This window comes from Sorex fumeus, unplaced genomic scaffold, assembly GCF_029834395.1.
Source record: "Sorex fumeus unplaced genomic scaffold, SorFum_2.1 ptg000128l, whole genome shotgun sequence".
Taxonomy (NCBI): domain Eukaryota; kingdom Metazoa; phylum Chordata; class Mammalia; order Eulipotyphla; family Soricidae; genus Sorex; species Sorex fumeus.
The window spans coordinates 23,914,958-24,059,136 of record NW_026606185.1 but is presented as its reverse complement, the minus strand read 5'-3'; the positions used below and the strand labels follow the sequence as shown (position 1 = coordinate 24,059,136).

Sequence of the window (144,179 nt, the reverse complement as noted above, 5' to 3'; positions counted from 1 at the left end):
CTCTTCCTTACCATTCCTTACTCTTCCTTACCAGCTTCTTTGGCGCTTACTCTTCCTTACCATTATTTATATAGAAAAAAATGTTAAGTATTTCTAAACACAAATAATGACCTACCCAATCACAATAAATGGAATGTTCTACTTTTGGATAGCAGGAGAAAAATGTATCTGGAATCAAACCTTGAAAACTGAGTAATGTAGATTTGAAGGACAGATATAAATACCAAGTTCTTTACACTTTCTCATTGACTCACTCCAGAATGCAACCATCTCTAAAATCCTACAACATACTGTTAAATCTTTCTTGCTAAGATGTTTAGTTGTCATTAGATTTAGGGAAGAAAACAATTACCATATCTTCCCAGTCATCTATATTTTGTTAATAATCACAGTTGTTATTTTTATGCATGTTCCTCACCCATGTGAGACATATATGCTACCACTGAACCATATCTGGACCTGGACCATTGTCTCAACTTTTGAAGAAGGCAGCATGGTGTGGTCAATAAAACTCCAGCATCACCTTCTATTTGCTCTGTATACCATTTGATAAGATAGAGACCTCTCTTGGACCTCATTTTCTTTTTTATCTATAAGGTGGGGACATAATGGCAAGGATTAAATGAAGCAATAAGAAGTCAGAGAGATAATGCAGGGGTTAAGTATCTTGCTTTGCATGTGGCCAACCACAGTTCAATCCTCAGCCCCACATATAGTTCCATAAACAATGCCAGGAGTGCTCTAAAAGCACAGAACATTATCTGAGTACCACCAGATATGGCCCCAAAGCCAAATAAATATGGTGGTAGGAAATGTACACTGGTGAAGGAATGGGTAGTAGAACATCAAATAACAGAAACCCAAGCATGAACAACCTCGTAACTGTATTTCACTGTGATTCAATAAAAAATATTTTTTAAAAAAATCCAAATAAATAAGTAAATAAAGCAGGAAAAGCAATGAGTAAACCCAATGCTAGACACAAAAACAATGTAAATATCCTTCACCTTTAAATTAGATGACACATATGAATATAAAGTAACTTTCTACCAAGAGCTGATTCTGATGGAAGGCACTCTTTCCAACAGAGGGAACTTTTGGTAGCCCTTAGATGTGTCTGTTGATTGCACACATCTGGAGGCCATGACAACCGTTTTTGCTTTGAGCTTAGTTTGGCCCCAATATAGCTCTATATAAGGCAACTTCTATCTTTCAATTTCCCCCCACACATCATAACTTGGCTTGAATTTGGGCAGAAGAGTGGAAGTCAAAAGAAACTCACAATGCCTGGAAGCATTTCTCACTGAATGACAGTCACATGGCCTCTCCCAGTGCCCGAGGAGACTGTTCCCTGAGTGGCTCATTGAACATGCACAGGAACCCTGGAGTATGCCATATTATTATGCCTACTTCATAGATCCTTCAACTGAGTCTGAGAGTTGACACTATTTTTGACAAGTGCTGGGAAGTGGTAGACGGAAGTCCCAGGAAGTTTTCTTGACCTTTTTTTTAATTGAATCACAATAAGATACATAGTAACAAAGTTGTTCATGATTGGGTTTTAGTCTCATATAACATTTCAACACTCATTCCTTCGCCAATGTACATTTCCCACCACTGATGACTTTTAGAAAACCCATATCCTGGGTACAGGTATAGATAGGGGCAGGGAATGAGATATGGTGAATTAAACATGTCGTATAGAGACAGAAATATAGTAAGTGGGTAAAGGCCCTTGAACAAAAACCACATATGATCTCCTGAGTGCCACAAGGAATGATTTCTGAGCACAGAGCATGAGCATAGCTAGTTGTAGCCTCCAAATAAATAAAAATACGTATCATGTAAATAATATCGGATCATTAATAATAAAATCAGAACTTTTGAAACTCTGAACATGATTTAATCTTCTTAATTTCTTTTATTATGATGATTCAGAAGTGTTTTAGAACCAACATTGTCATTCACTCATTCAACAAATATTTATCAAACTCCTACTGTGTCAAGCATGAGATTCAGATATTTTTCAATTAGAAACTCTGGAGAGGACCCACTCTTATAGTTGATTGAGTAGTGATTGAGGTTTTTTTAAAGAATAGTGAAAGCGTATTCTGATAATAAATCACATGACTCACCAACACAAGGCCCTGCATTCAATCCACTTACCTCCTGGAGCACCACTGGAGTGGCATGGGTGCTCCCTGAACACCACCTGGTACAACACCTTCCTGGTCAGATGGAGCAGTGAACCCTCACTGCCACAGCTCAGGAATGTTGTGGGAGTGGCCCATATTAAGAAACTGAAAGAAGGGCTAGAGTGATAGCGCAGTGGGCAGGGCATTCACCTTGCATGTGGCTGTCCCGGGTTTGATTCTCAGTATCCCATATGGTCCCCCAAGCACCGCCATAATTCCTAAGTGCATGAGTCAGGAGTAACCCCTGCATCACTGGGCATGACCCAAAAAGCAAAAAAATAAATAAAAAAAAAAGAAACGGAAAGAAAGGCGGGTGGGGGGGGGGGTGACTACAAAACAGTTCTAAGGATACTTCCTTTGTGACTTTATTTTATTTTACCCACAAAGTTTCCTTTTTTATTCTTTTTTTCTTTTGTTTTGTTTTGTTTCTGTTTTATGGGTCCACACCTGCTTGTGCTCAGAGCTCATTACTGGCTCTGCACTCAGGGATCACTCATGGTTGACTTCAGGGACCATACTGGGTGCCTCATGCAAGGCAAATGCCCTACCCACTGTATTATCTCTCCAGTCCCAAAGCTTCCAGTTTTCTCCTGTCCCTTTGTTGTCCAGAGGCAATTTTGAGTCTCACCAAACCCTACCACATCTCTTCCCTGTGCCCACTGCCAAAGAAAGGCAGAATTTCAGTCCAGCTCTGATGCTATCATAAACAGTGAGGGGGATATGCTGCTAGCGCTTTAAAAATAATACCAAAATACCAGAATGCAGTATTTCAACCCCCTGCTTTCTGAGTCAAAAACCCAGTGAATGAAATTATGACCGTTACTCAAGGGCAATTACACTGAGAATTTAAAATAGAAACACTGAAAGTAAATCATCCATTTAGATATTACATTTCATATTTGAGTGTAGGCCAACTACGCTAGTGAAATTTTATTATTGTTGAGTGTAATGTCAGGAGACAAACTTCTACAAATTTTCTACATAACTTTTCCATTTTATCTGTTTTTCATTTGTGTCAAATCAAACACATAGTGCAACTTTTAATATTCTCTCTCCTTTTTCTGCTGCCTGTTTCATACCAAGCGATCAAACTCAATCTGGGGTCATTCAGACCAAGCGGGTTTCTTGATGAGAATGGAGAGCAAGGGGCAGGACCTCCAAATAACCCTAGAAAACTGGTCCTCCAGATGCTGAACAGAAGGGCGGCGAGCACCTATGCAGGGCAGATCACTGTGACTACAGACACTTCTTGCCGGGCTTTAGTTTGCAGAAACAGGGTAAAATCCGAGGGGACGCGGCGGAATTGTGGACTACATCAACCCTTGCAGACCGCAGTCCTGGAGCACCAGGACAGGGCTTGGCTGTTGAAGGGGCGACTCGAGGCACCCGGGGATGGTACCAGGCCCGCGCAGGCGCAGCAGCCACTCAGCTTCCCGCCGCCCCCCCCCACACCCCCCCATCGCACCGTTAGGGTAAACAACTGCTGCAGCAGGATGGCCTCCAGCTTTAAGAAGCCAAGTGCAGGCTCTGCGAGCCATAAAAAAAAGATGGGCCCTAAGCCTGAGCTCACTGAGGAGCAGAAGCAGGAGGTTCGAGAAGCGTTTGACCTCTTTGACGCCGATGGAAGCGGAACCATCGATGTGAAGGAGCTGAAGGTGGCCATGCGGGCGCTGGGCTTTGAGCCCAGGAAGGAAGAGATGAAGAAGATGATCTCCGAGGTGGACAAGGAAGGCACCGGCAAGATCAGCTTCAACGACTTCTTGGCGGTGATGACGCAGAAGATGGCCGAGAAAGACACTAAGGAAGAAATCCTGAAAGCTTTCAGGCTCTTCGATGATGACGAAACGGGCAAGATCTCGTTCCGAAACCTAAAACGCGTGGCCAACGAGCTGGGCGAGAACCTCACGGACGAGGAGCTGCAGGAGATGATCGACGAGGCGGACCGCGACGGCGACGGCGAGGTGAATGAGGACGAGTTCCTGCGGATCATGAAGAAGACCAACCTGTACTGAAGGCCTTGCGCCCACGGCGTGCAGCGAGCAGGGGCGTTTGGGGGGTCCCTTGCCTCTGTGCTGTAAGACCTTGCATTAAAAGGACAGTGTCCACCCTACCTTCCTCCCTTCCGATTCGTTTCATGTTTACAAACCTCTAGGTGCAGTTAGAGAATGTGAAAGATCCTTTCCACGTGGATTCTGACTTTTATTTCTCAAGAGCAAATCTTAGATTTGAATTAAAGGCCCTGGGGTGCCAGTCTCCCCACTGCCTCCCTGCTTTGGTGCATGTTCTTTAAATGGTTAAATGGCTTCTGATAACCAAAACCTGGTTCTCTTGTGACTTCTTTAAAATTTTGCTTCAGATATTATTCCTTAAATTCAAGTCGCTGTTCTAGCAAGATGAGGTAGAATCAATCTGCAGATTGCCTTGCTCTTGCTTTTCACTTAATATAGGTTTGAAAGAAAACAGCTGGACAAGTAACTGGGCACAAGAAAGATGCCTTCTAAAATATGAGCTGGCCTGTGGGTGATAGTGTGAGTTCAGCTATTCTCTGATGTCTCAGTTGCAAATGGATTATCCAAGACCTGAATGTATTCTTAGGCTACAAAATAAAAATAAAATTTAATACTGGCCCAAGGAAAACGTTATTTGCTTAATAGATTAGCTAAGTAATGATTATGAGTAAATATTTATAAGTATAAGAGCTCAGTTTAGGAAATTACAAAAAGATAATGCATCCTAAGTTACTTATATGTCCTTGGAAAGATCAACTAGTATTTTAGAAAATAGACTACTTAAAATAAAACCTTGGTTATTTTATTACTGCTTTATTAAAAGCCAATATCTATCTTCTAATTCTTAAAACGTATTGGTTCTTGATACTTGATTTGTCTTTTTTCAGGCATATAGTTGGTGCCAGAGTGTCTGGCATATAAGTAATTCTTTTACAATCCTAGGAAACAACTTCACTGTGACTTGCCATGTATTAATGTTATTTTTTTCTGCCATAAAATAAGCCTTGAATATATACAAGTCATAAAAAATTAATATAATTATGGGTAGATGTTTATCTACTGAGATGGAGGACCTAACCATAATTTTTAAAAATATGTAACAAAACTATTAAACTGGCAAGATATTTTGGTCATTGCTAAAAGTAAGTCATTACACACAATGTCCATTAATACCTTGCTGAAATTCTGGTAACTTTTTTCACTTTGCCAGAAAATTCAGCTTTCAGAAATTAGTAAATCTAATCAGCAGAATAACTTTGGACCTAATTCTCATTAACAGGAACTAATTTGTTAACAAAGAAGCACTAACTGAAGTGATGGGGGTATGTGAGCAATCACTGTGAGACATGATTTTACTGAAATCACTCAGATAGGGCAGGTGTCCACCTAGAACCAAATGTAAACAGTTCATGTTCAAAGTTTTATTATAGACTCAGGTTCAGCCTAGGGGATACAAGAGCAATTTGCACCATCAACAACAAAAAGGGTCTGATCCAAAGGCTAGTGGAGGAATGTGGCATTAGAGAATACAAGAGTTTCTGGCATCCTGTTAACTAAAGACTTGGCTCAGGAATCTATAGATTGATCAAGGTAGATATACCAGAAACATGGAAAATTGGCAGAAACAAGAAGGGGTCAGAGCATCAGCCAACTGGACTGGGTTCAACCTTGAATTCTGGCTTAGTGAAGGAATAGAAGTGAAACCCAGCAGTGAGGTGACCCATTCACTGTTGGACCAATCTCGAAGTCTGTAACTCTAAAGAAGTTGCTTTGGAGACAAAAATCCATCCTGCACAAGGCAAGAGGGGGTCTAAAATAGTTCTGAATCCCACCCCTACTGCTTAGAAATAGTTTGCAAAGCAGTCTTGCTTGTCAGTTGGCCCAGAGACTGAGGCACAGAGATGGGGTATTGGGTGGATACTGACTACAAAAGTTCAGACATACTACTGAATTCTAAGAGAAGTTGATCAAAATTGTCTGCCTCAGTCAGGCATTTACAAAGGCAGTCTCCTTGTCTTACAAAAACAGAACACAAAAAATTTCAAAGACAATTTAAACATTTTTGTTTACTGATGAGACAACTCAGTTGTAAAGGTTCAGAACTAAATAAATTTCACCTGGGTATTACAAATGGCTTCAGTAATGAAGTAGGAAACATAACAAAGAACTCCATATTGACAAGCCTTTTCTATTGACATGTGCCATATGATAAACTAATTATAGGGCCAAAGATTAAAATATGTCAGTATTAAGGTTGTATTTAGATCAAGAAAGGAAAAGCCTCCAAACAAACTGAGTACAGTAAAGAAATTTCTTTTTCCTTAAAGACATCCTAGTCATATTAAGATAACAATAAAATAAGATCAAGGAAGGGCTTAGTCCAACTATTTGTTGTAGGTTAGTTTCCATGGGAAGCAGACTGAGTCTGAGATTTATTGATGCAGGAAGTTTATTCCAGTGGGTTCTCTAGACCAAATGGGTGGAAAAGGAAAAGAAGCCATCAATGAGTAGAGAGATGTTGGACCATAATGCAGTCTCAACAAAGACCTCTGTTGGTTCCATGGGAATATGACCCTGTGGAGATATTCCAAATTGGGACAAGGACGTTGGCCCCTTAAAACTCTTCATTGATTACCACTAGATATGGCCTGTTCCTTGGAAAGGGATATGACTTAGGGAAAAGTGGCTCTCGTCAGCAAAGAATAATAAACTGTAAGTTGTCAGCACTCATAGCAGCCGAAGTTCAGGGAGAAGCATGCAACATCCCACTACTTTTACAGACCACCCTCCTCAACATTTAAACCTACTTGCTGGGCAGAAAGTTTGGAAGACGCTAATCAAAGTTAATCTTAGTCTATTCCTGAGGAATTTTAAACTGTAGCCACTACCAGAATAAAAGTTTCAAGGCCATGAACAGTACTCTTTAGTCAGCTCCCTCCACTAATTTTATCAATTCCCCATGCCCACCCCCCCCCCCCACAGCTTCAGCACCTCTGCTTATGTAGGTGGCTTACCTGGGGGGATGACCTATGTCTTCATCCTTGAGATATCTGAATTCCAAAATCTATACCCCTCCACTACTTCCTCCTATAAGACCTCCACTACCCAACCACCACCACGCTCCATGCTGCTTTCCGGATGCTTAGGCTGAGCCTCACGCATGAATGAAGTCCCACAGAACCCAGATAATGCGGAACTTTCTGACCTTGGACTCTGGACTTAACAGGACCCAGGAACAGAGATCCTCTGCCTGATTTCCCCAGTCTCTGGTGACTCAGGGATCACACCCATAAGCCAAACCCTGATTGCACCAGATTATGTCCTCATCGGCCACCCTCCAGAACTCATGGATGCTCCTCCCAGACAGGAGTATAAAATGAGGCTCCCAGAACCATGTCACCAGATTCTGTGCCAGGCTGTGGGGTGGGTGAGAACCCTCCCCACACCAAGGGACCCAGCCCCAGTAGCGGACCTTCACTACTCAAACACCACCCCAGGCTGCTTTCCAGACAGTGCAACCGCGGACACATTATAAGACACTTCCTACCCATTTTCCACAATTAATACACCATATCTGATGGGGTTCAGACAGTAGGCAACAAATCATAGAGAAAAATATATAAATATATGCCTCTTGGAGAGCCCAGCAAGCTACGGAGAGTATCCCGCCTGCACGGGCAGAGCCTGACAAGCTCCCCAGGGTGTATTCCATATGCCAAATACAGGTCTCATTCCCCTAACCCTGAAAGAGCCTCCAATCATTGGGAAAAAATGAGTAAGAAGAGTCTGCTAAAATCTCAGGGCTAGGAGGAATAGAGACATTACTGGCACCAGCTCGAGTAATTCGACAATCAACGGGATGACAGTGATAGTGATACCCCTCTTAGGTAATGGCCTTGCTTTTACTATAATTCACTTGTATCACTTGTCATCCTGTTGATCATTGATTTGCTCGAGCGAGTACCAGTAATGTCTCTATTCGTCCCTGTCGTGTGCTAGTGTCGCCCAATGGCAACTGCTCACTCCAGGAATACGAAGAGCCACAAACCGTTTGTTCAGGGTTTTGACAAAGAAGTCTGACCACCTCGTAGGTGGGCACCCACGTGTTCTTTTGACATCCTGTGGAATTCAGTTGGTAACAGCTCCAGTGCAGCGTTCATCTCTAAATCACATTACATGTCCGGCCCATCTGATTTTTGACACCTTGGCAACGCGTCCCTAATTCTTGATCATTGACAGAGGTTGGATCTCCAGATTCCTTCTGACTTGAGTGAAATGTAATATTCCAAGCATAGCTCTTTTGATTCCTCTTTGGGAGGAATAGCGTTCTCATCCTGTTATCATAGGGTCCAGGTCTCTGAGGTGTATGTTAGTGCAGGAAGAACAGTGGAGTCGAAAAGACGTGCCCAGAGCCAGAGGTTCTTCATCCTCTTAACCACTTCTTCAATGCTATTGAAGGTGTTCCACGCTGCTCTCTTCCTCCTGCGTAGTTCAGGTGCCAAGTCGTTTGTCATGTTGAGTTCTCGACCCAGGTACATATAACTGCTGCATACAGAGATGTTAGTTCCATTGAGGGCAAATAGAACGTCAGGAACTAGTCCATTTTTCATAAACATTGTCTTCATGAGATTCAGCCGCAGTCCAACCTTTCCACACTCACAGTCAAAGTCAGCCAGCATTCATGCTGCTTGGCTGATATCTGGTATTATTAGAACGACATCATCAGCGAAGTGGAGGTGGTGTAGTTGCTGACCGTCTATCTTCACTCCCATTCCTTCCCATTCTAGTTGCATAACGTTCTCGAGAGTGACACTGAAGAGTTTCGATGAAATTGTATTGCCCTGCTGAGTTCCTCTCTTTTCTTTGATAATCACTTCCTTGTTAGAATGTTGAGATCCTGGTGGTGAATCTGTAATACAGCTCATAGAGAAACCTGATGTACTGAGTTTGAATGCCCTGTTAGGCTAGGGCTTCGATGACCACTTCAGTCTCAATAGAATCAAAGGCCTTCTTTAAATCAATGAACGTTAGACAGAGTGGCATCTTGAACTCCCAAAAAGCCTCAGTGAGCTTCGTCACCGTGTGGATATGGTCGATCATGCTGAATCCTTTTCAAAACCCAGTTTGCTCGCATGGTTGTCCTTCGTCTAGTGTTCTGCCAATCTTACTCAGGATGACTGGAGTGAACAGCTTGTAGAAGACAGACAATAAGCAGATAGGGTGATGTTTGCCAATGTCGTGGATATCTCCCTTTTTGTACAAGGATGGTCCTGCTGGTTTTCCATTGGGACAGAATCTTGCATTCAGACAGATAGCGTGTGAAGAGCCTAGCCAGTGTATTGACAAGTACTGGCGGCAGATTCTTCAGGTGTTCAGGTCTGAACTTGTCTGGACCAGGTGCTTTATTCTTCTTTACTGACAAAATGGCATGTCGAATTTCAGAAGGGAGAATGCTGTGAACAACATATCCATCCTGTGGAATTTGGTATGTGGGCAGGTGGATGTGGCTATTGCTTCTCTTCCCACACAAAGTGAATGACCAGACAATAACAGAAATTCTGCCTATTTGGTGAGTTTTTCTTTTGCCTGCTCTTCTTTATTTTTTAATTTTTGTATTGAATTATCAATAATGTCATTTTATTGTCTTTTTAGATACAGTATATTATATTTTTTGCAATTTATATATGTATATATTTTTCTTTTCCTTTTTAATTGAATCATTGTGAGAATGATTGAAATTATAAGTGTATGGGGGCCTGAGGGTAGGTAAGATAGAAGAGAGACCAGTATAACAAAATAGCTGGGAATGATCATGCTGGACAGGATATGAGTGTTAAATGTAGGTAAAGGAATATTCTTGATAAACTTAAAGTATCAATATTGCAAACCACAATGTCCAAAAGGAGAGAGAGAGAGAGAGAGAGAGAGAGAGAGAGAGAAGGAAGAGACAGACAGACAGACACACACACACACACAAACACAAACATAGAAGAAAAGTTCCTGCCATAGAGGCAGGCATGGGGTGGGAGTGGGGGGTGATGGGAGGGAACCTGGGGACATGAGCTGGAAAATGTACACTGGTGGAGGGATGGATGTTGGAATACTGTATGACTTAAATCTAAGCCTGTGCTTCTTTTTAATTGTTCTGGAATGTATTTATAATACATACACCAAGTAGACATATCCTTTAACCAATTTCATCCCACTTATTGATCTAACAGCTGGTCCAAAGTAACCCTTTCCCTGCATGGTGTTACAAGTATGAGCTGAGGAAGAGGCTACAGTGAAAATTGGTGGATTATACAAGAACATGGACCACAACCTCATGTAGTTAAATTAGGTCCTTCGGTCCAGCTTCTGCTTGATCACTCATGTGATGCTTTTTCTCTACAAGTTATCTACCTGATAATATTACTGATTTTATAGCGTGTTTTTCTAATGCCGCTCGATAGCACAGCGGTAGGGTGTTTGCCTTGCATGCAGCCAACATGGCTGACCCGAGTTCGATTCTTCTGCCCCTCTCGGAGAGCCCAACAAGCTACCGAGAGTATCTTGCCCGCACGGCAGAGCCTGGCAAGCTACCCGTGACATATTCGATATGCACAGTAAGAACAAAGTAACAACAAACACAGTAACAACAAAGTCTCCAATGGAGACATTACTGAGCCCGCTCGAGCAAATCGACAAACAACGGGAGGGCCTTTACCTTTTACCTTTTTCTAATATATGTATTTTAGCTATGAGTTTCCTCTAAGCACATCTATCTTGTATTCCATCGAGACTGAAAGGCTACATTTTCATTTTTTATGTTTCAAATCAATTTTAAGTTCTCTTAAGTCTTCTTTGACCCCAGTTATTTAGAAATATTTTATTTAGGGACTGGTGCACAGCAGGGAGGGGACTTGCCTTGTGGCCAACCTGATTCCAATCCCAAGCACCCCATATGGTCTCCCTAGCCCACCAAGGGTCATCCCTGAACTCAGAGCCATGGTACGTCCTGAGCACAGCTGAGTGTGACCCAAAAACCAGTCAAACAGACAAAAATAAAAAGAAATACTTTGCTTGAACTTCTAATACACTGCGATTTTGTTATCTTTCCTAATTTAATTCCCTTGTGGTCTGGAAAGCAAACTTTCTGTGATATATATATTCTGTTAGATGTGTGAAGGTATGATATATGATCCATGTGAGTCCCTGTGAGTGTTAGAAGAATGTGTTAGTCCACTGTTATCAGCTGTAGTCCATGGATGTTAATCCCATCAGGTTGACTGAGGATGCTACTGAATTCAACTCTACAACTGTCCAGATTTTCCACCCATTGGATCTGATTATTTCTGTTAAAGAGGTGTTTAAGTCTTCAACTATAATAGTGGAATCCTCTATTTCTTCTTGCGTTTTGATAAGTTTTTGCCTCCATGCTTTGATATTCTGTTTTTACACATGTATTTCTTAGAAAATTGACTTTTTATCATTATGTAATAACGTTTTTATTCCCTGACGGTTTTCCTTGATCTGAAGTTGGTTTTGTCTAAAATGAATGTAACTACTGTTTTCGGTTAGTTGGTGTAGGTCTGTTAACTCTTCATACATCCCTTTGCTTTTATTTTATTATTATTATTGTTATTATTATTATTTTGTTTTTTTTTTGTGCCACCCCAAATGGTGCTCAGGGCTTACTCCTGCCTCTGTGCTCAAAAAAACTATAAACATGAGGCCTATGGCCTAATTTCACAGCTTCAATTAGAATCACTGCACAGTCACCAAACCATATAAACCCAGATACTCCAGTGTTGGGCTGAGAACTCTGGGGTCTTCTCAAGTTGGGGGTGAGCAGTCTCTTCCTGCAAAGCCCCCCGCCACACCCTTTGCTTCCAGAAGCTCCTGTAGTCACAGCCACATCCCATAGCTGCCACCCTATCAACTTACCACTAGCCCTGCTCTTCAGATTCACAGCCTAAATCTCCAAGGAGTTTCAGGGCAAGTTGTTGAAATTTATGAACACATCAGTCCCCACCTCTAAAAACTCTGGGGTCTCCTTTGAGGGAGTGGGCCATGTCCCTGCCCTGTGAAAGTCACTGCTGCTGCATATAGTTATATAGATCCAGTTATATAGATCCTGACATTTCTGGTACCTCCAAATTCCACACTAAAATTGCAATAGGAGCACACCAAATTAGATGAGAAAGTAACGTAGAAGCCAAATAAACTCAACAATAACAACAACAACAACAAAACAATAACACAGAAGACTCAACTAGCATCAAACAGCTTAGTTATTTCTCGAAGACTTAACAAACCCATAGTGAGATATAACAATTTTCACAAATTTTCTTTTACTGAAGTAATTTTGATAATTCCTTTAGCCATTTGGTTGTAACAAGTAATATAAAACAAATTATTGTGTACCTGCTATAAGGGAAGGCATGGGGAGGTGGTTGGGAAAATGGACACAATGTTGAAAGGAGGGTCACTTAGGTGGTGGGATTGGTGTTGGAACATCAAAACCCCATAACAGCCGTATTATGAACAACTTTTTATTTTATTTATTTATTTTATTTATTAGTGAATCATCGTGAGGTACAATTACAAATTTACAAACTTTCGTGTTTGCATTTCAGTCATACAGTGATTGTCTACCCATTCCTTCACCAGAGCCGATTCTCCTCCACCAATGTTCCCAGTATCCCCCCACCCCACCCCGCGGCAGGACATTCCCTTTTTAAACAACTTTTTAAACCACGTTATTTACATAAAGTGAAAAAAGAAAACTATGGGATGTCAGGCATCATATCGTACCCACTGTACTACCTCTTGGCCCTCATTTCTTTATTTTTAGTCTGTGTCTATTTTTTTTTTAATTTATTTATTTATTGAATCACTGTGGGAAAGGTTACAAAGCTTTCAGGTTTAGGTCTCAGTCATGCAAATATCAAACACATTTCCCTTTACCACTACTTATTTTTTTACCATGAAGAACCCCAATAAGACCCCACCCCCCACCCCTCCCAGTCCCGGTGAGGCAGATGAATTCTAGTTAACACTCTATCTGCTTTGATTAGATTCATTGTTTCATTAAAAGATTCACCACTATTATTTAGAGTTTACCCCTCCCCCCCAAATCAGACATGCTGAAAAAGCATTGTGAAGTGATTTGCTTTCTACAGCTGGGTTCAAGAATTAAATGTTGGTTTTGGATTTCTGCTATTTTACTTATTGACCCTAGAAGTATTTCTACTGAAAGTCAGATAGTTAAGAAATTGGTTCTGGGAGCCCTGCCCCTGAACCCAGACGCGCCGCCTGCCAAGCGAGCCCCGCCGGAGGAGAGCGCGGACCCCAGGCCCCAGCGTGCGTCCAGATCCGGACCAGCACGCACGGCAGCCCACCGGCCCCCCCCCATCCAGGTGGGTTGGAGGACCCCAGCGGAGCCCCGCCCCTGAACCCAGATGCGCCGCCCGCCCAGCGAGCCCTGCCCTGCCAGAGAACAGCGTGGATCCCAGGATCCTGGGAAGGAGTGGCCTGGGATTGTCTAGGGGCGTGGCCTCTAAGAAGGGGGCGTGGCCTCCTAAAAGTGGGCGTGGCCTGCTTCCGGGCAGGCCGCTGCTTACGCAGCCGCAGGTATATCACTCACTCCAAGCAACCTGGACCTTCATCCTTTCATCCTTTTCATCAACTTGTTACCTAATACCAACCAAAATTTCTCACCTCTTCTACTACAATTCAACAAAATCCCACTCGCCTACTCCATTTCCAACAAAAGTTCTGTTTGAAAATAGCTATACAAGCTCAGTAGTAAATAGTAACTCCTCCAAAAGTTTCACTCAATATCAGCTATAAAACAAAGAATAACGCCTGATTGAGAAGAAGGTCAGACTCAGAAAGGTAGAAGAGGCGCATCTAGCAGCAACACAGCTGAACGGCTCCTGGCAGTCTCTCCTCACTCAACTAGAACAGTAGCAGCAAGTGTGAAGGACCAAACCACACTGGTCACAATGGTAAAGCAACGCAAAAGCCCACCAAACTTTCTTATTCACGAGGCTAGCCCAGACGACACCAACAGTACTATAGCGTTAGACAACCTCTCTGACAAGGAATTCAGAATGGAGCTACTCAGGATGCTTAGGGAACTAAAAGAAACAATGGAAACCAATGCCAATAAAAGACAAGAGGATTTGAAGGCAGAAATGAGGAAAATGCAATCGGAAATGTCGGACCTGAAAAATCTGGTAGCCGAATTGAAAACCACAGTGGAAGGCCTCAGCAGCAGAGTGACAGCGGCTGAGAACAGAATCAGTGAGCTCGAAGATCAAGTTCAGAGTCTTGTCAGAAAACAGCAGAAAATGGAAAAGAGACTCACAGTTCGAGAACAGATGGCAAGAGAAGATCGTGACGAAGCCAAGAGGGGTAACATAAGAATTATTGGAGTCCCAGAGGGACGGGAAGAAAACCTTGATGAAGAAGAAACTGTCAAAGAAATCATTGCTACAACGCTTCCAGAGCTGAAGAAAACTTGTGACCACATCCAGGAGGCCCGAAGGGTACCGGCTAGAAGAAATCCGAATAAAAATACCCCAAGACACATCCTGATCAAAATGACCAAAACTTTAGACAGAGACAAAATTCTGAAAGCAGCAAGATCGAAGAAAGAAATCTCTTACAAAGGAGCATCCTTAAAATTCACAGCTGATTTTTCTGATGAAACCCTCAGGGCCCGAAAACAGTGGTGGGACATAGTGAAAAAACTCAATGAAATAAATGCCTCCCCCAAAATACTTTACCCAGCGAGACTCTCATTCATAATAGAAGGAACAACACACAGTTTCACGGACAAACAACAGCTCAGGAACTTCATAGACTCAAAACCATGGTTACAAGTACAATCAGACCAGAAACCATAAGATACATTGAAGACAAAGTTGGCAAAACCCTCCATGACATTGAGGCTAATGGTATGTTCAAAGATGACACGCCACTGGCTGAGCAAGTGAAAACAGAGATAGATAAATGGGACTATCTTAAACTAAGAAGCTTCTGTACCTCCAAAGAAACAGTGACCAAAATACAAAGACAGTCTACAGAATGGGAAAGAATATTCGCTGAATACACATCTGACAAGGGGTTGATATTAAGGATATACAAAATACTGGTTGAACTCCACAAGAAGAAAACATCCAACCCCATCCAAAAATGGGGCAATGAAATGAACAGAAACTTTCTCAAAGAAGAAATCCGAATGGCAAAAAAGCACATGAGAAAATGCTCTACATCATTAATCATCAGGGAGATGCAGATCAAAACCACAATGAGATACCATCTCACACCTCAGAGACTGGCCCACATTCAAAAGAACAAAAGCAACCAATGCTGGCGTGGATGTGGCGAGAAAGGGACACTCCTTCACTGTTGGCGGGAATGTCCACTGGTTCAGCCCTTTTGGAAAACAGTATGGACGTTCCTCAAAAAATTAGAAATTGAGCTCCCATTTGACCCAGCGATACCACTCCTGGGAATATATCCCAGAGAGGCAAAAATGTGTAGCCGAAGTGACATCTGCACTTGTTTGTTCATTGCAGCACTCTTTACAGTAGCCAGAAACTGGAAGAGACCTGAGTGCCCAAGAACAGATGACTGGTTAAAGAAACTTTGGTACATCTACACAATGGAGTACTATGTGGCTCTTAGAAAAGATGAAGTCATGAACTTTACATACAAGTGGTACAATATGGAAAGTATCATGCTAAGCGAAATGAGTCAGAAAGAGAGGGATAGACATAGAAAGATAGCATTCATCTGGGGGATATAAAATAATAAAATATGAGATTAATACCCAAGAATAGCTGAGAGCAACACCAGGAGAATTACTCCATAACTTAGAGGCCAGCTGGGTATTCTAGGGGAAAGGACAATTCAGATAGAAAGGGGAACACCAAGTGGAGGGTGTTTGGAGGATCCTCCCAGGAGGGGAGATGCAGGTTGAAAGTAGACTGGACTGAACATGTTCGCCACTCAATGCCTCTTTTGCTGATCACAACACCCAAAAGGAGAGAGAGAACAAAAGGGAATGCCCTGCCACAGTGGCAGGGGGGGATGGGGGGATGGGAGGATGGGGGGGAGGGATATTATCCTGGTGGTGGAAAATGGGCACTGGTGGAGGGATGGGTATTTGATCGTGGTATGACCGAGATCCAAGCACAAAAATTTGTAAATCTACAACTGTACCTCATGGTGTTTCACTAATAAAAAAAAAACAAAAAAACCTAAATAGAAGCCTCCATGGCATGTAAGGAAAAATTCTCAATTAGGTTGCAAAGCAGCTTAAGTGCAATGTGACATACAATAGTTTTTTTTTTTAAAAAAGTAAATTCATAAAAAATTTAAAAAAAAATAAATAAAAAAAAAGAAATTGGTTCTGTGCTCTGGAGACGTGGCCGTGCTGGAGAGCCGCTTGTGGGGGGCAACTGTTGGCCTCGGTAGGGCGTGAAGGGCGGACCAAAACGCACCCCTTCCCATGAGGTTTTAGTTGCCCCCACACCCCCGGCTCATACCTGCTGTCCACAAGGCTCCAATGCGGCCGCCATCTTTCTTTCCAGGGAGGAAAGGGCGAATGGGGCAACACCCTTTCCCCTCCGGACAGACATGATGGCCTGGATTAATGCATAGTCCGTTCACTTTTCTGCTCCAAGCTGCTGGGTTCTGCATTAAGTCCTTGTGCTTCTGGGGTTGTGGCCGTGCTGGAGAGCCGCTTGTGGGGGGCAACTGGTGACCTCGGTAGGGCGTGAAGGACGGACCGGAACGCCCCCCTTCCCATGAGGTTTTAGTCGCCCCCACACCCCCGGCTCATACTTGCTGTCCACTAGGCTCCCATGCGTCCGCCATCTTCCTTTCCAGAGAGGAGAGGGCGACTGGGGCAACACCCTTTCCCCTCCGGACAGACATGATGGCCTGGATTAACGCATAGTCCTTTCACTTTTCTGCTCCAAGCTGCCGGGTTCTACATGAAGTCCTTGTGCTTCTGGGGCCGTGGCTGTGCTGGAGAGCTGCTCGCAGGGGGCAACTGGTGACCTCGGTAGGGCATGAAGGACGGACCGGAACGCCCCCCTTCCCATGAGGTTTTAGTCGCCCCCACACCCCCGGCTCATATCTGCTGTCCACAAGGCTCCCGTGTGGCCGCCATCTTTCTTTCCAGAGGGAGGAGGGCGGAAGGGAGCAACACCCTTTCCCCTCCGGGCAGACATGATGGCCTGGATTAACGCATAGTCCATTCACTTTTCTGCTCCAAGCTGCTGGGTTCTGCATTAAGTCCTTGTGTTTCTGGGGCTGTGGCCATGCTCCAAACTTAACTCTGATTTTCAGGGAGAAACGTTGGGTGGTTTACTTCCCACTGATCACTTTGTATATAGAGAGATGTCGTGCGGCCGCATAAGCGGCTGCGCAGTTTTGAGAAAAAGTCCTAGTTCCCGCATACTCGAGCTGTGCTTGTAGAGGCTTCTGGTCACCGGGGTTCCATCTGGGGGAGGCGGGATGCGGTACCTACCCCATCTGGGACTTCCCGATGATCTCGGCTCTTTTTGGAACCTGTTTTTTTCTTTTTCTCCAGGAGCTGTGGGTCCCGCCCTCCATGTGGCCCTTCTCTTCCGGCTGTATGCTGTAAAGATGGCGCTGGGGGGCGGGCTGTGGGCGTGACTTCCGGAATCAGAGGTTACCTGGGAGGTGTAGTCCCGGGAGATTTGAGGAAATGTCCTAGTTCCCGCATACTAGAGCTGTGCTTGTAGAGGCTTCTGGTCACCGGGGTTCCATCTGGGGGAGGCAGGATGCGGTACCTACCCCATCTGGGACTTCCCGATGATCTCGGCTCTTTTTGGAACCTGTTTTTTTCTTTTTCTCCAGGAGCTGTGGGTCCCGCCCTCCATGTGGCCCTTCTCTTCCGGCTGTATCAGTCTGTGTCTATATTTAAAGTGGGTTTCTTATAGACAACATAGTTTTGCTTTTTATTTACTGTGTCTCTTTTTATTGATAGAGTTATATCATTTGCTTTCAAGTAATTAGTGATATAGCTGAATTCATATTTATTATATTAGTTTTCTGTTTATTTGTTGTTTTTGGGGGGCCACACCCCCCCAAGCCCAGGGGTTACTCCTGACTCTGCACTCAGGAATCACTCCTGGAAATGTTCAGGGGGAGTATATGGGAGGCCTGGGATGAAACATGGGTTGACTGCATGCAAGGCAAACACCCTCCTTTGTACTATTGATTGGGTCCTATCATTTTCATTCTCTACTGACTGCTCTTTTTCTTTTGTCTCCATTCTTTTAGTGTCTTCTCTGGTGTAGCAAAGTTTATAACTCCAATTTTATTCCCTCGTAGCATATCAATTATATTTATTTAAAAATAATTTTTAGTGACTGCCCTAGACAGTGCAATATACATTTACAGCTCATTCAAGTCTACTTGCAACACTACTACTTCAGAGTGTGAAAGTATTTCATTCCCAAAAACCTTATTAATAGAATATGTTGTTGTTACTTTGAACAAGGGCTGGAGCAATAGCAGAGCGGGTAGGGTGTTTGCTTTGCACACAGCCGACCTGGGTTCGATTCCTCCTCCCCTCTCGGAGAGGGGGGCAAGCTACCAAGAGTATCTCACCTGCATGGCAAATCCTGGCAAGCTACCCCTGACATATTGGATATGCCAAATACAGTAACAAGAATTCTCACAATGGAGACATTACTGGGCCCACTCGAGCAAATCGATGGACAACAGGAGGACAGTGCTACAGTGCCTCTTTGAATAAATTGTTTATCTGTTCAATTAAAACAATAAAAACCAAGTATTTTGTTTTATAATCACTTATTTCTCTTCTAATGCTCTTCTTTTCTTTATAGATCTGAGTTTCTGATCTTGATCATTGTCCTTTCTGAATGAAGAACTTTCTGAGAACTACTGGTGGACTCCATTTTTTATTTCTCCTTCACTTTTACACTATAATTCCTCTAACCCTAGAAATCTAGATATCTTAACAAGTTCCCCTCCAGATATACCCATGATATAACAAAAAGCAACGTTTCTTCTTCCACCCACGGCCTCTGCACCATGGCTGAATATCCCATTGTATTACAGACCACATTCTATCACGTATACAGACCATATCATACGTATAGTAAATAACACTACGGTGAGTGTATATTACTTTCAACATTTCTTATGTTTCTTCTCTCTTTCTTCCTTTCTTGGTATTCTCCTTATGTGTCTCAGATCTTTTATAATTGTTTTACAATTCTTCTGCATTCTGTTCTTTTTCATTATTTTTTCTCTTCATGTTTCAGTTTTGGAAGTTTCCACTGACATAATTTCAAGCTCACTGATTCTTTTCTTGGCTCTATCTAATAATGAGTCCATCAAAGACATTCTTCATTTCTGTTCCATGTTTTTTTATTTCTAGTATTTCCTTTTGTTCTTTCCTAGAGTTTCCAGTTTTCGTTTATAAATGCCTGTCTTCACATTGTCCAATTTTTGTTCATGTTTTTTGTATATTAACCATAGCTATTTTAAATTTCTGCCATGTCTGAGTCTTGCTTAATTTTCAGTTCATCTCTCAGACTGTGAGGCTTTATTTTTTTTGAGGTGATATAATTTTTTCCCTATAGAATGCCACAATATAATAGAATAAACTGAGCCAATTTGCCTAATTGTGTGAGGTTTTAATGTTTTACCAGCCTGGAGTTAAGTGATAGTTGTAGTGCTTGCTATTGCTGTGGTGTGGGAAGCTAAAATTTCCTAATGTATTCTTGTTTTTGTTGCCCTGCTGCATTTGGATTTCCCTAGAGACTCCAAAAATAGGGTTTGAGGCTTGACGATTTTTAAAGCTGTGGTCCTTGTTAGTATACTATTGTTGTGGTAGTGAGGTGAGTGCCAGAGGAGAGTGTCCTGCCATTCTATTATTCAGTCTCAGTCTTTTAGTGAATGTGAGTTGAGTGTTTTCCTTACAAAAATAACATTGCTAATAATAATAACAATGCAAAATAATAATGCTTCTTGGGAAGTTTTAATTGTATATGCAATTTTCTTAGTACTTATTGGTTATTCAAGTCATATATTTCATAGTAAGTAAATTATAGTTCATTCATTCATCATTCATCATCCTGTTATTCGTCGATTGCCTTGAGCAGGCCCCAGTAACGTCTCTTTCATCCTAGCCCTGAGATTATATTCAAGGCTCTTTAGGAGAATGAGACCCATCATTGTTACTGGTATTTGGCATATTTGGTGCGCCACAGGGAGTTTGCCAGACTCTGCCCTGTGGGCAGGCTATATTCGATAGCCTGCAAGTTTGTCCAGAGTAGGAATGAGATAATAAGATATCATAAAAAGATGTCCTGATAAGATGTCGCGCGGCCGCATTTGCGGCCGCGCGGTTCCGGGAGCTGAATTTTATAGTCTCTGAGTCTTGGCCGTTGATGGGATTACACGGCACCAGGGGGCCAGGTGGTGGGTGTGACCCCTGCCTACTGGAATTTGGAGGATCTGGGTGGAGGATGCTCGACTCCAATACGAGTAGGAATTATAATATAGTAGTTTATAGTAGTTTTGGTTTATAAGGGAAACTGGTCCATTTCTTCTAAAGTGTAAGATTTATTTGTTTAGTGCTATGGTAGTATTCCCTACTTATCTTCTTTAGTATCTGCATTGTCTTTGCTGATATTCATTTTTTTATTCCTGATAGTGCTCATTTATGTTCTGTTTCTGAGTGTCTGCCTGTCTGTCTCTCTTCTTTGTTTTTTTCTCCCTAGATTCTTGAGATGGAAGCTTACATGACTCTGAACATAGCTGTAGCTATGAACCACAAATTTTGATATATTGTTTTTAAGTATTCATTTAGTTCGGTATAATTTTTGAATCTTTCATGAGACCTCTTCTTTGGCCTTTCTGTTATTTAGAAATCTGCTTAGTTTGCAAGTGTTTAGATTTTCCCATTATCTTTTTACTGCTGCTCTCTCATTTGATTCTACTGTCATTTGATTCTAATTTGTTGAGTCTTATTTCATGGCTCTGAATATGGTCCATCATAGTATAAACTCCATGGAACTTGAATGATGTTTTTTAGTCTGATGTTTTTAGCTGGAGTGTTCTATAAATTACTGACCATTAGTGATACTGAGTTTTTCTTTAATTAGGTCTCAGTCTTTTAGTGAATTTTAGTTGAGTATTTTCCTCATGAAAACAATAATGCCAATAATAATAAGTATTATTATAATAAACAACAAATAAATAAAAATAATTTTTAAAAAGATTGTGATGATGAATTTTTGTCCTATTATTCATCACTTGTTGAAATAAAGGCATTGAAATCCCTGATTTTAATTGTGGCTTTTCTCTCTTCTCCTAATTCTATTAGCAGCATTGTAGCACTGTCCTCCTGTTGTCCATCAATTTGCTTGAGCGGGCCCAGTAACATCTCCATTGTGAGACTTCTTGTTATTGTGTTTGGCATATTGCACATATACAATTTGCCAGGCTTTGTCGTGCGGGCGAGATATTCTCGGTAGCTTATCAGGCTCTCCAAGAGGGGTGGAGGAATCAAACCTGGGCCAACCAGGTCAGCCGCGTGCAAGGCAAACGCCCCACCCGCTGTGCTATCGGCTATTGCTCCAGCCCCAATTCTATTATTATCCACCTTATATATTTCTCAGATCTGTTGTTTAGTACACAAACATGTGGGGTTGTAAGAATTCTTGACAAGTTGATCCTTTTATTATTAGACAGTGTTCCTCTTTGTGTCTGGGAATTTTATTTGCTTTTAAGTTTATGTTATAGACTGAAGTACATGTTAGATGGTGATTTAGCATTCTTTGATTAATATTGATATGATACACTATTTTTCATACTTTTAACTTGCTTATATAATAAGAAATTTCTTATAGATAGCATGAAGTTGGCCATGTTTTTAATATATTCTGCCAATATGTCTTTTAATTGTGTATTTAAGTCATTTGTATTTAACTGTAAACACTGGTATGTAAAGGTTTGAATCTGTTGGGTTTTTACCTACCTCTTTAGCCTAACTATTTTTTGTTTCCTGGTTTTATTTCTGCCTTTATATTGGCTATAATGATTTTTAAATCATTCTATCTTGATTTATCTTTAGTATGTCTCACTGTATTTTTTTTCAATGATTTCTGTAGGTATGACACTGCACATACATGACATCACAGTGTACTGATGTCACCATTTTACCAGTTCAAGTAAATCACAGAAACTTTATATATTTTTGTTTTTTACAATTTATATTTTTCTCAAATGTTTTTTATATGTACATTTAGAGATCAGTATCATAATTTTTTGCATTAATCATCAACTAATTTCAAAAACTTGAGAAGGTAATTTTATTATGCTTACTAATATTTTTGTTTACAACATCCTTTTTTCTTAATCATCCACATTTTCTTCTTTGAGAACTTCTATAGCCAGTCCTTTAATGTAGATCTGCTAAAGACAACTTTTTTTTAGTTTTCTTTCTTCTGAGAATAACTTCATCTATTCCTTCATTCCTAAAGGACATTTACAGTGAATACAGGAATCTAAGTTAAAAATTCTTTACTTTTACCACTTTAGGAAGTGTGCTTATGCTGTTGGAATAAAAACTGAACCAAAATAAACATAAATATGCTCCTGATAGCACGGCGGTAGGGCGTTTGCTTTGCACGCAGCCAACATGGCCAACCCGAGTTCGATTCCTCCACCCCTCTCGGAGAGCCTGGCAAGCTACCGAGAGTATCTCGTCCGCACGGCAGAGCCTGGCAAGCTCCCCGTGATGTATTCGATATGCCAGACACAGTAACAAGAAAGTCTCCAATGGAGACGTTACTGGACCCGCTCGAGCAAATCGATGATCAACGGGAGGGCCTTTACTTTACTTTACTTTACATGTAAAAGTATAATTCAAATAAGGAGATTGGTCTCTAAGATGTGGAGAAATGTGATCGCTTCTGACTATTACATTTTACAGAAATGTAGGCCTGTTGCAAGCAGAGAGATGAGATGAAGGGATGCAATACCATAACTGAGGAGAAATAATTTAACGGAGCTTGGGTTGTTTCACCTAAAAAGAAAATATTTGGAAGAAATATAGGCTTAAAAGGAAAAAAAATAGAAGAACTTGTTCCATAGGTGCTGCAGGGATTTCATTGAGAGGGTATAAGAAAGGAAAGAGACTTCAACTTGGTATCAAGAAGGGTTTTCAACAACCAATCCCACCCAAAGACGAACTACATGGCCTAAATCTTGTGTTCCTATTATATACAGATATATAGGTTGAATGGATATTTTGCCAAAGTGCTACAAATATTTAAGGCCATTCAATGCCATATCAACATTTCATTTTTTCTCTAGTTTCATGGATGTAAAATGAAATAGAATGCATTTAGAGAGGGACTCTTCAGGATAAGATTTCATTAAAATTTCAATGTAGCACTGTAAAACTGTAATCCCATTGTTCATCGATTTGCTCAACTGGGCAGCAGTAACATCTCCATTGTGAGACTTGTTGTTACATATCAAATATGCCATGCGGGGGGGGGGGGGGGGCTTGCCAGGCTCTACTGTGCGTGCGGGATATTCTTGGTAGCTTGCCAGCCTCTCTGAGAGGGACAGAGGAATCAAACCCTGGTCGGCGGCATGCAAGGCAAACACCCTACCTGCTGTGCTATCACTCTGTCCCTATTACAGTAATCAATCAAAATTGTGTTTCCTATATGTGTATATCTCATTACTAAATTTGATTATGATTCCTTATAGAAAATAGAAGTGTTGTGGGAGCTTCTACCCATTCTGTCATTGTCTTCATTTTATAAAAGGAAACATAGGAGCAAGGAAGTAGTGCAAGAGTTAAATTCTTGCCTTACTCACTGGATCCCCAGCACCCCATCTGGATGTCCAAGCACCACCAGGAGTGAGCCTTGAGTACAAAGCCAGGAGTAAGCCAGGTGTGGTCCAAAACCAAACAAACAAAAAAGAAAACAGGAATGGATAATTCAAGTAAGTTCTGCATGGTTTGTAAGTAGGGAAGGGAAGGGAAGGGAAGGGAAGGGAAGGGAAGGGAAGGGAAGGGAAGGGAAGGGAAGGGAAGGGAAGGGAAGGGAAATATAATTCTATAGTATATCAGTAAAGGAGAGATATTAAAATTAATAATAAGTGAAATGTATCACAAAGAGATAAAACAGAAGAATAAGTATGTCCTTCTCACCTATAATATGTAATAATCTCCGAAAAAAGATCTCTATCTACTGATTCATCTCTCAGGGCTACTGAGAGTGGGCTTGGGACCTAGAGAAAGGAGGAAATATCTTTAGATGTTATGGCCCCTTAGTAGGGAGCCTTGAAATTTGCGTTGGCTTCCTCACTCTCCAACCACCTCTTCCATCATCCAAAGTTTCTGCCCCAGCGCAGAATCTGACATTTACTGACTCTGGCAGCTATCTGAGGGCTGCCTGCAGCTGTGCAGGACAACCCCAAAGTCCCCTGACAGTAGCCAAGGGAAGGTGAAATCGAGCCAGGACCCTCCTTAAATCCAGCTCCTGGCCCAGAGAACCACTGCTGATTGGTACCTTTTACCTGGCACCTTGGCACTGCCTGCTTCTCATTCCCTGTTTCGTCTCCCCAGAGGGGATCCTTTTTCTAATTATCACAAGGCATTACCCATGTGAAATGTCCTGCAACCATAATGCTTTTTGTTTGTTTGTTTTTAATTGCATTAGACTGCCAAGTTTGAAAAAGCAGGAATTTTGAGGGGCTGGAGAGATTGTCCATGTCCTTGCCCTGCATGCGGTTGTCCAGGGTTCAATCCTCAGTACCCAATATGGTACCCCAAGCCCAACCAGGAGTGACCCCTGAGCACAGAGCCAGTAGTAAGCCCTGAGTGTCTTCATGTGTGACACCTCCCAAAGAGAGAGAAGAAGGAGAAGGAGAAGGAGAAGGAGGAGAAGGAGAAGGAGAAGGAGAAGGAGAAGGAGAAGGAGAAGGAGAAGGAGAAGGAGGAGAAGGAGAAAGAGAAGAAGGAGATGAGGAGGAAGAAGAGGAGAAGGAGGAGTGAGGAATTTCGTGCAAGACTCAGTACTACTTTCAAAAGCTGAATGTTTTTCGGACAGCAGGCCCACATTTCTTCCCAACAATACTGAGCTAGAGTCAGATGGCAGCTAATCCTTTCAGAGCGGCTCACTCTGGGTTTCCATGAAGTTTACTCCATGTGCCAGAGTCTGACACTTCCAGATAAGTGGCAGAGGTGCCTGCAGAGGGCAGCATTTGAGCGCTTGTGTGAGTGACAGGTGAAGGATAACATCAGAGGTAGAAGAAACAGCTTTTATCAGGCAAACAAGTTCCAGGAATGCAAAGTCTCTCGAGACGGAACCAAGGCCACTCCTTGCAGCTTCCTGGGAAAATGAAACACTGTCACTTACTGCAGAGACTGCCAGCAAAACTCCAAACTATTTCAATCCATTGCTTCTCTCTTTCTTGAACCACTAAGGAAGAGGAAATAGTTGCAAAGAGACAACCCAACCCTACAAAAATCTTGGCAAAAACAACAGAAAAGCAGAGAAAGAATCACTCTACCATGCATGCATCAGTGCTCTGGCAGCTCGTGGCATTCTTAGCAAAATTCCTCAAATTTGGCCTTGTAGGAAACTACAGATGAGCCGTTGATTTTAATCTACGTTCCTGATGGGTCCAGTTAACCAGTGCTAAGGAAGAGAAAAACCTCCTACGTGATTTAAGATTATAAAGCCGATCACTCCAGCTTAGCCTACTTTCAGTGTACAGATTTTACCAGCTGACAATGCAAGATAGTATTATCTGCTTATTCTCTCCCTGCTACTGTCTTCTGGTTTTGGTGGGCAGAATTCCTAGTAAGACCATTTTTACCACATTTGACAACCAAATTTGCAAACTTTCCACCTCCCCAGCACTGATGAGACCCCACAGTTCCTGACAGTGACCAAGAGCAATGTTTCCAAAAATGTGCAGCAACACAGTTAGAAGAAATGAGAGACTATTACCTAATAAAAATGCCATAAATATAGAATGATGAACTACCATGGGAAATGAATTGATAGAGAAGGACATGTTGGAATGTGGAGTAGTGAAAATCACTTAAACTTTGCATGACCTTGAAGAAAGTCATAGTGATATGTTTTGCCAGGTCCCTGAGATAGCGTGTTTAGATATGGCTGTTTCCCAACTCTTACTATCTAATCTACTGGGTTGAAACTCTCTTTCCGAATCTTCTTTCTTGGACAGCCTGGAGTCTCTCTTTTAACTCATAGATTGCCTGAGTTCCTCTACACCCACATTCTTCTTGCAGGATCAGCTCATGAAACAATTCATTCTATGGAAACATCTCATTTGTAGTAACAGGAGATGGTGCCTCTCTTTGATAACTTACAACAGTGGTGAGCGAAGGGTCAGCTCTCCCCGGGGTGGTGTCGCAAACTGAAAAAGTGGCTATAGCACCCGGTTCCTCCGCAGCTTTCTACAGCTGTTCCTGATTTGCCATGGGCTCACCTTTAAATTAAAAGAATTTCTACACTTTCAAGAATTTGAAAACAAAGCCATGTGTGAGAATATGAGATCCACTCATATGCCCTTGCAAGAAATAGGTTACATTCCTTTTTCTGCACTTAAAAAAAAAGCAACTCCTTTTTTTTCAGAATGCCATATATGTAAATTATCCCATTTAATCTTTAGCATGTGCCCATGTTGTTTTGATTTACTAGACTTTGAAAATATGCCCATTGTTCTGTTTTTAACAGCTGTGGCCAACTTTTCCAGAAATTAAAATATATGGGCAAATTAGCAAAATGAGTAGAATTAGCAAGTACTATTCAACAAACACTTATGGTACAAATGCCTCTACAATGCATTCAAAGAACCATTATGGGTCCCATAATGCTGAATAAGTTTGCTTATTTAACTTCACTCTTAATTAGCAAAACAAAATGAAATTATACAGAAAAGCAAGATAATACAGTCATCAAAATAGTGTTTTTACATGCTTTTGTTTTTATGTTTAAGGTAATTATATAATGGAAAGAACTAGGAAATCTGGGTTAGGTAGAATTCTGATTAGCTGGGATTCTTTAATAAAATCTTACAGTTCTGTGATATTAAGCAAATTAACTAATTATTCTATTCCTCGTATTCTTTACCTACAAGATAGAGTTGGAAATAGTCAAATCAGAGAATCAAATGGATAAAATAAGACTTTTATAAATGCTTTTTAGGGTGCTTGATACAGTGTAAGATGTTTAATAAAGGAAATCATTAGTAATGGTTTTCTCAGGTGATGGCAATTTTATAATGTATAGGACTTTCTTAAACATTGGAGTCATTGCTTTTTAAATTATTTAAAACTTTCAAGGGGCTAAAGGGTATGGCACTTGCCTTGCACATAGCTGACCTGGGTTTGATCCCCAACATCCCATATGCTCCCTCAAGCACTGCCAGAACTGATCTCTGAGCACAGTCAGGAGAAACCCCTGAGCATCACCGGGTGCACCTCCCCTCCTCCAAATAAACTTTCTTTTATCACCAGATATGTCACAAAATTTAATATATAAATTAAATTATAAAATTGTATAATCACAAAAATTAAGAATAATTTAAATCATATTAAATAAACAATTTTCCTTAATATCACATAACAGGGACCGGGAGAGAGTATAGGAGGGGTGCAGGCTCACACACTGCATATAGCTGATCCCAGTTTGGTTCTCAGCACCACACGGTCTCCCAGTATTGCCAAGTGCAGCCTGAGAGGCCTCCATGCACTGCTTGAGTGACCCGGCTGATTCTGGTACTGCAGAGCCCTCGCAGTCCCACATCCTCAGGCACTTGCCTGGAACTGTACGTCTGGGTGGCCAAAAACCACTAGGAGGAATCCCCCAAAATTCACAACACACAGAAAATCTTCATTGATGACTGAGTGACCTTTTTCCTCATATACAAACTGTTTGGGGCCAAGTATCACTGCACTCATCAGCTGGATTTTTCTCTCCCCACCTCCCCCCCTTTTTGAATGTAGGAGTACTGCTATTTACTCAGTCATTGATTAAGCTGATTGGATTGCCACCTCCCCCCTTCTTGCTTCAATAGCGTTAGCCGTTTCTAACAGGGGTCAAGCATTTATTTGCCTTTCCCTCCCCTAAAAATTCCCATAAATTATAATATTAAATTTAAATAGTGGCTAAATATTTCCTGTACTTATATAAAGAACACATAAATCAGTACATCATATATGATGTTTCTCACCAATAAAAAGAATGTATCTGTTTAAAAATCCCAGCACTTTTATTGCATATCAAGTTTCTAAGTTGAGTCAAAAGTTTGAGGGAAAATGGTGTTTGAAAAGAGTCACGTAGTTCTTCACTATTTTCTTGTTTAATATATACAAAGATTAGAAATGGTCACTGGTACAATAGTTGTTTTTGTGCATATTCCTCTTGTAGAATCCTAGAACAAAAGACTTACAAGTTTACAGAGGAGGCTGTAGTGCCACCATCAGGTCAACCTGTTCTCATGGGGGGATTGCATCAGTAGCCTGATGGTGCCTTCAGACTTCCTAATACCCCAAAATTGCCACTGTGCCTCTGGCTGGACCCCAACAATTCGGGTACAAGTTTCCTGAGAAATTAAAGGGCCAAAAGTTAGGTATGTGGGAGCCATGTTCACAAACTACCTCTGGCTCAGCTATGCAAGCTCATTTATTGGCCTTGCTTCAGAGACCCATAAAGAAATCTCGTAAGAGATCAAAAGGCTCAGTTAATCTTGAACCCACACAAGAATGAACAAACCAAGGTAAATCCAAGGGGAGTGGGTCAGCCTCCTGCCTGCCCAAGCAGAGCCTCCGGCAGCCACTTGCTTCCACAATCCAGAATTGCCACCATGCCCGCAAACAGACTCCACCATCCAAGAATGGACCTCACTGAGATTTTAGCCTGTTAAAAATTTGGATATGCAGGTTTTGTGACTGCAATCTCCAGATCTTCTCAGAGTTGGGATGGTCTACCTCCCACCACTTCCTATACTCCTGGAAGCACAGCAGTCACCTCCATGAACCAACTCTAGTGCCACCATGTAAGCCCTTCGGAAGCCTAGGCCCTCACGTCCACACAAAGCTGTCACCCAGTTAAAAAGCTACTCAAACCTTACCTTCCGATAAAAATACTGAACACCCTGAACAAACACGATGACCTCTTAGTACCTTTATTGCAAACTATAATGCACAAAAGGAGAGACAGAGAAATAAGAAAAGTATAGGCTGTATTAGGTTGACAGAATGAGTAATTTCTTAATATGATATGTTGTGAGAAAAAATAAATTATGCATTATTATCATAGTATTTTAATGGTCTATCACAAATACTCAATTAAAATTTTTAAATTAAAAATAAAATAAAAACATTTATATTTAAAAATAAACATTTACAAAGAAGACTGGCAAAGTGTTTGGAAATATATCCAGAAATCTAAGAAAATTAGCATGGGAAGTGGTGGGGGAGGGGGAATTTTGTTTTTATATAAATATTCCAGAGTAATTTTTATATGACATCTGAGAAATTGTCATTTTATGACTATTAATAAGAAAATAATAACAATAAAGGGTTTTTTTAGTTCTTTATGGATTTAACAGTATACTTATCAGATTTCAGTTAAGAAAATTTCCGCCTTTTATAAAACGTAATACCATCTTGTAATAATACCTCTTAATAAAATTAATCACAAATCTAACTGGGGAGGGGGTCTTGAGGTTGATATTCAGCCAATTGGGCTGCTGTCAGGGCCAAAGGATATCATGTGTCTGGGAACTCCATAACCATACTTACTGAAGCTCAGGAGGCACGAACTAATGGATACCGAACTGGATATGCTCACAATCTAACTTTCTGTTTTGTTTGGGGAGCTATAACCAGCAGTACTCAGGACTTACTCCTGGCTCTGTGCTCAGGGATCACTTCTACCTATGGGACCATATGGAGTGCTAGGGATCAAACTGGGTCAACTGGGGTTGATTACATACAAGGCAAATGCCTTAACCCCTGTATTATCTCTCTGGTTCCCAAATCTAATTGTTCAGTTGTTCCTGAACAACTGAACAATTAGGGTAGGTAGGTGACCAACTATTCCAAGTTTAGGCCTGGGGAGACAGTACAGCCAGCAGGGTACTTGCCTTGTTCAAAGCCAATTGGGATTCAATCACTGGTACCCCATATGGTCCTTGAAACTTGTCAGGAGTGATACCTGAGCACCACCAGGAGTGACCCAAAAACAGACAAACAAGAAATTGAAAAACCACTATTACAAGTGACCTAGTTCCCAGGTTTCCCAGACTGAAGGACTTTTAGTGCTAAAATCAGGCTATTTCCTGGCCAACAGGATGAATGGTTGTCCTACTCAATGTCCTTATTTGTGTCATGATATTGAGTATCTGGATTGCTTCATGCCTCAAAACTCTACCTTGTTTGCCTGACTCAAATGGTCAACAAGCTATTATTTATTGCCCACTGGGCTCCAGAATTTGGAGATGATATTGTGCAATCTGTAGACAACCATCTTCAGTAATGAGTTTCTAATGTTTTATGGCTGTGCTGTAGTCCCAAATGAATAGTTGTATTTCTAGGTTCATGTTGCTTTTGGAGCTATGAGTTTGAACTCAGCAAATCAGGATGACCAAAACTAGCATTGACATCTTATTCTGTCCTCATTCTGTTATTATCATATGATATCAAGAAAGATTAAAAAAAAGTTGTAAAGTGAATGGAAAGTGGGCCAAAGAAACAGCTTGTCTATCTGCATGCTGACCTCTCCACACTAAGTTTAATGTAGTAGATGCCTTAATATAGTAGTTGACATTCACAAAGATATTTTCAATGATTATTTTGGGCCAAGCTTTGTGCTAGGTACTGAGGGATACAAAAATGAATGAGAAATGTTCTGTCTTCAGTAACCAACCCTCTGTGTGCTGTGGGTTACTTGGTCTCTTTGCCACTCTCTTGTTTGGTCTCTTTGCCACTCTCTTGTTCGATGCACTTTTTTTCAATGCCTTGTTCCATGCACCCAAAAATCTGTTCCCCTATGAGATGCATACTCTGACTTCTGGTGACTGCAGTCAATCAGAGGCACTGTTTTGGCACAAAGGAATCAAGAGAGGTTAAAAGGGAATGGAAGAGTATAGTAGTAGATTCTAATGTTAAAGAGTAGGGGAGACATTTTTGTTTAGTCACACTGATAGTGTTATATGTAAAGAGTTGGAAAAAATTGTGTCTTCTAGAAAGAAGCTTATTCTCACACAATCATTTTATGCTGTTGCTGCCAGAGAATACTTCTACATTGCATAGCTCCATTGGTGGTCAGTAGAGCGTTTGTTCAGACCCCGCAGGACTATAACTATGAAGAAAGAGTTCTTAAATGCTTACCATCTTCCTGTAAGCCACATCTCAGCTTCATCCTGAGGGACAGATTCCTAAGACTTACTGATAACTTTTTTTTTGGGGGGGGGTGTTAGGCTGGTGGGGAAGGAGTAGGAAGGCAGATGGGGTCGCAGCCAGCAGTGCTTCTGACTTACTCCTGGCTCTGTGCTCAGGGATCACTCCTGGTAGGGCCCTCAGGCCTTGCCTGCAGTCGGCCTGGGTTCAATCCCCTGACTGTCCACTTTTCTGAGCATACTCCTTTTGCTGCTCTCCAGAACGCCATTGTCTCTCAGAGGGAGCTCTGTCAAGTAGCTGGTATCCTGATTTGTGTAGCTGCTGCCCAGGAGACACCCTTTAATCACCTAGCTCTCACGGCCAGGATGGTTCTTGCAGGACAGCAACAGAGAGACAGTTCTTGTGATCTGTCACAGGCACCACACTGCAGAGAGAACACACTCCAACTAACATCCTCTCTCTCTGGCAAACAGCAGCCTTCGGCAGCCTTCAGGCCCTGCACCTTCCTAAGAATTCTTCCAAATTCTCAGGAACAAAGGTTGATAAATGAAACCTTTGAAGTCTCTGTCCAAGGGTGTCTTCCAGTTTATCATTCTCTCCCAGAAAGGAGCTTAAGTTCCCATGTGGAGTCTGGAATTTTATAATGACTTGCCCACAGACCCCTCCAGATACTTAGTGGTATTTTATCCATCCTGTTGTGTAGTGACCAAGAAACAAAAGAAATCATATCTTTCAGGGTCTTACTAATGTAGAAAGGTTTTGTAAACTTGATTTTTAATCAAGTATAACTTCACTTTTATGCTCTGATGGTCTACTGATTTCTACATGCTTGGGCTTATTCAACAACAAAGCTCAGCACTTCTAATGCCATTAATTCACATGAGTCTTTACATTCCTTGGATCCGGACATACTACATTGTCTGGCAGTCTGTTTGGGCTGGCCACTAGATTGAAGGAGAGAGCAGAGTCTGGGATAATTCCCAAATATCTGGATCTGGTGACAAGGAGCTCATGGCAGGGTGAGCTTGAGAAGAAAAGGCTGGATTAGAAACTGTTGAAACTGGAATCCCTGGGGGTCTGGCACAGAGACAACCCGAAGGTTAACTATGTGTGTCTGGGGTTCTAGGTCACATCAGCCAAAGAGGGTGGCCTGGAATTTTCCCCAGGAACAAAACCCTGAGGAAAACAAACATCTCATGGTGAGACAGAGGAAGAGGGAGGGTCACGAAAAAGCCCGGGCTTGCGTCTAGTGTCTGACACATAGGCACTCCAGAATAATTATTCAAGGAATCATCCAGCCAGGGCAGGCCAAAGTAGGTTGGATTGGCAAACAGACTCCACCACTTCTTACTGGGAACTAATCAAAAGTGTGCCTGGAACTCAGTGCTAACATGCCTTGCCTGCACTTCTCAGCTCACCTGCAGATCAGCATTAAGTTTGTGTCCCATTTCCTTGGTCTCTCCTGCTTGATCTCCTTCTATTTCCCCAGCATCCTGGTTCAGCTCACCCTCAGCGATCAACCCCCACCTGTCTTTATCATCACTCTCCCGAGGGGGCTCTCAGGGGATAAAGCCTCTCTTCACCAATAATGATTGCTTTGAATAGTACAGCTGTGCCCATGACAGTCCTAAGACAACATCTTTTCCTGGAGGGATTGGAATAAATAAGATAAAGGAGTTTCATGGGTAGGGATCCTCTGGGAGAATGGAGCAGAATGAAAAAGTTAGAGGAAACGACAATCAATCCCAATTTATGACAAATAAAAGAGGCTCTCTGAAAGGAAAACTCAGACAGGTCAGACTGTTCCTACCAAAAAAATAGAGCCTAATGAAAAAAAAAAAACTAAACTGGGAAACTGGGACCACTGCATAGCACAGCAGGTAGGACACTTGCCTTGCATGCGGCCAATCCGAGTTTGATTCCCAGCATCCCACAGGGTCTCTCAAGTACCCCCAGGAGTGATTCCTGAGTGCAGAGCCAGAAGTAACCCCTGAGCATTGCCAGGTGTGGCCCGCAAACAAACAAATGAACAAAAACTCACTGCACCAGGTGATCCACACAGGACACAGAAGAGAAGGAATGTGAAGTAAGCAGTGGGGCTGGGGAAAGAGTTCAGCGACTAGTGCCAGCCTTCGGTGCCTGAGACACACACCTACTAAACAAGCTATTCCAAGACCAGAGCTTACAGAAGCAAGAGAAGTTAGATGCTAGGCGAAACAGAGGTCTCAGAATATATCTGATATGCCCCAGGTCAAGATTCAATCCCCAGCACCACAGGGTCGCCTGTGCATTACAGCCTGCAGCTCTGGTGGCCCCCAGCACCACTAGAATGGCCCTAGTGGCCCCCAAGCAGCACGGCACTCCTAGTCTCAAACTGATCGGGCGGGGGGAGTGGGGTTACTTGCACCTACAGAGAACTGCTGGGGTCTCTATAAGACAATTCATTTTTAAATGGGTCATTTCTTAGCTTGATCTGTATTACTCTATCTCTTCACCTAATATCCTCTCCTCACTGTCTTTTGTTGCATTGGTCCATGCCAAGTTTGTTCCCCCTCCCCCCCCGCATTTGCTATTCTGTCTTTCACGTAGGGCTGGTTTCATGCACATATGACCTGTGCCCCTACCTTCTCCTGAGGGTACAGTGCTATTGCCCTATTGAAATTCTTTTTTTTTCCAATTAATTTTTAATTGAATTGCCATGAGATACAAAGTTTCTGAAATTCTTAATAATTTTGAACAAGGGGTCAGAAAGATAGTACAGTGGGTAAGTTGCTCGCCCTGTATGTGTTTGGTGCAGACTGCACGTAGTCAGTGCCCAGAGCACAGCCAGAGTGATTTCTGAGCACAGAGCCAGGAGTCAGCCTGGAGCTTCACCAGTGTGGCCCACCAAAAACATTTTTCGAATGAGGGATCTGCCTTTTTATTTTGTATTTAGCCTTGTAAATTATGTAGCCTGGCTGATTTCAGGGATTGTACCAGTGAGGGGCCCCCTTGCTAGAGAAGGTTTTCCTAGACTCCACAGCATGAAGTAGCCCTTTCCATTCCAAATTACTCCTATTCCTCGCACCAGCTCCCATGCTCTGATTGCTCATATACTCATCCACGTACTCTCTGCCTCCCTTCTGGCTTAATATGGCGGGAGCTCCAGAAGAACTTAGAGCACATCCCAGGCATCCTCGGTGCATGAAGCAAAACAGGTGCCTGATGCACATCTGCTAAACCTGAGCTCGCAGAAGTAACAGAAGTCAGATGCTAGGTGGAACAGAAATCTTAGAATATATCTGATATTTCTATAAGTCCTGCTTAATAATTATATCTATGAGGTAGATCTGGAAGAACATGTACAGGAAATTCTCATTTCATGGTGATGTTAAGTGAGTTAGAATTTCCTCATATTGTATTCAAGCATAATCTTTTTTGATAAAGATTTTGAAGGTTGGATTCCCTGCCTGCTTTTGCTGCCTATGTTATATGAGATAAAATAATAATAATAATTTTAGTGTAGTCTAAATTTTTAAAAAGCTGTTCTTGGTCTACCTTCCTTCAAATTACTTTGCTTTCTATGGCACAGGAAAACATTTTTGCATTTATGTAAACTAATTTGGCCAGGTCAGCAATTCTGTAAGAGAGATCAAGTAAATGTAATGTTTTATTTTATAGATCAGTTATAAAATTGATGAGAAAAGGGAATTTTTAGAGGTGGGAAGGTAGCACTGTCCTCCTGTTGTTCATGAATTTGCTCGAGCAGGTCCAGTAACGTCTCCATTGGAGACTTTGTTGTTACTGTGTTTGGCATATCGAAAACGTCATGAGTAACTTGTCAGGCTTTGCCGTGGGGGCGAGATACTCTCGGTAGTTTGCCGGGCTCTCTGAGAGGGGCAGAGGAATTGAACCCGGGTCTGTCAGGCTGGCCTTGTGCAAGGCAAATGCCCTACCGCTGTGCTATCGCTCCAGGTATTTGATATTATTTCTTCCAATGATTACTCATCTTCTAATGGTGATACAGATGTCCACAGTACAAGGCATGGTAGGGATTTTAATGGACCCAGATCTCTAAAATCAGTGAATGTTATACCTTCCTCTCAATGAGCAAACCAGCAATTACCTGGTGTTTCTTAGGGGCCACTAGTCCCAGACCCAGAGATGCTGGAGCTAGAGGTGAGGCATGTGAATCAGAGATGGAACCCAGAGCCTCAACCAAGGTAAGGCCTGTGCTCTACCAGTGGAGCAACTGCCCCTACCTGAGGACTTTTCTTTTTTAATGAGAATTGTGTTCTTTACATTTATGAGCTGAATGACATTAAAGATACAGGAAGATGAAAGAAAGAAAGAAATTAATTTCATGAAGTGAATTCCTGTCATATTCAACATAATTTGTTCGAAACTTTTCACTGTAATCTTTTCTTTTACTTCTCTGACACACTGCATCCTTCACTAGAGATGGGAGCCTGGCCCCTTGTTTCTGTGGTGGGCCTTACATCAAGGGAGCACCCCCAACTTCTCATCGTCCCAAGAAGAGCTAAGTTTGTTCGATTCATGGAAGACTCCATTAGTATGTAGCACTCAACTGTTTGGGAGAGTTCATTAGGCTTTATCTCCCTTCCTTTCCCTTTCTGAGCTTACTGATGTAAGAAAGCTGAGCTTTGGGCACATGTGCAGGGCTCCTGGGTTGCATTCCTGGGCACTGTTTTGACGAACTAGGCTCTGAACAGGGAGCAACACTTGCATGCTGGGATGGAGAATAGATTTCTCACTGCCAAGTGAGCAGCTCAGGGGGAGACTAAGGTTGCCCTGGCTATGCCCTGGCAAATCTAACCAGAGGTCTTGCTAATCAGCAAATAAGTTTGTGATAGCCACACATCTAAGACACTTACACACCAACAGGGTGTGGTCTGGATGTTGAGGGTGTCCTGTACAAAGACAAAATTCACCTGTTATTTTGGACACTACTTCCACTACCCAGCCGTTGCCACACTCCAGGATGCTTTCCGGACCCGCGCGGCCGCTTGCGGCCACGCGACATATCATAAGACACTAAATACCCATCTTCTGGAATTGTCGTACCATATTTGATAGGGTTCAAATATGGTAACACCTACAAGGGTGATTAGAGGTCACCCCAAAAGCCTCTATCCCTCTCGGAAAGACTGGCAAGCTACCGAGAGTATTCCGCCCGCACGGAAGAGCCTGGCAAGCTATCCGCTGTGTATTCGATATGCCAAAACCAGTAACTACAACTGGTCTCATTCACCTGACCCTGAAGGTTTCACCGACATGGCAGCACTGAGAAGGATGAGAAAGGAGAGGCCGACAAAATCTCAAGGCCGACCTAGGCTGCCACAACGAAGGAAGACAAAAATGATCGTCTGTACTTTCAATGCACGTACGCTAGCATCAGATGCATCCATCGAGGACCTGATGGTACAAGCGCGAATGATCAAGTACGACATCATTGGTCTGACCGAGACAAGAAGGCACGAATCTCACCATGCCGTTTTCGACACTGGAGAAGAATTGTTTCTCGGAACATGCGATAAAAGAGGTGTTGGAGGCATCGGTGTCCTTGTCAACACAAACTTGGCCAAGAGCATTGATTTATTCGAATGCCTAACGACCCGAATCGGACGTTTACATTTGAATAGATGTGGCTCACTGCCTGCAGTTTCTATCTTCGTTGTCTACGCACCAACATCTAATTATGATGAAAGAGAAATCGAGAAGTTCTACATGGAGCTAGAGAAGTTCTATAAAGAAGACCACACCTTCTACAAGATCATTGTGGGTGATTTTAATGCCAAGATAGGACCGAGAAGATCAGCTGAAGAACTTCACATCGGGACCCATGGCCTAGAATGGAACGAACAGGGTGAGAGACTGTCAGAGTTCATCATGTCGACCAAGACCATCGATGGTAACTCACAGTTCCAGAAGGCAGAATCTAAACGATGGACATGGGAGTCTCCCGGTGGACGATTCCACAACGAAATAGACCACATCATATTCAATCGACGGTTTTGCCTGACTGATGTTGCTGTTGTCCCAAAATTTCGAACGGGATCGGACCACCGTCTCCTTCGTGCAAAATTCTACTTCACAGAGCGGGGAGAAAGGGCTGCAAAGTTCAAAAAGAGAACTCCCAGAATGACCACCAACTGGGAACTCTTTGGTACTATTGCGGCAACATGGGAAGATGCCATTGTTGACAACATTGACGAGGAATACGATCGACTGGTTCAGCACCTCCATGAATGTGCGAGGAACGCCAAGAGAGAGATAGCCACAAAAAGTCGCCTATCTTCGAAAACTCTTGAGCTAATTCGTCAGCATGGTTTGGCGCATGCCTCAGGCAACCGCAAGCTAACGTCCGAGCTTGCAAAGCAGTGCAGAGATGCGATCAAGGAAGACCTCAAAGAGAGAAGAGCAGAAGTACTGGTAGATGCGACAGAAGCCAGGAAAAGTATTCGTAAGGCCCGCCTGTCCTTCGCCAACTATAAGAGCAAGATGACTGCCCTCCGATGTCCTGATGGATCCATCACATCCTCCAGAACGGCAATGGAGAAGATTATCCATGACTTCTACTCAAATCTCTTCGATAGCCATGTCCACTTGCCAACATACCAAATTCCACAGGATGGGTATGTTGTTCCCAACGTTCTCCCCTCCGAAATCCGACACGCCATTTCGTTGGTAAAGAAACAAACAGTACCCGGCCCAGACAAGGTCAGACCTGAACACCTGAAGAACCTGCCGTCGGTACTCATCAATACACTGGCTCGTCTCTTCACTCGCTACCTGTCTGAATGCAAGGTTCCGTCCCAATGGAAAACCAGCAGGACCATACTACTGTTCAAGAAGGGAGACATCCATGACATTGGCAACTATCGCCCGATCTGCCTATTGTCTGTCATCTACAAGTTGTTCACTCGAGTCATCCTGAATAGGATTGGCAGAACATTAGATGAAGGACAACCATGCGAGCAAGCAGGGTTCCGCAAAGGATTCAGCACCATTGACCATATCCACACGATAACCAAGCTCATTGAGGTTTCTCGGGAGTTCAAGATGCCGCTCTGCTTAACGTTCATTGATTTAAAGAAGGCCTTTGATTCTGTTGAGACGGAAGCGGTCATTGAAGCCCTAGCCAATCAGGGCATTCAAGCCCAATACATCAGGATCCTCCGTGAGCTCTATTGCGGATTCACTACCAGGATCTCACCATTCTACAAAGAAGTGATCGTTGATGTCAAGAGAGGGGTGCAGCAGGGTGATACCATTTCACCGAAACTCTTCAGTGCCACCCTCGAGAACGTCATGCGACGACTGGAATGGGAAGGAATGGGAGTGAAGATAGATGGTCGGCAATTACACCACCTCCGCTTTGCTGATGACATTGTTTTAATAACACCAAACATCAGCCAAGCGGCACAAATGCTGGCCGACTTTGACCGTGAGTGTGGAAAGGTAGGACTACAGCTGAATCTTACGAAGACAATGTTTATGAGAAACAGCCTTGTTCCTGACGCCCCATTCGCTCTCAATGGAACGACCATCTCCGAATGCAACAGCTATGTGTACCTAGGTCGAGAGGTCAACATGACAAATGACCTGGCACCCGAGCTGCGCAGGAGGAAGAGAGCGGCTTGGAACGCCTTCAAGAACGTCGAAGAAATAGCTAAGAGGATGAAGAACCTCCGGCTCCGGGCACATCTCTTTGATTCCACTGTTCTTCCTGCATTAACATATGCCTTAGAGACCTGGGCCCTACGCAAACAAGATGAGAACGCTATTCAGGTCTCCCAAAGAAGAATAGAAAGAGCTATGCTTGGAATATCACGTTTCACTCAAATGAGAGAACGAATCCGGAGTTCTGACATCCGTCGACGATCAAGGATCAGGGACGCTGTCTCATTTGCCAAGGTGTCGAAAATCAGATGGGCTGGTCACGTAATGAGATTTAAAGACGACCGTTGGACTAGAGCTGTTACTGATTGGATTCCACGGGATGTCAAAAGACCGCGTGGCCGCCCACTTACCAGATGGTCAGACTTCTTCGTCAAGATCATGAACGATCGGTTTGAGGCCCTTCATGTTCCCGGAGCGAACAGATGCCATTGGGCTACACTAGCACGCGACAGGGACAAATGGAGACGTTACTGGCGCCCGCTCGAGCAAATCGACGACTAACGGGAAGTTAAGTGATTAAGTGATTAAGTGATTTTGGAGTCAGTCTATCAGGTCCTTATTTCTCAGTCAATATTGTATGTATTTTCTTGCTGCCCTAATTAAAATTCCCCTGCTTCTTGGTCTCCTTAGTTACTAACTATCTATAATATTTTCTAATTCACTTAAATCATGGATATAATGATGTCATAATTATGAGAGTAACCGGATTCACATGAATTATTGCTTAATCCTAAGAACAAAATGGCAGCTGTGAAAACAGATGAAATAATCAAAGGACGAAACTTTTGGGAGCTTTGGGATATTTTTTTAAGTAATTAATACTAGTGAGCAAGAAAGCTCTGTTCTCAGAAATTACAATTACAGAGAGGAACATGGAGTACAAAAAGAAAAAAAAAAAGAATGCTTCCATTTTTCAAAAAGTTTGAGTTTGCTGGAAAGGAAGAGGTGGATGAGTTCACACAGGCCCAAACATGGAACAGAGTATCCTGAAGAGAAAGAAGGATTCTTGGGGTCAGACTGTTGGATGATTTCCTATGACTGAGACTGACTTTTCCAGAACTGTGCTCTTTTCTTTCTGAGAAAAATACCCAAGTGCTGCTTCCGCTGTTGGCCAAGCAGTAACCTCTTGGGATAGGCCACCTCTGTGTCTAAGTATGGAGTGAGCAGCCCAAGCGTGACATTAGCTGCTTAAAATAATAGTAGTTCACGTTTTGGTTTAAGCTGAGCCAAGAGGTTTCCAACCGAAAGAGGTTTCCAATTAAAACAGAGAATTAGCAGATAATCAAGACAGACCAACAGGGTGTGGTCTGGATGTTGAGGGTGTCCTGTAATTACTAATCACAGGGTATTGGCAAAGCAGAAAGCCTAGGATGCAAATAGCTTAAACACAGCACCTAAACCCAACAGCTGCCACTTCTCGTAGCAGTGGCAGAAACACAATAAGTTGTTGGTTTTTTGGTTTGGGGCCACACCCAGCAGTTATCAGGGCTTACTCCTGACTCTGTGCTCAGAGACCATATGGGATGCCAAGGATTAAACCCAGATCGGCCACATGCAAGGCAAACTCCCTGCCCTCTGTACTATCTCTCTGGCTCCTGAAACACAATAAACTGTTGGGAGATTTGGGTGCTTTGGAGGATTTTGCTTATCATTCTGCCCTCTGAATATCACAGTGAATATTGGATAACCAAAAACATGAAAGGGATTTGTTGTTGTAGTTAGAAGACACAAGAAGACTATGGCACTGCCAAGGGTGCCCACCCCCAAATAAAACCCTGGGAATTTAACATACACACACACAGAGAGAAAATTTTTCTCAAGCATAAGGACAATTTTTCCACCCCAAAAGGCACATGGATCAGTCCGACATACTGTCATTCTGTTCCACTTAGAAATACACGGAGCAATACCCAAGGGGCACATGAAAAAAAGAGAGAGAGAAGTACACTGAGCACATAGTAAGATTGATTGGGAATCCCTCAAAATCCTCAAAGGGCACTCAAGATAATCTTGAGATTTCAGAAACAAAGCATCACTGCCTCTACACGTGCCTGGCTACTGGAACAGCTGAGCTGTTTTTCTATTAGTCATTAAGGAGCCATATGTTCAGTTGTGCCAGTCAATTATCAGATTGTAGCAAGCCTGAATTACTTATCTATTGCATCATTTATGTTAGATGTTATCACTTAATTAGTTAAAATTATTTCCATATAGTGAAAAAATGCCTAACAACTATATAAATAATCTTCAAAGTGGTTTATCTCCGAAATTATTTACTCTACTTCAAATTTTCCTTATGTTCCAAATCAAAGACATTTGTTTGCCTATATAGGAATTCACATACATAAATTTCAAATTTTAAAAGATATTTTAAGACTTTAATGACTGATCAAAACATATTTGTGTCAAAATTAAATAACTCAAGGTCAGCGATCTTGTTCATGTCCACAGCCTGCCCTCTAGTGTTTTTTTCCTAAACCATATCAAATTTTAAGCCATCTTCTTAATCTCCAAATGTTAAGTTAATAGGATTAAAAACTGTGTCATCGAATTAACAGAACAAGGCTAAATCCCTGACACAGAAAAAAAATTAAGTCAGAAGGAAGTGAAAATACATATAGAAGCTGATAGAAACTTCACTTGGAAGATACTATACAGTTGCTGGTAAATAATTATATTTTCAAAGTCTTTATTTGGTAGAAAGGTAATGTTAATTAAAATGGTTGATGTATGCATTGTATATAGATACATGGATTAAATTTATACTACAGATTTTATTGTTATATTTAAAAGATATTCTAAATGTTCAATAAAGAAGTGGTTTTTTTCAAAACAGCAAATGTATGAAAGATAATTATGTATCTCTCCCTTTGCAAGAAATTCAGATAACATAACTTATTTTACAGATTTCACTTTATTGAGACATGTTATTATTTAATTTTTTCTGAGTGAAGTTTAAGCATTTGCACTTGAAGTGTTTGTAACTGATGCATATGAGATTAAAATTAAATTCGGAGAAAATCCACCATCTGAGAAGGAAAAACTGTAACTGCTGAATATTGATATATCTGGATGCATTTTATAAAAAAAAGTATGAGGAAAATGTATGAGACTGCTTTTACATTCAAATAAAATGTAAGTAGTGAATCACCTGAGGATTCAGAAATTTTCAGAGAAAAAATCTCTAATATATTTTAATTAATTCTGTGTTTGGAACTGAAGTAAAGTTTATATTCCATGTGACTGTGATCCATACTATTCACTGCCTTAAATGTCAAGTATTTCAGATGATCACCTTATTTAACTGTCATGAAGAATGTAAACAAAATGAGAACTTGGGTTGTCTTTTTTCTAAATTTATAGTCCAGGTTTCCTATGTCCTCAGCATATTAGCGTAAATTGTCTAAAGTCATAAGGAAAATTTGACAGAAAAATGCTTTGGATCGCCATGTGTTTCCAATTGATGCCTACAGAAACTAACCTAATGAAAAGCATCAGATGCAGGTTTATTTTTCCTTTGCAGAAACAGCAGGAACATGAAGCCACCACTCTTGTTATTTATTGTGCATCTGCTGTGGTTGAAAGACTGTCACTGTGCACCTCCTTGGAAGGACAAGACTGAGGTCCAGGGAAACCTGAAGGGTTTGTTTGGTTTCCTTATCTGTGCCACGTCCTGTTTGCATGTTTGCATGTCCTACTGGCATGTCCTGTGATTTACAGTTGAGAGATAATCGTATTCATTATGGCTCTCTAGTTCCGTGCTGAGACCTTCTCTCAGCTTTTTTACCAAATAGACATGACGCCAAACATCTGGATAAAAATAGAAAATTCTAGTTGAGTATCTGAGACCGTTCACAAACCCAGATGTTTGCTATCGTGTAGATAGAACTTGCCAATTTTTGGACTGCTTTTCTTAGTTTCATCCAGATGTTTGGTGTCATCTAAGCACAGTTTTAATGAACAGTGAAATTCTTTTCTAGCATTTAAAAACTTTAAACAATTAAAGTAATCTGTGCTTTAGTGAAACTGGATTATAATGGCATCGAATCTGGTTGGTCTGTGCTTATTAACTTGTGACCTTGGCTGGATAATCTATACTTGGACTCCCTAACACTTAGAAAAATAGCTTGTTAAAATGAAGCCTGTTTGAGATCTATTATTATATTTGGAAATAAGAGTAAGTGACTTAGGAGTCACATGGGCTACTGTGAAGAGAATGGCCAAAGAAGAAAGATTTTACAACCACAAAAGGCTTATTAAAGGTGCGTTAGAGATGTTCAGTGGGTTACTAAGAAATCTTGCGTTATGAGATATTTTCTAGATTTGATGCCTCTTGGGAAGGTAATTGAAGCTGAAAGAAAGGGAAATTGTTCACTGTTTGAGGTTCCCAGTTGGGCATTTAGTACAAATTGTTTATGAATAAAATTTGAACTGTTCTCTAATATAAACACACTTGGGTCTTAAGTTAAGGGGGTAAAGGCAAGATAAATGAAAACAGGCTTGCAGAAAATGACAAGAATGATGCTAAACAAACCTGACTTGCCCAGGATTTCAGAAGTGAGGAGCAGAAGGAATTCTCCATGTGGCAGCTGACAGCTAATTCCTTATGATTTGCTTTTAGAGTGAGATGCTAAAAAGGAACAAGTAAATGTCTATTTAGGGGACATGAAAAACTGGTGAACTCATTGAATTGTGTACTGTCTCTGATGAGATTTCAAAGAAATATACTGCAACATATCTCTTAGATTCTTCCAAAACAGAGAAGAAAAATATAGATGAAGAGGTGAAGAAAGCTTTGATTGGTATTAAGCAAATGAAAATCATGATGGAAAGAAGAAGGGAGGAACACAGCAATCTAATGAAAACACTGAAGAAATGCAAGGAAGAAAAGCAGGTAGGGTCATTGAAAAGAATCTGTTCTTAAACACAGCCGATAAACATTGTATTTGTTAGTGCTGTTAGTGAATTACTTATTTTCCCTGTTATTCTGGACAGAAAACTCATAAATGTAAGGAATGTGGGAAAGCCTTTAACAGGTGCTCACTTCTAACTGTGCATGAGAAAATTCATTCCGGAAAGAAACTTTAACAATGTAAAGAATGTAGGAAAGCCTTTCAAGGTGCTCAGTCCTATTGGACAAGAGAGAATTCATTCCAGAGAGAAACCTTACCAGTGTAAACAATGTAAAAAAGCCTGTAGCAGACTCTCAAAGCTCATGCTATATGAGACAGTTCATTCTGGAGAGAGACCTTACAAATGTAAGCAATGTGTCAAATCCTTTAGTCATGTCTCATACCTAAATGAACATCAAAGATAAAAAAAAAATTTAAAAAAAAAGATTTTCTGGGGAGCAGTCCATTTGCAGAAAAAGTTTGAAGGCAATTTCAAATTTCTTTAAAGAGCGACTTTCTTGTAGAATAGACTCTAGAGGTCTCTAAACTTAGAAAATCTGGGATTTATCTCTATTTGGGAAATGCTGCTTCCTTTAAAATGTTTTATCCTTACTCCCTCCTGAATTAGGTTATAAAGTCAAAAGCGCTCAGGGAGATTTTAGCTAGATCGGTATTTCCCAAAGTTTCTGATCCCTTATCCCTATTATTAAAACATTTAAAAATTCACTTTAATATACATGTTTATTTATAAATTAGGTGCATAAATTGTTACCACCCTTATCTCATTACACAAAATATACTTAGTTTATCACTAGTTTGAATGGATGTGAGTCAATGTTTCCATTTATTTTGATATTTTTTATTTTTAACTGGCTTGCCAGATCTACTTGAATCATTATATTTTCACTTCACCATGAAGCCAATAAAGAGTCACTCTTTATTAAATGAAATTGACAGTTCTGCCATTTGCTTCTTGTCTACCTGAGCTTTATTATTCATGTTTTTTAAATTGCTCTTAATGTGCTTAATTGTTTTTCCCAAAAAAATGTTAAGCCTCCTGTCTGTTTAGTGAAGGTTAGTTAGTTTAGTTAAAACTAGACAATAACACCCATCTTTTACCTCTTAAATAACAATTCTTTGTGACTGGATGCAAGAGAACAAAGAAAGAGGGAGTTGCTAAGTCTTCTGGAACGTGGAGGACCTTCCCACCCCCACCCCCACCCCCATTCTTCCAATGCCCCAGGTGTTCCCTTGCATGTAGCTACATGCAACAGTTTGACATAAGCACTGAAAGAAATATAATAATATATATGAAATAATATGTCAGCCTAACAAAGCCTTGCCCTCTCTCCTCTCTTTGACCTCTAATCAGGTTTTTCATTCAAATACCTTTCATGTTAATTCTCTAATTATTGGAGATCATCTCCAAATTTCCATGGAAGGTGTTAAAAATTGTTTATGTGTTAGAAAGTATAAAACTCACATTTCTAAATCCTAGATATACCATGGCTTGTATTTTAGTAACCTTGAGAATTAACATAACGGTCAAGATAATTAAAATATTTTTTAAATTATTTTTTTAGCTAGGGACATGGCTCAGTGATAGAACACATACACACATAAGAAAAACCTCAGGTTTGATCCCCAATATCAAAATCATTTTCCGACATTACAATAGCACAGCGGGTAGGGCGTTTGCCTTGCACGTAACTGATCTGGGTTCGATTCCTCCGTCCCTCTCGGGGAGACTGGCAAGCTACCGAGAGTATCTTGCCCTCAAGGCAGAGCCTGGCAAGCTCCCCATGGCGTATTTGATATGCCAAAACCAGTAACAAGTCTCACAATGGAGACGTTACTAGTGCCTGCTTGAGCAAATCGATGAACAATGGGAGGACGGTGCTACAGTGCTACCCTTAAATCAAAGAAGAAGTCAAAACTGTAACAAACATCATTTTGGGTGATATAATTTTTCAACCTTGAGTATAAGTTTGTTTCTAAGTTTTTTTTCTTTTCTTTTTTTTGGAGGGGGCAGTTAGGGTGGAGGCATTTGGGCTACTCCTAGAAGTGCTCAGGAACTACACCTGTCTCTGTGCTGAAGGGTCACTCCTGGCAGTACTCCGGAGACCAGGTGCGGTACTGGGGATTAAACCAGGGAAGCAGCATGTAAGGCAAGAACCGTGGTCCCTATATTCTCTCCATGACTCTATTTTCATGTTTAAGAAGGCCTGGGTACTAGCAAAATACACATAACGTAAAGCTGCCATCCTCACCATGTTTTCTCTGTACCATTCAAATAGCATGTGCCCCATCCCCAGAATTCTGTCCATCCTGCAAAAGTGAAACTCTATGCCCTTTTCACCTTTCTACAAGTTTTATTCTTTATCTCTCCTCTTCCTTCTGTTGATGCTGTGGTTGACATAGCCTGGGATCTCACTGGACACTTGGTTGTGGCACTTGTCCATAGTTGTCCATCAGGTTGCTGTGCTCAGTCACGCAGCCTTGATGATTGCCAGAGCACACTTTAGTTGTGCTGCTCGCTTACTTGCTCACCAGAAAGGTCGCACTCCAGGCCACAGTGCTCACACCTTTTTAGTTCAGTGTTTGCTAGGGGGTTGCACCCTTTAGTTGTGGTACGTGCACACATGAGACTGTGGTGCAGCTGTGCCGAGCATCACCATTGGCAGAGCTGCTATGACCTCTGGCTGGGCGCATGTAGGAGGTACCAGGGATCAAACGCATGACCTCAAGTTGGTGAGGCAGGTGTTTTTAGCCGCCTGAGCCATCAGCTGCTTCCACAGTCAATTTTTCAATGAAAACAACTAGGAGTTTTGATAAGTCCTCCTGAGACCTGAACCTAAAGACCTATACAGTCAGAGGCCACTGAATCCCATAACCACTGGAATTCTCTTCGCTTCCAAGCTCAGTGGGCTCTGAGTGTCCATAAGCAAATGGGACAGAGCTTTGGGACAGGCTGAACCCAAAGTCTATCACCAGTGAGTTGATGCCATGGTTGGGGTTCCTACAAAGGAAAGAAGACTGCTAGCAGCTTCAAGTTTTGCTCCCATTGGGAGCTCCCATTACTATCAAACAACTGGGGGGAAATAATATTTGGTTCCTGGTGAGGAAACAGCAGAAGGCTTTGGAGCTGGGTTTCTTCCTGGTGGGCTTGTGAGGTTAGAGGTCTGGGGATAATAACAAAATATATCATTGACAGGTCATTCACAGACACATTCTCACATTCTAACAGCTAACTGACAGCTCTCCAGCTAAGTAAATGGAGGCTTAGGATGGTGATCAATGATTAAGCCCTGGAATGAGCAATAGGGGGAAAAGAGGTGGAACTGTAGCTATGGGACCAGTGACTTTCCCAGGCCTCCTGACAAGCCATGGAGGTACCACTAGGAAAAGAAAGCAGCAGCCTGGGCAGGCTCATGCAAGCACTAACTTCAGTTGTAGCTCTGAAGAATCCTGGGAACTTGAAGACTTCATTTTTGCTTAAAGCCTGCTTCTTGTGTAGAGTCACTGCGAGCCAGAGCCATAGTATAGCAGGTAGGGTGAATACCTTGCAGGTGGCCAACCCAGATTCTATCCCAGGCCCCTCATATGGTCTCCTGAGCCCTTTCAGGAGTGATTCCTAAGATCAAAGCCAGGAGTAATGTCTGAACAAAGCTGGGAGTGGCCCCCAAACCAAAACAAAGTCATTGAGTTTTACTCAAGGATTGGATACTCCATTAACAAATTTATCTGGAAAAAAAAAAGGAGGGCTCCTAGGTTTAATCAGTTCAAAGCATTCTCAGCAGTCAAGGGCTAAAGTGAACACATGAGCTTTTTAAAGTGTTATTTTAAACAGACCATCATCAACTTCTTTTAATTCTTTTTTAAAATTAAGAAAAAAAAAGAAGAAAAACTTGTTGAACCTGAGTCTCCATCCTGAAATTATTTTAAACATTGAATAAAACCTACTTTAGACAAGTTAAGGATTGGCATCTGGGGAATGAGCACTACCAGTGTCCCAGCATAGAGCTCTGTCTAAAGTCAGGTGACCTACATCATCAACCTAACCTTTCCCCATTAATACCTAGTTAGCCATCTGGAACTTAAGGGGGAACCCTAGCAAGGTTAAAGTGATTTACCTGCCCTCACCACCCCCCCCCCAGCCACATACAGGTTTATAGGATTTTGATCAACTGCAAAATACAGGTATAGAGTCCTAAATATGGACATTTTCAGCTGACAGCACATTTAAGAGAAACAAAAGGAGAGGACGGATCATTCCAGAACTTCAGGACTTCATTTGTGGCAACACTGAACCCCCCAGACTTGGGACATGTGATTTCATAAATGGTTTTTATTATGTTGGCAAAGTGCTGACGGAAGCTTTTGAGGTGAATCTTATTGTTTATCCTTCTTGATAAAGAGAACAATGAGACCCAGAGATGTGGCTAATTTGCCCAGGAATATACAATATGTATAGTTTGAAATTGGAAGTAATGGGATTTGGATTTATGGTAGCACTGTTACTGTTTTTGTCACATTGAATACTCCACGAGGAGCTTGCCAGGCTCTGCCGTGTGGGCAGGATACTCTCGGTAGCTTGCTGGGCTCTCCGAGAGGGATGGAGGAATCGAACCTGGGTCGGCCACATGCAAGGCAAATGCCTACCTGCTGAGCAATGCCTAAATATTTCAACCTGGCACTGAAGGAGAATCCTGGCAGGTGTTGTTGCCTGAGAGTGAAGCCAACTTTCTTGAGAAGATGTAGGCTTCAAGATTGCTCTAAAAGCCCATGGATATAAGAAACTTTTGGGGGGGGTCACATGGTGCATTTGGCCAACTGGGGTCCTGCCAGGTTTCTTATGTGGGACATAACAAATGCCACCTGGCTTGGCCCAGAACTCTGCCCCGAAGACAGCAGAAAAATAAGCCCTTCAGAGGAAAGGAAGATTTTTCAGAGCTCTGGGAGTTCTTTGGGCTTGTCAGGAATGGAAGATTTCTTTTTCTTCCAGTTAGAGAAGAGAAAGAATCACAATAAGCTAATAATGGGTCCAGAAACTGCTCTTTCCTGTGCTTAAAGGAAGCACTTAAAGGAAGGCTCCACCACCTGACTACTGCGGGCAGGTAGACCATCTCCCCAAACTGCATCCCAGGCATGAGAGGAATTGGTCTCAGATGTCCAAAGGCTGGCATGGGAGTCAGAAAGGGGTGCAAGCCCAGCAGGGAGCTCGGCAGGCAGGACTAAGAAGGGTCTTGGTCCAGGTGTTACTGTGCTGGGCTCCTCACCACCGAGTGGGGCCCGACCAAGGACAGCAGACACCACAAGGGGGCATACTCGAGTAAGGACCAGAATGAAAAAGATAGCAAAAGAGAATTGAGACTTGAGAAGAACACTTTCATTCAGTGTTTAAGAAGATAAAAAAAATTAAAGGAAGCATAAGTGAAAATGTACTTTGATACCTTTATAGTACTTAAAACCTGTTTTCTACATCCTCCAAAGACTAGTTATGAAGACAAATGAGATCATAGTCATTCTCCCAAAGGAGGGACCCTGGGCACCCCTCCATTGCTGTGGTTCACAACAATCTAGCACGATGCCCGAACCACAGTAACCATTGGATAGACACTAGCTGAACAAACGAGTGAATAAACAAATGGACCTAATTTTCACAACAGAGATTCTTTGATATCTTTTCCTAATCAAACACAATAAATTTGGGTAGGCCTACCACCCTGAAGAAGGAATGAAGGGGCTTGAAAAAGGGATAAAAATAGTTTATAATATTCACTTTTTGTTTGTTTGGGGGGGTCACATCCTGTACTACTCAGGGACTACTCTCAGCTCTGTGCTCAGGGGACCTAGCAGAGCCAGGACTGAACTTGGGCCTTCTGCATGCAAAGCACGTGCACCAGCCTAATGAGTCATCTCTCCTGAACTGCACATTTTGGGGAGAGTGAGGGGTGGTGGGGGGAGTCTTTTTGTCTTCCTAGTGCTGGGAGCTAACTGGGCTCTGACCAACAGGGTCCTGTGATTTCCTGACATGCTCTCTAACTCTTTAGCTCTCTCCTCATCAGTCCACATGCACCTTTTTTGCATGCACATTCAACATACACATGTTTAGTTCTGGGTGAAATCAAGTAAGGTATATGGAGTCATGAAGTGGAAATACAATGTTTGTTTATCATTTTAAATTAGGAAGCATTAAAACTTATGAATGAAGTTCAGAAACATCTGAAACAAGAAGAAAACCTATGCCAGGTATCTTTGGCATCTTCCTGGAATGAAAGCAAATCTTGCCTGGAAAGTAACCGCATGAGATTGTATACAACTTGCCAACCTACTTGGTCCTCTGTGAGAAATACGGTATGGGGAAAATAGAACTCAAGACTTCACAGTTATGGTACCTTCTTCAACCTTTTAAAATGCTAAATGTATGGGACCAGAGAGATAGTATAGGGTTAAGATATATATAAATATACACCTTATGTGCCATGATTGTGGTCAACCCTAGCCCATCCTCAGTACCATGCAGTCTCCAAAGCATCACCAGGAATGGTGCTGGAGGCCTCCAAGCACCACCAGGATGACCCAGGTTATTCCCACACCACACGACCCAAGCAGCATCACATCTTTGTGCCCTTGCATTGAACCACAGCCCAATTTGTTGAGAATGCCTTGGAGAGGCCTCCAGGCCCCCGATAACTGCTTGGGAGGTCACACAAATACTAATTTTCATTTTATTTTGAAAGGTAGCCATACTCAGCACTTAGAACTATTCCTACTCAGAACTACTCCTGACTTTGTGCTCATCAGTGATACCTTGCAGTGCTTGGGGAACCATATATGGTGATGGGGATTCAACCTAGGGGATTCAACCATGCAAGGCAAGGGCTTAACTCTTGTACGATCTTTTCACCACTATTCATCTCATTTTTTAAATTACACTTTAGGTAACATAGTTATAATAGCATTAAATTTATGATATTGCTGAAATTTTGCCATACCCCACCAACACCAAAATGCCTGAGACCCTCCATCACTGTCCCTATTATTAGTGTAGAGATGCCTGGTTTTCTATTGGGCTTTTGTTAGCTAGAATCAAATACTCATGCTGATATATGTATCATTTGTGTTCATATGATTTTTAGCAGGTTGGGACAACCATTCAGTCTTTGTCTCTCCCTTTTATAAGGCTATGTACCTCCCTCAGAAAACCTGGGCTCCTTCCACCCTCTATTTGTTTTTGGTGAACATGTTCCACACTATATTGTAAGCTCTTTGAGGGCAGGGATCATTTCTTGGGTTCATTTAAGTATTTCTATTACCCAATAAATATTTGTTGAATTGTTTCTGAATGATAGCATCATCATCTCTGATCTCAACACACTTTATTTTTTTGCCTGAAGACCAAACATATGAACATATGTCTCCTAAATCTCTCAACAAGCTTACATATAACTCTCACGTGCACATGTGTGTGGACACAAATACTCGTGTTCAGGTGTCCTTTAGCACTATCCATAATGTGTCACAGGACTGGCATGATTGCTTATTTTTTTGTCTCCTTTGGCTATCACCTGGCAGAGGAAATCACAGAGGGTGGTGACCTAACTAGGAGGAGCTATTCGCTATATCAGACTCTAAGTTTATTGGCCTGAGTTTTACAACCTCGTCAAGATGTGAGCTGAATGGAATGAAATTTCCCTCTCTGTAGTCAAGAATGCGCTGGGTTTGACAGTGCTGTGCTCACTGTGGAGGGAGCATTCCCAGGATAATTCCTCTGCTGAGTTAATTTGCCTACAGTGGTTGGCTGCTTCTGCTGTATTTGTAAAGACACCATCCCTGTGTGACATATCAGAATAGGGATTAATGAATGCTTACTGAAATTCAAAGGTTTCTATGTCTACCATTTATGTGACCTTATGAAATTTCCTTACGAAAATTTCTTTAGGCTTCAAGATTTATCTTTCTGGAAAATTTAGATATATAAAGAATCTGTTAGGAGAGACAGGATTAATCCAGATTGTAAAAGGCATGAATCCTAAAATGTTCTTTGAACAACTTGGAATGCTATACAGTTTTATTCTACAGTTGATAACTCTCAGAGTAACCATATCTCTACTGTATCATAACCAGGAGGTCATGTCAGGATTCTTATCATTACCAGCATAGCATATCATGGAAGCTATGTTCTGGCATGAACTCGAGTCACACAGGTGATTCAACATATGGAGACTACTTGAAAATGTTCTCCCACTGGAGGGAAATTGTAAAAATAAAGCCTTATTCCTTTAACTTTAGCCAAGAAGGGTTTGGATCATTGTTAATATGTAAACTCCCTAAGTCACCTGTTTAATTGTATAAAGATACATATAGTTCAATGTGAATGTGTTGATGTTTTCTTTTGAGTGGATTAATTTGTGTGATTAGAAAGAGAAGAGCATAAACATATTAATGGAATTCTACTGAAGGAAAAAAACAAGACATTAAAACATAGGTTAAAGGAAAGATCCTTTATATATTGGAAATTCTCTAAGGTACTCTTCTGGCCTTAGTACTGCTAGCCTTTAAGTACTTCAAGTTGTGTTGTGAACAATATTTTTAAGTGGTCTTTGGTTGACAAATAAACAGGAAGAAATTTAAAATTTCATTTCCATAGTCAAAATAATGTACAAGAGTGTTAATAATTTAAGTAAATTTTTTTTCAGCGTTAATAAGTTCTATAGCACAGCGGGTAGGGCGTTCGCCTTACAAGCGGCCAACATGGCCGACCCGAGTTCAATTCCTCCGCCCCTCTCGGAGAGCCCGGCAAGCTACCGAGAGTATTTGATATGCCAGACACAGTAACAATAAAGTCTCCAATGGAGACGTTACTGGGCCCGCTCGAGCAAATCGACGATCAACGGGAGGGCCTTTACCTTTTTACCTTTTTTTTTTTTTTTTTCAGAATTATGCTTAACTCTGAACGACTTCTATAAGTTTATTTTTAAATTTTCGGATAAGAAATGGTACAGAAAGAAAATAAATATTCCATTTCTATCTCCCTCCCACCCCACAGATTGGACATTTTTTAAGAAAGATATATCAATATCTATTTCCCTTTCAAGAATATAATGAGAAAGATCATCTGGTTGATGAAAATCTCATTGAAGAAGATGTTCACCTGACCCAAATAGAAAACGTGTTCAATCAATTGACAGTGGATGTGAGATTTCTTTTTAACAGAAGTTATAATGTCTTCAAACAAATGCAGCAAGAATTTGACCAAGCCTTTCAATCATATTTCATGTCAGATACAGACCTAATTGAGCCTTACTTTTTTACAGCTTTTCCCAAAGAGTCAGTGGAAACACTAGATCTTGTGCAAAGTTGGGACATTCTCAACTTCTTCCAGATAGTTTATAATTTCACTCTCTCTATTTATCAAAGTGTCAGTGAAACAATTACCGAGACATTGCATGCAATAGAGGATTTACCAAAACCAGACAATGGCAAGTATTAAGATTGTTTTTACTTAGATGTCTATACTAAAGTCAAGTTTTGTTTAGCTTTGGAAATTTTGGAAATTTCTAGACCATTGTGTACTTTTTCTGAGTGACATTATGAATAATCAAAGTTTTAGAGCCTCTTGGAAGCAACTATATAGTGTGCCAAACACCATTTTATCCCTCTTTTAACATTATCAAGACATTTGTGAGATTGTTCTCTCTTTTTAAAGCAAATTTTCAAAGTTTTTGGAAGAGAAAATATAATTAAGTGAAAACTTTAGGAAACCAAGGTATTGGGAAAACTTTATGGAAGAAAGTTTTCTTTTGTGAAAACTCCCACAGATGAAGATCGATCCTGTTTTAACCCCATGGAATTTCTTTGAAGTCAGTCAATGTTTTTCAACTTTCATTTAAAAATAAATCTAGTGTCACATACATCATATTACTCAGAGCCCTCCAACCTTGGCATCACTAATGTAAGTCCTCAAAATCATAACATAATACACAAAATTCATTTCTTTGGATTTATCTCTTATTTTCCACCAGGACAAGTGAAAGTTGCTTACTTCTAAAATGTAAAAAAGGGGGGGGGGGTTGGGGGTAGAGGAGGGCTCCTCTAATTTAATCTAAAATAGTCAAACCTACAGAAGTAGAGAATACAATGGTGGTTCCCAGGAGTTGAAGGGAGGGGAATATGGAGTGGTGTTGGCCCAAGAGTACAAAGTTTCAGTAATGCTGCAGGAATGGATCCTGAAGATTGACTGTACAGATATTGTCTGTAGTCAACGATACTGCTTTGTGACTTAAAATGTTGCTAAGATGCATTTATTACCATGATATTTAATACCATGTTAAATATTCTTGTCAATAATAATGACATAATAACATAGTGATGATGATGATGATGGTCATGCAGGAGGACGCTTTCAGAGGTGAGGATTGGTTTATGCCTTAGATTATGGCATCTCAAAACTCTTCAAGTTGTATATAGTAGTTATGTACAGATTCGCAGGGATGGGACAGGACACTTAGGCCACATCTGGAGGTGGTCAGAGACTATTTCTGGCTCTATGATTGGAAGTGACCTCTGACAGTGCTCAGGAGACCATACACGGTGCCAGGGGGCTGATCCAGGACATTACAAGGAAAATGTCTAACCCCCTGTACTCTCTCTGGCACTAGATACAGATTTTTCAAATGTCACTGGCAATATCTGAATCAAATTCTGGACAATTGCAACAACATTGCATAACTGGCCTCTGTACAGGAGGGGCTTACCTCACACATAAGAAACGAAAGCCAGGAAATCATGCATTATATCCTTCCTGTTCCATTGTTCCATGAGTTTTCATTACTGGAACTGTTGTTGGATTCTATTTCAGGGGCTGATGGGCGTTTTTTGTAAGTCAGGTGTTTGGTATCACCAAGCATTCAGGAAAAGTATCAGGACACCAACTAAACTAAACTAAACTAAGCTAAGTACATCAATCTGCGGTAATATGGAATAATTTTTCTCTTGACCTCTTAAGCAAACATCAACAGTCCTAGAATAAAACTCAGAATGTATTCTTTAAAACAAAAATGTGTCGTTTCCCCCCACCCTGGCCCCTGATCTAGTCTATCTTTTATGTTGTATAGCAAAGTTCCATATAAGTAGAAATCTAAGTGATTTTCCAAATGCAACTGCAGGTTCCCCCTCATTCGCATACCATGGGACCAGTCTCTCCCCCAAGTGATCAGGGTCTCTTCCCTGCTCCTACATATTGATAACCTGAACAAATGTCCAGAACATTCATTAGAGAACAATTATTCTTACCACCTGGAAAGTAAAATGAGAAGGAGTAAAGAAAAAGAAAGTAAAGTAGCAAGATCAGGGGCCAGAGATAAACCACAGTGGGTAAGGTACATGCCTTGCACCTCGCTGACACAGGTTTTATCACTTAGCATCCCATATGGTCTCCCAAGACCCACCAATATTAATTTCGGAGTGCAGAGCTAGGATAACCCCTGAGCATTGCCAGGTATGACCCCAAAACAAAAGTAGCAAGATCAAGGGATCAGAGAGATAGTTCAAACGTTAAGGAGCTTTCCTTGCATGCTGCTGACCTGCATGACAATCCCCAGCATGACAAGTAGTCTTCTGAGTACTGCCAGGAGTGATCCCTGAGCACAGCCAGGTATGGCCCCCAAACTAAAAATAAATAAAAATAAAGTAACAAGACTTGGAACCAACTAGATAGTACAAGGGTTAAGGTGCTTGCTTAGCATTCTGACAACCCTGGTTGGGTCCCTGGCAACTTGTATGGTCTTTCAATTACTGAGAAGGGTCACTCCTGAGCACAGAGATGAAAAGAGGCTCATATGGCCCCAAAACCAAAAATGAAATAAAGTAACAAGATTATATACCTTCTCCTCAGGGGCTCAGATGTAGTATGGAGCAGAAATAAGTTCTACAAAACTTTCCTATAGAAAGTTTTTGTGTCTACAGGGGCAAAAGAACTAAATCTTCAGGGAATTGGCAAAGATGCTTTCTAGACAACAAAAGAGATGGTTGCCTGACATGTCAAGTATTAAAAAATGCTCCATGGGCTCTTTATACAATCTACTTCACAATTTATCTCGAAATGAAAAGCTTTGTTTTTAAACTTTGAGGATAAATATAAAAATGATCAGGTTATGCACTGCAATAAATTTTTCCTTTGTGAAATAGTTGGAAACTGTCAACTTTCAATTACATATGCTGCTTCTGTACATAATCATTTTTTAATAAATTCTTAGTTCTCACAGACCAAAAAAAAATACTATTCTCAAATTTTGGTTGCTTTAAGTATTTTCCAAAATCTCTGATCCACTGTTCATAAGTATATAAGTATATGTATGAAAGCAAAAAGAAAAATAACAAAACAAATGCTTGCTGCTCAGATTAGAAATGAACATCTCCAATACCTCTAATATGCTTCCCAATTATTCCCAGTAACTGTGATGTATTTCCCAATTATTATCTTAAAAATTAGGGCCAGAGTGATAGTACAATGAGTAAGGTGCTTGCCTTATTAGGCATCCAACTCAAGTTCAATCTCTGGCACCCCATGTGATCCCCTGAGTCACACCAGGAGTGATCCCTGGGCTCAGAGTCAGGAGTAACTCCTGAGCACCTTCAAATATGGCCCAAAAAGAAACAAAAAATTTAAAATACTAAAAAAATTCTTTCCATTTTTGGGTCAGACTCAGAGGTGCTCAGGGATAACTCCTGGCTCTGTGCTCAGGGTCACTCATGGTTGCTCAGGGACTCATATGTGCTGCCAGTTATATAACCTAGGTCAGTTGTATGTAAGACAAGTGCCCTTAATTCCTGTATATAATTTTTTTCTTTTTCTTTTCTGGGGGAAAGGGGCAGGTGCTTTGGGCACATTGGACTGTGCTCAGGGCTACTCCTGGCTTATGCACACAAGGACCACTCCTGGCAATGCTTGGGGACCATATAGGGTGCCTGGGATGGAACTCAGGTCAACCACTTGCAAAGCAAGCACCCCACCTGCTGTACTATCTCTCTGACCCCTTTAGCACTATAGCACTGTCCTCCCGTTCATCAATTTGCTCGAGCGGGCACCAGTAACATCTCCATTGTGAGACTTGTTGCTACTGCTTTTGGCATATCAAATACGCCACGGGGAGCTTGCCAGGCTCTGCCGCTTGGGTGAGATACTCTCAGTAACTTTCTGGGCTCTCTGAGAGGGGCAGAGGAATCGAACCCGGGTTGGCTGCATGCAAGGCAAACGCCCTACCTGCTATGCTATCGCTCCATCCCTATTGCTCTGACCCCTACAATTTTTAAGTAGAGAAGTCAAAAGAGAAAAGTGACTTAAATCCCCTGCTTAGTTTATTAAATTGACATTAAAAATAATAATAAAAATAAAACACATTTAAAATAATTTAAATTTCCTTCCACCTCATCAAATCTTTCTCCCAAAGGCTATTATCAACAATCCCTCATGATTCCTCACATGAAATAAAGGTAAAGGCCCTCCCGTTGATCGTCGATTTGCTCGAGCGGGCCCAGTAACGTCTCCATTGGAGACTTTGTTGTTACTGTGTCTGGCATATCGAATACTCTCGGTAGCTTGCCGGGCTCTCCGAGAGGGGTGGAGGAATCGAACTCGGGTCGGCCATGTTGGCCGCTTGTAAGGCGAACGCCCTACCTGCTGTGCTATCGCTCCAGACATGAAATAAATTATATTAAATATGTTAACAAAATATATTAAAAATATATTAACCATTCTGGGGTGTGCACTAAAAATGAAGAGTAATAACCACAGTAATGAGAAGACTGGACTTCCCCAAATAGATATTTGTGCAGTATTTCCTAGATGACAGCACATTTGCCTTGCACACAGCTGACCCAGGTTCGATTCCTCCGTCCCTCTCCGAGAGCTGGGCAAGCTACTGAGTATCCCGCCCACATGGCAGAGCCTGGAAAGCTACCCTGGAGTTTTGGATATCCCAAAAACAGTAACAACAAGTCTCACAATGGAGACGTTACTGGTGCCAACTCCAGCAAATAAACGAACAACGGGAGAACAGTGCTACAGTGCTACATTCCTCTAACGTGAGACTCTAGTGACACTAATGGGCAAGTGCTGTGTTACATGCAGACTCCGACTATCGAAACCTGAATTCGAAGAGCTGGTCAATGCCAGAGAAAGAACTCTGTGGGCAACTTGGCCTGAATGTGTCAGAATGTTTCGAGTTTCATACAAGATGCCCAGAATATCAGAATTACATATGCAAAGGTAAATAATTATTATTTTCTTATGGGTTTCAATAGCATTCTGGTCAGTTTTCCAAATCTCATGTTTATAACGATCCTGGGTTCATTTGTTTTTCTTCAGCACTTTTTTTTGGTATGTTCGTTTCCATATAGTGGTACTCCATGTAGCACTGTAACACTCTCATTGTTCATCGATTTGATGGAGCGGGCACCAGTAACGTCTCCATTGTGAGACTCGTTGTTACTGTTTTTGGCATATCCAATACAGCACGGGTAGCTTGCCAGGCTTTGCTGTGAAAAAGCTTGTGGGGCTCTTCAAGAGGGGTGGAGGAATTGAACCTGCGTTGGTCGCATGCAAGGCAAATGCCCTACCCGCTGTGCTATCACTCCAGCCTGGTATTCCATGTAGATTTATAAATTTTTTTATTAGTTTTAATTTGCACACAACATTCTATCTGTTTAAGGTGTTTAATAAAATGACTTGATATTTAAGATGTGAAATAGTAATCGCAATAAATCTAGTCATATCACTATAATCTACACTCTTTTTTTTGATGCTACACACTTTTAAATATTCCTTATAAAAGTTACACTTTTTATCTATGAACTCTTAATATCTTAGCAATTTTAAACTATGCAATGCTGAATTATTAACTCAATATATTTTTATTTTATAACTAAACTTATATTCTCATTAGATGTTTGTACCTTTTGGCTTTCACTCACTTCCTACCCCCTACCTCTGGCAACCACCAATCTGTTCTCTGTATCTTTGAGTTCCTTTTATTCATTTATTTATTTTTCTTTGGGGGCTGCACCTGACTTACTACTGACATCTGCTTTACAATTACTCCTGGTAGTGTTCAAGGGACCACATGGGGTATTAAGGATTGAACCAGAGTCAGCTGTGTACTAGACAAGCACCTTAAACACAATCCTATCTCTCCAGCCCCTTTGAGCTCGTTTTTGTTTAGTTCTCAGATTCCATATATAAGTGAGATCCTGTGGTATTTGTCTTTCTCTATCTGACTCATTTCACCAAGCAGAATCCCTGAAGATCTCCCAGGTTGTCAAAAATTGCAAGATTTCTTCTTTCTTAAGACTGAATAATATTCCACTGACTATAGGTAGACAGGCAGGTAGTAGGTCTACAGATCGAAGATAGGGAGGTAAACAGGTAGGGAAGCAGGAGGGCATCTATACATTTTCTTTACCCATTCATCCACTGGAGGACATTTAGATTGTTCCCTGTGTTGCAATGAACATGGGGATGCAGGAATCTTTCCAAATGGCTGTTTTTGTTTGTTTGTTTTCTTCAGATAAATACCCAGAAGGATTGCAGGCTTATGAGATAATTCAGTTTTATTTTTAAATTATTGAAATAACTGGCCTACAAGACTTTTAAAAAAAATTTAGGGACCTCCATACTGTTATACTGAAGGCATCCATTTACATTTGCCACCATATTAATTTTAAGTCTTTCCATTTAATATTTAAGTCCTTGATAATTTTTTCCAAAGATGTTTTTTCAGTGTCTAAGTCTTGCACTTCTTTTTAATGTATCATTCATAGGCATCTTGTTCTTTCTGAGGTAATCACAAATAGAATTGTTTTCTTCATTTTTGGTCTGCTATTGGTGTATAAAAACACTTGACTTTTCTCTGTTACGTATCTTGTTTTCTGTGACCTTTCTGAACCCTTCATTCACTTTAAGGTGTGTGTGTTCCTTAGTGTCTTCTGTAGACAAGAACACGTCTTCTATGAATAGAAACTTTTACTTTTCTGTGTTATTATGTTTTGTGTGAATCTTCACCTTTATTCTAGGAAACTCTTTTTCCTGGTAGTATAAGCTGAAAGTGTAAGTGGATGTCTTTGAAAGAATTCTTCCTGTATTTATACCCTACTGGAGAAATACTAGAGAGCAGCGGGTCACCTCTTTCATTCTCACCCTAGTTTGGGGTTGATGTGAAGAGATTCAAAGACGAAATGTTGAGTTGTTTCTTGGGATACCAATAAAATAGCCATTTCAGGAAATTTCAGTCTTAAGGAAAAGGTAGCACTTTACCTACTTTTATTCATGTTTAAGCTATTTTTGTAAATTATTTATGATTGTTTTAAAATTTTTTTTGCAGTCTCATCTTTGAGACTGATCTCATAGGTGTAGGCAGTGATGGTGGGTATGGTCACTGCCTTTGAAGTTAGTGTGTTCATGTATTCAAGTGTTCAAGCCACTGCTAATACCATGCAGGAAAACCCAATTTTCCTTTTTTTGTTGGTTTATGGGCCACACCTTTTACTGCTCAGGGATCACTCCTGTAGGTGTTCAGGTAACCAGATAAGTGGCCAGGGATCAAACTGGGGTCAGTTGGGTGCAAGGCAAGTGTCTTAACCCCTGTTACATCTCTCTAGCCACGATTTTCCATTTTAAAATTGGGACTTGGGAGCTGTTCCAGCTTTGCTGTATAACTTCCCTTTGTGGAGTGTGGAAATTTATACTCTGGGGACCTCTTAGAAGAGGTTATGTTTAGTCAAACTTGAGTTTATGCAACGACTGGCAAAAGTTTTGGGTATTTATAAGAGCTGATATCAAATTAAATGGCTCGTACACAGCAAAATAAACTACCACAAAAAATACGAATTGGGAGAAGATATTTTCACATAATACATCTGACAAGAGGTTTATATCCAAAAAATATAAAGAATTCACACAACTTTACAATAAGAAAAATAAGAAATGCAGTTTTTAAATTGGCAAAAGACCTAGAAGGATGTGCCTCCAAAGAAAACATACAGTTGGCCCACAGACACATGAACAAACACTCACCATCACTTATTATTAGAGAAATGCAAAGAAAAACCACAGTGCAATATCACTTCACACTAGGGAGAATGGCCTATATCCAACAGACTGGAAACAGGAAGTGTTGGTGAGGCTGTGGAGATAAAGACAACACAGGAGCATGGTTGGTGGGGATGTAAATTGGTGCATCTCTATGGAAAACTCTAAGGATATTCCTTATAAAACATAAAAATGGACCTGGGGAGATAATTCAAAGTGCTTGAATACATGAATCACAAGCAGGTGGTCCAGGTTCAATCCCTGCAACACACTACTAAGCATCTCTGGAAACAACATCTAAGCAGTGAGTCAAGAGAAGCTCCCAGCACTATCAGGTATGGGCAAAACTGAAACAAGACAGTGAAAACTAAGATAAATAAACGGAGACTACTTATGATCTAGTAATACCATCCCCAAGGATTCATCTGAAGAACACGAAAACCTAACTTAAAAGGATGATCGTAAGAGCTTTGTTCACAATAGTCAAAGCACGAACTCAACCTAGCTGCTCATCAATAGATGACTAACTAAAAGAATCTGTGACATATTATTCAATATAATACCACTGAAAAAGAGAAAACAGTGTCCAATGGCACTATCTGGGGAAAAATGATCAGATCTAGAGTTCATTATACTAAATGGAATTAGTAAAGAACTGAAGGACAAATTGTTTTGTCCAATGTTTTGCTCATATGTGGAATATGATTAAAAATGCAAACAAACTTGTAAAATAACACCAACAAAACTAACCCCTGGGTTTTGTGAAATGATATGGTTCCAGAGGGAACCAGAGGTTCACAGAGAGAAAGGGAAGGGTCACATGGGATGAGGGAGTAAAGAATCATTTTGGTAGTGGCAATGGTGACAACCACACACATATATACAAATATGAAGCTAAATCCCTAAAATCCCATCATATTAGATGGATATTCAACCCCTGATCATCAAACTGTATGTAAAAGTTTTCATTTTCAATCATTTTTCAAATTGCTTTTTTCAAACTTTAAATACATCTGAAACATTGAGTTAATCTTTTTGTTTTATTTTGTTTTGCAGTGCTCAGGGATTACTTCTGGCTCTGCACTCAGGAATTACTCCTGGCAGTACTCAGGAGTAATTGATGCCAGGTATCAAACCCTTATTCAAGACAAGTGCCTTGCCCTTGTACTATAATTCTGGCCTCGGGGATAGTCATTTTAATAAATACAAAGTAAAAGAAATGTAGAATATTTTCTTGCCCAAGATACAACGGAAATCAGAACAGCTTACTTAAAACTAAAAAAAAAAAAATTCTGGGGCAGGTGATAGCTCAGTGGTATAGCATATGCAGCTCTGAAGTTCTTAAGAAGAAATTCAAAAAACATTCATATCACCTTTCAAATGTTCCCTAACTCTTGCTTTTTTTGAAACTCCCTTTGTTTCAAATGTCTTCTCAAAATCATTTCTCAAATATTTGTATGTCATTGCAATATTGCAACTACTGTTTATCGGGTAAGTATTCTTTTGAATACTTACTCCCTCATCCCATGTGACCCTTCCCTTTCTCTCTGTGAATCTCTGGTTCCCTCTGGAACCATATCATTTCACAAAACCCAGGGGTTAGTTTTGTTGGTGTTATTTTTTCTTTTCCTATCTACATGTCAGAAAGAAGTGGTAAACTGATGCTTAAGACCTGTGGTAGTCACCTGGTCTCTGGCTGGTGGGTTTCCCATTCCAATTTTTCTGAAGGATTTTTTAAGTAAAATCAAAAGACAGTTTAGAATATGTGGTCTTTCCATCTGTTTTGTCTTGTGGCCACACTCAGTGTTTACTCAGAGTTTACTCAGAGTTTACTCCTGGCTTTGTGTTAGGGATTACTCCTGGCTCTTTGCTCGGGGATCATTCCTGGTAGTGCTCAGTAGACCATATGTGAATTGAACCAGAGCTAACCACTCACAAGGCAAGTGCCTTGCCCATTATTCTATCTCTCAGGCCTGAGTGTGTGGTCTTTTCCCACAGCTGTCTCTTATGATCCCAAATGGCAGATAGCCACTTCCATAATCTTTGGATAATATTTACACGTCATCAAGCTGTTCACAAGCACAGCTATGTAAATTCCAATAACGCTGTCTCAGTTCACAAGAGTTGTTTTGCAGTAATAACAGAGTACTGCAGAATCTCAACAGCTTGGGAGTACAAAGGGTTCTTTCTGACTCTCCCACTTGTCAGTTACAGTTGCGGGAAGGCTCTGATACACATCTCAGGATCACAGAGATTCCAGCATATGGAGAAAACTAGTTCCACTGTCAGTGGGAAGGGGATTTGAAAGGCTTCCTGCAAGAAGTGAGACTCATCACGTTCAAAATGGCAGTGCTCAACTTCAAGATGACAGGGAATGACAATCATGTCACATATATCCTGAAAGAGGAGAACCAGAGTATCAGCCAGCTGCCCCAGAGGACAGAAAAGAAGGAGAGGGGAAGTGAAAAAGTAACATATTCTACATCTGTTATGTATGGAAGCCCTGTAAAGAATGCCATTTTAGTGTTATTTTATTCAAGTCCATTTTACCTACTTGAAAACTTCCATAAGGTCAGAAGGCTGAAAATAGAAAGTGTTAAGGATGGGTATAAGTTCACATTACTCAACTATAATTTCACAGAATTCTTTTCTCTATCGTGTTACTTTCTTCTTTACTAGAGTGTCCTGATGTACCCGAACTGCACAAAAGAGTACATGAGGCACTTAAATTGGTCAATATATCCAACCAGCAATATGCCCAAATCCTCCAGATGACCCAACGTCACCTTGATGATACCACATATCTGATGGCAAGAATGGAAGAACACTTTGGCTGGGTGACTGAACTGGCTAAGCAGACCCCCAAAACTGAGAACATCTTCAGTTCAATGAAGGTAAGGCCAAGAGTCAAGGACAGAGGTGGAGATTACATGTCTATGTCTCTACATGGATTTTCTGTTAATTTATTAATTTTATCTGAATTTTCAAATTTTCAAAACTCAGATTATTCACCTTTCCACTGTGATTGTATTCTAGGATGTGTCATAAGTGATTAGTCTAGGATACAAAAAGAGAACATTGTACAGCACTGAGTTTTCAGTGGGTTTTTTTGGGGGGGGTTAATTTTACTTATTTATTTTTAGTTTGTTTGGTTTTGGTTTCTTGGGCTACACTCAGTGATGGTTAGGGGAACTACAAGATCAGTGCTCAGAAATGGGGGACAGAGTGATAATATATCGGGTAGGGTGCGTGCCTTGCATGCATCCAATGCATCCCAGGTTTGATTCTCAGCATCCCATTTGGTCCCCGAGCACCACCAGGAGTAATTTCTGAGTGCAGAGACAGGAATATTCCCTGAACATTGCCTGTGTGGCTCCAAACCCTGAGTGTCACCAGTGTGGCCCCAAGCCCTCCCCTCACAAAAAAAGAATGCGTACACTGTGCTGGAAGTGTTTGGGGGACCATGTAGTGCTAGGTATCACACCTGGACCTCCTGCATGCAAGCATCAGCTTTCTCTCTGATACTTGTTCTCAGTTCTCAATACAATTAACAGTTAGAAATTAAATATAATTATAGACTAGCCCTACACATAAAAACAGGTTACCAACATAAGCCATACTTATACCGGTTCCTCCACAATCAATAACTGCTTTTGTGGAACATCAAACAATGAATGAATTTCTTTCTGGAGCTCTCATGCCCTAGACACATATTATGCTAATACAGAAATATACCTAACTAGTGATTCCTATACATGTTTGTATTGGTGGGCTCCTAAAAAGACCTGGATACAGAAATCTTTGAGCAGAGTGATCAAGATACAACATTCACATAGCAAGTAATTTGGTACCTTGCCCATAATTCTGCAGAGACCTCCACCAAGTCTGTCTGCTTCCTGGAGCCTTCTCCAGAGGATTACCCTGGTTCATTTAGCTGCAGAGCTTCCTGCAGCCTCTATTAGGGGCTAGAGGTGACTGAGGCTCTTCTTCACCTTCCTCTCCCTTTTCTTGATCTTGCTTGCCTTATTCCCTTAAAATTTCAACTTGATGGCACCCCTTAAAAAACAGGTGCCAGAATTCTATGCTTTATTCTAGGGATTCTGAACAAAAATATTCTGAACTTAGTGTTTTACTCTTTCAAACCAAAAATTTGTGGCTCTCGTCTGGTTTGAGAAACAAATTTAGAGAGTTGAAATAGGCATGTTTGAAATACGAATAAATAAAAATCCAGGATGAGATAGAATAAAAATATTAAAATGCAGATTTTAATTATCTTTTGTATGTCATAAAACTTTCACTTCCATTATATGTGCACACAATTATGTATGTGTATATATGTATTAGACATGTACTAAGTTATTATGTAAAGTTTATTTGTAACTGTAGAGCACTTCAAAGGTTCTGAAAATGATTCTCCGGTGTCTACTGATTTTGATTCTTTTATTCATATCATAACCTAGGCAGGTAAAATAATTCAATGTATTTGATCAACCACACAAAACAGGCCTTTATTTAAGAATATCTAGTCCTAAAGAACAGAATGTTAAGAAAAAAACTGCCAGTGCTTTTAGCTTTATAATTATGGCCTTCTAAATATTCTTTAATCTAATGGATACAGTTTTTACTACATGTTCCAATTTGCTTCAATTCTATTGTTTGTGACACTAACAGGTTTTTCTGTTTTTTGGTTTTTTTTGCATTGGTAGTAAAGACACTTTTGTATAAACACCTCCATATTAAATAAAGTTACAGTGTCAAATTATATACTGTCACTGTCACTGTCCTCCCATTGTTCATCATTTGCTCAAGCAGGCCCAGTAACATCTCCATTGTGAGACTTTCTGTTACTGTGTTTGGCATATCAAATACATCATGGGTAGCTTGCCAGGCTTTGCCATGCGGGCGAGATATTCTCGGCAGCTGCCAGGCTCTCCAACAGGGGCAGAGGAATCGAACCCATGTCAGCCAGGTCGGTCTCATGCAAGGCAAACGCCCTACCCGCTGTGCTATTGCTCCAGCCTGTCAAATTATACATTTAAGAATAATCATTGGGGGCAAGCACAGTAGTACAGTAGGCGGAGTGCATGCCTTCCATACAGCTGAGCCAAGCTCAATCCCGAGCATCCTCTATGGTCCTTCAATCCCACCAGGAGTGATCCCTGACTGCAGAGCCAGTAGAAATCCTTAAGTACCACTAGGTGTGACCTCAAGACAAAATAGTCATCATTAAAAAGTACTCATTATGTGACAGGTAATGTTCAAGAACTTTTTATATATAATGGCATCATTTATTACTTCAATCATCCTGTAAGGTAACTATTATTATTTTCCAAAATTTTTCAGATGAAGCATGGAATAATTAAATAGCTTGTCTGGGGTCATTCAGCTAGTTAAAGGTAGAGGTGGGATTTCCAAGCAACATTTCTCTAGAATTGGTGAACTGAACCACTTTGCAGAAACGCCAATAAAAGTTATACTTCTCAAAGTGACTCTTATTCCAGCATATAAAAGAAAGTACAAAACCTTAAGACAGCAAACACTGAAGAAGAACCTTGTTTAAAAATATAAATTCTGTCAGGTTAAAAAAGACTCTGCCCTTGGGTTACGGTTACATGGGTTTCATTTAAGTGTACATAGATGACCCCTGAGCGCTGCCAAGAGTGATCCCTGAACACAGAACCAGGAGTAAACCCTGAGCATAGTCAGGGTGCCCCTTTATCCACCCCCCCAAAAATATGGAATTAGAAAATTACCCATTTTTGTCTTCATAATATTTTGCCTTCTTAAAAGGGGAAATTCATTGAAACACTTAAAGTTACATTAAGTTGCATGTCATTAAATCTCATTTAAATTATTTAAATCAAATGATATGAACTTGAGAAGAGAGCAATCAATCAACTTGCAATTTAGATAAACAGTTCTTAAAAAGTTCATATACATAACCACAAAAAGATAAATTTATGTGGTAGCACTTGACCAGTTCTGGAACAGGAAGCTGTGCTCACCAAAAATTCCATCTGCTCATACACTGTCAGCTTCCCTAGCAATTAAATCATGCCCTGTACCAAGTTTTGGCACAAACAACGTGATCAGGAATGACACTGGTTATGGGTTTACCCATCCCATTTCTTGGCTGTAGTTTCTGCATCCTGTAGCCATGAGACTGGGAACCTCTTACCAAGCAGGATCTCCATGACTTGCCTACTGTCTCTGTGACAGAGAGGCCTTCTAATGGGCACCTAACAAGAGCAAGGAGTTAGTTTTGGAGGCTGAGGCCACTGGAATATCTGGGCTAATTTGCTACCAAATTGCTGGAGCGATAGTACAGCAGGTTGGGTGCTTGAGTTGCCCATAGCCGACCCAGGTTTGATCCGTGACACCCCATACAGTCTCTGAGCAATGCTAGGAGTGATTCCTGAATGCAGAACCGGAAGTAAGTCCTGATGTCCAGTGTGTCCCCAAAACAAAACAAAAACACAAGTAATTTGCTACCAACTTTGCACAATCTAGCCTATACCATTATAGTATCAAATTAAGTGTGAATGTGCTCTTAAATTTAGTTTACTTATACTCTATAATTCTTTCTCTTAGATACCCCCATCTACCCATGAAGAAGACTTTTCCAAACAAGATGAAATGATGATGGACTTGAACATTCTTCCTTCCCTTAATTTCACACTACAGATCCCTCAGGAAGAAACTGCTGAAAGTTCTAACTTCATTAGTTATGTAATAACAAAAGCTCTACAGTATTTTGAAGAGCACTTTAAAGATCAGTAAGCATAAAAGCAAATCAGTAATGTGTTGCTGATACATATAGCAAATCATTCATAAAAGGAAGAAACAACAAAACCGGTTTTAAAATATTGGGGAAAAAATCTTTAGCTGCATTAATAATTGAAGACCCAAGAACTAAACTGATAGATATAGCATCTTTTGTGTATCAAATTTGAAAAATACAAAATCCTGTTAGTTGTCTGATGAGATGAGAATTTTTATAAATCATCTGAGGGAACATACATAGTTTTCACCTTTTAAAAAAACCTATTTGAGAGGCCAGAGCAATAGCACAGTAAATAGGGCATTTGCCTTGCAAGCAGCTGACCTGGGTTCGATCCCTGGCATCCCATATGGTCCCCTAAGCAGTGTCAGGAATAATTCAGGAATAATTCCTGATTGTGGAGCCAGGAGTAAGCCCTGAGCATCACTGGGTGTGATCCCCAAAGCCAAAATAAATTAATTAAATAAAACCTATTTGATAACCATAGTCGGACCCATAAATTTTCCTTTTTATGCAGGACTAGAGTGATAGTAGTGATAGTACAATGGGTAGGGTGTTTGTTGTACATACTGTGGAGCTGGATTCAGCCCCCCATACCTCCTATGATTCCCTGAGCACTGCAAAGAGTGACCCTGAGCCCAGAGCCAGTAGGAAGCCTTGAACAGTGATGGGTGTGGCCACCCCTCCACAATTTCCTTTTTACAAATAATTCTGCTTTTTAAAATCAATACACTGAACTAGATCTAAATTTGATTAAAAGTTCTTTTCCAAGATCTATATTAGTAAGATTGCTTATTTATCTTTACTTTAAATAAAGCAAAATTTCTTTAGCAGAATTATAAAAGATACTAAAAACTATCTTAATCTCCAAAAATAAGAGAATAGGTAAGTGAATTATGACTAAATACAATCAATAATTTTTACAAAACCTTTAATATATTTATAAAATGTAAATAAACAGCAACTGCTATGACAACACCTCTATTATAAGTTTACCTGTGGTTATTGCCATTTTTCATAAGTGGAAGTTGAGATTGGGGGTTCAATGTAAAAGGAATTACTATTCAATTCCATAGGTAGTAGAATCAATTTTTTAAAATATTTTTATTAGGTAGGCATTACTTATTGTTATTTTTATTATGGAGGTGTTACTACTTATGCTCATGATGAATAAAGTTATGCCGCTTCTACCATCACCAAACTACTCAAAACCTTACATCACTGTCTTTATTTCTAGAGCCAGAATTTTAACTTAGTGTTCTCTGAGTCCTAATTATCACATTTATACTACTTCCTGTTAGGATATTTTGTCTAAAAGCAACACACAGAAAATCTATATTAAATCCAAGCAAAATCTAAAATTGGCTTTTAAAAGCAATAAAAACTGGCATGATACGTAGGAAAACCAATGCTTTACAAAGACTTCTATTTTTCTCTATTTTCATCATTTTCTACAGAAAACAATTAATTTTAAGACTCAAGTAGAAGATAATTAATGTTAAAATAGGTAGATAATAGATTGAACACCAACTTGACAATGCAAATTTCATGCTAACCTTAAGTACTAATATTCCCAGATTATCCTACATTGAGCTAGAATGTAACTCTATTAAGTTTGCAGGGAAGTGGAGTTCATGCCCAATTCAATCACAACCTAATCATTGTCTGAATAAATAGCAATACTCCTACATTAAAATAAAAAAATTGTTTGCAGGTAAAATGACTAAATGATATTTAAGAAATGCCTAAGCCATCATTGCTGTTATATTTGTATGTCTTTTAAAGTGGAGGCATAATTAAAGCTATAGAAAATATTTCCTTTGGCAATGTGATCAATCTTTAAGAACAATTAAATTTGACTTCTAAGTTATCATTTGTAAGGGGTCATTGTAAGTAAGTTACCACTAACATATAGTAAACAAACATGTAAGTACATAAATAGGCTACATTACTGTTGCCTCTCCTTTCACCTCAAAGTTTTATAGAACTTTTTGTTAAGTTATAGTAGTCAAAAACCAATACTGTTCTAGAATTTACTGAGTGCAGAGAAAAAAAATGAATTTGATGAGTTCCCACTCAGAATGGGAGAACAAGAAATATAATAGCAATAACAGAGTGGGCCTTGGAGAGGTGTGTGTATCAGGGAGTCATTTACTCTTTCTTGTTTTGGTTTTTGGGCCAAGCTACACCCCACACTGTTCAGAGCTGGTTCCTAGCTCTGTGCTCAAGGATCACTCCTGGCATTGTCAAGTAGAACAAGCCCAGAGATAAACACTTTAACACCTCCACTAGCTCCCCGGCCCCTACTAGTAGCTCTTAGTGTAGTGAATAAATATTATATCACCTAGGTGTCTATGGTCTATCATTTCTATTATATATATGACACTTTCTAACTAGGATGAGAGGATTCTTCTTTTAAATAACTGACTTATGGGAAAATCTAGTACATTTCTTTGTTTAGTAAGAACCTGTAGCTTCTGAGCAGTTTTTTGTTCAAGCATGGTAAAATATACCTAACAAATGTTCCATTTAATCATTCTTCTGTGTCTGAGTTCAGCAGCTTCCAGCAGTCAGTGTTGTGTGACCTCAGCACCATCCATCTCCTAAACTCCTTTCATCTTCCCAAATGGAAATCCATCCCACTGAACATTAACGCCATCTTTCTTATCCTTCCCAGCCCTTCGCAACCAGCAGTCTACTTTCTGTGTCTATAAAGTTGATTCATCCAGGTACCTCATCTAAGTGGAATTACACACAATATTTGTCCTTTTCTGATTGGTTTATTCCACTTAGCATATAGTTCTCAGGGTTCATCCTATGTTAGAACTTCCTTCTTTTTAAAGCCAAATCCTATTCTATTACATGTGTGTATCAATTTTTGTTTTTCCCTGCACCCATGGACGGTTGCTTCCAGCATTTGTCTATTGTAAATAATGCTGATTTGAGCACACATAGTTTCTTAGCGAAGTTAATTTCACAGTGCTGTCTTATATCAAAGCCAAGCATATTTCACACACAGCAAAAGATATTATTAACTGACACAAAACCTCATAATTGAAATCTAGGTGCAATATAAAAATAGATGAGCTATTTACCAATATATAGCACTAAGGATTATATCTGGAATAGACTCACAGTTTGTCCTTCAAATGATGAAAAGAAATACATTTAAGGAGAGAAGCCAAAATCTTCAAAGTCATTCTTGAACTGTTTGAAGACTTGTCAGAGAGAGGGTTCAGTGACAGCCAATTGTATATAATTAACTTTAAATGAAGAGGAAGGCTTTTCCTATCATAGACAAAAGGAATTAAAAGTTAAGGTACAATTGATAGAATCCTGGATTCTTTCTGTAGCACTGTCCTCCCATTGTTCATCAATTTGTTTGAGAGGGCACCTGTAACGTCTCCATTGTGAGATTTGTTGTTACTGTTTTTGGCATATCGAATATGCCACAGGGAGCTTGCCAGGCTCAGCTGTGCAGGCGGGATACTCTCAGTAGTTTGCTGGGCTCTCTGAGAGGGGCGGAGGAATCGAATCCGGGTCAGCCTCATGCAAGGCAAACGCCCTACCCGCTGTGCTATCGCTACATAGAATATTCTATGAATATTCTACATATGAATATTCTACGAATATGAATATCTATGAATCCTGGATTCTTTCATAGATAAAAAAAATCTCCAATCAATACAGCCTATTTTGTAACATAAAGGTGACAAAAAATGAGTAACAAAGGGGGCCTTATCTCTTCACCCCTTGTTAACAGGTGGTAACAGAGATATAATAGATGTTGAAGAGATGAACAAACTATTGAAAGAATAAATGAGTGAAAGGACAGTTGATTTGCTTGTCTTATCAAGACAACACCATCTTTCTCATCTACATTTATGGAGCAGCCAAAGAAAAGAAACCATTCTCTCTACCACAATGGAAGAGGAAGCTTGAATATGCTATTCTTGTGATACAACTGATACTTACCCAGAACAATTCAACTAAGTAAGAAAAAAAAAAGCAAACACACCCAGAGTGTAAAGGGTCACTGGGTAATCAGGGATTTTTCAGCCCAGTGCCTTCCCATGGTTGGAAATGTAGGGAAACACTTTTTAGTAGGTATGAAGCTGTTACATATGGTAGCCTGCCGAATGTAACCTGCCCACACGGCAGAGTCTGGCAAACTCCCCGTGGCGTACCCAATATGCTAAATACCAGTAAGAATAAAAGGTCTCATTCTCCTAACCCTCAAAGAGCCTTGAATATGACACTTTTTTAAAAATCTCTGGGCTAGGATGAAGGAGACGTTACTGGGGCCTGCTCGAGGCAATCGACAAACAACAGGATGGTCGTGATCCTCGTGATGAAGCTGTATTGAATTGGTTTCCTGCAATGGACAGTATGCTTTTGCTAAGATGGTCCCACCCAAAACACTGAAAGATGCCTAAATCCTGCACACAGCAAATAAAACCGAGTATAGGCTGGAGTGAGACCCTAGCAAGCACTTGTGCGAGCATAACAGCAATCCCCCAACAAGCACTACAACCAGATACATACAACTAAAAATTGAGATTCTCCAGATACATACAACTAAAAATTGAGATTCTCCAGCAAGTACATTTGCAAACAACGATAACTAAAGTATGCCACTGCCTCAAACAGCACAACCAAGTGTGTAAGCACCGTAACCAAGAATGGGAGAATGGGAGTCCCATCCCCTTCTTATCTCACAACAGAACAATCAAAAGGAGCTGACTGTTATTGCTCTGGTATTGGATGCAGGGTGCATAGGGTGCAGAAGAAGGGAAGAATCTAGTTGTTCTAGGAAAGAAAAATCATTTTGTTACTATTATAGATCAAATAGATTCCAAATATCTTCTATTCTGCAATGCAATGCATATAGTGATCACTAAGAACTAGCTTTGTGAACACTCATTATAACAAAATAGCAAGTATACTGACTTTCCACCATCATGTTCCCTGAAACACTTTCCAAAGTGCTCCCTGAAATACTTCCTTAGGCTGTAGGTATTTTCCCTCCATTTTCAGCAGAAATGTCTGGCTATTTTGTACATTTTCCTGGGATTGGTCATTTTGTATTCGCTTTGTTACCACATAAAGGGCTGCAACTGTTTGTGTTGAGAAAATTCAGAAAAGTTAATTGGCACAGCTCCCCAGCACGGCCACAGTCCCAGAAGCACAAGGACTTAATGCAGAACCCGGCAGCTTGGAGCAGAAAAGTGAAAGGACTATGCGTTAATCCAGGCCATCAAGTCTGCTGGAGGGGAAAGGGTGTTGCCCCATTCGCCCTCTCTTCTCTGGAAAGAAGGATGGCGGCCGCATGGGAGCCTTGTGGACAGCAGGTATGAGCCGGGGGTGTGGGGGCGACTAAAACCTCATGGGAAGGGGGGCGTTCCGGTCCGTCCTTCACGCCCTACCGAGGTCACCAGTTGCCCCCCACGAGCGGCTCTCCAGCACAGCCACAGCCCCAGAAGCACAAGGACTTAATGCAGAACCCAGCAGCTTGGAGCAGAAAAGTGAAAGGACTATGCGTTAATCCAGGCCATCATGTCTGCCCGGAGGGGAAAGGGTGTTGCTCCCTTCCGCCCTCCTCCCTCTGGAAAGAAAGATGGCGGCCGCATGGGAGCCTTGTGGACAGCAGGTATGAGCCGGGGGTGTGGGGGCGACTAAAACCTCATGGGAAGGGGGGCGTTCCGGTCCGTCCTTCACGCCCTACCGAGGTCACCAGTCGCCCCCCACGAGCGGCTCTCCAGCACAGCCACGGCCCCAGAAGCACAAGGACTTAATGCAGAACCCAGCAGCTTGGAGCAGAAAAGTGAACAGACTATGCGTTGATCCAGGCCATCAAGTCTGCCGGAGGGGAAAGGGTGTTGCCCCATTCGCCCTCTCCTCTCTGGAAAGAAAGATGGCGGCCGCATGGGAGCCTTGTGGACAGCAGGTATGAGCCGGGAGTGTGGGGGCGACTAAAACCTCATGGGAAGGGGGGCGTTTCGCTCCGCCCTTCACGCCCTACCGAGGCCACCAGTTGCCCCCACGAGCGGCTCTCCAGCACGGCCACAGCCCCAGAAGCACAATGACCTGATGCAGAACCCAGCAGCTTGGAGCAGAAAAGTGAAAGGACTATGCGTTAATCCAGGCAATCATTTCTGCCCAGAGGGGAAAGGGTGTTGCTCCCTTCCGCCCTCCTCCCTCTGGAAAGAAAGATGGCGGCCCCATGGGAGCCTTGTGGACAGCAGGTATGAGCCGGGGGTGTGGGGGCGACTAAAACCTCATGGGAAGGGAGGCGTTTCGCTCCACCCTTCACGCCCTACCGAGGCCACCGGTTGCCCTCCGCGAGCGGCTCTCCAGCACGGCCACGACTCCAGAACACAGAAACCAATTTCTTAACTATCTGACTTTCAGTAGAAATACTTCCAGGGTCAATAGGTAAAATAGCAGAAATCCAAAACCAACATTTAATTCTTGAACCCAGCTGTAGAAAGCAAATCACTTCATAATGCTTTTTCAGCATGTCTGATTTGGGGGGGGGGGGTAAACTCTAAATAATAGTGGTGAATCTTTTATTGAAACAATGAATCTAATCAAAGCAGATAGAGTGTTAACTAGAATTCATCTGCCTCACAGGGACGGGGAGGGGTGGGGGGTGGGGTTTTATTGGGGTTCTTCAGGGTAAAAAATAAGTATTGGTAAAGGGAAATGTGTTTGATATTTGCATGACTGAGACATAAACCTGAAAGCTTTGTAACCTTTCCCACAGTGATTCAATAAATAAATAAATAAATTTAAAAAAAAGTTAATTGGCACAATAAAAGGCTGTTAACCTTATTTCAGACATTTTAATGTCTACACAGAATTCAACCTTGAGTTTGAAAGGTACACTTCAGCAAAAACATTCCAGAAATCTTGCAGACAATAAGACAACCTGAAAAAGCCCTAGACTTCATTGAATGCCAAGAAATACTGTTTTAAAAGTTTCAATGAAGACTACATCTTATCCTTCAGCTACCCAGACACACTGACATAGATGCAAATAATTCTGGGCAAAATATTCTTTTTTTTTTTTTTCCTATTCCAGGAGTGAGAAGGAAGAGAAAATGCTCCGGGCAGACTCTGTCCAACTTCCTGGATGCTAAATGGAGCTCCAGACAGATCTGGGCAGAATAACTATTGTACAACTACTTTCGTTGTTTTTGGTGTGGGGGCACACTCAGTGGTGCTTAGGACTTTCTCCTCGCTCTGTGCTCAGGGATGACTCCTGGCAGGGCTCCCGGGGATAGAATGGTCAGCCATGACCAAGGCAAAACACCTTAACCACGGCACCGTGTCTCTGAAGGCTGCACAATTGCTGATCTCTTCCAGTGAGAGAAGTTATACTGGAAATAGATCATTGCAAACAGCCACTTCTGACCAACCCTGGTTTGATGCTCAGTACTGCCAGGAGTGATCCCTGAGCACCGAGCCAGGGATAGCCTCTGACCACTGCTGGGTGTGGCCTTCAAACTAGACAAACAAAAGTTCTTGGTCCCAGTTGGAGTCACACCTATATTTGCTACACTGTTAATATTTAAAATGATAAAACACAAAGAAAAAGGATACCTTTATTTTTAAAATCACTTATTTGTCATTTTGGGTCACACCTGGGGATGCTCGGGGGTTCTTTCTGGCCCTGCACTCAGAACTCACTCCTGGCGGTACTCAGGGGACCATATGGAATTGGGCAAAATATTATTAAAAAACGTATTGATGCCAAAAATCGGAGCCTGTAAAACACGTACACTTAAACTTATATAGTTCCAGCCCACTATTTTATTTCATTACAATAGAAAATTCTGGTATAAAAAAACTTGAAAACACGTAGCTGGCATTAAACCCGTTTCAAACTGCCTTATTCCAAAACAATACAAAACCCTGCCTTATTCCACTTGTCGGGCTGGAGCGATAGCACAGCAGGTAGGGCGTTTGCCTTGCACACAGCCAACCTGGCCAACCGGAGTTCGATTCCTCCATCCCTCTTGGAGAGCCTGGCAAGCTACTAAGAGTATCCTCACCCCCACCGCAAAGCTACCCGTGATGTATTGGATATGCCAAACACAGTAACAAGTCTCACGGGCCGCTGGAGAAAATCGATGAACAACGGGAGGACCCTGACCGTGATTCCACTTGTTCCAGTTGCAATCCTTCAGCAAGGATGGAGAAAAAGGAAACGCAAATCACCCGAAAGCATATCCCTTAATTATAGGAAACGCGCCTCAAAGAACTGGGTTCTGTTGGATTTTAGATTTCACAGGAGTGGGACTCCTGTGGCAAATTCATTCTTCCCCTAGATCAGTTAATGGCAGTGTCCCACTGGGAAAATTTCTAACTAGAGTGTTTTCGCATCCAAAGCGCCCACAGACACGCGTTAGATGTTATTCAGACCAAAGGTTCTCAACTTTAAAGATGCAGTAAGCTCATCACGTTTTTGCACGGGCTCCCACGGGCTTCCGAGGGCTGCACGGACTGCAAGGGAGCGCGTTCCTGGAGCTGGAGCCTTCCCCACCCCCCAACGGAAGGGGCGGAGCCACCTCGCGGCGGCGGGAAAAACGAAAAGACCCGGGAAGCCAACGTGCAGTCGCGCCCCTGCCCGTCGCTCGCCTCCACCGCCTGGCCCGGGACCCGCAGTCGCCCGCGAGATGCCCGACGCCGGCTCCGACCCGCCGTGCCCGCACGGGGAGCGGCAGTACTTGGGGCAGCTCGAGCACATCCTCCGCAGCGGGGTGCGCAAGGAGGACCGCACGGGCACCGGCACCCTGTCGGTGTTCGGCATGCAGGCGCGCTACAGCCTGCGAGGTGAGGCCGCGGCGGGGCCGGGGGTGGGGTGGTCATTCGGTCCCCCCGTTCTGCAGTCCCTCCAAAGGGGGCTCGTCTACGCTCCTCGGAGACAGCGGGAAGAGGGGCGTCCGCCCGGATCTGCCTGACGGCCTGGTTTAACTGGAGAGCTTTGCTTGCTGTTTTTATTTGGGGGCCACGCTCAGGGGTCACTCCTGACGAGTTCGGGGACCGTACGGGGTGTCCGGGGAGAACCCAGGCCTGCCGCTTGCAAGGCCAGCGCCCCGCCAGCTGAGCGGCCGCCCGCGCCCTGGAGCAAAGCTGTCACGTGGCAGGAGGGCGGGACGGACTGAGTCTGGCGGGAAGAACTTGCGGTTCTCCCCGCAAGGATGGAAAGCCTAAAGCGGGAGGGGTCCATGGGGGGAAGAGTCCCCGGAGGCTTTTAGCGTCTGACTTTGTACTGGACACAGGACAATGGGGCCAAGGATTGACCTTCCCTGACAATTTACAGACAGACCACGCCCACCCTTCCCCCCTGAACTAGTGAGGCGCGTCCTTCACCCCACTGTGGAACAGTGACCCTACTGGAGTGAGGGGGACCCGCTGTTGGAGGAGCCTGTTGGCTTTGTTGGAGGAGTGGAGAGTGGATTCCAGAGACTGGAATAGCCCCTCAACACCCTCCCTCTCCTCCCCCCCCACCCTCCCATGACCCAATTGCCTTGGGGACTTTGGTCCCAGCAGATTTCTACACTTTCCTACAGCCCCAAATTCAGGGGCTGCCAATGTGCCACAGACCTAGTTCTCTTTTGATTTACTGTTATAATGTGTTTGCTTATTCACCGTGATTGGCAAAGCTCTTAACTCAGGCATCCTGTGTTTCAACTCCCAGCCTGCATGCACCAGGGTCGTTGTCCCTCCAAGTCTCCCCCTTTCTCCTCATCCGCCTTCTTAGTTGATTCTATCCAAATGGTTTGGATCACATGCTAACAGTAGAGTCGACTTTGAATTTTGATGTATGTTATCTCTGCACCAAGACTGGGACCAGGGCCTATATGTGACCACCAGTCAGCCTCCTCATCCAGCTCCCTTCTCCCCTGGCAGCCCCAGAATGGCTGTCATTCAGACCTTGCATCCTCTTGTTTTGTGACTGCATGCCACAGGTCAGTGGGAACATGCAATATTTGTCCTCCCTCTGACAGACGGAATTTTCAGTCCAGCTCATCTGCCAAGACCTTGGGCATGCTCATCTTTCTGGTCTTCATCGTCTCTATGTTCAAAGTGGAGGGAATACTGCTTAGTAGGCATTACTGAAAAAGCAAGCACGTAAAAAATTACGGGGATCCAACTGTTATTTCTCAGGACCTGGACTGAGTTTAAAGATAAGCTTTTACTCTTTTTGTTTGTGTTTAGTGCCACACCCAGAAGTGCTGAAGGTGCACACACCTGGCTCTGTGCTCTGGGATGCTTCTTAGGGGACCATGCTGGAGATCAAGCCAGGATCAGCTGTGCACAAGGCAAGCACCTTAAGGCTATGCTATCTCTCCAGTCCCAACATTTTTTTTTTAACTGTATTGCTTAATGCATACTTTCTGATGCCTCCAGCTGCTTTTAAAACAATGATATCTTGGGGCCAGAGCAATAAGTACAGTGAAGAAGGTATTTGCCTTGCACACAGCTGACCTGGGTTTGATCTGCAGGACTCTAAAGTCCCCCAGCAGTGCCAGAAGTGATCCCTGAATGCAAAGTCAGGAGTGAGTCCTGAGGACAGCCCGGTATGACCCCAAAACATACAACTCCCCCCCCCCCCCAGTATAATAATAATATCTCAAGAATTGTTTTGAAGATTAAAGAGAATCAATGATGTGTATACAGATGGTTAAATAGTGACTATTTTTGTATACTTTCAAAGCTGACCTGTTGTCTTTGCAAGCACCTATAGGTGCTTCTTCAGTTTGGGCTAAAGATACCTGAGGAAGTTTTCCCTGACAGGGTAACTCTGGGATAACTCTGGGAGTCTTCTGGCTTTGTCCAAAGGCAATTTTAAGTGTTATCTTTATATTAGTGAAGGATTCACATCAATAGTGTAATAGATTTGGCTCTTGTTCAGTCATTATCCCCACCTTGACTCCACTCCATCTCACTGTGCAGTTCTGCAGCTGGTGATCCTAGAACTCAGAAGGACAGACTGTCTGAATGGCCAGTGTTTGGTGTTGCAGACTGCGGGCTGCACCCAATGCAGGTGGCCACATCATGGAGTCATGCTTTTCTACTTATTCCTATGCTCACAGGACCTGGGTCTCAGAGCAGTTTGCTTCCACAGAGGAAGTTGTGTTTCATGGTCAATATTTCCACGTACTAATGTGGTGAACTGTCTTTCAGATGAATTCCCTCTGTTGACAACCAAACGTGTGTTCTGGAAAGGTGTTTTGGAAGAGTTGCTATGGTTTATCAAGGTAAGGAAGTCACCGTAATGGAAGTTGATGGTACACTCAGCACAGAACATGTCCTTTTTAAAGTCAGATGATAGCACTCTATGCTCTGGCTGTTAATGGCTTACATTTCACACTCGAAAAGCAGAGTCCTTACTGTGCCCTATTCTGGCTCTGACCTCAGCAGCTGTTGCCCAAGTCATTGTGCCACCTGCTCTGACGACCTCTGAAAATTTGTAGATCATCAGGACATTTCCAGCTAGGTCTCTGACACTTGTTGGTCCTGCTCCCAGAACCTTGTTCCCTTTGCATTTAGCATGGGCCACTTCCTCACATTCTTTGTCTCTGCTTAGTGACCTCCCAATACAAGACCATAATCACCCTTCCATACCCTCATCCGAATGTACCTTGGATTTACCATTATCACCAACTGGATAATGTTTGCAGCACCCCCTTCCCCAAAAGGGAAGATAATAATAAGTAAAAAAGCAATGCTAAGTAAAGCAAGTAACCATATAAGAGAATTTTGTTCTCTTGTTCACTTTTTCCCAGGGCCTAAATTGCAGTGCCACATAGTAGGTACTCATACTGATCACTAAATAGAGACCCCAGCCAGCCTTAGCATAGTATATCTTTTAAACTGGAAAGGTCTCTCTTATGCCTCTTCCCAAGAACCAAGTAAGTAATTTCTGGTGAGGGCCCAAATGCTAGTGACAGGCAATGACTTGACTTTCTCCCTGCTTGACTCCTGGTCCAGACCGGTGATATTCTGCCAGTGCTGGTCAGAGGGGGAGAAGACGGGCTTTGTTCTAGGCTGAACTAGATGATAGGGTCCATTCCATAGTGCGGTTGCTGTGGGCTCAGACCAAGTAAGACCTCTTACCCATTTTCAGAAGAGGTTTAGAAATTGCTTCATCATCCATGGTGCTATATTCTTGGGGTAGCTTATTCTGTCCTGGCCTGTCTTAATTGTCAGTGACCCTAATCCTGACAGCAAATCATGTGAATAGTATTGACTAGTGGAGTTAGGCAGCTGATCCAAGAAGGGAGGTGAGAGATCTCCTGGGCACAGAGCCTAAGTATTGTCTCCATATTCTTGTAACTATATCGAGTCATACCTGAAAGAGTTCTAGTCAGTTCCTTACCTGGATGCATTTCCAGATGCTGATTAGGATGACCAGGATCAAATTTAGTGAGAATAAAATACAAGAGAAGTAAACATAAGGCTTGTGCTTCCCCAAACAAACAAAAACCAAAACTATGCAAATGTAAGCTGGCAATAACTATAGTAACACATGTATGTCTGATACATTTCCCAGAAAAAGGAGTAGTCATCAGACCAGTCAGTAGAAATACTCTTCATACCATATCTAAGAGACACTGCTCAGAGGCATGTGAGGTATTGTTTATTTTGAGGCTCCACAGACAGTGCATTTGGTTAAAAACACAAAACCTAAGCTGGAGCATAGCTCAACAGGCTGGAGTGCACCAAGCGTACCACAGATTTCGGCCCCACCTCCCCATATCCCCGCCCCTGCCAGGTTTTGTTTTGTTTGTTTGTTTGTTTTGTTTTTAAATAGCAATGCAAAACTGACATGAACTTGAAATAATGGAGGGGAGAATTTAGTATTGAGACCTTAGTTGAGGGAAATGGGGGGGGGGGGAAGGATTTTAGGAGTGTCATTCCAAAGAAGAAGTTAGACTGGAAGTTTGAACTGGGACCAGTGTAAAGGCATGATGGCCTGCGGGGGTGTTGGGGCTTATGCCCCTGTCTGCGGAGGGTGAAAGTACACCAGATGGGAGACTTTTGGGGGGGTCAGCCCCTTTGGCCCAGAATTCACCTGGATGCCTGTTCTTTCTTGACTCTTCTAGGGATCCACAAATGCTAATGAGCTGTCATCTAAGGGAGTGAAAATCTGGGATGCCAACGGGTCCCGAGATTTCTTGGACAGCCTTGGATTCTCCAACAGAGAAGAAGGGGATTTAGGCCCAGTTTACGGCTTTCAGTGGAGGCATTTTGGAGCAGAATACAAAGATAAAGATTCAGGTGAGGAGGCACCAATGCTTCAGGTTTCCTGCGTGTCCGTCAGATCGTGAATTTATTGTTGCGAACAAACAAATTCTAGGGGATAAGAAAGCAGTATCTGGCGAGCTGATATATCTCCTGATCATCTCCTGAGAGGCTGTTTCAGATTTCGGTAGCAGAGTCTCAACTAAACCTTACGGGGAGCCAGAGCAATAGTCTAACAAGTAAAGCACTAGCTTTGCATGCTCCAGCATCCCAGGTTTGAGCCCCAGCACTTCATTTATTCACCTTAGCCCTCCAGGAGTCCTGAGCTCAGAGCCAGGAGTAAGCCCAGAGCACCACCAGGTGTGGCCTAGAAACCAAAATAAATAAACCTCATGGAAATCCAGAGCACACCCTTGGCATGTATTAGGTGCTTGGCATTTACTAAACCTCTCGACCTCTCATTAGCAGATGTCACATTGTTGGTTGCTGTGTTGGGAAGAAGGCAGGAAGTTAATCTGGGAAACAAGACACCTAGGAATTGTGTCTATCTCCCTTTTCAAGGAGCACTGCTATGACAGTTTGCTTCTCAGCTCGCTCTTCCTGCTCTGCTGTGCTAGAGGAAGCTGAAACATTGCTTCTGGGTGGCTGCCTCCCTTCCTTTCTCACTTGGCACCAAGAACCTAGCCCTGATCCTTGACCTTCCTGTCCTGTTCTGTCCTTGGAATGGTGTTTGCAAAAGCAAATGCCTAACATGGGTGTGGGTGTGGGTGTGGGTGTGGGTATGTGTGTGTTTGTACACACGTGTGTGAAGTAGTTTGCTAGCAGGAGTGCGGGAGGGAGAGATAGTAGAGGGGTTAAGGTGTTGTATGTAACTGACCCTGGTTCAATCCCTGGTCTCACATGGTTCCCTGCACATTGCTAGAAGTGATCTGTGAACAGAGAGCCCAGAATAAGCCCTAGAATGACCCAAAAATAACCAAACAAAAAACGAGGAGAAAAGTGTTACCTGGATTATCAGTAATCAGAAAAGTTCTGATTATCAGTAATCAGAAAAGCATGACTCATATCCAGAGGAGTCACTTTCATCTCTGGTTGAAGGAGTACGGACTGACGTCAAATGTGCTGTCACAACATCTGCATTTTATGTGTGATCTTGAGATACTTTCTTTGTTGGCAACTTCAGTAAGTTTGAATGGGCTGTGCAAAGTTTGGGTAGACAACTTCATAGAGACTGAAAATACTTGTTTAATGAGTACAGAGTTGCCGTTTGAGAAGCTAAAAAAAGATCTGGATGGACAGTGATGACTTACTCGACACTGGGAATGCGTGTAATGTCACGCATGATTCACATGCTTAGACATGGTCATAAAATGATCAATTTAGTTTGATCTTAGCCTGGCACACATACTTGTGAAAAAGATGTTGTGTGGGTCCTATTTTTCCTGCAGATAAATCATCTGCTTATGACTGACCTCTGTCCTTGAACACCCTCAAATATACTATTGCTCTCCTAGCTTTAATTGTGTCTTAAATCCTGCCTGGTGTTCAATTATTTGTTAATTGAGAATTTATGGAGCCTAATGAACTTGTACCCTTAGTTTTAGAACTGTATGACTGTTTAACTGTCAATTTCAGTACTTTGTTTTGAAATTTTTTATCTTGACGTAATTCTGTCTATAAAAGAAAATTAAAAGGTGCAGAGGGGTCTCTGTAACTTTAACTCGGTTTTCTCCCAAATGACTTCTCAGGTAATAGCTCCCATAAATTGACATTAGTAAAATCCACAGAACTTGCTACATTTCTCCATTTCCGTGTGCTTATTTGTGTGTGTGCGTGTGCATAGTTGGGCATGGATTTATACAGTGACCACCACAGTCAGGCTATGCAAACAATAGCATCTCCATACATTAGTTATTAAGAGTCTGCCGTTACCGTTTTGGAATCATACTTATAAGACTTTTCTTCCAAGAACAAATAGTTATTGAAGTAGAGCATAGAGTGACACCAGTAAGGGGAATTTAATCAGAGAATATGTAACTCCTGAGATTTTTAGGAGTCTCAGGGCTAGGATGAAGGAGACATTACTGGGGCCTGCTCGAGGCAATCGAAGAATAACAGCGTGGTCGTAATTCGTGGTGGTTGTGATGTAACTCCAGAGTTCTTAGCTTTCACTTTCATTTCAGAAAGATAGCAATGAATCAAAGACCAAAGAACAGAAATAGGAGAAAGGTGCAAAGTGGTATAACTGCAGAAGTTTCCCTGTACTTTCTAAGTCCAGAGGCATTTTTCTGCTAAACCGTAATGAGACAGAAGTGTTGGAAGAAGGTACTGTTAGTCACAGCTTGTATGGAGTGGCATATTCTAATTAAGGGTCTCATTCTTCTATGGAACATGGGTGAAGTAGATTGTCAGTAAAGTGTGACAAGAATTGTGGATGACTCTGTAGATTTACACATTCCCTAGGGATCGCTGGGACAAAGTAAGATTGGAAGGAGTGACAGCATGACAAAATATTCAGAGGACTCTTATGTAGAAATAGACTCTTTAATGGCTCAACAGGCCACTGCTAGGAGCCTAGTGAGGGCCCTGGACTCAACATGAGGAATTTGTAGGAAGCAAGGGGTGTGGGAGGGTGCTGTGATCAATGTCCTGTGCTGCCTCGGGCAATGTTGTGATTAGCCAGATTACTGACTGATTCTCTCTTTCTGGCATTTCTGCAGATTATTCAGGTCAAGGTGTAGACCAGCTGCAAAAAGTGATTGACACCATCAAAACCAACCCCGATGACAGAAGAATCATCATGTGTGCTTGGAATCCAAAAGGTTGATAGCATCCCTGTCATCTTCTTGTCCTAACTCCACCATTAGCATGAGGGAATACAGTGTGACGTTGTTTGGAGGTCCCCATCAGCAGTCCGGGCCCAGAATTGCCATTATGGCTGGGCAGATCATATTTGGCTTCACTTTCCGTTCCAGCAGTGGAGCTGGACCTGGAAGATCTTAATTTGAGTGTTCTTTTATTTACTTATTTATATTTCTGCTTGCCCTTATTCCAAAGGGGACCATGTGGTCTAAATGGGGGTTTGGGGGTGGCCCCGAGGGCTGGAGCGCATGCCTTGCATATGTTTGATCTTCAGCACAGCGTGACCTGCCAAGTGTGACCTACTATGACCCAGGACTGGCCCTGTTGACCCACTTGCATTCAGGTTTCAAACTGGGCCTAGTATCATCAGGAGTGGCCCCCAGGCCCCAAGTAACCTAGGGAGTGTGTCACCACCCCTGCCCTAAATGCCTAAATAGAGCCAGTGAGAGACCTCAGGTGAGATGTCTTCATGTGGGAGCCCTGGGTTCAAACCCCCAGCACCATATGCTTCCTAACAACACTAGAGGTGCCCCCCTAGTACTACATCAAGAATGGCCCTTGCCCTGTGTGACCCCCAAATACACAAAATCCTACATTTCTGTCAGTTTGCAGCTCAATATGTATTTTGATTTGGGGGCCACACCAGGCAATGCTCAGGGGCCACCCCCAGCGTGTAGGGACTCAGAAGTCCTTTGACAGGAGGTAACCACTTCTGCTCAGATCATATTAAAACTTTAAACCATTTTAAAATAAAACTCTGCCAAGGTTTTGTAAGTACTGCCTAGGCTGGATGTCCACCTTTTTGCATTTATGAAAGAGACTTTGAATGCAGGGTGGTGTCTGAGATGCTGGTTTCCCGTGGGGCCTGCTAAAGAAATTGTTCCCGATGGGTACTGGGGTGCCACAAGGGAGGAGCACGTTCTCTCAGCTCAGAGTGCTGCTCCTGCCTTCCATGGGTGTCCACAAGAGTCTGCAGACAGGCTGCTGCCTGGGGTTGGTTTGAAGTGGAGCTTTTGGATAGGGGTGAAATGACTGTCATTCTCCCCTTGCCCAGTGGCTCTTTGTCATGCTCCCCACCCTGTGATTTGGCTGTTTGTCCTGCGGTGCTTTCCCCGTGATTGTATCCTCCCAAACCATGCCTCTTTTCTTTTCCCTCTGTGCTGGCTCCTCAGATCTCCCTCTCATGGCCCTACCTCCATGCCACGCCCTCTGCCAGTTCTATGTGGTGAATGGTGAGCTCTCCTGCCAGCTGTACCAGAGGTCAGGAGACATGGGCCTGGGTGTGCCCTTCAACATTGCCAGCTACGCTCTACTCACCTACATGATCGCACATGTCACCGGCCTGAAGGTGGGCTGCGCTTGGGAAGGAAAGGTTATCTCCAGCCTAATGCACAGGCCTCTTGGCTGCTTTCATGTGGAGCACTCATCGCAGTCTCTAATTAGTTTAAGAAATGGGGGGCCAGAGTGATAGCACAGTGGGTAAGGCGCTTGCCTTGTACATGGCCAACCCAGATGCAGTCCCCAGTACTCATGTGGTCCCCCGAGCATCTGATTTATCTGATTTATCTGCTATAGATTGTCATACTAGACAACCTTTACAAATGAACTTTTGTCAATTTTTAAAAATACTATCACAGTTAATTTCTGGAAAGCTTTGGGATAGATATGCATCCTATGCAATGTATTTAAATGATGTGTTTTAAAGGAATTGGTACTAAAACATGTCCTGTTTTGCTCTCTCCCATGGGATTTAGCCAGGTGACTTTGTACATACTTTGGGAGATGCACATATTTACCTGAACCACATTGAGCCACTGAAAGTACAGGTAAGAAATCTGTCACACTTTGGAATTTGGTGCTTCCTCTTGGTGAAAAATTGATTCGTGATTAAAAAGTAGGGCTCATTTATGAAACATGTCTTAGGAAAGTCTGTGATGTAGGGAAGGTGACTGCTCCGACTCTAGGACTTTAGTGTGGGGACAGGAGGTGGTAACAAGAATGAGGCCGACTCACCTGTCAGTGGCCGCAACACTTAACACAGTGGGTGCTGTAGAGCACTAAGTCCTCATCCAGAAGCTTGGCTCTAGGACCCCTGTAGATACCAAACTCCTTTACATTTAAATCCCTTACATAAAATGTGGTTACATGTAGCCTTTACACATCCTCTCGCATGGTTGCAATAACATGTATATACCAGATAAATTACTGGTACGCTATATTTTTTTAAGGAATAATGACAAGAGGGGTCTGCGTGTTGGGTACAGGCACAGCCATCATAGGTGTCACTAATGTATTTTCAATCTGCTTTTGGTTAAGTCAGTGAAACTGAGTACAAATCGCTGACTGTCCCAAGACAGTCTGCCCTCTGTTCTGATTCACGGATACTGCTTTCACCTTTGAAGGTCATAGCAGCCCTGCTTAGAAGCAAGTCTGTCAGCACCATTTTTCCACTGGCATATGATCACTGTGCATTGGTCACATTTTGTTATTTCTTTTTATTTGGGGGGGGGGGTGTTACTCCTGGCTCTGCACTCAGGAATTACTCCTGGCGGTGCTTGGGGGACCATATGGGATGCTGGGACTCGAACCCTGGATTGGCGGCGTGCAAGGCAAACATCCTACCCCCAGTGCTATTGCTCCAGCCCCATATTTTGTTAATTCTTGCAGTATTTCGAGCTTTTTCCTTATTTTATCTCATCTGTAATCAGTGATCTTTGTTGTCCAATAAGAATGGTATCATATTCCGCTCCCATAGAAAATGGTGACCACTCAAGATCCCCTGGAATATACAGTCATATGAAATAAAATTAGCTCAATTTTCAAAAACTTAATAAAACGTGATAAAGTAAGTCGTAATTTTTTTCCCTTGTCCATAGAAAAGTTTTATTTACACGAGTCTAGCCCTTCTGGGTTTCTCACTCTGGGCTCCCAAGATATTCCTAAGATATCTCCATCCACAGGACAATGGTCAGATAATTGTGGGAGGCCACACAAGACTAGGGGCCACTTGGTGAAGGGGTGAGGTCCACAGAAAGAAACAAGGTTGGATGAAGCCACAGCTGAGAAGCTCTGCTGTAGCAAGAGCCTTATGCCTAAAAAAAAAAAAAACAAAAAACCTTAGTTTGAAAGCACTTTGATGCTAAAAATAATAGATCTTCTGCACTTCTAACAAGTCGCTGCTGTTTTACCTTCATGTTGATAGCTGCTGACTGTTCACAGTTGTAGTTGCTGAAGGGTGGGCTGGTTGGCAGTTTCTAAATATAACTGTGATGTTTGCCACATGTATTGATTTCCTTTCATAAGAGATTTTTTTACTAGCATTTTACTCACAGTAGAACTTGGAAATGGAGTCAGCCTTAAATTTTGCTGCTATTTATCAACTACATTTATGTAATACTAAAATCCATTGTTGTCATTTCAGCAGTGTTAGTGTCTTCACCAAGAGTAGATCTCATCTCAAGAAACATGCTCCTTGGGGCCGGGGAGATAGTATAGGGGCTAGGGTACATGCCTTGCATGCTGGTACTCTGGCATCATGTGAACCCCCCAAGCTTAACAATGTGGCCCTGGTGGTTCCCATGGCCTGCGTGTCACCACATCCTTGGCCCAGGCATTCAACCATCCAGCCCGGCTGTCCAAGAATGGTCCCCAGAGTACCCCTTGGGAGGCTCCTAAAAAAAGTAGTTATACTCATCCCTGAAAGTATCATAAAATCACAACCATTCAGTCACATCTTCACACTCCACTTCTAATTCTAGTTCTCTTGGAATTTTCTCCACATCTGCAGTACTTCCTCTACTGAACTCTTAAAACCCTCAGTGATATTCATGAGGATGTCCTTTTCTTCTAAGCTCCTGCAAATGGGGATATTTTGACCTTCCTTGAATCACAAGTATTCTTTGAGGTATCTGGAATGAGGAATCCTTTCCAGAAGATCACCCAGCTCATCAGAGAGCACTGACAGCAAAAAACTTATGAGATGCGTATCTTTAATAGGACTTGAAAGTTGAAATGACTCTCGTCCATTGACCACAGAATAGATACTGTGTTTATTGGCACGAAAATGACATTGATCTCTCTTACATCTCCATCAGAGCTCTTGCTAACTGCATGCATTATCAATGATAGTAATATCTTGAAGAGGATCTTTTTCTGAGCAGTAAATTCTCAAAAGTGAACTTCAGGTTTTCAGTAAACTGATAGACCATGTAAACAGGTATTCTGCCTTCCCAGCTTTGTTTCATTTATTTGGAGAGCACAGGCAGAGTAGAAAGCATAGTTCTGAAAGGGCCCTCATGTCTGGGGGATGTTGATGAGCACAGGCTTCAGCTCCCAGTAGGAGAGTTGACCTGTCTTTTGCAGGTTGTTTGTTTGTTTGTTTGCTTTCTTTGTTGGCCACACCCAGCGATGCATAGGGGTTACTCCTGGCTCTGCACTCAGGAATTACTCCTGGCTGTGCTCAGGGGACCATATGGGTTGCTAGGAATCGAACCCGGGTTGGCCGCATACAAGGCAAACGCCCTCCCTGCTGTGCTATTGCTCCAACCTCACTTTTGCAGCTTTGAAACCAGGCTTTGACTTTCCTTTTTAGCTATGGAAGTCCTAGATGGCACTTTCTATGTAAGGCTGTTTTGTTTACATAGAAACTATTGTTTCGTGTAGACACCTTCATCAGTGATATGAGATGAAATGGAGAGTTTGTTGCCACTTCTACATCAATACTTCATCTTGCGCTTTGATCTCTTAAACCTCATGAAGTAGCCACTGACTATCTTCAGAGTCCAGTAGTTTTTCTACCTCTCAACCTTAAAGGATTGAACAAAACTGAAATAATGCTTTGGATTAGACTTTGTCTTGGCCAAACACAGTAACAAGAAGTCTCACAATGGAGACATTACTGGGCCCGCTCGAGCAAATCGATGAACAACAGGAGGACAGTGGACAGTGACAGACTTTGGCTTTAGGGAGTGTTGCAGCTTTTATGATCTTCTCTCAGGATCACTAAAACTACCTCCAGGCTGGGTGATGGTACAGTTCATAAGGCACTTGCCTTCCACACAGCTTCCCAGATTGATCCTTCACCCCATATGGTCCTCTGAGTCCCACTAGGAGTGATTCCTGAGCACTGCTGAGTATGTACTCCTCTTTACAAGGAGTTAACATTAGGAACTGGAGAGATAGTACAGCGAGTAGGGCACTTGCCTTGCATGTGGCCGATCAGAGTTCAATCCCCAACCCCTGCCAAGAGTGATCCCTAAGCGTAGCTAGGAGTACATCTGTCTCCATATTGACAGTAAGACTGCTTCAATTTTGTTATTTGTTGGAATAGCGTTGTTTGTTTTGTTTGTTTTTATCTTTTTCGGTCATACCTGTTGATGCTCAGGGGTTACTACTACTGGCTCTGCACCCAGAACACTCAGAAATTACTTCTGGTGGTGCTCAGGGGATCATAAGAGACACCAGGGATCGAACCCAAGGTCAGCAGCATGCAAGTCAAATGCCCTACCTGCTGACTATCGCTCCGGCTCCTGGAATAGTTCTTTTAATTGCCTTTAAGAACTCCCTGGCATTCACAGCTTTGCTGTTTGGCCAGAGAGTCCTAGATTTCAAGACTGTCTTGACTTTTAGAAACATTTATTATTATTATGAATTTAAAGTGAGAGACAGGTGATGCCCATCATTTGAGCATCCAGAAGCCAATTAGAGTAATTGGCCTCATCAGTGTTGTGTCTCAGGGAATAGGGTAGGGAGGCAGGAAGGGAGGAAGAAGGGACGAATGTAGGTCAATTCTAAGGGAACACACAGGTATCCATTATGTTTTCCATCTATGTGGATGTGGTTTATGGGGTCCCTAACCATTACAAATTGTAATAATAGTGGTCACAGATTACCATATAGCTATAACAATAATGAAGAACAATGAAATACTGTCAGAATTACCAAACTGTAATAACAAACACAAGGTGCATATGTGCTGTGACTGAAGTGCAGTACAACCTTTAAAGTCTATACTTATACCAAAATCAATCAATTAAAAGAACTTCTTCCAGGTGATCCACCAAGCTCTGACATTGTGATTGATTGCACAAATACCTTTACTCAGCATAGTGCAAGATAATCAGTAAGTTGTCCTTTGTTGAGTCTCAGAAAACCGAAGATAAGATATTTGCAGTATTACACTCCTGTAAGATAATACTGTCAAACTTAATTTATGAAAGGACATGTAGCACTGTAGCACTGTCCTCCCGTTATTCATTGATTTGCTCATGTGGGCCCAGTAACGTCTCCATTGTGAGACTTGTTACTGTGTTTGGCATGTGGAATACGTCATGGGTAGCTTGCCAGGCTTTGCCATGTGGGCGAGATCTCTTGGTAGCTTGCCGGGCTCTCCAAGAGGGGCAGAGGAATCGAACCTGAGTCAGCCGGCCCAGCCAGGTGCAAGGCAAGTGCCCTACTGTACGGATATGGTCAAAATAATGGTCTTATGTTGTTTTTAGCTTCAGCGAGAACCAAGACCTTTCCCAAAGCTCAAAATACTTCGGAAAGTTGACAGAATTGATGACTTCAAGGCTGAAGACTTCCAGATTGAAGGGTACAATCCTCATCCGACAATTAAAATGGAAATGGCAGTTTAGCCTGTTTTTAAAGGAGTTTGAAGGATATTTCTGACGCTGAGCTCAGGAATCACTCTTGAGATTCCTAGCAGAGATTAGTGGAATACTGTTAATATCTTGGGGAGGTGGGAAGGGGCTGCCTCAGTGGGCCATATAGTATGCCAGGGGTCAAACTTAGGGCAGCCCTCTATAAACCAAGCACCTTGCTCATATTATTATTGCTTTATGCTCCCAAAATTTGAGTGTGCTGGCACCATCACATTGAATAGTGTAGTTTTATAGACACTTAAAGTTTGTATTTGTTTTATATGTTGCCTGTTGCTATAATAAAGTATTTTTGCATTGATTCATTTTTGTCTTATAATTCTGCATTGCCGTTCTGCTTAATTCCTGCCTAAAATAGATGAATTCAACTCTTCTAAATAAATATATGTTGTATTCTCACTTGGATGCTGCTTAGAGGGTGTGAATATATTTTAGAAATGCCAACTAAACCATATTTTGCCCTATTTCCTGTGATTTATCTAACCCTGTGTTTTATCATTGCAATATGAGTATTTAGGATAAAGTTTTATGGTTATAACCATTTATTAAATATATTACTGTCACACTATGAGGAAACAAAGTCATATTTGCTCACACATGGATGGACATGGAATATCATGCTAAGTGAAATGAGTCGGAGGAAAAGGGACAGATAAAGAACGATTGCACTCATTTGTGGGATATTTTTAAAACACACAGACACATAGTATGTGAATTGTGTGCTCACAAAGTGTGTGGGCTTACTTGCTACATGCGTTCTGTGGCCATGAGCCACCTCCCTACCCCAGCCGGTTGCCACCACCAACAGAAACACGAAGGAGGGAGTGGAGGCCAGGCTGTTTGGTGATTAATCTCTGTTTATTCTAATCTCTGTCTCCATACCAGGCTCACACTCCATCCAGTTTCCCTCTGCCCATCCACTTTTACTCTGTCCCATTCCAGTCTATGTCTGCCCCCATTCCAGTCTCCCAGGGTTAGTTGAGAGCCCAACCTCCAAGCTTGGGGGTAGCAATTACAAACAGGTGAGATGACACAATCAAGGTAAAGTCCTCCCTTCCAGGGAAGCTTCTTCAAAGACAAAGATCTCTTCCTGCTGCTAGCAGATCTGCTCAAGAGCAGAATTTCATCTAAAGGGCATGTTTCTCCTTAGTCCATATCCATTTAAATGGTTATCTTAAATTTACTTCATAATAATCTTCATAGTCATTTTGTATGGACTCAATAAGAGATATTTAAGCTTAAAGGGTGGCTCTCCAGAGGATATCTCTCTTTAGATCCTAAACTATAGTCCTCAAACCAGATTATTCCTTCCTAATCCCAGCAGGGTCCTTGTCAATCACTTCTCTTTGGCTCATGTTCATGACCATGCTCTTAAAAGTTTTATGGCTCTCCACCAAGTAAAGGGTGTTGTGAGGACCCTCCCAGGGTGGGAGGAGCATGCTAAAAGTAGTCTATAGACCAAACATGATTGCCACTCAATGCCTGTCTTGCAAAACACAGTACCCAAAAGAAGAGAGAGAGAACAAGGGGGAATACCCTGCCACAGAGGCAGGGTGGGATGGGGGGGGGGGGGGGAAGATGCTGGGACCCGTGGTGGTGGATGATGGGCACTGGTGGAGGGATGGGTACTTGATCATTGTATAACTGAAACCCAAGCACAAAATTTGTAAGTCTATAACTGTACCTCATGGTGTTTCACTAATAAAAAAAATAAATAAAGTTTTATGGCTCTCAACTTGTCTGTTCTTTTTTAATTTTATTTTATTGAATCACGGAGATAGTTACAATCTTTTATGTTTGAGTTAGAATCATACAATGTTCAAACACTCATCCCTCCACCAGTACACATTCCCTACCACCAATCTTGCCCAGTATATCCCCCCCCCCCCCACCCTCCCCCTGCCTCCATGTCAGACAATTTCCCATAAACTCTACTTTTGGGCATTATGGTTTGCAACACATACTGAGGGGCTATCACTTTTGGGCCTTTATCTACTTTCAGCACATATCTCCCATCCCAACTGATCCTTCCATCCTTCCAACCATCATGTTTTAGTGATCCCTTCTCCTCTATTCAAGCTGCCTTCTATGCGCCGCCCCCCCCCCCCCCCCCCCCCGCCCATGAGGCTGGTTTCAAATTATGGAGCAATCTTCCTAGCCCTTGTGTCCTTGGGTATCAGTCTCATGTTATGTTATATTATACTCTACAAATGAGTGCAGTCCTTCTATGTCTGTCCCTCTCTTTCTGACTCATTTCACTTAGCATGATATTCTCCATATCTATCCATTTATATTGGCTTCGCTCTTCAGTTCCAGGATAGTTCACAGCTTGCCCTGGGTCCAATTCAAGTCCATTCATCATTCATCAGGACCCTCCTTATGGGGTGCTAGGAACAAAGGGCAACTGAGGCTTAACTTGAGTAAATATGACAGATGGCCAGAAGTAAATATCCCGAGCCAGCTAACTCTCAAGTAACAAGAGCATAGCGTTAATTGTCTTCCTGAATCTATACAAAAAGGACATTACTCTAAAGTAAATTGCAAAGGATAGAAAGCAAAGAGAAAAGCAGTATTTCACTTACAAATACAAAATCCTGAGTTCTCTCAAGAATCTGACTTTAGGAGTCACAGGTTCTGATTAGAGGAAATGAGTGATTAACAGAGCACAAAGGAGACGTTAAAGATGAATGGGAGTGCTTTGGAAGCATTGTGATGGGTGTTACTCAGTAAACCAGAGCTAGAGGTGAAGGAGAAAAGACTGAGCGATGTTATCCAACATGAATAATTCCAAAAGACTTTAGAAACTTGGGCCAGGAGGTCTAGTCCCTGGTAGGAAACATCACAAAGCGGGAGTAGGAAGGCATTAGGACAGAGAAGAGACCACTATGATAATGATAGTTGGAAATGATCACTGTGATGTCAGTGGGCCCACGGATGACTTATATGAAGCGGGGAGGAGAAAGCCCGTCACTTTCTACTCATCCATCTCTGCCACCTGGGACCCAGGGTTATTGGATTCTTGTCTCGCCTCGCAGAAAATTTCAGGAGTAGACAAGCAGTGAAGTAAATAGATTTTATTTGGAGGGTTTTTGAAGGTCTGGAGGGAGAGAGAGAGAGAGAGAGAGAGAGAGAGAGAGAGAGAGAGAGAGAATAACGCTCTCAAGAGAGAACACAGGCTTCTCCAGGGGCAGAGAGAGAGCCCTTAGACACATCCCAGCATTGAACATGAAAGCATGAAAGTACACATATCAAGAGGGGAGATGCAGGATGCAGGCACCACATGGACTCCCTTCCTTTGTTCAAGGTGGCTTTTATAGAGTTTAGTCCAGCCTGCTCCCACATGGGGCTGTTTCCTAGGTAAAACCTACTGCTAAGGAAGTTACCAGTGAGGTTGAGTGTTGATGGTCTTCTTTGGGCCGAATCACTAAAGTTAATCAGATTGAGGGAGAGGTCCAAAGGAATTAGAGGAATTTCCTTCATGAGGAGGGGTCCAGTCTCAAAGTCCACTGCTCAAGGTCTTATCTGTATTCACAAAGTGGATCAGTCTTGGAACTTTCCTCCCAGAAGTTTTGCTGACCTGTTTCATTGTCCAGGGCCTTTCCCTATCTACCTGCCTACATCAACTGGACAAAAACTGAGTGCTGAAAGGAGGTACAGTGATGAGACAGTATTGCAAACCAGTGTTTAAAAGAAAATGAGAAGAAAAGTGTCTGCCACAGAGGCAGGCTGCAGGGGGTAGGAGGCCAGCCGTGGGTGGGTACAGGCAGGAGGGAAAAACATTGGTAGTGGAAAATATGCACTGAAGAGATAAGTGTTGGAGCATTGTATGACTGAAAATCAAGAACAACTTTATAACTACTCACAGTGATTCAATAACTGTCACTGTCACTGTCCTCCTGTTGTTCATCGATTTGCTCGAGCAGGCTCAGTAACGTCTCCATTTTGAGACTTGTTACTGTGTTTGGCATAATACGTCATGGGTAGCTTGCCAGGCTTTGCTGTGCGGGCGAAATACTCTCGGTAGCTTGCCGAGCTCTCCAAGAGGGGCGGAGGAATCGAACCCGGCTTGGCCGGGCTGGCTGCGTGCAAGGCAAACGCCCTACCTGCTGTCTGGCATGCAGCCAATATGGCCCACCCGATTCAATAAAAAATTTTTTTAAAATGCATTGTTCTTGCTAATTTTAGTATAGTATAAATTCTCTAATAATGCAGTCAAACTGAGCCAAGAAAGGAGATATTAAACCACTTCAGGGCTAATCAGTGAAATCTTTTTACCTTTGTTTCATACCACATACCCCATGGTGCTGCAGAATATTTTTATTGTGTTAATTTATGACAGGTATTAAATAGAATAAGGAACTGTTCGAACAGATTTATATGCAAGTACAGTTTAATGTCTAAGGCGTAAAAGAATTTTGATAGAAGTTTTGCCAGAGCGTCTTCCTAGGCTTTGGGTTAATGAAATGCGATTTTTTTTTTTAAGAATTAAATAGGTGTGTTTATTGGTTTTTTTAAAAAATCAAGTAATGATTACTGAGCTGACTGGTGAAGTCTATTTACTTTTTTTTTTCTTTTTGGGTTACACCCAGCGATGCACAGGAGTTACTCCTGGCTCCGCACTCAGGAATTACTCCTGGCAGTGCTCAGGGGACCATATGGGATGCTGGAAATCGAACACGGGTCAACTGTGTGCAAGGCAAATGCCCTACCCACTGCTATCACTCCAGCCCCTGGATTCGATTTACTTTTTAATTTTGATTGGTAGGATGAATTTTCCCCAAATACAAAAAAATTTGTAAAACCATTTTCAAGAAAATTTAGGCCTTTTCACATAAAGTAAAAGGGATTAGAGCTGAACACTTAATTCCCTTGAGCAGCAAGGAGTTTCTTCCACACGTCACCATCTGGATACTGGTGTTGCTTTATAGATTCTTCCTTCATTTCTGTAGAATAGCCAGCATCCTAGCAGAGACCAATGCAGTATTGTTAATAACTGGGAGCAAAACCGTGTTTATTGTATGTATTTCTGCTACTAGAAATGCTTTAAAATTAAACCAGATGCAAACTGGGTCTTAATAAATTTCTGATTATTTTGAAATGAGGGAGAGGGATACACTTTATTGACTACTTCCCAGCATTAGTGAACTAGTAATCAAACTTTGAGGCCTCAGCCTGTTAGTGGAAATGAGCCCTGATGTAGGAGAAATGATTTTTCATATTTAGCTAAGATATTATTGATACATAGCACTATGTAAATGTAAGCATATTGTTTTACTTAATTTTTTTATTTCAAACAAAATGAGGATTAGTAGACTAGTAACACATTTGTAGTCAAAACCTTTTTTTAGAAAGCATGCTAGGTTGTGCAGTTGTTTTATTTTTATTTTCCCCAAGCATTGAATGTTTTAAGTTCTCCACTGGTAAGAAAGAAACTGCATCAAGGGATACTTCACCTGTGACCTTTAGTCCTTCCTTGAACCATTTCTTTTTCTTTTTTTTAATTTTTGTTTTCTTGGTTTTGGGGGCTACACCCAGTGACGATGATGTTACTCAAGGGTTACTCCTGGCTCTGCACTCAGGAATACTGCTGGCAGTGCTCAGGGGACCAAAGGGGGTGCTGGGGATCGAACGTACAAGGCAAGCACCCAGAGCTGGAGCGATAGCACAGCAGGTAGGGCGTTTGCCTTGCACGCAGCCGACCTGTGTTCAATTCCCAGCATCCCATATGGTCCCCCGAGCACTGCCAGGAGTAATTCTTGAGTGCAGAGTCAGAAGTAACCCCTATGCATCACTGGGTGTGACCCAAAAAGAAAAAAAAAAAGACAAACAAAAATGTCATCTTTGCAAGGCAAGCACCCAACCCACTGTACTATCTGATTCCATGAATCATTTGTTTTTAAATATTGAAAGAATCAGCTTTGCACTGTAGGTTTCGTTGATGCAAACAAATAGTACGGACAGCAATACTTGCTGAGGGAGGTTTCCTGGCCAACCTTACCTTGGGAGGCATATAGGCAGCCTTCTGGATTCGTACAGGGTACTTGAAGTGTTCGTGCAAGTGGTCAACATATTCACACATCCTAGGAGGGAAGAGTGGGGCAGTGAGGACTCCCGGCTAGTCCTGTCGTGCTGCTGAAGCAGAAGGAGCACTTGAGTACACGGCGAAGAAAGGTTTGGTTGGTACTTCATGTTTCTGCAAATCTATAAACTTTGTGACTTGTGTTCTCATGTATAAGGTAAAGCCGTGTGTGTGTGTGTGTGTGTGTGTGTGTGTGTTGGGTGGGGAGGGGGGTTTGAGAGAAGTCACCTAATTATAATGGGCTTATGATCCACACAAAAAATTAATTTAGATTTTATGCTCATCTGGGATTGAGTTTTGTTAACCAAAGTTAGATTTTTAAAAAATTGTCAAATGAGGTTCCTTCTAGCTAGACACAACCTGTTCAGATTTGGTGTCAACAACCATCTAGTTTTGTGACAGGGCAAGTGACCCAGCTCTGCTGCTGACTTTAATCGTCAGTAATGAGCAGGCAGCCTGTGCCTGGTATTGAGGGCAGGCAAAGGAATTGGAAAGAGTGTCTCATGGTTTACAATGGACAGAGAGATCAAGCCACTGACTGTGTGTCGGATGTGCTGTGTTTACACTAACGAACAGGCTACAGAAGGACCAGCCCCATGGGAAGGGACAGGAGGAACCAGAATGATGACACCTTGCACATGGCCAGGCCAAGTTCAATCTCCTGCACCACATACGGTCTGAACCCCATTTGAGTGTAATCCCTAAACACAAAGCTAGACATAGGTACTGAGCAGTGCCATGAGTGGCACAAAATCAAAAAGGAAAAAAGAATGAACAGGAAATGGGCAGGTGTTCCGTGCAGGGAAAACCACAAAGGTATCGGGGTGTGATGGTGCAGTTTCTCCCAGGCAGCTGCCTGCACGCACAGTGGCATTCCTGAGCAGGTCTGCTCCAGGTGAGTGCAGCACCTCACCCAGTCCCGAGTGTGCTCAAGGCTGCCCTCTTCCTCATCCCTCAGGATCCCTAACAGCTCAAATGGAAATCAGCAAAAGCAGACTAATTTCGGAATGAGTATTTCTTGCTCGAGGTAAAGGTAAAGGCCCTCCCGTTGTTCATCGATTTTCGAGCGGGCCCAGTAACGTCTCCATTGGAGATTTTGTTGTTACTGTGTTTGGCATATCGAATACATCACGGATGGCTTGCCAGGCTCTGCCGTGCGGGCAAGATACTCTTGGCAGCTTGCTGGGCTCTCCGAGAGGGGCGGAGGAATCGAACTCGGGTCGGCCATGTTGGCTGCGTGCAAGGCAAACGCCCTACCACTGTGCTATCGCTCCAGCCCGGGTATTTCTTATCATTCAGAATACTTAAGGATTTGAAAAGACAGCATCTGTCTACTCTACCAACTTAAGAAAAGAACCATTTTCAGGGTCCAGAGAGACAGTGCAGTGGATAGGTAAGGTGCTTGCCTGCCTTGTACACAGGAGATTTGGGTTCAATCCCTGGCAACATATGTTCCCCCAAGCACAGGCAGGTGTGCCACAAAAAAGGAATAAACAAAAATTCCACACAAAAAAGAAAACATTTCCCAAGGCAAAAGAACTGAAAAATTAGTTATGAGCTCCCCTGGCAGGGAGGCGGGGAATGGGAAAGCATCCGACTATTGGTGCAGGGAAGCAGGCACTCTGGTGGGGATTGGGGCTGGAGTGATGTATGCATGGAACTATCATTAACATCACTGGAAACTCAGTAAAGAAGGGGGAGATATATAAACTTTTAAAAAATAATAAAAAAGAAACCATTACTTTGTATGTGAAACTCCTGTTTACCCCCATGGTTCCCATTTCTCACAATATGAAGTTGGTGCTTATTTTTCCTGACTTAATTATAAGCTTTCAATGTGTACTTCTAGTGGTCTTTTTGTAATGCCACATTTTATTTCAGGAAGGGAGAAAAGCATAAAAGGACCCTTATGTATAAGGACAGAAGGAGTAAGTGGTCCTCATTTCCACCCACCCGGGGCTAGAGGGACTGAATAAAGATGTACACAGGCTCTGGAGGGTCACAGTGGGTGACAGCCCAGGGAAGAGCAGGGGATTACATGTCATGAAAGCAGGACTTTGGTTTTATTTTGGATGGGGAGAGCACACTCAGCAGTGCTCAGGACTTATTCCTGGTGGGACTTGAGAGACCACAAGGGGGGCCGAGATTGATCCCAGTTAACCACATGCAAGGCAAGTGCTCTACCCACTGTGGCCCCTGAAAGGAGACAGGAAAGGCAGGAGAAAGGCGTTTCTACAAGCAGGCACCCACCCTTTTCTATCTCATTCCCCATATTTAGAAAGCAGCCTGTTAGCAATGATCTCCCCCTTTAGGAGAGAAAAGATTTTAAGCAAGGTTGATGCTCCTTCTCACTGCCTGTGTGGAAAGTGGAAACACAAGCAGCTGGGCCTGAGAGGGACCAGATATGCCGAAGGATGGAGTTCCTAAGGCCTCCATCACAAGAACACAGTTTCTGAAGATCCCAGGTCTATCATTAAAGTTGATGCCATATTACTAACCTATTTTCAAGACTTGCAGAGATTGATATGAAATCAAATATGATCAGGTGCTGTACCAGTTCACAGAGGCCGACTCCACCAGCGTGAGGACAAACAGGAACTGAAAGAAAAGCAGATGGCTATTTAATACCAAGAGAACAGAGAGGAAGGAGGGAAAGAAAATCTCTTAATTTCTCTTATTGCCCGCTGGTGATTAAATCAGTATTGAAAATTCCATTCCAGATTGAAAATTGTCAAAGATTCCTTGATTAAACCTGAAGGAGAGTTGGGAGTGGGGGTAGACAAAGTGGGCAGAGACCTGGCAGTTCAGCGACAGCCCATGGAGCCCTTACTTTGAAACTTTTTGGCCATCAGCAACACTGAGAGGTTCTCATTGACACTTCCCAGCCTGCAACTGTCAATCTGAAGAAACTGCAGGGCTTTCGCCTGGAGGAGCTGTTTAAACATCACTCTGTTGTGACACTAGAAACAGAATTGCAAAGAAACCAAGGGAAGAGTCAGCCTTTGCCTGTAGGATCTCTAACCTGGCAACGCACCAGCTCCGAGTTGCTTGTCAGAGGCCTGGAAACCTGCACTGTTTTCTTTCTCCTTTGGCAGAAGGCCGGCTAGACAGTCCAGGTGGGGACCTTCCAGTCACTTCTCTACAAATCTGCTAGTGGATCAGTGGGTCAAATGAATTTTCCCGCTCTCTACCTATTAAGGAATAACTGTCAGCAGCTGGTAGGTGGCAGATGAAGCCAGGCACCAGGCTGGAATGCGCTGACACAGACGCGAGCAGGTGGCGGAGCAAAGCAGCCTCTGCAGAGCACCACTGCTCCCTTGGCTGGTGGCGCTGAGAATCTGCTCCTCTGCGCTCTGCTCGTGGGCTGAGTGCTGCAGGTTTTGGCAGGCACTGAGGCTTCGTTTATAAGCACAGAAAGTGAACCCGCTAATGTTTACTCAGTTTGGAAGCTGCCTTTCTTACAGTGTGTTTTATGCTCTTGGAACAGCAACTGTTAATGTGTTGCCTTGTGAATTTCAAGTTAAAACACCCTGAAAAAGATAAATGACCCCAGTCAATTGAGTTGCAGAAAAATAAGCAATTTTTTTTTTAAAAATTCAGACTCCAGACTTGTAGGAAGCACCATTAAATGACCCAATTCCTGAGGTTATGAAATTTTCCCAATCTCCCCAAACTCAAGGGTTTTTTTTTCCCATGCTGGCTGCCAGTTGGATTGGTCTGGTCTGTGGATCGGACTGGTGCTGACCCCAAGGAAATTGAATTTACCTGTTCTCCTGTGGCAACACCAATTCCAAATGGGGCCAATGCCTATAAAAGATAAGGCAAACTTAGTCTCCTGAGTTTGTGAACTGAAACTCCTAATGTTAAAAAGAATTGAGAGTGGCTGGAGCAATGGTGCAGGAGGCAGGACACTTGCCTTGCATGCGGTGGACACTGGTTCTGTCCCTGACACCCCACATGGACCTCTGAACCTGCCAGAAGCAGTTCCTGAGGAAAGAGCTAGGTACCCCGAGCATCTAGAGGTGTGGCCCTCTAACGCCCCCCCCCAATAAAAAGAATTTAGAACTCAAGAAGGAAATGTCTTTTTTCAGTGAGATTTTCCTTTCAAGCTGTTTATGTGTTATAATATAATAGTATTAATTTTGGGTGTACAACAATGGTATATACATAAACTGCAAAATTATTACAACAAACTTAGGTAACATCCATCACCATACTGAGTTTTTTTGATATGATGAGAACTTTTTTCTTTCAGATTTTTGGACCACACTTTCTAGTACTCAGAGCTCTGTACTCATGGGACCATGTTGTGCTGGGGATTGGAGTAGGGTTGGCTGCATGCAAGTCAAGACCCTTAACTCCTGTAGTATCTCTCGTGTTCCACGATGAGAACTTTTAAGATCTGCTCTGTTAAATACTTTTAGATATACATGCAGTAGTACTAACTTAATCACCACACTAAACATTCTTCAGGACTGTGTCTTTTTAAAAAATTTTTTAATAAGGTTCACAATAATTTAGTACATTCAACATTCTGACACCTTTTGCCTACTTTGCTCTTACCTCCCCCCTCTTCTGACAAAAACAGATCTGTCCTCTTTTTTCCTACATTCGAAAAGAAAAAGTTATTCTTTGCTGGAGCAGGCCCAGTAACGTCTCCCAGATTATGTAGCATATGTCTTTTTATGTCTGGCTTAATTAACATAATGTCTTTAAGTCTCATATATATTGCTGCAAATGACAGAATTTAGTTTTTATGGGTGAACAATATGTGATTACATATGTCACATGTATTTTATTCATCTCCCACTGACTGGCACTTATGCTGATTCCATGTCCTTGCTTTCATTGCAATGAACATGGGCATGGAGACAGCTTTTTCAAGCAGTTTCCTTGGTCAAGTCCCAGAACTGGATTGCTGGATTCCTTGTGAACCTAAGCCATGACAGAGGGCTGTCAAGGGGTCTGTGTTGGCACTATTCATGTGTTTTGGAGGGGGGATGTTGTTTGTTTTTTGGTTTGGGGATTTTTTGATTTTTGTTTTTTGGGTCACACCTGGTGATGCTCAGGGATTAGTCCTGGCTCTACACTCAGGAATCACTCCTGGTGATACTTGGAGAACCATATAAGACACGGGGAATTGAACCCGGGTTAACCGTGTGCAAGGCAAGCACCCTACCTGCTGTATTTTCTTTCCAGCCCCTTATGTTGCCTTTATTCCTGGCATGGCTCCAGTTATGTCCCTACCAAAAAAGAACAGCCCTCCTCTCTGGAAAGGAGAGGAGAACCACATGGACAAAGCCACATGGAGAGAGGGGAAAGATACAGTCACTCAGGAATGACTCTGGCCTCTAGCTGCTTAAAGGTAATAACTCTTATTCCCTGTCTCCCTAATCAAAGCTTTCAGTGATTATTCTAGAAATTTCCTTCAAGCTCAGTGAAATCCTATTTTATATATTACACTGAGTTCCTTCCTCACTCGGTGAATTCCAAACATGATGAGACTGGAATGATCTGAACATGGTATTCTCTGTCCTTCCCCTTGAAGCAGGTTGACTCTTCTCCACCTGAACTCCCAGCCATGCCCCCGCGCCTCCCATTAGGATTTCCCTGTCATTCTCCTCAGGCATGGCTGGTTTCTCCTTGACTTGCTTTCCCATAGAACAACCAGTGACACTGGTGAACTTCCTACCTGTCTGGCATTGAGCAACACCCAGATTGAAATGATTCTTCATCAGTCCCCTGGGTTAGGACATTATATTCTCCTTCCAACCACCCTGTTCCATGGATGAGAAAAGTCCAGTTCTATACCTGAATACAAATTAGATAGCATGAAGCCAGGGTTTGAAATCTAGGCTAGCTGCAAAAGCCAGAACCACTAGATAGGCCAACTTCCTGACAGAAAACTCCTTAATTTAGGAGTCAGGTGTCCATCCCACTAGGGTTAGAGCAACAGCATATCGGTAGGACGTTTGCCTTGTGTGGCTGGCCCTGCCAAACTGGGTTCAATTCCTCCGCCCCTCTCAGCGAGCCCAGCAAGCTACCAAGAGTATCTCGCCCGCACGGCAAAGCCTGACAAGCTACCCGTGACATATTCGATATGCCAAACACAGTAACAACAAGTCTCACAATGGAGACGTTACTGAGCCCGCTCGAGCAAATCGATGAGCAACAGGAGGACAGTGCTACAGTGCTACTGGTGTCCATAATCCTGGTACCTGCTAATGAAACATGTAAACCTAGGGAGCCATGGGCCACCAGAACATCTGGCCTCTTGGTCTGCATAAATAAAAAGAGCCGGCGATTGCTGAGGCACTGTCTATTTTGGGGGCTGGAGGAGGGACATTACCAGGAATTGAACCCAGGACCATACATTCACCTTCTCTTGGGGAGGTCCGACCTTGACTTTTGCTAAGGAAACCTCTGCTCTGAGTCACCCAGAGGAAACAATACTTACCTCTTTCTGGGTGAGTGAGATACTGTAATATCAGATTTCTCTGTTTACAAAGTCTGGGAACCATGTCTAGGAACCTTTGGATTGCTGATAACCTTTTGACTTTCTAGCAATTTATTCTCACTAAAATAAATAGATAAGTTGAAGCGAACAAACAGACCAGTCTGTAATATCAGTATTTTTCACAAGTTACCATTATTTCTGCTACTTCATCAGGAAACATCAAGGAGAAGCAAAGAAATTTTAGTCTGTCACAAGCACTCTGAAAAACTTAACCAAAAGAAAGAAAGAAAGACATACACTCAAATGTATATATTTGTGTTGAGAGCGAGCGAGAGAGAGAGAAAGAGAGAGAGAAAGAGAGAGAGAGAGAGAGAGAGAGCGCACTTGGGAGAAAGAGGGGGAGGCGGGGAGAGGGGCAGGGGATGGCAGCAGCAGAGGCTGTGGTACTTTTTAGACCTTGGAAATGGCAGCATGTCCCAGAATGTCATCAGGGGAGGTTGGCTCCTCAATCCACAGTGGCTTGAACTCAGCCAGTTTTGCCATCCACTCCACTGCCTCAGGGACATCCCAGCGCTGGTTGGCATCCAGCATCTGCAGGGACAGAGAGACTCTTCACAATGACATCTGCTCTGATATCTCAGGGTCAATTCCTGATACATATGATCCCCTGAGCACTGCTTTTTAGGGGATATCACCCCAACCCCCACAATAAAATAGAATTAAAACATGCATAGTCAATATGTGTTCATTTACTGACTTATCAACTAATAAGAGTGACATAGTAATAAGCAACCAAATTATTAAGCACAATTTCGCTAAGCATTTTATCTACTTGTCCTAGTTAATATTTGTCACGGTCATGGTCACGGTCCTGGTCCTCCCGTTGTTCATCGATTTGCTCGAGCGGGCCCAGTAACGTCTCCATCATGAGACTTGTTACTGTGTTTGGCATATAGGCTCTGCCATGCAGGCGAGATACTCTCGGTAGCTTGCCAGGCTCTCCGAGAGGGGCGGAGGAATCGAACTCGGGTCGGCCATGTTGGCCTCTTGTAAAGCAAACGCCCTACCACAGTGCTATTGCTATTTGTAATAGCTTATAAACGGCGTGCAGAGAAATTGAGTTATATGTCTGAGAAAAAGTCAAGTGAATGGTAAATTTAAGTTCAGGCTCCATACTCCAAGAAAAGCACTGCTCTTCAGGGCAGTGCACATGCCTAGAAGACATGCTGGATGTGCACAAAATCGAGAAATGAGCTCTCTGCCCCAGCAATATAAAGCCTCAAGAAGGCAGAGACAGAGCTAAGTGTGCTAAGTGGTAGTGGTTTCTCATGGGAGGCTATGAAAACCTGAGGACAATATAGTCAATTCATATCATAAATTATTTGGCTGAGGATGACATCATAAAACAAAAATAGTATCTGTAATGTATAAATAAAGGGACTTCTGGTTCTTGGTCAAGAACTCAAACTTCTCTTTTAACATGCCTCTCAAAGTTTAAAAACAAAACATTTTGTCTTACTTTTATAAGTTTTTTTTATATATAATGAAAAATGCTTTATAGAAATATATAGGAAAGTCCTGTCTTTAGTTTCTTTTTTTCCTCAGCCAAAATTGTGCATTTTTTTCCAATGGCTTCCTAAGACCTGCCTACCCAGCTAAATTCTAAAAGAGACAGCGGGGGCTGCAGAGATGATATAGTGGTAAGGCATTTGCCTTGCACACAGCTGACTCAGGTTCAATCTCTTTCACCCCATATATTCCCCCCAGCCCCACCAGGAGTGAGCACAGAGCTAGGAGTAAACCCTGAGCACTTCTGGGTGTGGCCCCAAAATAAAAATTAAAAATAAAAGGCAAAATAAGAAGGGTTAGAGCAATAGTCTTGCATGCCTTGTAAGCCACTGACCTTAGGCTTGATCATGACACCCCTGATGGTCCCCTGAGCCACACAAGGAGTTATCCCTGAGTGCAACAGAGACAGGTGTGTGATTTGAACACTGCCAGGTGTGTGACCCCCTCATATACATATGTGTGTTGTGTTTATGCATATGTGTATGTATTCAAAAAATAAATGCATACATGTATGTATGTATGTATGTATGTATATTCAAAAACAAAATAATAAAAGGGAAAATAAATGATTGACACCTTGAAGGACCAATGAGAGATCTGTTTTCTCAAGGGCATTCTTGCTAGAAAAATATAACAATCCCTAATCTGCTCTTAATTTACTACAGGAAATGAAAAAAATATTTAAACCATTAACCCCCTCAGTTTTCATTTGATTTTGCCCACTATAAGATCCTGAAGCAGAACTTCTTTTGTCATAAAGTCAGCTAAGTCTTATAATTCCTAATTTTCTTTAATCCTTAGTAGAAAATAAATTGTATTTTGACTCTGGACAAAACTTTCTGAGGAACCGTTTATTTCTCAGTGGTCAGAGAGAATATTTATTTACCAAAGTCTTGTCAGATCCAATCATGTTTCTGATGAGGTGGCATCTACGGATGTCATCCTGGACATCAGCTCCAACCTTCACCTTAAACCTGCAAGAAACACATCGTGTGGTAGCTTCCATCTGTCCCCTGACCTGCAAAGACTCCTGGGTTTTCTGCAGAGCTGGCCATCCCTGTCAATAATTCACAGACCCCATGTTTTAGTTGATGTGATCTTGCTCTTTCTTAGTCAGTCTTCAGACAGGTGATTTGAAAATCATCCTGCAAACAGCCTCCTTGATCTTAGTATTGGGACAATGATTCCAAATTAGCTGCTGTCCTGAAGTTAAGGAACTAGAGTGTCTTAGGTTCTTCAGTAACACAACTCAGTTTTGACTGTGCCATGAAAAGAATTCAAGAATGAAAGAAGCATAGTCAGACTTGGAGAAAAGAGAGGTGTGGGGGGATTGAAGAAGCACCCTAGTTACATATTGAATATCCAGAGAGTGCTTGATGAAACACCTCTTCCTCATTGCTCTTTTCCAGAGGGCTTCACCTAAATCCACTCAGGGAGAGGTGGGCTCTGGGGACCAGCGGCATTTTATTTGAGAGTAAAATCACAAGGTCACATAAATTTGGAAAAGTCAGGTCTCCTGCATCACACTGCTGGCCACACACCAAGCGTTTCTTTTGGCTTTTTAGGTCACAAAGGTGATGCACAGGGGTTACCCCTGGCAGTGCTCAGGGAACCATATGGGATGCTGGGAATTGAACCTGGGTCAGTTGCAAGGCAAACGCCCTACCCACTATACTCTTCAGCCCCTTCCAGGCCATCCTTAGTCTGTTGGCGCCCAATTCTTCCTCAGACCTGGGGTCTCTGCATTGTATCCCACAGTCCAAGCAGTGGTCTCAGTGCTCAGGAGAGAGCGTGTGCCCGAGCGTGCCACTGGGGCTGAGCCAGCGGTTCTCCCCAGCTCACCTGCCTTCGTGCCCTGAACATTTGGTGCTGTGACCATATCCACAGCTAGAAAGGTGGAGTGATAGCTTGGGGGTTGAGGTGACAAGCAGCCAATACCAGGTCTGGCCCAGTACTGGCACTGCCAGGGGTCCCTCCTGAGCACAGAAGACCACCTGAGACCACCAAACTGTCTTCCACCCTCCAAAATAGATTGCCTCTCTAGACAGAGCTCGAGGAGATGCATGTGGTCCACTCTACTTTCCTCAAGGTCCATTTCACCTTGTGGGAGGCCATGGCACAAGACCAGGGGGCAAGTGGCAGGAGGAGGGGCACAGGATTGAAATAAGGTTGAACAGTGCTGACTTCAGGGAGAGGAGCAGCCCAGCCCTCAGAAGCCCACGGAGAACAGGTAACCTGGTGCTGCGGGTTACAGGGAAGCAAAGGGCAGTTCAGACGCCTTGGGCAACAGGAAAGTGTGCCAAAAAAGGAGACTTCTGCTCCAGCGACATCCATGGAGAAGTCAAAGAAGGCTTGTCACTGGGCTGGAGTGATAGTACAGCAGGTAGGGAGTTTACCTTGCATGTGGCTGACCCGGGTTCAATTCCCACCATCCCATATGGTCCCCCCGAGCACCGCCAGGAGTAATTTTTAAGTGAAAAGCCATAAATAACCCCTGTGCACCACTGGGTGTGACCCAAAAAGAAAAAAAAAAGAAGGCTTGTCACTGGCATCAAGTCCAGAATCTTAGTTCAAACTGGTGCTCGAAATAAATTATCTCCCAGGGTCTCTGGATTCTGACTGAGACTCACCTCTCCTCTGGAGACTGAGTCCTCGCCCCATGTTCCTCTGCACAGATGCTCCTGCACAAGTCCTGTGCTCTCTGGCGCCCTTTGCTCCTGGCTCCCCTGAGTCTCTCGTGCTACCAACTAGGAAAGTTAAGCTCAGAATCCAACTAAAGAAGTTACCTGGTCCAGCCGTCCTTCAGGGCTTTGGTGCAGAGCTGTGGGGAAGGGAATATAACTCTCACCACATTCTGAGATGTTCCCCAGGGTCTATCACGCATCTCAGGTGACTCTAATTTCCCAGACACCGTGGATGTAGGAGGAACCATGAACTACCATGTGTTGTTGAAATTAGGAGACACAGCTTCTTAGCCAACCATGGAACTTGGTCTACTTGGAGGGTGGATTTTTTTTAAATTTTATTTTATTGAATCACTGTGAGATATAGTTGCATGTTTTCATGTTTGAGTTACAATCACGCAATGATCAAACACCCATCCCTCCACCAGTGCACATTCCCCACCACTAATATCCCCAGTATACCACCCCCCTTTCCCACCCTCCCACTGCCTCCATGGCAGAAAATACTCCTCATACTCTCTCTCTACTTTTGGGCATCATGGTTTGCAATACAGATACCGAAAGCTTACCACTCCTGGTCCTTTATCTACTTTCTTAGTGATCCCTTCTCTATTCCAGCTGCCTTCTTCCCTCCGCTCATGAGGCAGGCTTCCAGCTATGGAGCAATCTTCTTGGCCCTTGTGTCTACTGTCCTTGGGTGTCTCTTTCCTCATCTCTGTGGGAACTGTTCTTTCCTGGTCCCAACATCCCTAGCAGGGGAGTGGAGACAGGTGGGGCTGTTTCAAGCGGGGCTACTCCCCAGCAGCCACGGAACTAATTGATGGCAGAATAGCGACCAGAAGGTGGTCTTGTTGTCACTGTGGGGACACAGCATGATGAGAAAGAGGAACTACCGACTGAGCACTGGCTCTGTGCCACATGCCATGAGCACTCACAACACAGCCTTTATCCTGATCCTGGAAGTCACCCGTGGAGATAGGGATTGAGTCCCCTTTCCCGCAGATGAGAAAGAGGCTCAGTGTGGTTAGGTGGCAGGATTACATCATGCCTCTCCCTCTCCCTGGACATCCAGGCCAGGCTGCCACGTTCCAGAGCCTAAGAAGGCACAGGCCCATGGTGGGAACAGCCAAACTGTGACTGACGGGTCACAACTTCCGGAATGCAGCCTCAATTCCAAAACAATTCCAAGATGCTCACTCAAAAGTATTAGAATTTTCCCCCCCTTAACTCCAGGAATAGAAACGCTGTTGCCTGCCAGGTGCTCGTGCCCACCTGCTTCAGTGTGTCATCTGAGTACCCCAGCCAGGCGCAGGAGGTGGTATAGGCAGGGTAGCCCTGGGCCAGCATTTGCTTTTCTGCAGAAAGAAAAAAGCTTTTGTGCTTCCAGTAGGATTAGAATTGCTTGAGGCTCAGCAAAGGCCCTGGAGGATCCAGCTGTTCCTCCCCACCCTGCCTGCCCTTCTCGTGCACCCAGCCCCAGCCCAGCCTCTTGGCCAGTCAAGATTGTACAAATTCTCAGAATGTCCCAGTCTGGGTGGAGTGAAACCTTCCTTCTTCCAAGGCACAACCCTAAACCGAAAGTGCCTTTGAGCAGTTGCTCAAGTGGAGCCTGAGGAAAGAAATCAGACCCACACAGCAACAGAGGGCCCACGAAAAGGGGAGCGTGGTGTCAAGTCCCAAGGAGCAGGGACCCTCAAAAGTGGACAAGGATAGCAAAATAGTGAGGGGAATCTCCACAGAACTCACCTCTTTCTTTTTTAGCAGCTTCACCTTCCTGCAGTATTTCTGGAAAAGAGAAAAGGTATCGGTCCTGTGGCCCACAGAATAATCCCAGTGCCCTCCCGGGAGCATGACTCACCATAAGCCTCCTCCTCAGTCAGGACATCGGTGATGTACCTGAAATCTATGCAGGACAGCAGTGTCCGGGGGTCCTGGCAGAGTGACAGGGTGGGTTGGGGGTGGGTGAGACCAGAGTCAATTCCCAAGCAAATTGTTTTCAAATATCTGTTTACACCAGGCCTCTCTGGGAAAATACTTGGAGATTTGTGTCCAGTTGTTGGATTAAGGGTCAGTGCTGCCTCCTGATAAAGTCCTCAGGTCTCAGGCTCCGTGCCCTCACCCTCTCGTGTCTCTCTCATTCCTCAAAATCATGGTTCCCCATTCCAAATCACACTGAGGACTGGAGTGAGACACACGCCCAGGGTAAATCAAATGGATGAACCATCTGGAGACCATTTGCCACTGCTCAGCTCAAGGCTGAATCAAAAACAGGGGCAGCTTCTCGAGAAAAGGATGGGACTGGCTCTAACCAAGCCTCTGGAGTCAAACCTGTACCCATCGTTTGTTAGCAGCCTGACCTGGGCAGCTTCCTCTCCTGCCCAGCAGGATAATTCAGAGGAACAGCGGCCCTTGGGCCCTCGCTGGCTCGGTTCCCTGCCTTCCTCCATGCTCGGGCCACAGGGCAAAGGTCTGATGAGGCCCTTAGCTGAGACTACCGCCTGGTCACGCTGAAGGTCAGGGGGAAGCAACAGCAGCTCCATGCCCACCCACGTTTCACTGTGAGCAATACTGCTCCACTGTTGCCATTCCAAATGAGAGAAACTCACTCAAAAATGCTGAGAGTTTGCCTCTCTACAGAGCACTGGCATTAAGACAGAGAACAGGATCCGGAAATAATACAAACCCATAAACTGGCTCTCCAGCACCTTTCTGAGTGACCCTCAAGCTGTTTCAATTTGGCAGTCACCTCCTGTACCTGCTTAAGGCTAACCTTGGGCTTACAAAATGGTTAAAGAGGTCCGGGTGCTGAGGCTGGAGATAGTATAGGAGTTAAGACACTTTCCTTGTATAGGATTGACCTGGGTTCAATCCCTAACACCTCATATGGACCCCCAGTCCTGCCAGGAGTGATCCCTGAGCACAGAGCCATGAGTAAGCCTTCAGCACTGCCAGGTGTGGTCCAAATCTCACCTTTCCCCCCAAAGAGGCTCATGTCCTTCCTCTCTAGATGTCCCCCCCTCCATGTCACCCACAACTATGTGGTAGGGGAGGCTGGCTTCGCATCTTCACTTTCCTCCAGAGAAGGGACAACATCCACTGACTGAACAGACTCCACACCTGTTGTTTTCCCTAAATTGTGATGCCAACTACTAACAATGCCTTCAAGTTGACCATCCCATTCTCAGCAACATTCATGGCACCAGCCAAGGCACTGATTCTCCAGTGGTGAAAGAATAGACCCAAAGACACTCAGCCCCCAAAATGCTGAAGCCTGTATTTGGAGCTACGTCTGCATGGGTCCAAGTTCATTCCCTTAACTTGCCCAGAGTTTTCTTCCTCCTCAGCAGCCAACTGCTCCAGCTGCTATAGATAGGCCAAGGGGAAAGGAAACACCAATTGTGTTTCTTTAGGATTTAGTGTTTGGCTCCCTAATTTTGTCAATCCTACAGAGGATACTACGATAGGCTAATCTATTCCTTGTTTTTGAATTCCAGGTGACTGGTTGGTATCTTTGTTTCTGGATCACATGTGGCAATGCTCCATGGTTACCCCACCTCAGGGATTGCTCCCTGTGTGCATGAGGATCATGTGGATTTGGGAATCAACCCCAGTGCTCCTGTATGCAATGCCTGCACTCAGCCCCTTTAGCTCTCTCCCTGGTCCTGGATAATATAAGCATATCTTGTTCTTTAGCATTTGTGATTACATTTCTCATTTGGTCTTCAACCAAGGCTATTGGGATTTGATGGTTATTTCCACAGTTACAAAACAGAGTCTTAGAATATTTGTATCACAGGAGAAAGGTCCACAATAGAGGAAGAGGGACTGAGTGTGGCACCTCCTACCACCCTACCCTCCTCTGAGTACAACTCTCTGTCACCTCACATGTCAAGAAAGGAAGAACATAATTTACTCAAAGTGATTTTATCTTCAGTACAGTGATTCACAAATGGTCCCTGAATAGATTTACTGATTACCAAAAAGAAGAACTTTTTTTTTATCAAAGTCCTTAATAAAGGACTTTGAAGTCCATTTCACTTACAGAAACAGTATTGAATAATTTACTTACCATGTCAACAAGTAACTTCCACAAAGGCTTTAAGAAACAAAAGGAAAGATTTATCAAACATATGTGCAAAGTACAGTTGTTTTCTGAGAGTAAATGTAGGAGTTGTAGGCTCTAGCTATGAAACACCCTCTGGGGAGGAAGAGTCATCTCCACAGGCCAAGTGCAGGTTTTGCAGCAGGAGGCCCAGATTCAATCCCCGACCCTGCATGGTCCTCTGAACACCAAGAAGAGAAAAGTCCCTGAACATTTCTTGGTGTGCCCCCCAAACCAAACAAAATAAGATGAAATAAAATAAATAAAATCATCTGCTCCCCTGATCATACTGCTCCCCTGGCTACCCCCAGGAGACCAGAGTCAATTCCCAAGCAGATTGTTTCCAAGTATTCCAAGTATTCACTTACACCAAGGCCTTTCTGGGAAAACACTTGGGAATTCGTGTTCAGTTGTTGGATTAAGGGTCAGTGCTGTCTCCTGACACCTGTCACCTGTCATCTCAGGTCTCTGAGCCCTCCCCTGCTGTATTCACCCCTCCCATTTGCTGCTCCTTTCTCAGCCCTTTCTAATCTATTCCTGCAACTTCATGACTGCTGCCATCATCACTCAGGGGAGGAAAAAACAGTCAGACAATTCTCTATTCCAAATATTTGACAAATAAGTGCCTGCCATATATTCGCAGGTTACAGAGGCTGATCCTGTTCGAGACATGAAACTGCACATGTCCTCTTGCTCTATGGAAGTACCGTAAGATGACTCACCTTCCCCTCCTGCTTGGCCCAAAGGTCCCACACAGCGTTGAGAACAGCCGCTGTCGCCAGATGCACAACACCTTTCTCAGGACCAATCTGGTTAGGAAATAAACCACATCAGCACTCCTTAGAAATGAACAGGAGTGCTGAGGTTCCTTAGCCAGCAACATATTTCAAGAGTTAAAAGACTGTAATGAAACTCATTAACTATTTAAAAAAAAACTAATCTACTGAGGAGTTCCAAGAAGAGTATAAAAACATCCTATATGTTTTTTCCCTCCTTCCCCTATTCTTATGGTCTCTCTACACATAATCTCTTTTTTTGTAGACAAATATTATTATTTTCTTTATATAATAGACAATTGTTTTCTGTAAACAATTATGTTATTGTCTTATAAAATATTAACATTGCTTAATAAAATCAATAAGTTATACATGCAGAGAGAATATTCCCAGAACCATGCAAAAAATAAGACAGTCCATAATCAAGTTTCACCAATTGTTCCAATAATGTGCTTTATGAGGAGGTTCTCAGAAAATCCTGGGACCCCTCCTCACCATCTCAGCCAAACAGAGGCTCCAAGGCAAGGGCGCAGGGCTTCAGGGTTGAACCAAGTCAGCCATGAGCAAAGCAGTGCTTAACCTCTGTACTATGTCTTTTTCCTCCTTTCATCTAAAACAAGTTTTCTTCTTTTCTCTCCCCTTTTTTTCTTTTTCAGTGGTGCTGGAATTGAACTCAGGGTCTCATACAGGAAAAGCACGTACTCTATCTCTTAAGCTTTAGTTGACATTTTTAGCATACAGTGAGTTGTATAGTCTCACTCAATTTGTATTTGATCAGAAGCTGCTTCATTATTAGATTCAGATTTTACATTCTTGGGAGCACAAATACTACGTAAGTATTGATACTGTTTTGTTGTTTTATTGAGCCATTATCTACCAATGTAAGTTGATCTCCATTAGGCTAGTTCTCTGTATACTTACCTTTTTTTCCATTTTGAAGTAAAAATATTTGCTGACAAATTTTAGTTTCCATTGATAATTTGTACCTCAATTATAGTCACAGTGGCTGCAATATGGCAATTTTCCAATGTTATCATTCCTTCTACATTAGTTTGCATTCTTTTGTAGCGATGAACCTTCCCTTACTGTGTACTGCTGAAGGGGCTCATGAGTTCTAACATTATACAGTGAGTTATAATCCATTACTACCAGATTTATTTTGATGCTAGAATTATCTCCAATTTAGTCCGTCAGTAAGGGGCTTCTAAGAGGACGCCTTTTTAAAAGAAGTAAATGTAACTTTGCAGAAAGGTAAAAATAAAACCTGAGGCATTGTGGACAGAGCATTCTCTGGTGTCCCTCTCTGTGCATGAATAGGGAGAAAAACAGGAAAAGACAAAGAAAAGAGAACCCTTTCTGCAGAACCTTTTTTCATGCCTTGAACACCTACACAAGTAAAAGGTACTCTAGTCTCTATATTCTTTGACCTAAAAATTTTTTTTAAGTTTTATTTGAGGCATCATTAATGATGTTAATGATGGGTTTTGTGAATACAACATCCCAATACCACACTCTCTCCCAGAGTGCCCATTTCCCTCTATCATTTTTATTTGCTTATGTTGATTTCCTTAACCTCCTTCCACAACACCAACATTACTTCTTTCATCTCTCCTCCATAAAGTCTGCCCATTCAGTTTTTTATCCTCTAGAAAATCTAGACCAGATCTTCCAATTTACTGGGGAAGAATCGTTATCCAGATGGCAGAGATAGCTATAGCATATAAATATATTCAGGTTAAAGTTTTATATAAGAAAACAAATTCCCTTGAAACATTGTTTAAATAGTTGAAGCCTGAATTTAGCTTAAAAAATCTAAACCTTGAGTCAAAAAGATAGTACAGAGATTAAGGTGCTCCTTGCACACAGGTGGTCCCAGTTTGATCCCCCGCATCAGGAGTGATCTCTGAGCATGAAGCCAGAAGTAAGCCCTGAACTCAATTGGGTTGGGCCCGCAAACTCCAACCCTCCTCACCCCCCAATTCTAAACTTTTGCTATTTTCAAGTTTGTTGCAGTTGAATCAGAACTTAGTAACATTTTTATGGAAGCATTGTGCAAACTAGGCCCCTTACCCATCGGAGCTGCCCGTCACTGGTGAGCTCCCTGTAGAAGCCTCTGAAGTCCCGGACAATGTCCCTGAGGTCCTTGTTAAGCACGTGGTGAGCGAGGGCGTTCACTGCACAGACAACTATAAAGCAAGCATTTGATTCTTGTTGGTACAAAGCCAATAAATTTAGATATAAAAACACTCTAAATGCATTGATGCAGGCCCCTCAGTTAAATGCAGAGGCATTTGCTTTTTTAAAAAAATACAAAAATTAAAAAAAAAACCAAATTATTCAGCGGGTAAGGCGTTTGCCTTGCACTTGGCCGACCCAGCCGACTCGAGTTCAATTCCTTCATCTTCAAATCCTCCACCCCTCTCAGAGAGCCCGGCAAGCTACCAAAAGTATCTCGCCTGCACGGCAAAACCTAGCAGCTACCCGTGGCATATTCGATATGACAAACACAGTAACAAGTCCCACAATGTTACTGGGCCCGCTCAAGCAAATCGATGAACAACGGGGAAAACAGTGAGAGTGATTCTCCTGTAGTTGTCATATCTAATATTACATAAATAGAAGATCTATTAACACAGATGTTGAGTATAGTTTCTGGCAGAGAAAATACATTTTGATTTGTTATCCCATGAAAAGCAGAGCCATTGATTTGAAAGTTTAAATTATGTCAGCAAATTATTTTCCCTGTTCACTTTTGTAAAGTGCTTAGACAGATTCACAACCCAGCCTTGGTAATTCATTGCTCCTAAGGTACAAGATTCTGACTTCTAGAATTTTTTAAAAAATTACTTTCTATTTTTGTCAAACATAGAAAATACTGGACTCATAACATAGCATACTATTGAAGATGAAATGAAAGAAATGTATAATTCAACATCCACTGTATCACTGTCATCCCGTTTTTCATCGATCTACTTGAGTGGGCTCCAGTAACGTCTCTATTCCTCCCAACCTGAGATTTTAGCAGCCTCTGTTTGTCTTTCTCAATGACTGGAGGCTTTTTCAGGGTCAGAGGAATGAGACCTGTTATCGTTACTGGTTTTGGCATACCGAATATGCCATGGGGAGCTTGCCAGGCTCTGCCCATGTGTAACTTGCTGGGCTCTCCGAGAGTATCTCGCCCGCACGGCAAAGCCTGGGAAGCTACCCGTGATGTATGCCAAACACAGTAACAAGTCTCACAATGTTACTGGGCCCACTCGAGCAAATCGATGAACAACAGGAGGACAGTGACAGTGATATATATATATAGATATACATATATACTTATGTATATCTATATAATATAGATATACATATATACATATGTATATCTATATATATATGATTTCTCTCTATGATTTGTTACCTACTGTCTGAACTCCATCAAACATGGTGTGGTAATTATGGAACATGGGTAGTAAGTGTCTTATGATGTGTTGTGCAGCTGCAAAGCAGCCGCGAGGTCTGGAAAGTGGCCTGGAGTGTGGGACAGTTGGGTAGTGAAGGTCTGCTGCCGGGGCTGGGTCCCTTGGGGCATGGAGGGCTCTCACTTGACCCACTCTGGGGCACCCCGAGTGAAAAAAGCCTGGTCCGGACTTCGCACAGAGTCTGTTTCTTCCCCTGACTCCTTGGTAGTCTGCTAGTGGGAGACCCTCGACTGATCCTTCACTTTTTCCTGTTCCGGAACCCGACAAGTCCTCATCATGCATGAGTGCATCTTCATCCATGTTTGCCAGGCTGGTTGACCAGATTGGTAATGCCTGCTGGGAACTCTACTGCCTGGAACACGGCATCCAGCCCGATGGCCAGATGCCCAGTGACAAGACCACTGGGGGAGGAGATGACTCCTTCAACACTTTCTTCAGTGAAACGGGGGCTGGCAAGCATGGAGCCCAGTCATTGATGAAATTCGCACTGGCACATACCGCCAGCTCTTCCACCCTGAGCAGCTCATCACATAAAAAAAAAAAAAAAACCCAAATCCCAAAACCCACTGGCTACAGGTAATGACCCTAACCTTAAATATAAACCCTGGCCATCAGCCTTGCAAAAGTGCCAGTGGTAATCAGAATTTTAGGTGGAGGTGACTCAGTTTAACCCCCTAAATGCTTTTCTGAGTAAGAAATATTGTAGGCAAATGCAAAGAACACTCTTCAAAGCCAGAAGAGCAGTTCATCTGACTTTCTCTTTGGAAGACTCTGACTGGGGCAGACATAAAATGGAATCAACTACCACACCCTTCATAGCATACTATTGAAGATGAAATGAAAGAAATGTATGATTCAACACAATACATAAAATGCTAAAATGAATAAAAACACTTAATATTCAACTTCTTACCACTTACTTTAAAAACATGATATATTACATTTCCCTATACAATTTTAGGGTTAAAATTTATTTTGTGTTATCATTATCATCAATTTTCGGGTGGGGTTGGCATTATTTTAAAAGATAGTTCTTTTAGATGAATAGGCAAAGGAGCAAATTATATGGAATATATTCTTCTATGCTTCTTCCATTCTACAAAACAGTCATCAGAAGTGACCAAAATAATCAAACCAAATCAACTTAGTCCCAAAGCAATGAAATCAAAATGTTGTTACACTGTTACTTAATGTCACTATTGCTTCAAAATTAAAATTCTTGAATCATTTCACAGTATAGTTAAAGAGGCAACTTTCTTTTACTTTTCAAATTTGTTTGTATGTTTGTTTTGGGGGTCACACTCTGTGGTACTCAGGTCTGCTCCTGTCTCTGAGCTCAGGGATCACTCCTGGTAGGACTTGGGAAACCATCTAGGATGCTGGGGGTTGAATTTGGTTTAGCTGCTCCGTTGCAAGGCCCTGCACACTGTACCATTTTTACAGTCCTTTTTTGACTTCCATGGTAGTCTCTGTACTGTGTAAAAGCTTTTAAATTTGATATAGTATCATCTACTTATTTTTACTTTTTTTCTTTTTCTTTTTCATTGTAATTGCGCTTCCAAAAACATCACTGCAGCCACAGTGCAGGAGAGTGTCATGCTCTCTTCTATGTACTTTATGGTGTGGTATGTAATATCTAAGTCTAAATTCATTTTGAGTTGGCTATTATGTATGTTCTTAAATAACAATCCCGTTTTCTTCGACAATTTGTTGAAAAGATTTTGATTTCTCCATTGCATGGTCTTGGCTCCTTTGTTGCAAATTAAATGTCTATATATGAGTGAAATTAATTCTGAGGTCTCAATTCCATTTCATTGGTCTATGCACCTATGCTTGTTCCAATAACATACTGTTTTGATTACTATTGCTTTGTATTCTAGTTTAAAGTCAAGAGCATGATGCTTTCTAGCTTCTCATTCTCCCTTTACTCATGGTGTCTATGCTATTCAGAATTTTTTTGGTAGTTGTTGGTTTGGTTTTATTTCTTTCTTTATTTTTGTGGTTTCACACAAATTTTAGATTTGCTCTATTTTCTTGAAATATGCCAGTTGGGATTTTGGCACTGGGAAAAATTCAGGCCAACATATATGCAAAACATACTGAGCTACATCCTTGACTAGCACTGGAATTTTGATAGGGATTTTATTAAATCCATAAATGTTTAGGTAGGATGGCCATTTTTAACTTTTTCATTTCCTATGAGGGCAAAGCCCTCATTTTGATCTTTCTTCACAATTAGAAAAGCCACAGTAATCCTTCCTCTCTCCCACCCTCTCACATACACTTTAAACAGTCTCAAAAATAAAAAGAAAACAGTATTCCTTTCTGCTTGGGGGATGAGAGAAATCACAAATGAATGATTAGGTAAGTTGGATGATTAAGTTTTGCAGAACATTTATGAGCTAATGGAACTTTTTTAGCTTAATTGCACAAGACCTATAACACAATGAGACGGCAGTTAGTCACCTGAAATATGTAGGAAGGCTAAAGTTAAAAATGGGTTCTGGCATACTGTGGTCTGAAAAAGGCAGAAGCTGCATTAACACACACACACACACACACACATTCATTTATTAAAGCCATAAAGGGTTGGAAATGGATTTACCTCCACCAGAGATACTTGCCAGGAGAGTGGGTGGGAATGGAAGTGGAGGAGGAGAGTGCTCAGTGAGGCCCGAGAGCATAGATAAGCATCCTTGAGACGAGCTGTCTAGCTGTTAGTGCACAGAACCTGTGTTCAGGGTCTCTGCTCTGTGTGAGTCAGAAAAGTGCAGAGGAGCTAACAGAGTGGTCCCATAACCAACTTTGTAAGCTTGCTGAGTTTTATCAACCTCTTGGGGACATGCTGTAGAACAGCAGTATGGAAAAAAACAACTTTGTAAAGTACTAAATTATGCCAGACACAAAGTTACAGAAGCTAAAACAGTTTCTAAACCTACTGCTTTTCAGGGGTCACTATCTGGGGGAAATATCAAGAGTAAATCATTCACTTCATGGGGAATCATTGATGGATGAGTCTCCTGATTCTGCCTCACAGATTCCTCATTTCAGTCAAGATCTCGCTGACAGTTTGACCTCTGCTCTGAAGCCATCCCTCACCCTCTTGGACTATGGATCCACTCCTTTCCCATGTGAACACTGCCTGCTTGGGGAACGTGTTCCTCACACCAAACCAACAAATTTTTTTATGTATGTTTCCCTGACAAGTTTATACAGACCTTCTCTTGTATGTGAGATCTTCTCTCTACCTCCCCTGTTAAAAATTATTTCCAGTGCTTAGTTGAGTGTCTAATTCTCTGACATCTCAAGAGAAGCCTGTAAGAATGATCCATGGTGTGGCCAAATGCCAGTCCCGTGAAGAACTGGAGCGCTAGCTACCTTCATGGTTAAAGTTCAAGAATGATTCCCTCAGTCACACACACACACACATACACACACACACACACACACACTCACTCAAATTTTATCTGCTCAATAATTTTATGTCTTAGGGCTGGAGCGACAGCACAGTGGGTAGGGCGTTTGCTTCACAGATGGCCTACCCGGCTTCTGTTCCCAGCATCCCATATGGTCCCCTGAGCACCGTCAGGAGTGATTCCTGAGTGGAGAGCTAGGAGTAACTTCTGAGCATTGCAGGGTGTGACCCCCCCCAAAAAAAATTTATGTCTTTCAGTGGGGCAAGACTTTGATTCTCAGGGCCAGAGTGGTATTACAGTAGGGAGGTTCTTGCCTTGCACCTGGCCCACACAGGCTCAATCCTTGACACCCCATAAAGTTCCCCCAGGAGTGATCCCTGAGCACCAAGCCAGGGTTTGGCCCAAACTCCTCACCCCAATCTCCTATCTTGCAAAACAAAGATTTCCATCCTATAGTTGAGAGGGTTAATGTGCAGGTATCTATGGGAGAGGCAGGCAGCAACTACACCGAAGTTGGAGTGTTTCCTCTCTCTGAACCATTGTTCTCCAACCTCTCCTAATGCTTTACTATCAGGACAATGGGTTCCCAAGTGGTGAGATGGACAGAGACGTGAACACGCTAATGCAAAAGCAGTAGGAGTTTCATTCTAGTTAACTGGGGTCAAGTATCTCACAGAGTGGTCTCCTGATAGTGACTAGACAGAGTAGCAAGCTGTTTATATAGGTTTCAAAGTTAAGCAAGCACTATGCTAACAATAATCAGGCAACAGTTAAACAATAGTTTCCAGTAACAGTTTATGGTTATATAAGTGACTCATTCTTTACGGTTAACAAAAAATAATTTCTGGGGCTTTTTTTTCATTCTATTTTATTTTATTTTAAATTTTTATTAGTGAAACACCATGAGGTACAGTTGTAGACTTACACATTTTTGTGCTTGGATTTCAGTTATACAATGATCAAATACCCATCCCTCCACCAGTGCCCATTTTCCACCACCACGGGTCCCAGTATCCCTCCCACCCCCCATACCCCCCATCCCACCCTGCCTCTGTGGCAGGGCATTCCCTTTTGTTCTCTCTCTCCTATTGGGTATTGTGGTTTACAAAAGAGGCAAAGGGTGGCAATCATGTTTGGTCTATAGTCTACTTTCAGCATGCTTCTCCCATGCTGGGAGGATCCTCCCAACACCCTTTATTTGGTGCTCCCTTCTCTATCTGAGCTCCCTTTTCCCCTAGCATGTGTGGCTGGCCTCCAAGCCATGAAGCAAACCTCCTGGTACTAATCTCAGCCACTCTTGGGTGTTAGTCTCCTATTTTGTTACTTTATGTTCCAATTTGTGGGGCATTTTGATTGATTGAGCACACTAGCTGGGCCCAGGAACTTTCTAGGTAAGTTCAAGTTGGCTAGCTATACACTGTTCCATTGCTGGGAGACTGAAACTGTTTCATTCCAGGAACTGAACCTGAGGCCTAGCTGATTTTGCTGATTTCTGCCACCTGTGGCGTAGTTTCTGCCTTACAGCTTCAGTTCTTACTGATCCATTGAAATGGATCTGACATAGGTCATCCTGTACTTCCTGAATTTTCTACTCTCTGCATGGTTTATGTGTCTTTAAAAAATAACCACACAAAAGAAGATCTGGGCAGGAGAATATGTGATGACTGAGCAGCATTTGGACTCTCTTTTTCTCTCAAACATAAGGTTTGGGGCTGGAGTGATAGCACAGTGGGTAGGGCGTTTGCCTTGCACGTGGCGACCCAGGTTCAATTCCCAGAATCCCATGTGGTTCCCTGAGCACCACCAAGAGTAACTCCTGAGTGAAGAGCCAGGAGTAACCCTGTGCATCGCCTGGTGTTATCCAAAAAGCAAAAACAACAACAACGATAACCAAAAAAAAAAAAATCAACATAAGAAGGTTCATGACAACCACTGAGCTCTCCTCCAATTCTGAAACAAAACCAATTTACTCTGGCTTGGTGTCATCCCACACAATCTGCTCTTCCTGGAAGACAGACATGAAAAGGGCAGGCCCGAGGCTTTTTCTGCCATGAAGAGTAGTGACCTTGGAACCACCTTGAAAAGTGAATAGATTCACTCTGTACACCTCAGTACCCCTCGTTAATTGAACACACACCTGCCCCCTCAGGCGCCTCTGCTGCATGCCTAATTCAGGTTCTCACCAGAGACATGGGCCAAGAATGGGGGAGTTTCTGCCCTCCTCACTTGGAAATCTTTCTCAATAATATCCATAGTAATAAAGCATTTTTCAATTGAATCACCATGAGATAGTTACAGAAGTTTCATATTTGAGTTTCAGTCATACAATGATCAAATACCCATTCCTCCACCAGTGTACATTTTTCAACCACCAATGTCTCCCAGTATTCCTTTGTTCCCCCCCCCCCCCCCACACACACACTTCTATGGCAGGGAATTTTCCTCTTACTCTCTCCTTGTGGTATTATGGTTTGCAATACAGATAATGAGAGGCCATCATTTTGGTCCTTTGTCTACTTCCAGCATACATCTCCCATCCTAAGCAATCCCTTCAACCATCATTGACTTAGTGATCCCTTCTCTATTCCAGCTGCCTTCTCCTCCAGTTCAAGCTTATAAGGCAAGCTTCCAACTGTGGAGCAATCATCCTGGTCCTTGTCTCTACTATCCTTGAATATTAGTCTCATATTATGATATTTTATATTCCACAAATGAGTGCAGTCATTCTATGTCTGTTCCCCTCTATCTGACTCATTTCACTAGCATGATACTCTCCACAACCATCCGTTTATCAGCAAATTTCATGACTTTATCTTTCCTAACAGCTGCACAGTATTCTATTGTGTAGATGTACCAAAGTTTATTTGACCAGACAGCTGTTCTCAGGCACTCAGTTTGTTTCCAGATTCTATTGTGAACAGTGCTGCAATGAACGTACAGGTGTAGATGTCATTTCTACTGCATAAATCATATATTTTTTTAAAAATGTACTTTATATGATACAGATACAAAGAAAAATAAGGTCAGAGCAGAATTGAAATGAAATAGGAGCATTCTGGAACCAAAGGGAATGTCCAACTCACCAACTTCAGTGCCTTTTCCCAGAGTAAAGGTAAATCCATAGCCTCTGAGCCCGTCTGCTGCATCTGTCTCTAGGGTGACATAAGCGGCTGAGTAGTCAGGGTCTGTGTGCTGTCAACAGATGAGAAAATGACAATGTGTGGACAAGCTCCCTGTGGCATGGGCCCCTGATGGATCCCCAAAGAAAATACAGGGACTCTGAATGGACAAAAGGAAAATCTCCTGAAGGATTCAAATAATTTTAATGTGCACATTTTTTGTGTGTTTGGTTTTGGGTTTTGGGCCACATCCGGAGGTACTCAGAGCTTACTCCTGGCTCTGTACTCAAGGGAACACATGGGGTACCCGGGATCAAATCCAGCTGGCCACATGAAAAGCAAGCACCCCAGCTGTGTACATTTCTCTGGCCCCCACAATGTCTATGTTTTAAATGCCAGTTGGTGCCATTAAGTCCTTGATGTTCAGCTCAATTTCAACCCCAGGAGTTTCTCACCTACACCTATTATCTCTGACAGCTCTGAACAGGGTGATCGTCACTAACAGCTTCAAACAGAATGAGCCAGTGATCCAAAAAGCTCTCCTACTGAGGAACTAATCTTCACTGAAACTGTTTAACATAGGGCTGAAAAGACAATAGATAATTCAGAGATGACTAGAAGAAAATGAATTAGGAGTTAATGCAAATTAATAACACATTTTTAAATCTATCTGACTTTGGATTATCAAAACAGTATTTTGATAGTTGTTTACTGGCTATTATAAAATTCAACACTACTCATCAATATGGGAATACAGAAGCAAAAATCAAATTTATCTCTAGAAATTTCTCAGTGGAGAGGAAGAGCCAAGCAACCAATCAGAGAAGGACAAATGCTAGGATGGTATAAAGTCATGTGCTGAGATATGATCAGTTTGAAGTACCACAGAAATTTCAGGGACCTCAAAGAAAAAAAAAGGGGGGACTAAGGTCATTTGGATGGACAAAGGGGCAGACAGAGGTATGCAAAGATGGGGGTGAGGAACCTAGCAGCTTTCAGTGAGGTTGACGTCAAAGACTAGCAGGACATTAATTTGTAATGGAATGAAGGCAAGATTGGGTCACAGTGTGGGGGCAGATATAGGAGATACCCCCAAGTCAAACAGAAGGACTTAGTAAGTGATTAAGGAAAATAATTGAAAGATATTGCATAGGGTATGACAACTTACTTTTAATTCTTACTAATTACTGTTGCCAGATTATTATTATTATTTTTTTATGTACGAGTACTGCTATTTATTCAGCCACTGATTAGCTGATTGAATTGGGCATGAACTCCACCTTACTTTTTTTTTCATTTTTTATAATTTTATTTATTGAATCACCATGAGAGCAGTTACATTTTTTACAATTTTATTTATTGAATCATCGTGAGAGTGAGCTTTCGGGTCTAAGTCTCGGTCATACAATGAAACACCCGTACCTTCACCAGTGCCCATTCTCCACCACCAAAAACCCCAGTATACTCCCATCCCACACCCTCCCCCTGCCTGTGGGGCAGATGATTTCCACATTACTCTCTCTCTACTTTGATCACATTCAATATTTCAACACCAGACCCACCATTATTATTTGAGATTTTACCCCAACACTCAGATCTGCTGAAAAAGCAACAGTAGACAATTTGTGTTCTATTGCTGGTTATGAATAACATATGATGTTGCGTGACTGCAGTAGTGGCCGCAAGATTTCGAAATTCTGAAATTTTAACACTTAAATATGGAGGGATTTCTGCCCAAACCTGCTGGGTTCCGAGATTTGCTCCTGAGTCTCTGGGAATCATGGCTGTTAAGCAGCTTGATCAGGAGCCAGAAAGGCCATTCATGGGCGATGACTTGGGGCTTGTTGGGGTGGGGAGGACAGGACCGGCTCCACCCCCATCCCGTGAGGCCCAAAATGTCTCGTCACTGCAGGCCCAGACCTGACTTTCCAATGGTCTCTGGAGGATGACGGCCACCGAGTCACCAAGGGGGAGCAGGCAGAGTAACAAGACCCTTTCCTCCCTGGGGTGGCTCGGTGACAGTAACGTACTGTGGGATCCAGACGCATTTCTGCCAAAAGCCACTGGGTTTCGAGATTTGCTCCTGAGTCTCTGGGATCATGGCCATTAAGCAGCTTGATCAGGAGCCAGAGAGGCCATTTGTGGGTGATGACTTGGGGTCTTGTTGGGGTGGGGAGAACAGGCCCAGCTCCAACCCCATCCCGTGAGGTCCAACAAGTTTCATCACTGCAGGCCCAAGCCTGACTGTCCAATGGCCTCTGGAGAATGACGGCCACTGAGCCGCCAGGGGAAGCAGGAGGAGGGACAGCACCCTTTCCCCCCTGGGGTGGCCCGGCGACAGTAACCTACTGCAGGGTCCAGACACATTTCTGCCAAAAGCTGCTGGGTTTCGAGATTTGTTTCTGAGTCTCTGAGATCATGGCCATTAAGCAGCTTGATCAGGAGCCAGAGAGGCCGTTCGTGGGCAATGATTTGGGGTCTCGTTGGGGTGGGGAGGACAGGACCAGCTCCACCCCCATCCCATGAGGCCCAAAATGTCTCTTCACTGGGTGCCCAAACCTGCTTGTCCAGTGACCTCTGAAGGCAGTCACTAGGCCGCCAGGGGGAACAGGCCAAGGCACGAAACCTATTCCCACCTGGGTTGACCCAGCACTGGTAACCTACTGCAGGTACCGGATGCATTTCTGCCAAAAGCCACTGGGTTTTGAGATTTGTTTCTGAGTCTCTGGGATCATGGCCATTAAGCAGTTCAATCAGGAACCCGAGAGGCCATGCCTCCAATTACATAGCTGAGCTGGAGGTGGTTTGTGGGTGTGTTTCCCACATACCTAACTTTTGGCCGTTTACTTTCTTGGTAAACTCTGCCCCAAGTTTTTGGGGTCTGGCCAAAGGCACAGCAGCAATTTTGGGGTATCTGGAAGTCTGACGGCGCCATGAGGCTGCTGATACACTCACCTCACAGGTACAGACTGACCTGCTGGCAGCACCATACCCCCTGTTATATTATTTTTGTTGTTGTTCTGGGCCCACTATTCTGCCTGTGTCTGGTGTGGTGCCTAGTCAAAGGGATGAGGAGGGATAAGGGCACTGCTGCAGAGATAAAGCACGCTGCTGAGGGCACAGACACCTCGAGTGCCCTGGGAATGTTACAGTTTCAAGCCATGATGACAAAGGCTCTCAGAATACGAGAAGAACATGAAAGTCCTTGGGAGAAACAGAAAAGGTGTGGGCCAAACTGAGAGCCAGGTGAACTGAACACACACGAAGACCAAGACAGCTCTGGAACAGAAACCGACTCTCAGTTTCAGGAGTCTCTCAACAGAGCAGAAGGGATATGAAGGAGTCCAGGAGAAAAGAAAGTCTGAGGTGAGGTGACAGAAAAGGGAAAGTCTGGAATGCTTCCAGGCAATCACCCTGATCTGGCCTGGTCCTTGGGTTTCTGGGGTAGGGGGCGGGGCATAGGGCTCCAAGGGAGACGCGATGATTAAAGTTGACCCAGGACAGTTTCTGGTTCCACGGATAGGAAGCAAAGGAAAACGGAGACCTTGCACAGGAGTCTTCTGTGAGGGTTAAAAGGAAGAGTTGAGCCCAGATGACTTACTGCTTTCCATCTCTGAAGTGAGTGACAGAGGGTAAAGTACGAAGATGACAAGTTCAGATTTTGATGGTCAGTCTCTGGCATGGAAGTACAAAAGCCAATAGAAGTGTGCAGATGGCAGCTGGGCTTGAGGTAAAAGGGAAGATTCAGAAATAAGACCTTGGGGGCCCCAAAGCTTTGAACATGGAGGTAGTGCTAATAGGACTGATGCAGGAGCAGTGACAGCAGGTCTCTGTTCATGCACGGTTCCCAGGCTCTTCAATATTTTCAAAAATGAAAATACTGAGTGATAAAGATGCTCATATTCAGAAAGTAGAAATGTTTATTGGAAAGAAAAAGAGAAAGAAGCTCATGTGGGGAAGAACTTAGTAGAGGGTTAAGTTTAATATATATATATTTTTAAATAGGAAAACTGGGTCTTTGTGTCACTTATCAAGTGACAAGAATATTGTGGAAAATGCAAAAATTGGACAGCATGGTGTGGAAGCTTAGGTCCTTAATTTGCTCTATTTGACCATTTGCCTTAGATATTGACTGTTATCTCTTGGTCTGGGCTGGAGCTATAGCACAGCGGTAGGGCGTTTGCCTTGCATGCAGCAAACATGGCCGACCCGAGTTCGATTTTTCCGCCCCTCTTGGAAAGCCCGGCAAGCTACCGAGAGTATCTCGCCCGCACGGCAGAGCCTGGCAAGCCACCCATGATGTATTCGATATGCCAAACACAGTAACAACAACGTCTCCAATGGAGACGTTACTGGGCCTGCTTGAGCAAATTGATGAACAACGGGAGGACAGTGACAGTGACTCTTGGTCTCAAGCAAGTCTAGACTCTGGGGCAGAATTATAATCCTCGGAAATTGCTAACTTCCCTTCCTCAGAAAGAGCCCACGATTTTGCAAGAATGTTTAAAAGTGTGGAGCGGAGACAGTTAAAATGGAGTAGCTCACAGCAGCTGGCAAGAGGAAACTCGGTCTTCTTCTTTTAGGACCATGAAATGAGCTGGGTAAGGCATTGAGTCTTAAGCTTGCAAGAAGGAATTTGGGAAGCATTATAGAAAGGAATAGCCAGAAAGTCTGGCAGCCAATAGGCAGAGCTGGCAGAAAAAGTGGGCAGCAGAGAGCAGGACATAGAGCCAAGGGCGAAGATCACAGGGCAACAGAAATAACCAAGGCAATTCCAAAAGAAAGAAAGATAAACCCATTTCAGATTAAGGAGGGGACAGATGTAAAGGACCAAAATAGCAGGGTGAACCAGAGATTTAGTATTTGGTTGGGATGGAGAAGAAGCATATGAAAGCATGAGGTAAGAATAAACCATGGGAACAGGAAAGATTGGGTGGAGTTTGGAGACGAAGGGGCTGGGCCAAGGACACTAAAAAGATTTGCTTTGAAGGAATTTACAATTTATTTAATGCAGAGAAAGGTGAGAGGGTTGATTTGGAGGCTGGCCTCGGAATATGGGGGACATTTATATTCGCTCTTCTCAGTGATGCACAGTCAGGCAATTCAGTTATGATAATAACAGCCTTTTAATTGCTGAGGATGCAGGACTGGAGGCCATTGGGGGAGAGAGGATCTGGCACAACTGTTCTGGGGTATCCGGCAGAGAATGTGGAAAGGACATGCAAAGTGTGGCTGAGAGGTGGGGGGAGGAGCAGGCAGGAGCTGGGATCACAGTCACGGGGCTTTCTGGAACATCAGTGGATGCCTGAACAAGGCACAACACCCCTGACTGAGCACTGTTCTTAAAAGGCTCATAAGAAATCACAACTCAGAGGGCCCAGAGATGGTTCTGTGGCAAAGCTTCAGCCTTGCAAGTGTGAGGCTAAGAGTTCGATTCCTGGCAACACCCATACATGCTGAGCACAATCCCTGCGATATTGCTGGTTGGGATCCCCAACATCACAACAAAGTGTTCAATCTCTGGTGCTCGGCAACAACTGAAATGTGAACCAACTCCTCACAAGTACATGTGTGAGGGGCTGGAGCAATAGTACAGCAGGTTGGGCATTTGCCTTGCATGGGGCCAACCGAGGTTCAATTCCCAGCATTCATATGGTCCCCTGAGCAACACCAGGAGTAATTTCTGAGTGCAAAGCCAGGAGTAACCCCTGTATACCGCCGGGTATGACCCAAAAAAAGACTTCATCAAAATACAGGTACATGTGTGAGTGCTGAAGCCAAGTGTGTACAATATCTTGGTCAATAGGGAAGGAAGTGGGGGATGAGAGGTGGAGAAAGAGGGAGAGAAAGAAAGGGTACAAGAACGAGAAAGCATGAAATCATATAACTAGAACCCTACACCTTAACAGATTTGGGGAAAATAATCTGTGCTTCATAAAAATACCTGCTAATCAATTTGGCTCATACTGCTAATTACTAAAAGTCGATGGTGTGCTGAAGGCACAGGAAAGCGATACGAGTTTTCTGTAATCATCTATAATCACTGAAAAGCACAAAGTAGCACATTCTCAGATTCTTTTAAGACATGTCAGATTTCCAAAAGAAAAATACTTGAGTATTTGTGAGCTTATAATTTTATAATTATATATGGTGGAGGGATGGGTGTTGGAATACTGTATGACTGGAATCCAATCCAGAACAGCTTTGTAAGGGTCTATCTCACAGTGAATCAATAAAAAGTTAAAAAAAACAAAGAAAATAAAATATTCTTATATTTAACACGACACAAATTCAGGGGCTAGGTCAGAGCACCTTCTGCTTTCATTTCCAGAGAGGAATCACAGCAACCCATTCTACAGATGTGAAAATCTAGGCTTTGAGAGGTTGCGAGGCTTCTTCCCCATATCTGCAACACTTTAGAGGGCAAAGGTATTTGTACTAGGGTCAAAGGAGTAATATGCTAAACATTTATTTGGAGTGCCACAAAGGACTGCCAGTTGGGTCTGATTAGAGTCATTTACCATAATACTATGTAAGAAAGGACATATAAGCATTTTTAAAAAGCAGACAAATCATCTTGGAAATGTAACAACTACTTAATTGGTATTTTAAAACTAGGCCTATTTGCATAAGACACTTGAGGTACACAAAATAGATAATGTAATGTTATCATTGTGGCATCCATCAGTTTAAGAAACAAAGCACTGGAGTCAGAGAGACAGTAAAGTTGGTAGAGACACCTCCTTGCAGGCAGCCGACCTGGGTGTGATCCCCAGCACCACATATGATATCCTGAGCACAGCTAGGAGTAATCCCTTGATTATATCACATGAAAAGAAGGACCAATTGGAGGTCCAGATTACCTGTCCCTCCTTCCCCACTTGTCAGCAAAGTCCTGAGCACTACCAGATATAGCCTAACAATCCCCCTCTCACCACTGAACCCCCCCCCCACGCCAAAAAAAAAAAAAAAGAAGCAGAACACTACAGTATTGAGTCCTCAGGTACTATTCCCCTCCCAACACTGTAGCACTGTCCTCCCATAGTTCATCGTAACGTCTCCATTGTGAGACTTGTTACTGTTCTTGGCATATCGAATATGCCACGAGGAGTTTGCCAGGCTCTGCCATGCAGGCAGGATACTCTGGGTAGCTTGCCAGGTTCTCCGAGAGAGATGGAGGAATCAAATCCGGGTCAGCAGCATGCAAGGCAAATGTCCTACCAGCTGTGCTATCACTCCAGCCCAATGGTCTGGGCTCCATCATCTAAATTTGGATAATTCTCACTTCCCCACATGTGTGCATTCTATCTGTTACAGGGCTATCTGACTTTGTTTTTCAAGTGTGCTCATCTCCTAGGTGGATCATAGAACCATTAGGGATGCAGGTCTGGGGAGGCACTGCACAGAACACTTACATTTGGGAGTCAAGCAATAGATGGCACAATAGGGTATGTGTTGTGGGGATGTGGGGGGTATCCCTCTCTCAGTAAGCAAAAACGGCCTCGGTATTTGGGTAGGAATTAAAGTTGGTGATCTTATAGCATTTTCAATGACTGATATTAGCAAAAATTTGACAAATTCTCTAACAGTTTTCAGCTTATGAGATCTCTAGTCAGGCAGGAAATGGGGAAGGAGGAGCCAGATAATCTAGACCACCAACTGGTCCTTCATTTTCAATTGCTACAATTGTTCTGTCCCACAAACCCTTATTTACATAAAATGCAGCCAATCAACAGAACCAGCTAAGGTACTGCATATAAACTCAGGTCATTGTGTAAGGAGTGGGGGTGGGGGTGGCTGTCACCATTGGCCCTGGTGGTTGCTTGCTATCCTTGGAGCACTACTGAACCACTAACTGCTGCCGATTATTCCGTTTGAGAGTCAGGCCACAGAGATGTACCTTCGTTCTCAGTAAATTAAGATCTGTTAACACCGAAGACATCTGCGGGCAAAGCCTGCTACAAGAACAGGACTCTGGCCCATCAGCTACAACACTCACATAACCCAGAATTACGCATTTGCCTTGCAGACACCCAGACCCAGAGAAGGTAGTGCCTTTTCCAGGTCAAAGCAAGTTGTAGTGGGGTTAGGATCGTCATCCAAAAAGAAAAACAAATACAAGTTCCTGGTCTCCAATCCCTTGAACCGCTATCACGCTATCACGTCCTCCCTCAGTAAGTAGCAAGAAGCACTAAGACGAGGATTCCGGTAATTCTCAAAAGTTCTTTTGCTAATGTTGCGTATTTTGCTTTCTGCCACTTTCAACAAAACACAAACCCTGAACGTTTGAAGCAGACATATCAGCCCCAGCAACTAGGACAATGATAAAAGGCCCAAGGAGGCTGGAGTATTTGGGAATACTTCCTAAACTGGGACCCTCCCGGGGACCCCCTTGCCCTGGCCCAGTGCTTACCATGGCATCAGAGCCGTGTCCCCCGAGCGACGTGGGGAAGCGCACGTCGCGGACCGAGAGCCGCACGATCCTGCCACCCACCATCCCGGCAGAACTGTCGGGCAGTCTGCGCTGGGAGCAAGAGCCGCGGGCTAGGAGGGCGCGGCGGGCGCTGATTGGCCCGGTCCGGAGCCCCCGACGCGCCCGACTGCGCCCCAGACTCGCTCAGGGTCACCACCCACCCAGGGGCGGGGAGGAAGCCGAGTGACACTGCGGGGACTGGAAACATGCCAAGTGACCTTCTGAGTGGCGGAAGGCGGGTTTGGTCGTCTGACATTGAGGGAAGAGGATTTGCACCATCCAACCTGCGGGTGGGCGCGCGGGCTCTGTACAGTGCGCGGAGCTGTGCTCTGGGAAATCCTTTTAAGTGATCTCAGCCCCAGCGGTCCCCCGCTAGAGGCCATGCCATGTAGTAAACCCCTTGGGGGTGCAGAAGCCCTTACTGACCTCTTTCCTACCCTCTTTCCTGGAAGGTAAGTAGGTCGTTTTCATTTTATTGGTGAAGAAACGGGGTTCACCGAGAACAAATGATGTGGTTGAACTGAAGTTACATGGTTTGTTAAGCGGCAAAAACTGGGCTCTGGTGCGTTTTGAGTATCGAGACATTGAGGAAAGCTCCGGACACAGTCCTTCCCCAGGTTTGATCCTGTGCCTCATCCAGCACACGGCCTTTTTGTTCCTCTGGGAGATGCTTTGAAGAGTAAGTGATTTGGAAAGCAACGCTGTAGACATTGTATTATCCTAATCCTAATCAAGTATCACTATGAGTATGACAGTAACACCCAGGTCCCCTCTACTGATCAAGGATGCTGTTAGAGCAGCTCCCTTGTTCTAAAGCTCAGATAACCAACTCTAATGCGAAGAGGATGACAGGATCCTGAAGGCAGAGTGGGATCGATTCAGCCCGATTGTGGTCCAGTGGGAATTAGTCCCACACTTGCTGTGGCTTCTTTTCCAAGGCAAATCTGACATTCAAATGTTAATCTGTGAGCCTTTTCCCCCACCGTTCTGGTCCTGCCTCAGTTACTTTGCATGTATCTGTTTTACATATGGTTGAACATTAATACTAAATTGTAAGAATTACCTATTTGATCTCCTCCACCTTCTAATATACACCAATTTTTAAAAAAAAATGGGTCTTTGGGTATGTTTTGGTATATATCTGGAGTACATTGTGTTCAGAAAATGTCTTTTCTTCCAGATTTGAATGTTGGTTTTATTATATAGAATTCTTAGTTTAAGTTACCAATTTAAAAAGAAAAGTTTGATTATTTAAAGAATAAAACGGGCTGGAGCGATAGCACAGTGGGCAGGGCATTTGACATGCACACGGCCAACCCTGGTTCAATCCCCAGCAACCCATATGGTCCCCTGAGCACTGCCAGAATTCCTGAGTGCAAAGTCAGGAGTAACCCTGGTGCATTGCTGGGGTTACATACCCTATGACCCAAAAAGCCAAAAAACAAAAAAACCTGATTTTTCCTCTCTTTGTGAACAGTTGGAATGTCTTACTTAAATTGTTACTTTGGGTTTCTTTTTTAAATAAATCTTGTCTTACAAATGGTAGACTTCTTTCATTGATTCTTCCTCTTCATTCCTTTTCTTCATCTGGGACTGAATTTAGCTTACTGAACATCTGAATCAGTCATTCATGCTTTAACTTAAAATTACCTTGTCTCTCTCTTCATTATTAGGTCACACTTGGCAGTGCTCAGGACCTAGGCGTGGCTCTAGTGTTTAGGGAACCATATGTAGTGCTGGGGATCAAACTGGGGTTGGTCACGTGCAAGGAAGCAGCCTGTACTGGAAGCAGCCTGTGCAAGGAAGCACTGTACTGGATTCTGGGTTCTAGTTTGTGCTAAATTGTGGGCTTATTCTTTGAGCTAATCTCACTAATTTGCTTTTCGGTGGTGTTTCTTCTACATCTATCTAAATTGTTTAAACTTTTATTGCTGTTAAATTTCTAGGTTTCTTTTCATAGTACCAACACACCTGCTTTTCAAAAAAACAGACTGAAAAGCCAGCGAGGTAACTCTAGAGTCTGGGGTGTGTGTTTTGCCTATGCTGGGACCAGCTGCCCCTCATCCAGCACTGCTGCAAATGAACCTGTTGGTTCTCAACACAGCAGAGCTCAAACAGCAACTGCCATGAGCTGACTATTGAAACTTCAAACCATTTGGCCAAATACCATTGAGTATGGTACCAGGCCCCCTGAACACTGCTTGAGAACCTCCCACTCCAAATGGATTGGACAGCCAAATGCAAAAAAAAAAAAGATACTAGCTCACTATCGATAATGCCATATACAAGTATTCAAAATAGAAAAGACATTTTCTGAACACAATGTACTCCAGATATATACCAAAACATACCCAAAGACCCATTTAAAAAAAAAATTGGTGTATATTAGAAGGTGGAGGAGATCAAATAGGTAATTCTTACAATTTAGTATTAATAAATGTTCAACCATATGTAAGATTTGCCTTGGATATAAGACTTTCAAGTTTACAATACAAAGAAGAAAATGTTATATGCTTCTTGCTATCAACCTCAGAAATGTCTTTGGGGACATGTCAAAGAAGGGCAAGGGAAATATAAGCAAATATAAGCAAATGGGACTCCCATCAAATTAGAAAGCTTTGGTACAGCAAAAGAAAGAACAAAGATGAAAAAATCCTATTGTTTAGGAGAAACACACATAAGGGAATAATATCCAACACATTAAGAACTCAACAAGAGCAAAACCTCAACTCAACAATAGCAAAACAAGAAATGAAAAAATCCCAATCAGCAAATAGGCAGACTATCTGAATAGATAATTCTCCAAAGATACATGGACAGTGGGTACATGTTCGGCATTCCTATTAGAAAAATGCAAATCCACAGCAGGATATCACCTCACACCTGTGATAATGGTTATTATTAAAGCAGATAGGGCACAACAAATGACGGTGTGGAGAAAACAACCTGTATACTGTTACTGGGAAAATAAACTGGTGCAACTGCTATGGAAAACATGGAAGTTCCTTTAAAAATAAAAACTTAGGGGCCAGATAAATAGTACAGCAGAGGGCCACTTGTCTTGCATATGTGACCAACCCAAATTAGATCCCTGGCACCCCATATGATCCTGAGCCCACCAGGGGTGATCCCTGAGCTCAGAGGCAGGAGTTAGTCCTGAGCACAGCTAAATGTGGTCCAAACACAAATAAAAAGACAAAAAAATATATATAGATGGGTTGAAGGGATGAATATGTACCCCAAGTAGTCAAGCACATGCCTTGTTTGTATAGGCCTGCAGGACTCCCACCCCCAGCACTGCTGGGACAAGATCCTAGAATAGGGAAAAAAATGGTATTTCCTCAAAACTATAGTTTTATCATTATATAGTTTTATTTTGTATTATTTTTCTTGTACCTGCTGTATGGGCTGCAGCAACAGCATAGCGGGTAGGGCAGTTGCCTTACATGCGGCAGACAGGGGTTTGATTCCTCTGTCCTTCTCAGAGAAGTCTGGTAAGCTACCTAGAGTATCCCACCCACACGGCAGAGTTTGGCAAGCTCCCCATGACATATTCGATATGCCAAAAACAGTAACAATTCTCACAATGGAGACATTACTGGTGCCTGCTCGAGCAAATTGATGAACAGTGGGAGGACAGTACTACAGTGCTACCTGCTGTATAGTTTTTCTATCATTAGTGCCCATCTGTCTGTTCCAATTTACGTCCTGAAAATCTGTCTCTGATGTTTGTGGAGGAGCAGGTGAGACATGTGACTGCACGCGTATGTCAGGGTCTTTTCTTCTTGGAAAGGTGTTTTGTGTACTTTGTTCATTTTAGAGTAAAAAGGACTAGATCCTCAGAGGAAAATGACTCCTTCTGGGACTAACCACCAGAATAAATTCTGGTTTTTGTTTCCCTTATGATAGGACTTAGTTTAGGATTGACTTTTCTCCCATCATCAGCCCCTTTATTCCTTCTAAGCATCTCCCAAAATAAGCTATGAACTTAATTCAGAAAATTGTTTTGTTACTAGCTTATTGTAACCTTTCCCTTTATTTAATAACCCTAAAAATTGACGTGACAGCTGTTACTTCTAGGAAAAATAAAAGAATAGGGGCAAGGCAAACATCCAGCAGTACATCAGCTGGGTTGAGAGGCTGTTTGCAGACACTGTTTGCAGAGAGGAGGCAACAGATTCGACTGTCCTCCTGGGCTGGGCAAACAGGAGCACTTGACAATGGGACTCAGATTTGAGAAAAAAGATGGGTCTCTTTTGATCTGTGCCTGAATACCCATGCTCATGAGTAAGAGAACATAAGAGATACCAGAGAGGAACAGGCATCATAATGGTGGCTCTAACATTGGACTGGGAATAGTACCCATTCCTGTCATCCACAGTTGAAAATACATGGAACTTTGGGTTGAATCTTCAGCCTTTTAAATGGAGATAAATTCTTACGTGAAAGGTTGTTTTTTTTTAACCTGACAGCTCTTGGAAGCAAACAAAGAAAGATCTAACCGTTTCCAAAAGAATAGACAGTCTTGGGGCTGGAGGGATAGTGTAGCAGTTACGGTGCTTTGCTTTTCATGTTGTTAACTTGGATTGATCTCCAGCATCATATGTGGTCCCCTGGGCACCACCAGGAGTGATCCCTGAGCCCAGAGCCAGGAGTTAGCCCTGAGCTTTGCTGGGTATTGGCCTCCCACCAAAGAATAATAAGCAATCTAATCTCCAGAAGTTGTATGGATTTAGAAAAATTCCCATCCCCAACACTCAAAGTAAAACATGTGCATTAAATAAAAATTCAACATTATTTACAAGAATACTTAAAAATTCCAGCAACCCCAAACTATAATTTTGGAATCCAAGTAATTTACACCAGGCATATAAAAAAGCAGAAACAAAAAGTTTACAAATAGATCAATAGAAATAAAAAATAAAAAGAACAAAGCATCCGTGAGATGGTATTGAATAATTCAATATAATTGATGTTCCTGAAAAAGTGAATATAGAAAAAACAACCTGAAAGATGATGATGGACAAAAATTTTCACATTTGGTGTAATTATAAACCCACTAATTGAAGAATTTTAATGAACCCCAACCAGAATTACCTTTAAGAAAACCATGCAAATGCAGATCATAAACAAACTGCAGAAAACAAGGAATAAGGAGACAACATTTTAAAATCCAGTAAGAAGAAACCATTTCCATAAAAAGGAAGTAAGTTGTGGACAACAGAACTACTATATGATCCAGTGGTTCCACCCTTGGGCTTCTCCCTGAAGAACAAAAAACCATTATATTGAAAAGATGTATGCCAACTTACATTCACCGCAACAGTGTTACACCAGCTCTGGAAACAACTCATAAAATAACTGATAAAAATAGGTACATATATTTGCACATTTATCTGTGAGTATTTGTGTATGTGTATACAATGTATATAACACACACACAACAGAACACCATTTCACAAAAAGTGAAATCTGCCTTTTGTTAGGAAGTGGATGAACCAGAAGGGGTCATGTTAAATGAAATAAGTCAGAAGGACAAATGCCAGATGATGTCACTCATTTGTAGTATATTTAAACAAAAGGAATGGCCCAGTGAAAACAAACCCCTACATACTTAAAATAGAGCTGAAGTCTCCAAGTGGAGTTTAGAAGCAAGGGAGGGGGGAGGAATGGGGTGACCAAAAGGGACCCAGTATCTGAGGTAGCACTGTTGGCACACCTGTGGTGGTGGTGCAGTGACTTTGTACACTAAAAGCACAAACATTAACACTATTGTAAACCATGTTGCCTCAACTAAGAATTAAAGACTTACTATAAAAATGACACTAACCCAGACAATATGATACTGGTGTATTAGTATACTGTAGGTTAACAAAAAAGAGTTCCACCATAGACCTACACATAACTGATTTTTGAGAAAGGAAACAAATATTTACAAGAGTCTTTTTGATAAATGATGCTGAAACAATCAACAACCTTTTGAAAAAATTAACAACTTCTTTGATACTTTTACTTAATTTGTAAAAACTCCAAAACATTTCATGCCTCAAAATGAAACACAGATACAAATGTAAGAACTAAAATTCTAAATTTAGAGAAAGCAGGAGAAAATTCTTCTGAAATGTGAGCAAGCCAGATTTTCTTAGGACACATAAAGCACTAATTATACTCTGATGGTGGAAATGGTGCATTAATATACTTTGAAGATGTATGAAACTGTACCCCTAAGACCTATACAATTCTTTAAAATAATTCCTTTTACTTGAATCACTGTGAGATAACCCATTACAAAGCTGCTCATGATTGAGTTTCAGTCATGTAGTGTTTCAACACCCATCTCTCTACCAGTATACATTTCCCAGCACCAATATCCCCAGTTTCCCTCCATCCCTCAACAACTCCTCCTCCCGCTCCCCTATCTAGCCTGCCTATGGCAGGCACTTTTCTCCTATACAATCTCATAATGAACATTCCTGAACAAAGTTTTAAAAGCATATGTTGTAAAAGAAGAAAAACCATAAACCTGACTTTATCAAGATTAAAACAACTTTCTGGCAGAGACCAACTAGGAAATAAAAAAGCAAGCTTTGGACTGGGAGAAAATATTTCCAAAATATTGTTCCAACATGGTACTTGTATCTGAGTAATTTAAGGGATTAACACCTCAGTAAGAAAGTAAGTGACTTGATTCAACAAAAGTAGGCAAAGTGAAAGTAGGCACACCCCTAGAGAAAACAGGAATCTGAAATAAACTTAGGAAGATTCTGAACACTGTATCAAGAAAATGAGTACTTAAATCTCAACATCCACCAGAGTGGCTATAATAAGTGGAAAATATGATGTCTTGGCAGGAAGGTGAAGCAGCTGGAGCTCCCATACATTGCAACAGGGCAACTTCTTTGGAAAAATTTGAGTTTCTTAGACAATAAATGTACCATAGCACTCAGTAATTCTAATCCTAGGTTATTATTCCTAGAAAATTAACACCTTTGTTCTAAAAGCTTGCAGTGAAAGTTCATACCAGCTTTATAGCCTCAAACTAAAAACTACCCAAATATCTATCAATTGGCAAATAAATGAACTATCAACTGCAGTTATTCATTCAAAAATATTTCTCAGTTACCTAAAGATTCACAAAAGTGTGACTAGAAAGACAGAACTGGTGGTAAGGCACTTGGCCTTGCATGCAGCCACATACATTGGTTGTAGCCCTGGTTCAAATTCCCTGAGCACTGCTGGGGCATTTGAGCAGAGAGCAGAGAACCATGAATGACCCCTGAGCAACACCAGTTATGGTCCAACCTTCCCATCTTCCCCATCAATAAATACAACTTTTCTATTGTGAACTACTTCAAAAGAATCATAAAAGTATTGTGCTTAGTGGGGCTGGAGTGATAGGGCCGAGCAAGGTTTGCCTTGCATGCGGTTGACCTGGGTTCAATCCCCAGTACCCTTTAGGGTCCCCCCAAGCACCACCAGGAGTAATTTCTAAGTGCTGAGCCAGGAATAACCCTTGAGCAATGCTGGCTGTGACCAAAAAAGAAAGAAAAAAACAAAACAAAAAAAACAAGTAAGGGGGAAAAAAATACCTGTTGTGCTAAGTGAAATAATGCAGAGATTCTAGGAACACAAACTGATTCCACTGATATAAAATTCTAGGAAGGTGCAACTTTTTGTTGTACAACTTCTACGGTTGTCAGGATTAGCAGTGGAGAACTTACTGGCTGTACAAAGGCAGGAGGGACTCCTTGGAAGTGATGGGAATATTCTATATCATGATTTTGGTTGTGGTTCATGGATCTATAAGCTGGATTCTAGATAATTGTACTAAAAATATCCTTTTGTAATTTGTTTGAATTTGATGACTTCTAGCTTCAGTTTCTCAAAATTTCTGCTGGATTCATGTCACCTTTTCTAATTTTCTAGCAATAGTAAGAATTATAAAAACAAACAACATACAAGAAGAAAAAACAAAGTAACAAAAAAAAACCAACACCCAAGTCTTGGCGCTCTTCAAGGGGTTTGACACACAAAAGTTAAGTGTTTAATCTATTATCTTGTTATATAGCACACTGTGTTGAAACGAAGGCTCTTCTTGAAAATTGTGCAGTTGTGAATGGAAGAGAAATGAAAATTTTTACTTTACCTTTAGAAGGAAGTGAAGCTGTATTTTCTACTCTTTTTATGTGGAAAATTTTTGTGTACCTCCAGAAACTCTATACTACTTTGGTAACTCAATTTCCCCCCATTTACCCAATTAAATTTCTGTATTTTCTAATTATTTCCTCATATTTAAATTGTGAAACCCACTTCTCCCTTTTGTACCTTGTCAACTCTTTCAAATTCCTTCATTCCTTTGCTTCCTAAATGCCATGATCCAGGCTGTGTAGATTTAAGGAAGGTGTGCAATGACTGAGGTAAGTTGAGCAGCCATCTTAAAAATCAACTAATAGAACTCTATTCCTAAACTGGGGTGATTTCTACTTTTGAGTAATTTTCTGTATCATTTATAGTTTCTATCATCTCATTGATTTTCTGAAATATTTTTCTTTTATTCTATTTCACTCAGCATTCCCATGCCACTGTCATTTCTATTCAGTTTTCATTCGTGAATCAAGTGCTTTTTCAGTATTAGAAAAGAACCTACAGCCTCACACACACAAGTCATGTGCCCAACCACTGAGTACATCCTTGCCCAACTCATTGATTCTTGAGTTGGAGTGCTATCATGAATCAAATTCTGTATAACATAGTTTTACCACCTATTTTATCAAGTTTTAAAAAATAGCAACTGAATGGAAAAACTTAAAAACTCCAGTTATCTACATAGTGAACATTAAGCTTTATGGTAATTTTAAGTTTAATAGAGACACTTTATATTCCTATTGTAGTTTTTTTTAGAAACAGAGTTTACTGGAACCAAAGTGATAGTACAGGGGTAAAAGGTTTGCCTTCTATATGGCTGAACTGGGTGGATCCCCGAATCTCATATGGTACCCCAAGCCCCTCCAGGAGTGGGGGTTGATACCTGTACCCACAGTGCTCACTGGGACTTGAGGTGTTTGCACACAAACTTAGTTGAGACAAATGAGTAACGGCTGTGGTGCTCACACATGCGTAGCCCAAGGGTTATACTTCCTGTTGTGGCACTTGCACATCTTTTTAATTGTAGAGATAACCAGGGAGCCAAATCCCTCTTTGTGGTATGAACAGAAGTTGTGGGGCCAGGAGTACAGTGGGTAGGGCATTTGCCTTGCATGTGGCTGATAATGGCTTGAGCCTCAGCATCTCATATGATCCACTGAGCACAGCCAGGAGTAATTTCTAAGCACAGAGCAGGGAGTGGTAACCCCTTAGCACGTCGGAGGGGGGAAGGAGAGTGTGTGTGTGTGTGTGTGTATGTGTGTGTGTGAGAGAGAGAGAGAGAGAGAGACAGAAGAGAAGGAGTGCTAAAATCCCTAAATACTTGAGGCCATATGCTCACAGTCACTGGGTCAATAGTTGTGTAAAACATCACTTAAATATGATAATGTATTTTTTCTACTAGTACAACTATTGGCAGTATGGCAAATAGGAATTAAGAATTAAAGACCCAACAGCAAACAAAAGACATACTAAAGATGAATCAAGAATATTTACAAATGAGCAGGAGAGGGGAACCACAAAGATTAATGCAGGAAAGATTAAGGCAGACAAGGTAAGGTATAGAGACTACGCCCAGCACTAGGAGAGGAAGCCACACTGAAAGGAGTCTTTAGTTGATGGACATATGCAGCCCAGCTTCACAGGAAGGGAAGCAGGGGACACATTCCTCACCCTCTGAGACAGTGTATCTGTGAGCCACAGTGTATCTGTGAGCTGGCACTGCATGGATGCCTGAGCACCACCACGAGTGATCTTTTGAATCCCACACTTGGGAAAAGCCCCGAAACTCTGTCAGGTGTGCCTCTCCAAATTAAAACAAAAACAAAAACAAAAACCCAAACAACAAAAACCCAATCTTCTGCTGACAGGCATCTACGTCTCTGAATGGAATGTGGAAGCCAAACAGCTGATCTGAATATATGCTATTTATTTTAGCTATTCCTTTCTCTAAAATAATAGTAATAATGTTAATCAGGGCACTGAAGGTAACAGACACTCAACTTGATGTAATTTAAATGAAAAGCTAGAGGAAGGGTAGGGGGAAGCTATTAGGGCAATAAATGCTACCAGGGCAAACACATTCTGTTCCTCACCAGTACACTGGCTTCTAGTTCAATAAAGTGGGAACTTGTACAATCAAATGAAAGATCATCCTCTGCTAACTCTAAAAAGTCTTGGAGAACTTTACTGAGATGTAAATGAAGATTTATATAAATAGACTGATCTGAATGATTTAATTCTTACCAAAATAATTTATAATTATAACATAACCCTAAACAGAAATCATACTTCTTTTGGAAATATGAAAAATAAAGTCTAAACTTCAAGAATTTGCTGGAACACCAAGACTACAATAGCAAATTGTTTAATTAATTTGTTTTATTGGTGCCACTGGCACTCAGGGTTTACTCTTGGCTCTAACCCAGAGATTACTCATGATGGAGCTTGGGGGGGCAATATGAGATGCCAAGGATGGAAACTGGGTCAGCCCTATGTAAGGTCAATGCTCTACCCACTGAACTATCACTCTAGCTCCTCCTTAACTACTAAAATGCCTATCACAGGGCCAGGGAGATAGCACAGGGGTTAGGGAGTCATTCATTCTCTGCATGACCCCAATTTCATCATCAGCTCAACATGGTTGTCCTGGAGACCTGCAATCACTGCTGGGGCGGACCTGGTCGGTCCCAGCACTGCAGGGTTGGAGTAGCACCATTTCGTCAGGCCCAACATGAACCCCCTGCTCAGGGGTAGGGCTCAAGGAGTATGGCAGGAATGGCCTCTGGGCTCACTGAACACAGTTTAGTGAGCCCATATCAAATAATTAGTAATTATTATATTTATAGAAGGGGAAATTATTTGGAAAAACAGAAGTTTCTAGATACAGGAAAGACCTCAGACTGAAGTGGGATAATCATGGACATCCAATAAATAGTGAGAAAATAAATTATTTAGGGGAAAGTCATACTAAGCTGATGTTATATTTTATACCCAAATTAACTTGCAAATGAATTCAAGGGAAATGTGAAGGAGAAAAAGCATAAAATATAACAGATGAGATGAATATTTAATTTGGGGGTGAAAAGGACTTTTTAAGCATAAAAAAGATCACACATCATACAAATGTATAACTTAAATGTCAAAAAATTACATGTAAAAACCAAAGACAAACAGTAAATTAAGAAAACACTCTTATATTAAACGATTATAATGTATAAAAATAGTTAAGTGTTTACTACTAAATGTTGTTGATTAAAATCACTTTTCAAAAATCATTAAAACAACCTAACTTTAAATAGCAAAAGGCAACATTACTTTACTGAAAATAAGTGCTTTGATTGGTCATTTTAAATTTAATTTTACTTTCATTATACCTACAACAAAAGTATAAAACACATAAAAATAAGGTTCATATATTATTCACTTTTAGAAAATTAAATCAATATGGTCAAATGTGTATCTTCTATTTTCTATCTTTCTTAATAGCATCACTCCAATCACTCAGGTTTCTGTGTATAAGTCATTAAATATAGTTGCTAGTATAATTAAAAAACAAAACTTAGAAAAATGTTGCTGACTTCACGTGGAAAATTAACCACACTAAATGTTCTAAGATGTTTTGAATTTAATAAAAAATTGACCCAATTCTGCTCTGGTTAAAATTAACCTTTTTTCCCCTTTTCTCTTTTTTTTAAACACTGGGAGAAAAAATTCAGGATATACTTTGCTTTAATACAAATTTTAAAAACTGATGAGAAAGTATGAGTAGTGGCCAAAAAGATAAATAGATGCAGTCAATGAGTTTTATTTCAATTCAACAAAGCAAAATAATAATACTTATAAAAATATTAAGTTTTAGGCTATCATAATTCATTTAAAAAAGTGTGCTAGATGATTGTTTATACCAACTTCCTTTTTTTGATAAGGACTAAGTTCCACATTGAGATATTAAAGATGAGAGCTGCTGGAAAAAAATCTTCAAATGTACAAAGATGTTTATTTTTTTTTTTGGCAATTAAAAAATACATAACCAGTTAAAATGAATACACATTAAGTTAGTGTTTTATTTCCTTATTATATAAATGATATGAGGAACTGGTCTATTCTGTTAAAACCTCATGAATACCATCAACTTTCCTTGGCTCCTTTTTCTGAACAGAATTAGAATATAAACAAAATTGTTATCCTTTCCAAAATGTTTAGAAAAATGGTATTATCAAAGTTCATGGAAAGCCCTTTTAAAATATGATGCCACGAGTTACAGACATAAGGGGTAAATGATAATGGCAGTTTCCTTGGGAAGATCCTCTTAGAAAAAGTCAACATTAAGCCGGTTACGTAAACATAAGAAACCACCACAATGTTTAGTACCAGACTGTCACCAACTTGCATGAAGTTCATTGTCACATTAAAAATTTTGAATTGCAAAATAGATACCATGGCCGAGAAAGTATAATCTAATGATTACATCAGATAAGTGATGGTAGTTAAAAATTATATTCTTAAAATATGGGGACCTGGTGCGTTAGTTTACTTAAGGTGTGATGAGAGAAAGAGGTTTTACAATATTAATAGCAGAGTTGTCAGATTCAGTTCTTTGTTAGATATAAAGTACTAATACTGTTATTCAAATTCATACTTTGAAATTTCTTAGTCATAGATGTTTTTCTCCAGTATCTTTATATTTAAATGGGATAAGCTACACCCTCTGTTAATTCTGAATACATCTTTGCCCCACAAATCAACTAAATTCTAAATGGAAAACAATGATGAACATTTTGTAATTTAAAAAAGTGAATGTAGATTCAAATTTGGGTTTGAAAATTGCAATTCTAAAACTGCTTTGCATAAAATGTATCACTAAAATTAGTAGGAAGTCTTATTAGAGTTTTTCTGAGGTTGAGGTTTTAACACTCTTTTTAGTATTTACGTTAAGAAAGATTAGTTTTGCGGTCATACCTTATATCTCTTAGCATTTCAGAAAATAGATAAGTGAAGA

General features: G+C 42.2%; 4 protein-coding genes across 6 annotated transcripts; 3 read left to right on the top strand and 1 right to left on the bottom strand.

The window, feature by feature from the left end:
* Positions 1–3,688: 3,688 nt before the first annotated feature.
* On the top strand, positions 3,689–4,207 carry CETN1 (centrin 1). The gene has a single exon (XM_056138346.1). The coding sequence runs from the start codon at positions 3,689–3,691 to the stop codon at positions 4,205–4,207; it is 519 nt and encodes a 172-aa protein (XP_055994321.1).
* A 38,682-nt stretch (positions 4,208–42,889) lies between these two features.
* On the top strand, positions 42,890–68,114 carry CLUL1 (clusterin like 1). The gene is made up of 7 exons (XM_056138442.1): positions 42,890–42,995; positions 44,099–44,247; positions 50,435–50,602; positions 53,298–53,730; positions 58,380–58,517; positions 64,014–64,228; positions 67,926–68,114. Exons 1-7 carry the CDS (start codon positions 42,890–42,892, stop codon positions 68,112–68,114), a joined length of 1,398 nt encoding a protein of 465 aa, XP_055994417.1.
* Positions 68,115–76,529: 8,415 nt separating this feature from the next.
* Positions 76,530–90,869, top strand: TYMS (thymidylate synthetase). Its single transcript, XM_056138441.1, has 7 exons — positions 76,530–76,953; positions 79,312–79,385; positions 81,234–81,408; positions 84,093–84,194; positions 85,407–85,582; positions 85,989–86,060; positions 90,732–90,869. The coding sequence occupies exons 1-7, from the start codon at positions 76,530–76,532 to the stop codon at positions 90,867–90,869; spliced, it is 1,161 nt and encodes a 386-aa protein (XP_055994416.1).
* A 4,884-nt stretch (positions 90,870–95,753) lies between these two features.
* Positions 95,754–131,059, bottom strand: ENOSF1 (enolase superfamily member 1). Of its 3 annotated transcripts, XM_056138250.1 has the most exons (16): positions 130,976–131,059; positions 122,527–122,635; positions 114,631–114,746; positions 112,507–112,593; positions 111,752–111,778; positions 109,541–109,613; positions 109,429–109,467; positions 108,955–109,037; positions 107,785–107,819; positions 105,885–105,972; positions 103,886–104,020; positions 100,738–100,779; positions 99,803–99,932; positions 99,471–99,570; positions 96,892–96,973; positions 95,754–95,855 (listed from the first exon to the last, which is right to left on the bottom strand). In XM_056138250.1, exons 1-16 carry the CDS (start codon positions 131,057–131,059, stop codon positions 95,754–95,756), a joined length of 1,332 nt encoding a protein of 443 aa, XP_055994225.1. The 3 variants fall into 3 exon arrangements, with proteins under 3 accessions (XP_055994225.1, XP_055994226.1, XP_055994227.1); XM_056138251.1 differs by lacking the exon at positions 100,738–100,779; XM_056138252.1 differs by lacking the exons at positions 114,631–114,746; positions 130,976–131,059 and having other exon boundaries at positions 122,527–122,589.
* Between the last annotated feature and the right edge of the window lie 13,120 nt (positions 131,060–144,179).

Bases quoted from the DNA above. Each gene is read 5' to 3' on its own strand.
- CETN1 (XM_056138346.1), top strand. From the start codon at position 3,689: ATGGCCTCCAGCTTTAAGAAGCCAAGTGCAGGCTCTGCGAGCCATAAA.
- ENOSF1 (XM_056138250.1), bottom strand. From the start codon at position 131,059: ATGGTGGGTGGCAGGATCGTGCGGCTCTCGGTCCGCGACGTGCGCTTC. The intron at 100,780-103,885 runs GTCTAAAAAGTA...TATCTTTTATAG, and splicing joins GACATGCTGCCATTTCCAAG to GCATTGGCCCCATTTGGAAT. The intron at 99,571-99,802 runs GTAAGGGCTCCA...CTTTTCTTTCAG, and splicing joins GATGGCCAAAAAGTTTCAAA to TTCCTGTTTGTCCTCACGCT.
- TYMS (XM_056138441.1), top strand. From the start codon at position 76,530: ATGTTATTCAGACCAAAGGTTCTCAACTTTAAAGATGCAGTAAGCTCA. The intron at 81,409-84,092 runs GTGAGGAGGCAC...GCATTTCTGCAG, and splicing joins ATACAAAGATAAAGATTCAG to ATTATTCAGGTCAAGGTGTA. The intron at 86,061-90,731 runs GTAAGAAATCTG...TGTTGTTTTTAG, and splicing joins TTGAGCCACTGAAAGTACAG to CTTCAGCGAGAACCAAGACC.
- CLUL1 (XM_056138442.1), top strand. From the start codon at position 42,890: ATGAAGCCACCACTCTTGTTATTTATTGTGCATCTGCTGTGGTTGAAA. The intron at 58,518-64,013 runs GTAAATAATTAT...CTTCTTTACTAG, and splicing joins TCAGAATTACATATGCAAAG to AGTGTCCTGATGTACCCGAA. The intron at 64,229-67,925 runs GTAAGGCCAAGA...TCTTTCTCTTAG, and splicing joins ACATCTTCAGTTCAATGAAG to ATACCCCCATCTACCCATGA.